The sequence below is a fragment of the Chrysoperla carnea genome, chromosome 4 (genome assembly GCF_905475395.1).
Source record: "Chrysoperla carnea chromosome 4, inChrCarn1.1, whole genome shotgun sequence".
NCBI classification, from domain to species: domain Eukaryota; kingdom Metazoa; phylum Arthropoda; class Insecta; order Neuroptera; family Chrysopidae; genus Chrysoperla; species Chrysoperla carnea.
Window position 1 is genome coordinate 36,492,722 of NC_058340.1, and position 102,834 is coordinate 36,595,555.

The window sequence follows — 102,834 nt, forward strand, 5'->3', positions numbered from 1 at the left end:
CACTCTTAAGATATAGCAAAAAGATCAGAAATATCTTTGATTATATTTTTGTGCGATAATCATGATAAAATTCGATCTACGTCATATTTTTAAACGTTATTATTAAACAATATAAAAATTAATCATAAACATATTTTAAAGAATATTTCAAATAATTTATTTAAGTAACGTGTTTTTTAACTAACCCACGTACAGAATAAATTGTATTCGATACATTAATTTTATACGTGACAATAATCATATTAAAAAATATTCTAACGTGTTTGTATTTGAACTATTCTTCATTTTTTATTGATTTTAATTAATAATTGCATTTTTTATTGTTTGTAATTGTTCATAAAGTCTTTGTTTAAGGTGTGGATATTATTTAAAAAAATTTAAACAGTGTTTATATCATTTATGTTTATAAAGTTAAAATTCAAAAATTGAGAAAGCCACAAAAATATATAAATTTCAAATAAAATGTGATGGAGGCCTTAGAAAATTGAAATTGAGGAATAAAAAATATCAAATCGCATGCTCTACAATCATTTGTTATATTTAAGATAGTCTATATCTGAATATACCCCCAGGGGTATACTGAGAGGAGGGTAGATCGGGGCAGCTGTCCTCCCCTAGACCTGGATTTTTCATTCTTTAGTTTATGCCAAAATACTTTTATGAAATTTTTAAGCCAAAAATCTCTGGTATGATTCTCCTTCTAGATCAAAAATTATTGTCTTGTCTCTCACATTGGCCTTAAATTAAAAATATCACCAATTTTTCAAGGTCGAAAACTCGAAAATTTTAATTATATATCTAATTAAAAAATATTGTCTAAACTCTTTTATAACTTAGAAATAATCGGTTACATTTTTCTTCAGAGTATATTAAAAATTTAATAAAGATCGTGAAACTTGAACAAATAGGTAAAAGTAATATCTATTGATTAAATATTTATATAGAGATGTTTTCCGTTCCCAATAAACACAATATAAAGTTTTCTATTCAGACAGATACCCTAAATAGATATAATGGAACATGGTCAACTAAATGGTAGCACATATCCATATAAAGATATAGTGCAGCACGAAGTGGCATACGAGTAAAGTAAATTTTAAATCAAATAATCCATGTTGACAATTTGAAAAACAGTCAAATCACCCGCATCATTCGATATATTACTAAAAACTAATAAATTTTCAATAAGGATTTTTGTCTAAATTTAAGTCGTTTGCAATATATCACACTCTAAAGTTTGATAAAACAATTTATTGCTTGTTGATTTTAATCAGTACAAGCTTTCGACTTGAATGAAACTTCCGTCTGATCTCGTACACATTATAAAGTACAATGCGGTAGTTGTCTGATGTCGAATTTGCCATATTACGCTTAAAATTGTTTTTCGAGAATGTTTCTCAAGATCACTAGTTGCTATCTGCAAATTTTCAACTCTTTATCTTTTATAAATTTGGAGACAATGGACACCAAAGTTTTGTCCTAAGTTGCGCCCTCTCGGATAAACAATGAAGTTTACGAAAGAATGTTTCGAATAAAAGTTGTTTATTTTTTTTATAAGGAACATTTTTTACATTTAAACTTTTGTTTTATCTCCGACGATTTACAAGATGCGTCCTATGAATTTATAAATATAAATTTCAGCTTTATATCTCATTTTGTTTTTGAGTTATCGTGTGCACTGACAGACAATCCGAAATGGACTAATTAGGTGATTTTATGAACACATATACCAAAATTTTATTCGTAGCATAAATAATTTTAAGCGTTGCAAACTTAAGTCTAAACTTAATATACCTTGATATATATTAGATATACGCAGAATAAAAAAATTTACTCAACAAGCCTATTGCCAAATAATAGAATTACGATAATTACATTATAATATAACACACCATTTCAATGTGAATATTCGATATTCGACTATCATTTGTATTTTGTAATGAAATAAAAATTCATTAGGGACATTTTACTATTAATTTATCCATTGATATTTGATTGTATGCAAATGTATGCAAATATATATTACAAGCTGTGTTTTTAAACTAGCATTGTTTAGGAATATTTATGTAACCGAACATATAAAAATTGCATTTTTATGTAAAATTTGTCATGTTGATAAACATCATAAAATTAAATATTCATCCAAAATGACCTCGGTAAAAAATTAATACTGGCATTTTTGCGAAATCTGGATCTATTTCTCATCGGGGGTCAGTATTATAATTTCGAGTTAATAATTTAACTATTGGCAAATTTGATCCGATCCTATTGGAGTTTTTTTTAAACCCACTAATTTTGGGTCATTCTTTTCAGATGTGATGTCAGTTTTTCACTAACTATCACTTATGTGCTTCATTCCGGGACCAGTACTCCACATTCTTGAAACTTGTAATTCATCAAAATCGTTAGAGCCAATGCCGATATATATAAGGCGCAACCTAAATACTTGCCACCAGCGCTATGTACCCTCGTTACGGTCCTGCATGGAAGTTGAAAAAATCATTATTCAAAAATATATTTCAAAACATTTGAAAAATGAAATTTATTTATGTTTTAAACCGTGTGTGATAAAAATTCTCGTAACGCGAGTGTTGACGAGTTGTGTGAAATATAAGTACGTAAATACCATAACAGATTCGCAACTTTGTAAAAATTACGTATGTTGTAGATTTCATAATTTCAATTTTTCGATATGACGAAAGAATTTGTAGATATAGATAGATTTGCAGACTAGATAGCTTTCGAATTATAGGTAAGTAAATTAAAGAAAATTGTCTAAATACGTAGACTGTAGACATGTTAAAGTGAATAAAGTTGTATTGTTAAAATTACACGTACAAACCTTAAACACGTAAATTCCAAAGATAATTTATAAATCAACTAAAATACCTAACGGTGATGATATTGAATTTTCATTTCAGTTGATTTCAATTCATTCTATAATTCTAGAATTCCACTTGAACATAGACATCAGACATGTAATTTAATATGTAATGTAACGCATAAACACACATACAATTATATTCTTCGTCTCTATCTATCCCTCTTCAGATCTTGCGGTAAGATCATGATGACATTATCAACAATATCTCAGACAACACATCTCATCATGATCTAAGACACTAAAATTGATTTAAAACGAACATTTAAAGTAAGTTGTTATGCCAACATCTTCCTCAATTAATAACAATTATTTATGCACATAACATTATCTGTATTATGCATACGCAACACGAAAAACCCGTTAAGAAGGTATGTAAAGATGGAATAATACTTGGAATTTCAATAAAACCTTATAAATACATTTTTTGATTAACAAAGTTTTCAAAAATCACAAAAAATTTCTAGGTCATCGGGCTTTTTATTATAATTTTATCGTTCAAAGTTGGCTGAAAAAATGATGAATCATATAGGTTATACTTTTCAATTGGATATTTCTATATCAAAAAATCTAGAGAGTGTGATAAAAAACTATCTAAAATATTTAGAAAATCTTGTAGTTTATAAGAATACCATAAAAATATAAGGTTGTCGATGATATAAAAACAAAATTTTAATTTAATTATAAGTTCATCGAAGATCCATCATTTGATGAACAGAGACGACTATAGTTAGAGTATTGATGCATGAAGAGCGATATCTATATTATCTTTATAAGCAGCACTTGCACACAATATATTGCCCAAGATACTCGCTGACATTGTAACTTTCTATAGATCCAATCATTAAATTAGCCTGATTTTTATACTTTTTGGATCAAAATTACCCTACCTACTGAGTTTCATCAAATTCTAAAACAAAATTTTTTGTGTGATTTTCTCGATTTTTCAAAGGGGTACGTAGCCCAAATTGCAAAAAATCGAGAAATTTTTTGTATCTCTAATTTCGATAAAACTCAGTATACAAGGTAATTTTGACCCAAAAAGTACAAAAACCGGGTGCATTTGATGACTGGTCGAATAGTTTTTGAGAAAGTTTGGTAGATTCGCCAAAAGGAAGACATTAACGAAGTTTCAAGTATGTATTAATCATTTAACAAAGCATCCCGCTATCCCACGGTCTAATACAAAACCCATCATAAATAAACCTGCATTTTTCGTTAACCTCCATCTCCATAAAACTGCACTCGACCTTGCAGCTCTACTTTGTTTCAGCCATACATAATAGATTAAGTTGCATCCGATTCGATAGTGAAAAACGGGTTAAAGAAAACGAAAGTGCTAAAATTAAACAGGATATAGTGTGGAAGAAGTTTAGGATTGTTTTGCAGTTGGGGAGACGTAGTGTAGTAAAAAAATCTATAGAAGACAAGGCACATTGAACCAACTACAAAATCATGTAAATAATATTGCAATTTATTTACAATAGATGATATTATACGGGTAAGATAAAGTACACTTGAAATGAATTTATACATAGTTTGTATGAATTTATTAATTGTAGATTGTATTAAAAATTAATCGATTGAATCATATTTAATTAAACTTTTAAAAATTTGCATATAGAGAATTGTTTGACTGGTAGATTAAACTTATATTAAAACTACGGTTCATTTATCCATATTACATCAATCACTTTACAATATTGTAGAGAAGTGGAAGAAACACTTCAGGTTATCACGTCAAGTGTTTTAGCACTTCACACAAGCCGTTCGTGTGTTTTCATTCATTCTTACAATATTATTAAGTTATCCATTAATTCACATATAATATCTGAATCACAAACAAATGATTTTCTCGGTAATCGGAAAAAAATGACCAGCAAAAAAATAGACCGAAATAAAAATTTTGATAAAAAATACTTTTTAAGGGACAAGCTTTAGCAGAAAATAATTGTATATATGAGTCCCTAATACCCGACTCTTTGTTAAAGCTTGAGGCGCTTAATATCAAGAATGAATCGAAAAATAATTAGGCATGTGGAAAAGATGAGGCGTTCTGATTCATTTTTGATATTTTAAATTGAGCGACTCAAGCTTTTACGTATAGTCGGGTATGAATGACTCAAAGATAAAATTATTTTCTAGTTTTTAGTACAATAAAAAAAGCTTGTCCCTTAAAAAGTATTTTTTATTAAAATTGTTAATTTAAGACTAAAAAAATGTATATACATGAAATATGGTCGAAGCGATGGGAAAATCAGGACGCCACAACCTTACCATGCATTGTCATCCAAACTAAATGTTCAGCTCAATCGGAAACCGGGAGGTGGATCAAATTTGACTTACAAGATTTGATTACAGACAACGGGACAAGTGAAACTAAATAAAAGCTTGTAAAATAGACGGAAAATTTTATAGGCCCGGATTATTGTTGTAATTACGGGTTGGTTGAGTTGAGTTTGTCGACTATAGAAAAGTTGGTTGTGTTCTGAAGTTTTTAGTCCTTTTTAGGACTAAATAAAAATAGGAATGAATTTTTTCGATTTTCTCGACTTCATCGAAACTTGACTTTTAGGATTTTATCGGTACGATTAATAACACAGCAATTGTTACGGTTTTTGGAGTATTATTTTGAGTAAATTATATGATTTCATAAATTACACCTACAATTTATTATGATCACTCTGTTACAACAAATTTATAGATTATTTTATTAATAAAACAAGGGTAGAAAACAAAATTCCAAGAAATAATTTTTATCAGAAAATTAAAACACTAACCCCTAAAATATTGTTATTAAAAAAAGCTTTACAATAAAAACACATTTATTTGATTTATTTATGTAAGAAAATGTCTATTATTATTGTCAGTCTAAATGTTTGCTAGTAAATTTGATCATTGTTAATAAACATTCTTCGTTAATGACGTAATAATATTTATTATGTTATATAAGAGTAATTAAAAATGAATCGTAAATCTCAATTAATTGTTACGTACAAGTGCTTTAATATTATGTATGTAATATCTCTAATAAGATTTATACCGTGAGGTAATCGAAAAAGTGTTCTTGTTTATTATTATGATTATTTTATATAGTAATAATTTATTTGCAGTATTTTAACTTTTTACGAGGTAATTCGGTCGCAATTTTTAGTATCGTGAGTATCTCCCAGCAGGTAAGCTTGTTTGGTAGTGAAGCTGATTGAATTTTCTACAGAATATGTCGTTACGAAATGTCCATTTTAGAGATAATCGAATTGGAAAGCTTCCGAACTTTATTGTTATACCATGTATATATGAAATACATCATAGTATATTAAGTTTAGTCCCAAGTTTGTAACCTTTATCAATATTGATGCTACCAATAAAATTTTGGTATAGAAAGACCCTTTTAAATATTCTTTAAAAAATAAAGAAAAGCGGTTTTCCAGATAAGAATGGTTAAAGTTCCAATTGAATTTCAAGCACTGCTATTATAGCCTTTACTCTATCGATTTGAAATTTGGATATGTTATAGGTATTCATATTCTACCTGCCCTGGGAACTTATATTTTTCGAAAATTCTAATAATTTTCCCAATTTTCATTGTTCACACCGAGGTACTTCTTCTTATTCCACTGTACCTGGATGTAAACAATGAAAATTGGGAAAATTAACAGGATTTTCGAAAAGTAAAAGTAGGGCAGGTAAAATATGAATACCTATAACATATCCAAATTTCAAATTGGATTGGATTGGATTGCAGAAGAGAAATACTTATTACTTATTACAAAGGAAGGATACAGCAAGGGCGTGAATACAACAGCGAATCACTGCTGAGCTTACTAAAAAATTGACTCATGTTACATATTTTTTAACATACACTTATTTACATCTATTTAATACATAATATAATATTACTTTCAAGAAAAAAATTCTATTCTAAGCTAAAAGTAGTTACATTACTAGAAGGGTATTAACCTTCTTATAATAAGTGTTGTTATTTTATAATGAGAAAAAAAGATTGAAATTTTTTTCTAAATAATGATCATTTTTATACTAATATAATCTGTACGAATATATTGGCTTTTTTATGGGTTATATAGCTCATATCATGTTAAATTCACTGAGCATGATTAGTAAAAAATTGTTATTTCCTATATATAATAATATATTGATGTTATTAGTTTAAACTCAATTTCATTAATTTTTTTAAAGTAATTACTTTTTTTTTACCTCTAGAGATAGTTATTTTCAGAATAGATTTGGTTTTTAAACATACCATGCTTGTTGGATTTAAATTAATTAATTAGATTCAATCTAAGTAAATTTTTTTAACTCTTGTTTTATACTTAACTAACTTTTTAAGAAATATCTTATAGGATAAGTACGATTCAGAAAATGTTTCACAAATGTTGTTGAACGCTAAAATCTTTAAAAGATCTTGAATTCTACTTTGAACTTCATAGTCATTTAAAATCTACTCAAGCACATAATCAATAAGAGATAGAAGTTTACTTTAAATTAGAAAGTTTTTCTTTATGAAAAAGCCAATATTATTGTTTTCTCCGATTTATGAAAATGCTTATCTTATGGTTTTTCGATTTGCCGGAGGCTTACGATGTTGGTAATAAAAAATTTTCGAACAATTCTGTTAATTTGATTTTATTTCGAGTCGATTGTTGAAAACCTCATCTTTCTAGCATGTATAGAACTAAAAAAACATAATTTTGGGGGTTTTACAAATTTCCGGAGTGTTCCAAATGGTCAAGGTTGTGTCAATTTTGTAGGAATGTGTCTTGCAACATATATTATCAAGTGGATTTGGTTTTCTGCGGTTGCCAAAATTTTATGTTTTTTGCTTTCGATATTTAAAGTGTCTGGCAATAAATACTGCCAACCAAAGGTGTCTTGCAGTATTAATTTCAAGTATTTTATTATATTCCCTACAATATACGTAAGAATTAGTCCTCAGAGCTGTAGCACCTGGTACCTAAGAATTGACCTTCGGCCTAAGCTGGCGGTTATGTATATTCTGCGTCACAAAATGTGCACAGGCTTTACCATTCATTCTAAGTGAAATTACTATATGATATGTTACAGCAACCTGTGCACATTTTGTGACGCAGAATATATATGTTCACTATACACACTAATGGTCAATTGTAAATATTTTGTCCATCAGATAATAAGTAAGGTCCAGGAGCCTTGGCATCTTGGACCATATGAAATGATTTATCAGCCCTGTGAAGCCAATCTAGGCTACTGGATTGTAGCCAGTGCCCTAAAACGTACGATATATTTTGTTTTCAGTTTTAATAAAAGTCATTGTTTTACTAATTCGAAATATCATGTTACCACTTCACTAAAGTTTTTCAAGAAATATTTTCCCAAATTCAAGCATTATTTCTTTGAAAGAATAGATAATGCCTGTAAGGAATATCACAATGATGGCATTGAAGAATAAAACAATTGAATAACATTTTATGATTTATAATAGATAACAAGCGGAGAATAAATTTAAATTTGACATTATTATACCTTTTAATACCTTATATTCACAAGAAAATTTAGGGTTTATTATTTTATGTTACAGAACACAATGGAAAGGCTAGTACTACGTCGTAGTATTAGTTTGGAAAACGTATTTTCTTTGTTCTTTAATATTTATTATAACCAATAAACCTAACCCTTAATAACATTTTGTCATGCAATGAATACATTTCATAATAATAACCATATATGTAATATAAGTTCTATTTGTTAATTTTGACAAGTTCTTAAACTTTAACTCCCCCAAAATATAATAATGTGTAACAATTGATATACGTAAGAGATTAAGATATTATTCATTCACTTTTACAGCTTCAACCATAGGTATTAATTAGGTATTATAAACTATGTTTAAATTTGAAATCTCAGTGAAAACAAACAATTGACTGAGTTAATTGTTGAAATACCATGTATAGACAGTGTTGATTACTCTATCACATTACACATACATACATGTCACACATATATAACTGATATACTCTATACAATACAATTTGCGCATAATTTGCGCTCTCACGAGTAAACAGTAATGTTTTCGAAAAAATGTTTCAAACAAAAGTTGTTTCGAAAAATATTACCAAATTTTAGCAAAATAGCATTTCCCGTTTGGAATTAAGTTACAAAAAATTATTTCAAAATATTCTACTTTAGAGCCACCTAGCTTGTAAGTTTAACACTAGATTCACTTATTTTGAAGTGTACTGTGCATGGTGGACCATTTTACAAGCCTTTGAAAGCACCCTGTATAAAAATAAAGCTAGATCTCATAGAAGGGCACTTTTTTCCCCTATAATTTGATTAAAATACCTTCAAAAATGAACATATTTTTCATATGAGAATTTTTAATATGATATGTTTATTTATATTTTCTTGTTCATATTTTATATAATAACGTCATTAGTGCATACGTAATATGGCTGCCACTTTGCTATAGTACCTACGTCCTAGAATTATACTATTTGTTTGTTGTTATTGATACAAATTAGATTATAAATGCAGCAATACTGTGTCAGACTTAATCTGATTATATTATTGGTATTTGAAATGACAACAAATGTTTGTATATTATGCAGGAGTTATCTGACTATGAAGTAGTTCAAATAAACAATTTTTTTATCCATAATTAACTTACTTGTTTCGTGTATCACGTATAGAGTATATACGTAAATAAACAGATATAGAAATATAAATATTTTCGATCTAAAATTATTTTTAATCAGAAGACACTTCTTATAAGATAAATTATTGTTTTAAAATAATTTAGAAGACACTAAACTTGAGTAAATATATATAGTTCGCGGGACAGAATCCTTCTTTTAAATGAATATATACATACTTGAAACTTCGAGAATTAAGCACATAAGTGATAGCTAGCGAAAAATTGATCACAACTGAAAAGAAGTCCTGAAAAGAATGACTCATATTTTCTGTAGCTAGGAAATATCATCATAAGCAACTTTGATTTAAATTGATGGTACAGTAAATCTGGCATTTTGACTGGAAAAAATTACAATAGTGACTCTGAGGTTAAAAATCGTTAGGGGGGCATGTAAATAACTTAAAAAAGAATTTTTCGTTCCGCTGTTTTTGAGAAAATCCAAAAAAAATGGGAAAAAAAAATTTGGAATGCGTTTTTCTCGGAATCTATTGATTTAAGGGAAAAGTTTTTCAAATAAAAAATGTAGAAGATACTGTCAGCTACATTTTATGTTATTGGAGCAACGTCATACGAGTTAAATTACAAAAAGTAGGTGGTGTTAAAGTATCAAAAAAAGGGTTTTCCACGGTTTTCATTAAGAAAAAATGATTTTTTTGTAAAAGTGTAAATGAAAAAGTTGTTTGACTTAAAATTAGCTTCAACTTTTATTTAAACAATTTTTTTGTAAAACTTACCGTTTTTGAAATACAGTTTGCTAAAAAATCTGAAAGTTAAGTTTTTTAAAATTTTGAAAAGGAGTACTTGATTCCCTTTTTATTTTCTTGGTTTATTTTAAACATACATTGTTTTACTATAGCTCGGAAACGGTAAGTTTTTCATAAAAATTGTTTAAATAAAAGTTGAAGCTAATATTGAGTCAAACAACTTTCTCATTTACACTTTTACAAAAACATCATTTTTTCTTAATGAAAATCGTGAAAAACCCTTTTTTTGATACTTTAACGCCACCTACTTTTTGTAATTTAACTCGTATGACGTTGCTCCAATGACATAAATGTAGCTGACAATGTCTTCTACATTTTTTTTTTTAAAACTTTTCCCTTAAACCAATAGATTCCGAGAAAAACGCATTCCAAATTTTTTTTTCCCATTTTTTTGGATTTTCTCAAAAACAGCGGAAAAATTCTCTTAATTTTTTTTAAAGTTATTTACATGCCCCCCTAACGATCTATAACCTCAGAGTCACTATTGTAATTTTTTCCAGGTCTGGCCTTTTTTTCGTCTATATTGACTGAATCATGAAAACACTTTTGTTTCTGCAAGTGATCACATTTTTCCATGCAGTTTAATTCAAAACAGAAATCTTATAAATGCGAAATAAAAAAAGAAAAGAAAAAAAACAACATTTTTTTACTAAAATAATAATGAAAATTTTGCAAATTTTGTTCATTTACTATCAATTGGATAATTATTAATAAGTACTAATTTAATTTTAAGATGCCAAGGTCAACTACATTGAATGTCAGATATCTCGTCTAATTACTCATGAATATATTATAAAATCATCATATTAAGATCTTCGGGCTATTGGAAATATTACTTAGTCTTTATGAATGGAAAATCTATAACATATCTCTTACATATCGTATGTTTTCCCCTTAACATAGTTAACATATAAAATGGATTACTGTAAAACAGCTTTGATATTGGTGTCTAACACCTATGTGGTATATAAACTTGTATTATAAGGCCCAGAGGGTAAATTAATTTTAAATACTATACTGACATTTAAAATGGAAAACTATACCACAACAAAAGAAAATTTATTGCCAAATTTATATTTGTTTCTTATTGATTAATTATTAGTAATTAATAAGTAATATATAACTGATATACATATATAACTTATATACTCTATACAATACAATTTGCGCTCTCACGAGTAAACAGTAATGTTAAAATGGAAAACTATACCACAACAAAAGAAAATTTATTGCCAAATTTATATTTATTTCTTATTGATTAATTATTAGTAATTAATAAGTCTGCACGAAGTAAACGTTTTCTATAAATCAAAGCCGAACCGTCTCCGTAATTCGGATAGGGTCTGGTAGCATGGCCCGATCCCGGGGGGGGAGGGTATTTCGAAAACTGGGATTGTATGAAAAAATTCATTATAATTTATAAATAAAACAAAACACCATTGGGAAAATGTTGGTTGTGTAGGTGCACATTTTACGTAGGCATTAATCGTGACCTAGGTTTTCAAGCTAATTCTACTCCATAACTAGTAATCGATCGATAGATGTTATTGAAACAAAAATTTTTCATTTAATTTTCCTTGATTAAAATTATTTATTGAGCTTCAAGCAGATGTCAACCTAAAAAAGACACCCTGCTTGTATATGGTATGGGTATAAAAGCGGCAAAATAGCTAGATGGGGCCCTGTCTGGTAGAAAAAACAACAAAATTATTTTTTTATGTTGTTAACTCTAACTGCCACAACTTAGGCATATCCAAAAAGAACCAAAGAGAATGCTCATAAAATTTCAATAAGCTTACACACATTTTCTTCACATAAAGCTAAACGAGAATTAAATCCATCTCACTTTAACTGTCGTATTTTTCTAGTATTTCTTGAATTTAAAATTGCGACAAAGAGCTGTTTTGTTGCAAGATTATTATACCTATAAGATTCAATCTATTGAGAAAATTATTTGTTCGTTTGTAGTATATTAAGTTTCGTCCCAAGTTTGTAACGCTTAAAAATATTGATGCTACGAAAAAAATTTTGGTATAGGTGTTCATAGAATCATCTAATTAATCCATTTCCGGTTGTCCGTCCGTCTGTGGACACGATAACTGAAAAACGCAAAAAGATATCGAGCTGAAATTTTTACAGGCGTACTCAGGACGTAAAAAATGAGGTCAAGTTCGTAAATGAGCATCATAGGTCAATTGGGTCTTGGATCCGTAGGACCCATCTTGTAAACCGTTAGAGATAGAACAAAAGTTTAAATGTAAAAAATGTTTCTTATAAAAAAATAAAAAACTTTTGTTTGAAACATTTTTTTGTAAACATCACTGTTTACCCACGAGGGCATTAATTAGGTGCAAATTTTATAGTATGTATTAATATAGGAATATCAGTTGTGTGTGTGTCTATTTAAAAGTGAATATCTTTTGTTATTTACGTGACGTCAAAAAAACAAACGATTGCGCATCAACACTGTCTATATATGGTATTTCAACAAGTAACTCAGTCAATTGTTTGTTTTCACTTGTTAAATAATATAAAGGTTGCGTTTTGATATTTCAAACTACTTACATATTTTAAAATCACATTTATATTCTTTAAAACAAGCCATTTCGCATGTCACTTTCAATTCACTCGAAATTCTTTTTTGACGCTAAATGTTTTTGAAAAGAAAAGTTAAAAATCTAAAACAGGCTTTGTCCGAAAAGCAGACACCGAGAGTGATTCTAAAAGAGATTCGTTATTTCATCGGTACAAATTTAATTTCAAAATCTAATGTACATTAAGCCACCCCCAATACTATCTAAATTAAATCTGTGATAAAATAATTCATAATAATATTATGCATATTTTATATTTATAAATTGACTAATTTGTTATTTATATTTTTCTGTTTCAGATAATGAAATCATTGCTGTATGGATACTAAGAAAAAACAGAGTTTCGTCAGAAATAATGAGATGACATATATAGAAGATAAAAATAATAACATATACAGAAAAAAATATTTTACCAATAAATTACTAATAATTCACAATTAGTGATGTGATATCATTTAGGATTTTAATTATTATTCATATTTTTAATAAATAATTTAGAATTTATGAAATAAATCAATTAACAAAAATACACATCCAAAATGAAATATTTTAAAATTAATCCAAATTTAATTACGATTAAATTTGTTCTATTCTTCTTTTTTGGAGGTAATTATTGTCATTTTTATACATTTATGATTATATTATTGTTAAATCTGTTCTTTCTATACAATAAATTTCTGTTTACACTTTAACAGTGACAGTATCGATAGAGTGGTTTAGTAGTGATTTTTTTACAAGAAAGATACAAAACATTCAAAAAAATTTTATACTTATTTTGTATGAAAAGAACAGGCTTTACCTTTGGAAGAATGTGCAGTTAATATACTCTTTATGCAAATGATATAAAAAATACATGTACACTTACTGCATAATATTTCCTTGAATTCATGCATAGCGCCACTGTGTTCAAAAAAGAAAATAATATTAGTAGACAAAGCAGTTTAAATGACGTATTTCTGTTAAAATTCATCATAAAACAATTTGGATCTAGAAAATGTTACTTAAGTTACCTTATTATGCTAGCCGACGGTGATAAAATTTTTGCGGATCTTCACAATTTTCTGAAGGCTACTTACTCTAATTAGAATAATCTAAAATATCAAAGATCAATTATTGAAATATTTCTTGATAATTTTGGTCCAAAAATTATATACTCTACTTAAAAATTTAATTCGAAATATGATTTTCAAAATAATTACTAATTGGATATATTGGTTTTCGAATCCGAAATTGTGGAGCTAGAAAAAATGTATAATCTATATTTTGTTTTGTTGTCAAATGACGCATTTATTTAATCTAAAATTTCGTTTTCTTCTTTGGCCTATCTACTCTGAAATAACGACTAGTTATAGGAAAGTAGTAAAATCAAATCCACTTAAATTTGAGAAGCTTTACTGAAATTTTTGAGGGAAATAATTATTCGAGAATTTTCACAGTCGACGGTGCATTGATACTCTAAAAATCTTACAAATTTTGTAACCTGGCAATTAGGATTAATTTTATATGCTAAATATTAATAAATTTTTGTTTAAATTTTTCAGGAGTAGGACTTTTATTACCTTTTTTACCAATACATATGATAACAGTAGGATTAAATTTAGAAGAAGCTCGTATCATATCAATTGTAGCACCATGTGTTGCATTACTTGGTCCATTAATTGTTGGACCATTAGCTGATAAAATGGCCGGAAATAGTGGTAGTGGTGGTAATAAGCAAACACAAACTGGACGATATTTACGTGTTATGATCGCATTATGCTTTCTATTAGCAGCTATTTTCTATTTACTATTAATGTTAGTACCATCTGTTGCCAGATTTGAGGTAAAATATAATATAATAGTTAAATTTTCTTAAGAATTTTCATTTTCATATTTAAATTTTTTAGGCAAGGCGACCTTCCGTTACGTTTACATGTAATGAAAAAGGAGGTGAAGTATTACAGGAACGATGTAATGCCGAACGAAAATGTAATCATTGGGATCACGAAAAGGTAAAATATTTTCCATTTTTATAATAGTCTAAATCCTAGGTGGGTAAAGAAAACATAAAGGGTTTCCTAAAATCACTCTTACTCTTAAACAGTGGTAGTCGATTCCTTGTAACTTTCATTCCTTCATTTATAATTTCTCGAAAACTTACCCATATTTGATAGATATGGCCATATTGACATATGGAAAAACTTGCATCGCTTATTAGCCTTTTTAGATAAAATTTAATTTCCATAAGAGGGCAACGTATTTGATTAAGGACGGAAGTTTGAGAGGCTGATTTGTTTGTTATTCAATTATATTATTTGAATATCGCATGAATATTCATCAAATCTAAGAATGTGGCACAGATGAATTTTTTTCGGTCTCTTTCAAAGAGGTAAGGAAAATTTTCGTGGAAAACAAAGTTCTTAGACTCATTCTTCAAAACAGCTTCTAAATTTTCTGCCTTTGATAAAATGAGTTGCCAATTACAATGACCTAATAAAGAGCAAAACAATTACAATGACCCAATAAAGAGCTAACAAAAAAAATTTTAATTGTAGACTGGTGCATTATTACTAAGCAATTGTCGATATGCATGCCATAAGCCTCCAGAAACTTTATACGAAATTTACAACTCAACGAATAATACAGCAGCAATTTACGGTGATAAGGATATAGACTTAGAAGAAAATGAGGATGACTTGAATGGGGAGAATGATGGAAATGCTGAAGATGGTTCAAGTAATGGACCACTTGACGAAGATGGCGGTGAAGAACGTACAGACCGTAGACGACGGCAACTATCATTAAGAGATCTAGAACCTCCACCACATCTTTGTTACAAAGAATTTAATGGTGTGAAAATTTGTCAAGTGTATACAGAATTTTCTGAACAGTTAAATCCAAATATAACATTACTTCAACCAACCAATCCAAGTGCTGAGTATGAAGAATGGTGTCGTTATCCAGTTGGTAAGAGCGAAATTTTAGCAATAAACTAATATTTTTATATCTAGTCCTTTCAAAACTATCAACACAAGAATTCCTTCGAACTCGAAAAATTTACTGATTTGTGATCTCTGTTAACTAAGTTATCTTTTAATAATCTTTTTAAGTTTTTAATAATTTTATTTTTGTTTAAGGTACCGACTTCAGTTGTCGCATAATACCATCAATTGTGGATGCTCTGAAAGAATCTGCTGGAAATAAAACTTGCCAACCAGTAGTTGAGTGTGATGTAGATGATCCATATGATGCTCCCAATAGTGTTCTTGCTGATAGCCAATGCGATGCTACTATTGGTGATCCCGATTTAACATTTTGGCTCTATTTAATAATCCGTTCGATAGCCGACATATTCCCAACAGCTGCTATTGCCTTACTGGATGCAGCTGTTGTAATTGCTACCCGTGAAACTTCAACTGGTCGTGGTGATATCGGGCGACAACTAGCATGGGGTGCATTAGGATTTGCAGTATTTGCTCCAATCGTTGGATTAATATCTGAGGCAACCACTCCACCTCCTTTCCCATCATACAGCGCTGCTATAATTTTCTTTGCCATATTTATGTTTATTGCTGCTGCAATTATTTTGTTTGCAAAGTAAGCAATTTATTTCGCCATTTTTCCTAAACTTCTCTTAAATTTTTACTCTCATATTTTTCTTTTTTTGCAGAGATATGCCATTAGGTCCTCCAGAATGGTGGTGGCATACTCGAAGTGGTATGCTTGCACTACCAATGTCAGCAGTCAAACGATATGGTTCAGAAATTGGTGCATTACTAGGTGTATTGATATTATTAGGAGTATTTTGGAGCGCCTTAGATTCTTATTTACCATGGCATTTGACTGAATTATCTGGATCCCAATTTTTGATTGGATTAACATTAACATTAGGAGCATTACCAGCTATTCCATTCTTATGGAATGCTGAAAAAGTGGTCGATTATTGTGGCCATTCTAATTTATTAATCACTGCCTTTACGATTTACATTATTCGCTATGTTGGTAAGTTTCAAAAAATAGTAAGGTTTTTCTTTTTCAAAAGATCCAAAACAATAAAATTCTTTTTTATATTCAGGATTATCATTTATCACCTGCCCATGGTGGTCACTATTATTTGAATCGTTAGAAGTATTTACATTAGCTTTAATGTGGGTAACGGCGATCATGTACGTACGCCATTTAGTACCAAGACGTTTCACTGTAACTGGTCAAGCTTCAGCTGTTATTGCACACTTTTGTATTGGTAAGTTACATTTATATTGATTTTGAACACTCGCATTTTTTAACAATTCTTTTTCTTTCAGGACGATGTATTGGCGCAATCATAGGAGGATTATTAGTTAGTCATGGCGAAACAAAAATTCAAGGATATCAATTTGTTTATAGATGGATGGCAATTGCATCGGCAGTAATTGCTATTTACTATTTTTGTTTATATCATTTCTTCTTAAAACCACGATACAGTGCGCCAACTACAGGACCACCAAGACAACCTCCAACAGTTACTCAAGGTACTTTTTTGCCTTTAAAATAAAAAGACATATTAGAATCGATCGGTTGTCTACTTTCTCGAAGTTTCAAAGCAGATAAATAGATTGAATGCGATTTTTATTGACAACACCATAGTAAATTTTTAGAATGCTTGCTCAAAATGTTAAAAATTCCTGACAAATGTGGTTTTTTTCTTGCTCTCTTCAAACTGAATTGATTTTCTTGAAACACAGCTAAGAACACTCTATTAAATTAATTTTCAAACAAGCAAAAAATAGCGGTTAAATTTATAACACCTCTTTACTTTTTATGCGTCGGGGGTTCAAGACAGTTTTTGTTAATCAAAATTGATTGTGATTTAAACGGTTTCTATAACTTATAAAAATTAAAATAAATTCGGTTTTTTAATTTTCTAGAGTAAAATCAAAAAAGTCACGACAATCTGGTTCATTAAATATTAGACAAATATTTTCTAAATCGATCCGATAAATCACTCTTCGTACGGGATTTTGGATGAGAAACAATTATCAAATTAACACGTTTTTTGTGTTTTTCCGGGTCAAAATTACCACTCATCTTGGGATATTTTTAAAAGCATACTGATAGTAAAAAATCAGATATTTGAAAAAATCATAAAATTCTCATTACATGTTTTGTTCTAGGTATGAATGGTAATGGAAGCAATGGAACGTACACACCCTTACGCGTATACCATAACGGTCGAGCAAAGAAAGGACAATTCCGGTACTAAATATAAAATTAAATGCTCATCAATGTTGCAATTATTAAAAATGTGTAAAACTCCTTAATAAATGTGTACATTAAGCAGACATATTTAATAAATAATTTATATGCTTGTTAATTTTTCAAATTCAACTGCCATTATTACTTTTGTGAAGCCAAGAGGGCGCGTGACGAATTAAAAATATCTCGAATTAGAATTTAAAAAAAAAGAATCTCATTTGTTTGTTATAAAAATATTGAGAGAATCTCCGTTTATATTTTAAATTGTTTTGTTTGAATAAATTTTTATTTCTTAAACATATTTTTATACGAAAAATAAGTGTAATCATAGTTTTTTTATATTTCTTATTCAAATCACGTTTTTTTGTAAGAAACGGTTATTTGAATAGTTTTTGTTATGACAAATATGAATATTACTTTAATTTTGTGCTTTTGTAATAAAAACGCTGTTTTTTTTTTTGTAATTTAATGAACAATGTGTAAAATTATCTAAAAAAAGAAAGAAAAAATAAAGATGTTTTTTAAGTAAATCGTATATTATTTTATTTGAAGTAGTTTGTCCTGATGATCGGAGCAATGAAGGGCAATAATGAATCTTCTTTCTCCAAATATCTTTTGCGAAATAAACAACATAATATTTAAAAATACTTCAACTGCCTGCTAGAAAAATCATTTTAACCTCACTAACAACTCAATGAGCAAGAATCCAAAATATAAAGAAATTATGTTTTAGGATAAATCGACCTTTATTGTTAAGGGAATTATTTCATAGAGTAAAGCTAGATTTTTGCTATTAATTACTGCCTAAACTATTCGATTTACGAAAAAAGGTTCCAACAAAAAATGTTTGCGTATTTATAAAGCACAACTTTCTAATTTAAAGCGTTCATCTAATGTTTGTCAGTTATGAATCAGAGTGAAAACTTAGATCGAATTCGATACCGGTATAAGATGTGCCCCATTGAGACTAATATTTTTCGTTTGAAGCATTTTCATAGATTAACTTTATTTATCGAGTTTTAAGCATTAAAAAATCACCTTGTATATGGTATGAGTGTAAAGGGCGGCAAATATTATTATTGCTCGGAGCGGCTAAATACCTAGATCGGGCCCTGAGATGAAACGTTAAGAAAGGACTCCGTGCACCCATTTAAAGTTCATAAACAATTGAAAATATTCCCCCAAATTAAACCAACCCACTTCACAAAGCGATAAGGGATTATATAAATTTTTAGCTATGTTTCAATCGTTTGAGATTTCGAATGAGTTCAGGTTTATTTAGGGTAATTTTTTGAGCAGATGCGACAAGAGTAAATGTAAAAAGTGTCTATTTTGCTTTGCCGGCGAATAACTTGGTCTTAGAAGATCGTATAAATATCAATATAAGCGCATTTTAAAGAGAAATAATCAAGCTATCGATTGCACATTACTCAATTTCTTGAACGCTTTTTCCATATCAAATTAATTAATTAATATTCTCAGCATTTCAATCCTGAGGATAAAATATTAAGGCATGATATTAAAGGCAGAGTTTGAGGTGCTGATTCAAAAACTAGAAATTACAAGCTATCGGATGAAATATATTTTATTCAAATCCAATAATTTTTCGTCAAGGTATACCTGTTTGAAATTTCGAAAATTTCTTTAAGTACGCCACTTTTTACGGGGCAGTATACATTGAACTTTTTATAGTTTAAATTAAAATTAGATAGCCATATTGAACTAAATAAGTAGTTCCACTTATGCTCTAAGTCATTTACCTATACTACCAAAATGATAAAAATAAAGAATTATAAAAATAAAACACCCGACTGTGTCAAATAAAATCTGATAAGAAAGAAACAAGTCCAGTAGTTTACATAGCGACTTTAACGGTCGAGGCCCATAATTCTGAAGATTTGAGTCGGTCTAGATTTTAATAGGCCCCGACTGTTAAAGTCGCTATGTAAACTGCTGAACTTGTTTCTTACTTTTCTTTTCTTTTTGGGTGTTTTATTTTTATAATTATTTATTTTATTTTAGACTTTTTAATGTCCCAGCATTACAAAAATTCTCTTCGGGTTCTATCAAACGAAAGTGGCAATGAGTAAGAGAGTAGATATGAGTGCACATACATATATATCTCTTTCGCAGTACCACTTTGGTTTGATAGAAATGTATTATACTATAATAAAACTTTTAAACCAAATTATTATTCAAACACCTATCTAAGAATACTTGGGTTTTTGAGACAAATGTAGTGATACCTTAAATCTAAAAATCCATTCACCCGTTTGGAAGTTACCAAGATAATAAAGAAATTTACAAACAAATATACATACAAGATACACGCGAAAAACATAACCACTCCTTGACAGTCGGGTAAATACAGTCTCTAACGTTTTGGATAAAATGGTTTATATACCAATCTTGTTAAATTTTCAATTTATATTTCGTTCAATTTAACATAGCTTTATTTAAAAAAATTTCTTTTAACATTGGATTATGAAAAAAGTATATGAAAAACAGATTATTTTTTAAATTTCTATTTATTTGATTAATTAATTCAATTTATAAGAAAAATAATATATTCTTACTTTACAATTAAACAAATTAAAAATAAAAATAATAATTTAGTACTAAACATAACTTCAAGTTTTTTCTATTGCATTTACTCAAAAATAATTTTTTTTAAATTTGCATCTTTTATGTCGCTTTTATATAAAAAGAAAGCTTTTGAAAACTTAATAAAAATTTATTTATATTTACAATTTTTTTAACTAGTCAATATTAAATCCACATCACAAGGAAAAGTTGAGTCCACATTGGCAATTGACATCCTCTTTTCCATACTGTCGGTAGACAAAATAAGTAATGGCACAATGATAATTCACATTAAGATGAATTCAAGAATGATTTATAGACAAATTCCGGTAATGACAGTAAATAAGCGAAATCTAAAATAAACATTTTTGTCGATTCGCTTGTCTTGACTAGTGGTCAAAAAACCGAGTCTAAGTAAAAAAAATTCTATTTATCTTATATTTTTGTCAACCTATGTTGCTATTTTTTAAGTTATTTGACATACTAGCCGCAACTTAAAAAATATTTTTTTAAAGAAAAGGTCTACGAACTTTGTGATAGAATCATAATGTCATTAATAAAGAAACGGTTACTATTAACTAATAAAGTAATTAAATTTAAGAGCTTTTTCAAGTCTCCACAAGCTTTAATAAATAGAACATGCTTTCAGAAAAATTTTGAAATATACCCAATCTAAGTATTAATTCAGTCAAATTTAACATGAAAAGGGCGTGAACGCTGCATCAAATCAGTGAATTATCCATTTCTTTGCAAGTAAAATGATTTGAACTTCCCTGTGATGTGGACTACAATTAAATAAAATTAATAAATAATTTTCAAAAAAGTTTTTCTTAATATTCGGAAATTTGAAAAATGTTTTTATAATTATTATTTTGTTTATATTTTTATAAATTTATCTAAATCATGTTTATACCTTATAATCACACCAACGAATCCAGCAATATTTCATGGAAGAGTCTACACACCACATGCATTAAAAGTCTATTTCTTTTCAAAATTATAAGATGCTCTAGTTGTAAATTTCCCAATCATTAATATTCTTTTGTGCTCTTGATATTCAATCACAGCCAGGTAAACTATACCAAATTAAAACTAATAAAAAATTTTGCCAGTCTTAAATCCCCTGGTTGCTAAAGAATACGTTTTAATTTCTAATATTTAAAAGGTCACTTTCAAATTTCCGCTGAACTCTTTGTATATTCGTCACCATCTTCATAAATCCAACATTCACTTGCTAGAATCTTTGGCGTAAACATATAACAATGAAGTTTATGCACTTTATATAAGTTTGATACGACCATTTTTTAACAGTCCATTCACACGACATCGAGACAGTTCATTAAATCACTTGTAAAGCCTAAAAGATTTCAAACGTGCAAACAAATTAGTTTTTTTTTTTAACCGAGTGTAAACATACATTATTCAGTAATTTTTTCAGTAAAAATGTCGTAGAAAGTTTGTTTTGAAAATCACCAAAAAAATGATGCACTCTACCTGTATGGACAGACAATATATACCACACTTACTTTTCGAATTATAATTTGTACCTACACAATATCCATTAATTAAAAAAAAATGAAGGGCACATGAATGGGCTGTTAACGTGTTTTTGTTTTTTAAAATTAGAAAAATTAAAAACAATTATAGAATAATACCGTAATAGAAAACTTCTTTCCAACTATGTACAATTTATATACAAAAAAAACTCGTCACTCATACGCGATAGTGTTTGTGATTTTAAACATCCTTTGTCACATTTGCAATTATATTTTCAGTAATTCTCTGTAACTCGTCTAATTTACTTAATTCATCTAGTTCTTTTATTTCAACTGAATTATTTTTATCAGAATTAATACTGTCCGCTTGCAAATTATTACCATCCGGTAAATCTAAATTATCCGCTGTTTGTTCCAAATTATTGTCATCAGGTAACTCTAAATTATTCGTAAGGTGTTCCAAATTATTATCATCCGGTAAGTCTAAATTATTTGTTGGTTGTTCCGAATTATTACTCTCCGGTAAGTCTAAATCATTCGATGGTTGTTCATCAACTAATTCATTCTCTAATTCGGCACCTTCGTCATCTGCGGATGACGCTAAAAAGTTGGAAAATGCATCACCATAAGAATTACCTGGAACTTTTTCCGATGATTTTGAAGTTGAAGATGTTTCTCCATTTTCATTTTCCGACTTCCTGAATACTACATTGCTACTTAATAATTGTTCAACATCCCCAACTTTTGCTTTAGGTTCTTTAGGTTTTGTTAAATTACGAGATTCTCTTATACTTTCTCTTATTGCATTTGCTATAGACATTAAATCAGTTGGATTAAACTCATCAGCAGCAGATGTTTGTTCGCTATTTTCTGTATTTTCTTTTTCTGACAATGATTCATTTTCTGTTTTTTCCTCTGGTAATTTTTCTTCATTTTCTAAGCTTTCACCTTCTTTTTCTCTTTCTTCAATCTCATTACTTTCAGTATGGTTTTCATTTTTGTCATTATCCGTTTCAGCAGTTTCACCGTTTTCATCAATTTTAGCTCTTTTTGAGGCAACTTCTGATTCAATTTCATTATCTCCAACGTCGTCTAATTTTCTCTTTTTGCTATTTTCTTCATTGGATTCAACTGTTGAATTAAGATCTTCGCTTGTTGTTTCAATTTTAACTGTTTCGGAATTCTCTGTTTCAGAATGATTTAAACTAGAACTTTTCTTCCTTTTCACTTTACGTTTTTTATTTTCGCTATCCACAACAACGCAATCAGAATCAGAATCAGATGATTTAGTACTTAGCATACTGTGTACAGATTCGTCATCAGAATCGCACGTAACATCCATATCAAAAATGTCATCTGTTTTTTTCTCAGATTTACGTTTATGTTTTTCAGTCTTACGTTTGGCAATTTCTTTTTGAATTTCTGCTAAATGTTCTTTTAATTTTTTTATTTTTTCCTCGTCCACTTCTTCATCGCCACTTTCTTCTTTTTCATCTTCCGCAACCACTATAGGCTCATTTACTTTTACAGGTTTCGTAGACTCATTTTCTTCACTATCAACAGTACCTTCACCGATTTCAAGTGTTTGTTCAAGTAAGTCTTTTGGATCAAACATGACATCATCATCTGGAATACTTTGGTAATTTTCTTCATCATTATTACCATTTTCTGGTTTATTTAACATTGATTTTAAAATATTTGTGTTTGCACCGATTGGGACATTTTCTAAACTCGCTAATGGATTATTACTGAAAGGAATAAGCGTTGGTTGCTGAGCATTTAATAATATAACGCCGGGATTCATTGCTGCTTGGGATGCTGCTGTTAACATTTGAGGATCTATATTAGGATGGCCTTCTTCCACAAATGATAAAAAATGTTGTCCATAATCATTATTTTTTGGTTTCATTGGTGGCATTTGTTGGGGTTTGGATAATTGTCTTTTTGGTTCACCAACGTGTACTGTTTGAAGGTATTCATTTCGTATTTGTAATTTTAAATTTTCCACATTATCGGATAACGTTTTCAAATGCGTTTGAAAATTATTGTACAACGATACCCAATTTGTCAAACTTTTTTGATCGTTAACTAAACTCACTATCATTGTAGATATCATTTGAGATATATTTCTTAAACCATTAATACTGGTGTCAAACCACACTTTTGTTCTTTGAACTGGTATACGTTGTTGAGCTGGAACTGCATTTGAAACAGTTTGTTTGAGAACATGAAGAGGGGGTGGCACTGAACTATGTGCATTCAAAATTGTTGGAGAAGGTTGAGAATGTGTTGTTTCAGGTGCTGCAATGATAGTAGGTTGACCCGTAGGTGAATTTGGTACTTTCATGGGATCAATCAAAAATGCACGGCCATCAGGTGACACAATTTTGATAATTTTTTGTGGTTCGCCAGGGCGTAAATGTTTCTGCAAATTTTGAATCATTCCCGATACAACTGGATTATTTTGTAATGTTTGTAAATTAACGGGTGTGGAAACTAATGATGTTGAATATTGTATTGTTTTATAAATTTTTGAATCATTTTTAACAGGATCGAGTAATTTTGAGGCAGGTTTTACTTGTAAAAATTTCTTTGGTGGTTCAGGTTTCGGTTTGTTAAATTTCATTGGCGTGGCTGGCGGACTATCGTCATCTAATGAAATTATATCTGGTGTGCAAACCACTTCATTTGCAGAATTAGAATTACCTTTTGGTAACAATGGTCGTGGTTTGTTAATGTTTGATTTGTGTGCGAGCGGGTTTTCTGGGGCGAGTGATTTTACGTTGTTAACAACAAAGCCAGTTTGTTTATCAACGGGTACTTTCACACGTTCTAATGACACTTTTGGTGTTTTTGAATAAGTTGATATTTTAACGGAACTCTTTACTTGACCATCACTGTGATTGGAGCTTATTGAATTTCTTTTATTTTTATCTGTTATTTTGGCTCCTTTATTTTGTTGTGCAGCTCGGTCTTTGCAGCACATTGAATAGTCTGTTACAATATCTTTGTTGTCTTGTTCGGATCGCGTGGTAGTACTGTAAAGAAAAAAAACATTAATTTTATTTACAATTTTAAAATTTGGCGCGTTGTTTCTAAACATATATGAAATAAATTTGAGGAGTTTCGATAAGTTTAATCTTTTTTTTTTTTTGTACTTTAGTCTCATACTGTCTCATTACATTTACAAAATAATTTAACAAAAAAATTGACCCGAGAAATCGCTAATCGTAAAATATTTTGGACGATTTCTCAAAAATATGCAACCAATCATCAAATAATCTTGATTTTTGAGTTTTTTAGGTGTAAATTTTTATTATTTTGTACTTTCTTAAAGTTAAGTACTCCTTTGAAAAAAATTCATGAATAATTTCTTTCATTCGAAATTTTATAAAAATAAACCACCCGAAAAAATGCGCGAAATGGTATATTTTCGGTGATGTTTCAACAACTACTGAATTAATCGTAACACACTGGTTTCTTACGTAAATTTTGGACTTTATTTGTATATTCCAAAATCAGAGACAGGAAATGTTTTGATTCTAAAATATTTAATAAATTTTTCCAGATTCAATATTTTACTTTCGATTAAACGCCTATCATATTGAAAATCTACTGTATTTTACGCTGAAACACATTTCGAAAAATGCAAAATTAAAAAGTTTTTAAATAAACACTCAGGGGATATTTCTCAAAGATTTCGCATATATTAAGAAACTTTCAGTGTATTTTGTATATTGAAACTGACCCTATTGACATTTTCGATTGAGAATATTTCTTTAACGCCCAATTCAATCCACGTAACATCCAAATTGATTTGGGGTCACACGCATAGCACAACCAATCATCACTACTTTCGATATGTGTAACCATAGATTGACCAATATTTCTTCGTATACATTTCTTTAAAAAAAAAAAAAGACAATTAGTGAAAAATTTTCTTCGGAAACAATCAAAATACTCACTTTACAAAATACAAAAGGGCATTTCGCACAACAATACACTTGACCACCTTGTCCACACCATCGACAATAAAGTTCACTTCCATCGGCATCTTTTTCGAAATCTCCACTTGAATAAAAGTTGAAACATTGTTCACAAATTAAAACTTTCAGTAATGGATGCTCGTATCGATGAATATGTGCAATTGGAGCCGTACCCATATGAACATTACATGCCGTGCAATGCAATTTCTTATATTTAACGCTGTCGATATCTATAAGAAAATTTAGAATATTACTAAGTTATAGGCCATGATTTGGAAATTTTTTAATTTTATAATTACATACCGGAAAACAAAGTTTCATAGTAATTATATTCTTCAGGGGATACTGTCATCGATGCGTAAGTGTTTTCGAAACCCGTAAAACCATCTTCATTACTTCTCAGGTCACTTTCTAAATAAAATAAATATAATTTTGAATAAATTAAATTATTTCGTGTCTTAATCAAGATTTACCGGCCGATATTTCCATTGGATTATCATCTTCTACCATAGAAACTTGTAAAAGTTCACAAGGATCCATTTTTGAGAAAGTTTTTAAGGTTATGTTACATTTATAAGACTACATATATTCGGGTAAAATTTTTATTAATTGCATCAAATTTTTTAATTTACTATAAATTCGACATGATGAATTATAGGTGAATTTAATTAAATTTCTTTAGAAATTATGATTTAAGTAAAAATTTTCAAATTTACTTATTTATTTTAGCGAATCAAACAGTTAACAGCGCCGACGTTGATTTGTTTTACGAGAGATGACATTGGCATACAAATCATTTTCTTTAATTTGATGATTACGTCACCGATTTTATTTATTGAAAATATCGAATAGAAATTTAACAAGTAATATAAATATAAAAAAACATAAAAATAGGGGAAAAGTATTGTAAACTTTAAATGATTATAAAAACATATTTGAATAAAAACGTAATAAATACAACAAAATATAGTTTTCAAGTTTGCTATGACGTATAATTCTTTTTAGTGTTGATGTACTGTATTTAAGAAAACTAGAGGTAGGGAGTTTATAAACAAAATAGTGGATATAATTAACTGTTTTGAAAGAAAGGTGCAAAATTTTTTTAAAAAGTATGAGTACTGAAATTAAAAATAATAGAATTGACAGTTTACATCATTCAGCCGTACAATTAGTTACTGATTTGAAAAAATCTGCACACTATTCATCTTTATACTCCGAAGTTCAGGTATATACATTTAAAAAATTATCTATTACACTTATAAATATTTTCTACAACAATGGAGGGATTCAATGATAATTTTGAAAATTATTCCAATAAAAAGAAATTTATTTTAAATAAATTTATACACGCTGAAATAAAATGCGCATGTCAAAAACCACATTTTATGTGTTGCCAGAAAACAAAATGGAGGACTACATATTAAAGGTTGCGCACTAGTTGTATGCGTAAAGACGTGTTTCAATAAAAATGATGTAAATGCGCATGTGATTGATTCTCTCAAACGATATTTTCCTAATTGGTTGTAAAAAATTGATCTATATTGATTTTTTAAAATATCTAAAATAGTAATAAATCAATAATTTTTCGTCACAGTTGCAATATAAAATCAATTGACAGTACGATTGGTACCATCCTACATATTGTAAACTCTCACACTAGACATGTGTGAACGAACTTATCGAGCAGCATACTCATATTCTATAATACACAAAGTGTTTGGTGTAATATGTTGATCACGCAAGTTTAGTTGCGTTTTAATGTCCAAATATTGATTTTAATAGTTTTCTAAAATTATATTCAAATGGACGACTGAAATAATTAAAAATTTTTGGGCCCTATTATACATTTGGGATTCATTATACGCCATACGGTAAGGCAAAACAAGATAGGTTCAAATAATCAATCTTATTTTGTAAAAATCGGAAGGGGAATGGTACATAACACAATACGTTCAAAAACTAAACAATGAAAAATAATTTTTATGATTTCTTCAATTTTCGCATATTAATGACTGCCAACGCAATAAAAATTACATGAGGAATTATCTAAATCTATACTTTTCGCATACGTTTACGCCATGCGTTACGGCAAGCCTTAGAGAAGTTCTATTGAAAATATATATTTTGTTATTAATATGTAACTGTTTAATTTTTCATTTTGACGTTATGCGTTACGAAAAAAATAGTTACGCACGCGGCCACAATGGCGAAAATCCTGAAAAGCCTCATTTAAAAAAGTTTAAATGTAAGGAAAATTGCTAGAACTGGACATAAACAAAAAAACTGATAATTCATAAAAATTCAGGAAAAATAGATTTCTGATAAAATTTTAGAAAATTATACATTTACATGCGACATTGTATTCAAGAGAACAAAGTCTTATTTTATTGATTATAAATGTGATATGCGCATGCGTAATTTAGCTTGTATTATACATTGTATAATAAGTGAAACGTTCACTGAATGTATGTATATATAAACATCACCAAGGCCACCAATATATCGTAACGGTACATAATATATAATGGTTAGTACATATTATAACTTACTCGTTTTATTTAAGTTACCATTCGCTTCACTGTGCGATACACTAGGTAGGTCTGGTTGACAGGCAAGTTGTTCTATGTCGGGTTGACAATCAAATCCTATGTCTGGTGTACAGTCAAGTTCTATATCTGGTTGGCAATTGAGTTGTTCGACTTCTTTTTCAGCTAAAAAAATTCACCAATGTAATATGTATAATTTTCATTGACCAAATTTCGTGCGGTAATAATATTTACGTTCTTCGTTAAAACTGACATCACATTGCACATTTGAAACTGGCATTAGATGTTCAGTATCAACAAACGAATTATCATTTGTATACATATTCTCCGACAGTTGAGCAAGTACACCGAACCCTGGCATAAATGGATAGTCTATATCTGAATTATACATATCATAACCATTTTTACTATAACCATTTGGATTTGAAATGTTAACTGAAGGGACTGCTCCTTTTTTTAAGCGGGATTTAGATAAGTCTGATCCTCTTTCAATATCATCAGCGGTAAAGTGTAAAGAACAAACATACGTACAAGAAACATCATCTTTATTAGTTAAGTTTAAAGCATTTAACCATTTCTGTCGTATTTCCAAATCTTTTGGGAAGCTAAAAACATAATATTATGAATTAAATATATCAAATTGTTAGTACAAATATTTATACATAATACAACCTACCTATGTACAGAGATTTGATTAATTTTACATACTCTACGACTACATACATAACATTTTTTAACCATCTTTTTTAAAATTTTGTTGACTTTTCTAACAATTGAAATTTGAATTTTTAAAACTTGTGTTATAGAAACTAAAATAATATATATTTTAAAATTATTAAATAAAATATTATTGGAAAGGTTTTTACCATAACCTAATAGTAAGTTTACTACTATTTTTGTTTCCCCTACCACACAGAATTGTCAGACATGTGCAGAACGCCATAAGATCCTAAGGTTGGAGTGAGAACGAGATATAATATAACTGTACAATGATTTGCCCATCTCATCGTCATGTACATAAATATATACTGATATATACCGAGTGTATAACATATAAGATACGCGCATTGCATATACGAACTGTTGTTTTTGTATAAATCTGAAATAACAAAAGCTAGAATGGAACACATTTTTATTGTAACTGTAATCACCGTTTTTTCTGTGTAACTAAAATATTCTATTCAAAGTTTTCGCATATACCAACACAGCCATAATATACTCAATATAAAATGAGTAATATGGATCAATATTTTCGCAGCTCAGAAAGGAGAGCTCTATCTTTTGAGAGTAGTACATTACCTATAGATTTTTGGTTTATTTACTCGAAAAACTAGTTTATTCCGAAAGCAAAGTACTGTTTTTGTTCAGAAGTTCGACCTTGAAGCTGTTGGAAGAAATTGGCAGATTTCGAGTCTATAAAAGGGTCGTAGTGAAAAAAACGGTACCTTGAGCTAGCATCTCTTGGGTCTAAAATAATTAATAGTTTGAATCGAAACCCGTACTTCTTTTCTATTCTTATATATTATATAGGTACATAAAATTTAATAATTTTTTTCTTATTTCATCACCCGCGAAAACATCGAAGCCCGTGGGGATTGAATTTCTGAAAATCGCCGTTTTTAAGGTTTTATCTAACTTAGTTTACAGCGCAGAAAGTCTATAGCTTGTATGTATGGTTCTATAGCTCCCCCATCAATGACAGTATTCACAACCCTGGAATCAAATATATTATACTTAGCTCCTTGTCTGCTTATATACAAGCTATTTATGCTATGCTGGAAGCTTTTAAAATTCTAGATGTAATCATTCTTATTTGTCAAACTGTGGTAATTTGACCCAAATAATATCAAAATTGGATCCCTTTGAAAAAAGAGAGAGAGAGAGAGAAATCGATGCTTTCTGAGATATCGATATTTGTCAGAGATTTTAGACGATATAAAACTATTCAGTCAAGCATTAAATGATATCCCGATTTTTGTATTTTATGGATCAAAATTACCCTATCCAAAAGGTTTCATAAAATTTTAAAGGCAAAATCTCCGATTTGGATAAAATTATTTTCTAATTAAATTTTTCCCAAAAAACATAATAATAATGTTTATTTTAAGATTGGGCGTGTTTTTTTTGAGTTTTGGCTCAAAATTGTATACGAAGGGCGATATCCCGCAGAAAATTCACTTGAAAGTATCAAAAACTTGAAGTTCAATCCCAAAATATTCTTTTTAAAAGTGTATATTGCCCCCTCCAAAAATTTTCTGAATTCTCACTTGTCCCAACATCATACAAATTATAAATTTTAAAGAAACAAAAAATTAAATTTCAGAAAGTTGTATCGTCAACTGCTGTTAAAAAAGACGATTTTAAAAATTCCTTGGTAACAGCGTTGAAAAATACAGGATTAGAGACCGAACTAAAAAATAGTGTCTATCATTGGATGAGATTAAATAATAATAATAATTACCACAAAATAAAAGAAGATGAAAAATATACAGATTGGAAAACACATTTGGATAAAATTCAAGTACATTGGGAGAAACGAATACATAAGTCAATACATTCAATGGGAAATGATTTGAAAGTTAGCTTAGCTAAAGTACGTACAAATACTGAACGTGAAGAGTTTTTAGAAAAATGGAACGAACTTAGCACTTTGGATTTTGGTATTTGTGGAAAATTAAAGAAATTATTTATTTATTAATTTTTATTTATATTTGATTTTTAATTTTAGATTTATCGAATTATAAACCAGTTTATGCACCTAAAGATTTTTTAGAAGTTTTACTTACAATTTACGTTCCAAATGAAGAGAAAGATGAGTAAGTAGTTTGTTTAAAGAAATATGCCTTTGAAACTGATATTATTCCAATAAAATAACGTTTCTGATCGAAATTAGAGCTAAGAGTCTTAAACAATTTTTATTTCCCAAGTTGGAGTACCTATATGTTGAAATTATCTGCAAAATTACTTTTTTAAACTACCGGCAAGTGTAAAATATAGCATTTCTTTAATATAATTAATAAGAATTAGCTACAAAAAGTTTCTGCTAATACGTTATTAAATTTCAAGAACTCTTCGAGTTATTTTCTATTCAATCTGGTCTGCTTTTCCTCCGTTCTACGACTAACTTTTGTTCCATTTAGGTGTACCCACCAGACGATCAAATTATAGTTATTTTCGATACAAGTTGAATAATGTGTTATCACGTGATACACGTATATCGCACAAAACTAGTATCTACTCCTCTAAAATGTGAAAATAAACGGTAATAATTATAATTTAAAATTTGCCGTGAGTAATTAAGAAAACTAGAACATTGCGGAAATAAACTATTTATCCCATGCAAAATGAGTCAAATAAGTAGTTCTTACTCACGGGCGTAGATAAATACTAGATATACATTTGTGTATAATTCAATCTGCCGATTTTTCGATTCTGTAAAGTCTAAAGTTTTTGTTACAATGCTCTTTTTTTCGATTCAAAATTTTTGCTTCGCCTGTCTGAGGTACACATTAACACAACTCCAACAAGAAATTTATGTATATCCGATATTAAAGAAAATAAATTAATTAAAAACTTTTCAAATTATACAAATTTTGAAAAAAGTTCAGTTTTTAGTTCTATAATCTATATCTCTAATAGTTTTATTTTTTACATTATTAGAATCCTTTTTATACAAAGATTATTATTCATTTTATAAAATAGATTACTTTTTGCAAGCAGCGAGGCAGTTGGAAGACAATTTACACACATTCCTCTGCGAGTTAAAACTTTATCGCAACTGGTAAACATATTTTCTAATATTTTTCAATTTTTTTTCAAACACTATAATATGCTTTCTTGGCATATTTTATAATTGCCGCGTTCGTCTTGCCCACATTATCAGTGGCGGATTTACCAGCAGGCTGAGTAGGCTGGAGCCTAGGGCGGCAAATTTTAAGGGGCGGCAAATTTAGTTCATAAATTTTTTATTTCGATTGACAAAATTTAGAAAAAATTATAATACACACACAAAATACGAATTTCAAAAATTATAGAGGAATTAAAATATTCAACAAAAACCGAAATATAGTCCTATATACAGTGCTAGATAATAAATATCTCAAAATCTCTACATAAACAATTGCTAAACGCTTTTGATTATAATGTAATGATCATGAATTTTTAGAATATCGCAATAGCGATTCCATATTATAGTCGAAATTTAGTTATTTTTACATATTTTCTTCACTGATAATTACTATAATTTTTTCTCCGTGTACCTAATAATTATGAGATCTCCTTACACAATTCAATCTTGATACAATATCTTTGATTTAGAAACAGACTTAGTTCAGGAATGCGTACACTTTCAAAGCTACCTTTCATCTGAAAGAATTTCAATAAAACCAATTTCTGAATCATTAAAAAGTCTGTCTTTATTCCTGCGAGATCAGAATCTAGGAAGCATTTATCCAAACTTGGATATAGTACTTTGTATGGCTCTTTGTACACCAGCGACAAATTGTTCAGGTGAAAGAAGCTTCTCTTGCTTGAAGAGAGTAAAGAACTACCTCCGATCGAATTTAAGTCAAGAAAAGCTAAACGCTTTAGCTCTCTTGTGCATAGAGTCAGAGCTAATAAACAAGATTTCGTACGACGATATAATAAATGATTTTGCGAATTCAAAGTGTCGCAAAATAGTATTGTAATGCTTTTATAATTTGACTTGAATTATAATACTAACAAATAATTAAGAAAGGATATATTTATTGTGTTGTTTTGTAACTGTAAGTGTAATAATAAATATTTATCAACGTTCGCCAAATCTAGATTTTTTGTGTAAGCTTTATTCCTATTACATAGATAAGTATTGTATAGTTTTAACACATACCTTAACTTACTTTAAAATTGGTACATGTTTGAGATATTTTTTGCATAAAATATTGTTTTTTGATAATTCTTTGCTGTAAAAATAATCAAGGATCTAACACGGTACCATAGTTCTCGATGATACTAACCATACCGGAAAAGTTGATGTAATGAGGATAATGGAGCACAAATCATAAAGTTGCAATTTTATTGATAGATAATTGATATGATTGTGAACTAAGATATCAAAATTTAGAGGCGGCAAAAATTGAATAGCCTACGGGCGGCAAATCTCTAAATCCGCCACTGCACATTATTTATAAAAGTGGCTTTCGTTGCACTAAATAAGATTCCTTATCATATATTGATGAAATTATTCATGCTAAATACTAAAAAAATAGTATTCTGATGCGCTAAAACGATACAAATTTTAAAAGACGATCTCTCCTTTTGAAAGGAGAAATAAGCTTTACGAACTTTTACATGGATAGAAAGTAATTGGAACTTATTTTATTGAACTTTTTGTAACAATATTTCTAGCGTACACTGTATGTAGAATTATCACGTGGAGAAGCTCATCTAGGTGTCAATCCATACATGACAACAAATACAAATTTTCCAACTTTAGAAGCAGAACGTACTGTACAAGGGGAAAAAGTAATTGCAGAGAATCATGCACCACTTGCACAAGAGTTTTTAAAACGTGGTAGTCCAAGATGTTTACGAAGTAAATTATGGGCACAAGTATTAGGATCTGAGTTGAAACCAGCGGTATCAAGTTATTAATAAATTAATTTTTATGTTTTTTTCTTGAAATCAACTTTTCTTTTTTAGCATCGAGTTCATTTTGAAACACTTAAAAAACTAGTGTTGCAATATGATTTAATGGTTGATAAAATAATTATTAAAGATATTCAATTAACAGCTTCCAATGATGATCAATATTTTGTATTCGAAGACGTTTTATATCAGGTAAGGTTGGTATGATGTAAATCTGTTTCGAAGTGACATTTCTACTTTGCTAGCCCAAAAAAATTATTTATTTATATTCGTCTATAGATGAAAATTATTGTTTAAGACCTATTAAAAATCAAATATATTCATTTTGGTTTTCTAATAATATAATACTAGCTATTTGCAAAATATATTACTAGCAAATGCCTATTTGCCTCGTTGGACAATTCCAATTTTACATATTTTATGAATCAAAAATTACCTTCTGTACTTACTGTAATTGAATAGGACTGCGAAACAGTTAAATGGATCTCTGAACAAATAGAATCAAATATAAACACCGCATCCCAATAAACATGGACTGTATATATAGATTAATACACAACATTTACATAAATGTAATATACATTGCCTATGTTATTTAAGAAACGGCAAACTTTCGTTCCTACAATTCAACAAATATTTAAAAAATATAATTTTAATTCATATTTTAATTTAAGGTGCTATTGTGTTTTTCTCGAGACTCTGAAATATTATTTTTATTAAAAGATAAGCCTGGAGCACCATTAAAAGTACAGTTAAAGAATAAAATTGGAAATGATGAAGGTATTGGTAACACAGTATTGTTCCCACCAAGTGGAGTTATACCTTTTCATGGATTTTCAATGTATTGTAAGCATACAATTGGACAAAATCATTTGGACTAATTTCCTTGTTTCATGATTCATGTTAATTCTGATTGTATTATGGCGCTTAGTTTTGTCTTTGTATAAATGAAGCTACTCACGAAGTTTCAAGTATGTATTTATCATTTGAAAAAACCCATGGTGTACCACGGTCTAAAGTACGCGCTCAATAATCTAGCATCGTATAAAATGTCTTAACTCGAAGATGCCATTAGCGTATCGCCATAATCAAATCGGAGTTAAATATGAACATGGAAGCTCCAGTATGTTTTTAATAATTAAAACATTTTCGAAATATGTTTTAGCTACACCATTTTGTTATCTGTACGATGATCCAATTGCTTTATACTATACATTTAGAGCATTTTACTTACGGTATTTTTACCGATTACATTCTTTAAATGGCCATCCACAAGGAATAATATCTTTGTGTTTGCTGTTTGAGCGATTACTTCAAACTCATGAACCACAACTTTGGTGTCACATAAAAAATTGTGGAATACAACCGTAAGCTAAAAAAAATTTAAGTTAAAAGTACATTATTACGGGATAGTACGTAAATGCGGGAGTTTTTTTATGAATCCAAAAAATTAGAAAGCATAAATTTTGTATTTTAAACAATAGCAAATCTTATCAATTAAATGCCCATGCCGTTCGAAAAACTCAGCGATTAGTTCGCATATGGACTTATTAAAAAAATTTTTGTTGGTGAACGTTTTTAATAATCAGCCTAAAAGCACGTTTTGCCTAAACATCCCGTAATATGGTACATTTACTAAAAATTGCGATTCTTAATATGTATTTATTTTTTACAGAATACGATTGGTTTTTAAATGGTTAATGCGTGCTTTTAGTGGTCATTTACCACCCGAACAATTATTATTTTTATGGGATCAAATTTTGGCATATGATTCATTAGAGATTATAGCTGTATTAGCTGTGTGTATTATTACATTTCGTAAAGATGTTTTAATGCAAGTTGATACTCTGGTGAATATGGAAAATGTTTTAAGTGATTTATCTACAATAATGGTAATGCCATTATTACAAATGGCATTATTAAATGATTGATATGTAAATTATATTGTCTATTTATTATGTGTTGGTTATTAATAAAAATTTTTTAGTACAAATAAATTTTGTTGTATTATATAGAACTCAAAATTTGACATCGTTATTTTATACCCGCTAAATTGGTATATGAAATAGTTTCCAAGAAGAATAAGATAATTTTCTATATGCAAGAATTTTTATTTTCATCAAAATCGGTGTAGGTGATTTCTTGTATACCTATAGGTACACATTAGGTCTTAAATATGTATATACCAATATTTTTATCGTTCCTGCTTTATCTCCTCTTCCTGCGTCATCTCTTCGGTGTTTAATAGACCTCTTCTTTTTATAAACTGATTATCTTATGTTTCGGACAGTATGTCAAAAAACTAATTTGATAAAATGAGTAACAAATATCTTGTATCTTTGTCCAACCTATTACTGTCTGTCCGAAACAATCATGAATCTTAATTGAAATTAAAAGGTCTATTAATACTGAAATTATACCCCAATTTTATTTAACGGCCTAAAAAACAATGTATTTGAAACTTTTTTCTATTTTTGCCTCTCTTTGCTTCTTTCCTTCTCATTGCTGAAATGGCACAAATGCTTTTGCTACAAGGAATCGAAATTGACCAAATTTTTGCTAATATTTTCTATTCGAATAATCTTAGATGGTGCTGTTATAACTATATAACGATTGGGCATCTAAGCAGGCTGCGCTTGTTATAAATTTCTAAGATACTATTTTATTTTTTTAAATTGACACTGTTGTTAGTGCAACAAATTATTAATAAATAAACCGTTTTACTTTTCCGTAAAAAAATACTTTGACACTTGGCCGCGTATATTACACTTGGGCAGGATGCAGTTTTATTACACCAATGATTGGTTGTCTGTTTATCGGAAGGATTTTCCAAGACATCCTGTTGAGTAAGTATAATAAGAATAATCTGAATTATATCAATGATTAAATTTAAATTAACTACTAATCTTTATAGAGCAATACCTCAAAAAGTTCAAAAATCAGAGCCTCTATTTGCACCATTTCGTCAACCCCAACATTTAAAAGTGGATAATTGTAAACATTTACCAAATGAGCCTAGTGAAAGTAAATCAGAATTTTTAAAACGGGTATGATTGTCACTTATAAAACATTTGAGAATGTTTAATTTCATTTTTTGTTGGAGAAAAGAAGAATAAAGAATAGAAAACTCGAGACAGTTGTGAATGCAAGGGTTCAAATCCCGGCACGGAAATCTTAATCTGCCCAGTGTTTCATATTTAGTGGAGGAATTACTAACAATTTACTAAAATAATAATCCGAATGCTCGTGGTTAAAAAAAATCAAATCCATCTTTGAAATAATTGAATATTTTATTGAATCGCGTTGAAGTGAATTGAAGATTGGGCTATTTCTGATAGAAATAATTTCAATTTCTATTAATTTATTTTTCTTCTTTTGAAATCTGTCTTCAAAATGGAAATTTAAACATGCATTAGATCGGATTTTTTCAACCACGAATATTTTGATATCAATTTCATTTTTTCACTCCTTTTGTATCATTCTGTCTAGACAAGATCATTAAGTTCATTTAGATCATCATTATCGAAAGAAAGTAAGAAAGGGAGTAGATCAATGTCAAGCGTATCAATGCCATCTAAAAAAAAGAACAACAATAACAAGCAGTCAAAAGCACCAAAAATGAGTATAAATCCTCCTAAAATCTGTTATTGTTGTCATTGTAAATATTCAAGATTATGATTAATAATAATTTTAAGTTTGTTACATAAGAATTTATATATATTTATGAAATTAATAAAATTATTTTAAATTGTATTGCCTTTCCTCTTATTTTCTTTTGATATTTATGATCTATATCAATCGAAAATTTCCTATCCATCATGAATAGAAAAATTCCAGTTGAATTCTGTTGAAAATGAATTAGAAATACATCTGTATATGAATATTAAAATAATTTTTCCCTGTTCGTTTCCATCCATCCCGAATTAAATATTTGGATAAATTTCATACGGAAATATTAAGAAATTGAATTTTCCAATTCATTTCGATTGATTTCCAATTCATTTTTAATTTAGATTCGTTTATATTAGGGACGATTACAGCCATTGAAAACTGTAAAATGTGATAATTTTTTTCATCCGGTAAAAATTTAATTTAAAATGAAGAGTTTTATAAATTACAAGTAATCTGTCGGTTTATCTGTAAAATAACTCAACACCCCCACCCGACTAAATCATCTTTCAAATAAAAAAATTGATAATTCGTGATAATTCTATTCGTTTGGGAGCTACGAACTACGAGGTCACAAACCGATGTTATAAGCAATATAAAATGTTGGTTTCAAAACCAAATGAGAAGATTTTGGTCAGACAGTTTGCAAGTATTTAAATGAAAGTTATTTTTTTAAATACTAGAATCCAGTTTTAGCGGAAAGATACTTCAAAAAGGAACTATACGACAAATTATTGTGCAGAGAGTATGATAGAAGTTTACAAAGCTTATATCAAAGGGATATTTGCCGTGAAGGTATAAAAAAAACTATACTAAGTTGACTAAAAACCGATTTACAATTATTTTTATGAATATATATACAGACGATATCGTACAAAAAGGAAAACGGTCTGATAACGATCCTCATGCAATCTTACCAGATAATTGGCACTATCCAATAACAAGTCACACATGTTCTTATAGGAATCCAAAATTGTTGATTGATGTTGATGTTCGCGGTCACAATATGAAAAGAAAAGAGAAAGACGCATTTGTATTCAGTGGTAAGATTCTTATACCTATACTTATATAGTTTTCTATTTTAATAGTTTTGAGTCAAATTACATTACATTTATAGATGAAATGCAAAAAATTATGAAAATTAATACTGGAAAAACTGTGTATAGAAAGGATATAAGCGATCTCGGAAAATTCATTATCGATTATGCTATGCATGGTGAACTAAACAAATAAATTTTTTGATTTGTAAGTAACTTTTGTAAAGTAATTTACAGCCAATTCTATTTAAATTTTGAATAAAATTGATTCTGATGAATATTTTGAGTTTTATTTTGAAATAATAGATATTCTAAAAAAGAATGTTAATTTGTTATAGAACCTGGACAAATTTAGGTAAAAATAATAATTATTTATATAATTTGCAATTATCCAAATCCCCAATTATGCGGAAAATGAATTGTTATTTGGATTTGCAAATAATATTTTTCAGCTGTTTTCATATTTATTAACAATTTCTATTTCTGGTTTTCTAAAATTATGAGTTCGACCCCAAAGTATACAAAGATTCATTTTTTGGCAAATAGCATGTTTTTCGTAGTAACAAAACTGTTCTTGATATTAAAAACTTCTAATTTATTTGGAAGACTTAATTCGTGTTTATTGTAACTTGCGTTCCAAAATCATGCTGATCAGCATCAACATGGATGACCAGCATCATTATGTCATGTCATGTCATCAGTGAAAATGTTAAATTTAAAGGAGGGAATTCTATATTCTGTATTCTTTTCAATTATCAAATCGTGCTGGGCAGCATGCTGGCAGGTATTTAAGAACAGGAGTGTAATAATATTGATGAGATCTAGAAATTAGATTTATTATGCAACTTGTAAAACATAAATGCAAACTCGTATTTTTTAATTCCAAATGTGTGAAAGAAGAAAAAAATATGTGAAATGGAGAACTTTTTCATGCTTATTATTGTTAAGATTTGTGAAATATAACTTTAGCCCCCCCGTTTTAGGATTTAATTGTCTTCAACGAATATGGATGTAAGTTAATCAAGATGACCGATGAAAACAGAAAATTTATAATTACCATGGTAAATTTAACTTAAAAGATAAACAAACACAAAATTATTAGCCATACAATAGTATTTTTGAATTATGTAGAACAATAACTAAATTTTATTTCTAATTCATCAACAAATTTTATTTTGGATCCATATCATCGTAAATGATTTAAAAAAACTAAATTTCCAGTAAAATTTAAGTTGGGTAATGTTGGCAAAATTTTCAGTGATTTGATTGAACTTTGGGATTACATAATGGATAATTGGTTAAGCACAAACAGAAGAGATTTCACATGGCCATCACAGTAAATATAATACGGGTATATGTAATTTGGGCACTAAATTAACATACGTATGAACTAACGTTTAATTTGGTCAGAGTTACTAAAAAAAGTTTTTTTTATATAAAAAGCAAAATTATTTTCCTACTTTTTTTAAAATGGAATTAAAGATATTTTCCCTGATTAATTTTGAAAACCGAAATCTTTCAAAATTTTAATAGTTTCTTTATCTTGCATTAGAACGTTAAATGTATTTTTGTAATTTTCGGTTTTTTTTAATTGAATTAACTTCGAAGCTAGAAAAGTATAGCAGTAAGATAATAAAGAAACAGTGCTCAAATAACATACATATCTAAAGAAAATATACAATTTTATTTTAAATTTTAATCTCAGACAACAACTATTCTAATTTTTGTTCAGTTTTTAATAAAATTTTTATTACTTCGATGAAGAAATTTTGTAACTTTAACGATTACGGTCTAGGATAAGTTTAGGAAAAAGTAACCCCTTAGAAAATTACATTCGTGAAATACTTTTTCAGAGAGAATATGCATCTTTATTTTTGAGGTGATAAAACATACCATTAAAACATTCAATTTTAAAGAATATTACCTACATTTATTTAGTTCAAGGGTCCAGGAACTTAACGGTAACATCGATGTTGAAGAATGCATATGTATTATAGCTGAAGAGGAAGATAAACAAAAAGAACGAGAAGAATTAGTTAATGAGGATGAAGAACAAAAAGAACAACAATGGAGTAGATTAGGGCCGATGGGTATACATTTAGAACCAAAAATATTTCCAGCATATGAGAGTAGACCTGTTAATAGAAATGAAGCAAGTTTGCGTAATCAACCAAACCAATTTTTGAAAAAATTAGAAGAGAAATATCCTTATCTATTTGGTGTACTTCAAAAAGAACCACCAAATGATTTGATCGCACGTGTAAATCGTGAGCGGTTAAGAACCACTTATATGGTAGATTTTTCTAAGACAGACTCAATACCCAGTGATAGCTATGGAGAACTATTGACGGCCGCTCGATTAGAAGGTATATCACCATGTCCTCCACCGGTCAGATTACCTGGTGATAAACATCCACCAAATATTAGATCGAGAGCTTTTCGTTCATCAAGTGACGTTACTCAACAACCTCCAATGAAACGAGAAGATACTGGATTCAGAGAAGGTAAGAATTGTTTATAATTGTCTATATTCTTCTGGTTTCTCCCGTATAGCTCAGATATATAAAATAATTGATATTTTCATCTTATACTATCAATATTTTTGATTGACACTAAATATATTATTATTAATACTAGTTCCCACTTAAAAAATTAATACTATTTTCCTTATAAAGATTAATTTAGCAATAAATGTTTCGATTTTGTTTTTCAGAAGTATTTATTCTTGGAAAATCAGAATATCAAGATAATATCAGTAAATTGGGAGGAATTATAATAAGAGAAAAACTTTTATCGCGTGTTCCTTAACACAGGAGTTTTAAGGATGAATTGGAAAACATTTTACTTTCTACATTTTCCTTCGAAAATGTGTAATATTTGCTTGGGCCTAAATTATTTTAAAATACATTAATTTGGAGAATATATAACAAAATGAGCCTAATAAAAAATGTATAGCTTTGCCCAAATCATTAACCATAATGTGATTTTTATAAGATGTTTTTGTTCTTACCTTATCGCCCTGGATCTTTTGATTGTGTAAGTCATTAAATGACAAAAATTTTATTAAAAAAATGGTGAAATAAATGTCTTTTTTGTTTTAAAATTTAATATAGATGTCATAAGAAAATTGCTTCGGTGGTTATTATGCAAAATGAATGAAATTTTTATGTACAAAAGTATCAGATCAAATCTACGTTATTTTAGGCAAAGTTGGATGTAGCAATCTTCAAAATATTAAAGGCGCTAAACGTTTGGCATAATGATATTGCTGCCCGCAAGATTGGAGCCAGCAACCTGCAGTTTATTATCTGCAATTTAAAAGATGCAGCACTAAACGTGAAGGCATATCTGCTAAAGACGAAGAATGTTTATGAAAAAAGCTTTTAGATCAAAAAATAATTCAGGGGATAGAGAATATCTTTAGGTATAATTGTGCAAAAAATTTCAAGCTGTTCCAAGATCTTGTTATTGGGACAGGCTAGAAATTTTTAGAAGCAAGTGCCCTTCTAAGTCTGGTTTAGTTAGGAGTGAAATAATTTATTTCGTTCTGGTTAATTTTCCAATCTACGAAACGCGATGTGACTCGTTAAACTATCTTAATATTAACGAGTTCCATATTTTTTCGAGTTTTCTTGGAAGCTGCTAAGCTATACTAATTTAGACTTTGAGGTAACTTGATTCATTGTAATAAAAGATGCTAATATCTCCGTCACCGACTTTTAGAACACTTGCGTCACTAAGTTTTAAAACAGCCATTTTAAAGCATTACGCATTAGTAACCTGATAAAATATGTATTATTTTTATGGACATGAATAAATTTATATTTTATTTATCCCCTGTATTTACTCACTCGTTAAACCGAGATATTTTAACGGGAATGATAATTATAGTTGTACCTATAGATATATTTTGAAAGAGAATCACATGCAAGCTGCCGATTAAAATTTTATCAAATCATGATGCCGATTATATCTTCAAATAAATGTTGATTGTTTATAAGTTTGAAGTAAAGAAATGAAACAAAATGGAAATATGAAAATAGTACTGTCTAAAATGGTTATTCACGAGTTTTAAGCCATTTTAAGGACTAAAACATACAAGTTTAGGTCGCTGTCTTCAATTGTTTTTAAGTTATCGTGACATCGGATAGGTTCGTAGATGGAAGAATAGTCGGAAATGGAATAATTAGTGTTTTGAACGTTAGAAAAATTTAATATACCTATCAATACTATCTACCATCAATTAATCAGAGCACATGGTGAATGAGTATAGTTACTGACATTCTATAAAAATGTTGTTTTGGAAAAATTGTTGTTTTTTGTGGAAAGGCATTTAAATTACATAAAATATAATTAGTAAATGAATAAGTATTTAAAATTCGTACCACATCGGTAGATTTTGAGACATTTAGAAATATTTTTTGATCAGTTGAAGGTATCATTGAGCTTTAAACTTTATTTTAACTTTTTAAGTTGTGCGAATGGTTACTTTGATTGAAACTAAAAGAACTGTGATTCATGAAAATCCACGCATTTTGATAATATTAATAATATTGATATCTTGGCGTCAAAAATCTTGGCTCCTGAGAACAATAGCATATTTTTATTCAAATTAATGCTACTGAAGAGGATTGCCAAAGCAATCGAAACCGGTCTAGCTAATTAATAATTTTATAATCTAGCTAAATATTTTTATTGTGGGTCCTTAAGGGGATATATTTTAACAAAATGCATGAATAGCAGATTTGTTTTTGGCTCCGAATTTATGTGTTATCCTATCAGTGCTATTGATAAACGGTAAACAATCAGGTGGTCTAAATTGAAACTACTGAAAAAGCGGTCCATTTCCTGTTTAAAAGTACAAATTTTATCGCAAGTTGGCGGGATTTATCTGATTTGATTTTTTATTGACCTTAAAAAATGATAAGTACAAGTATTGCCATCTAGCAATCGAAATTGTAACTAATGAATTCGGGTCTTCTTCTGACTTTAATTAGTAAGAATTATTATCGCAAGTTTGCGAGTTGCTACTCCCAGTTATTAATAGAAATATTAATAAAAAGGATTCGGACTGTTGAAGTTGATTGTTTATAAGTTTGAAGTAAAGAAATGAAACAAAATGGAAATATGAAAATAAATCAACTGATATCGCTTCCGTCGATCATAGAAAGTATTTGTTTTTACTATGATACCATGTGAATAGACACAGCGTTTGTTTATTAAGAAGTGAAGTAGTATTAAATATGCCTTAATTTTTGGCATATGATATGTATATTTTGTGATGATGATATAATAAATTAGTGTTTAAATTTTGTAAGTTGTACATGGTCATGTTTAGACGGCAAAATTTGTTTACATATAAGTAATGTTATTATTAGGACTCAAAAATATATTTATAAAATCCTCTACTTGTGGACGACTTATGAACAAATTTATACTTTTATGAATAAAATAAAAAATAAATACATTTGTCGTCAAGAAATAATTAAGTGATTATTAAGAAATGACTAGAAAATGAAAATTTTCAATTCATATTACTTAAAAATATATTTATTTGCGCTTCCACCATATTTATTAAATTGACTTGTTTGTGATATATAATGAACTTTATAGAGATTGTGTAAAGCATCGTTGGATTTGTTAAGCATTTTCATGTATTCTCGAAATAAACTATTACGTACTTTTCTCACTATTAATCATGAATGGGAATTAAGTAGAAAAAATAATTTTAATTTTGATTAATTTCCATTCATTCTGATTAAAACATTTGAATACCTTTCAAATCAAAAATTAAATTTTCAATTGACCTGTTGATAGTTACAGTGAGAATTCGGTTATAGTTTTTTACTAGAATGGTGATCACCTTAAATTCATCAAATAATTTCTAAGAGAAATTAACTTCTTAAAAATAACGATTTCAGTGCTGCTCATTTTTGTTGCCACTGTAGGTAAGTCTGACTGTAAGTTAATAGCGAAAGAAAAAAGAACTATAGTTTGCAATGCCCATAGATACATAATATTTAACGGAAATATTTGTTTTCCATCTTGTAAATCATACGCCCATACCATACCCATATAAAAGAGTACAGCACATTAAAATGTATAATAAAGTAAGTATCTTTTGCCTTTTGATTCAATGAAAAAATCAGCTGAGTTGTTGTATGATTTACATTTCTTTAATTCGTGGTGTTGACATCTTGGCGTTAAAATCGAATACCTCTGAATGGAACTCACTACTCATTTATGTAACGTCTGGACTGTTCATAAAGCCCGTAGCTTCTGTATTATACCAGTACACATTAATATCCTCTCTTCTTGTTTTTGCCTATATTCCCGTTGAAATTTTTGGAAAAAAACATTGCGTAATAATCTATATTTCATAATTTTATGAACATCGGTTAACTAATTTTTGTATGGAACACATATTTAAATTAATATAGCTAATAGTTTAAAATGTGTGGGATTAGATTTGTCGTTTCTAATACGATAAAAATATAGTATATATAAAAAAGGATGTCATAAAACTGTCGTATATAATTAGAAGGCCAGAGCTATATACTAGTCAAATTGAAATTCTTATAATAAGGAAAGTTGTAGAAAATTCATTTTTTACAATCTTTTTTTTTATAATTTTTTGAAGAGATAATAGGTTGTCAGGTCAACTTGGTCGATAAAGTATGGCAACTCTTATTTTTACAAGCTTTTATTTAGTTTCACCTGTCTCGTTGTCTATAATCAAATCTTGCAAGTCAAATTTGATCCACTTTACGGTTTCCAATTGAGTTGAAATTTTGCAGTTTGGATGACAATGTATGATAAGGTTGTGGCGTCCTGGTTTTCCCATCGCTTCCACCATATTTCATATATTTATAACATTTTTTTTAGTATTAAATTAAAAGTTTTAATAAAAATACTTTTTAGGGACAAGCTTTTATTGTACTAAAATGTAGAAAAAAAAATTTATCTATGAGTCACTCATACCCGACTATTTGCATTGAAAATTGCTCCCTCCCTCATTTTTGAACTCGGCTTCCTAGGGTTGCCATAGCCCATTTTAACGAATTTGATTGTCACTTTATTACAAAGTTTGAGCCCGTTACCGATGAGATAAGTAATTTTGCGGTCCATCCCGGACTAACAGAAAAACTGCCATGATAAAAAATTGTGGTGAATTTTGTACTAATTCTTTTATTAAAAAATATTTATTTGTATATTAATTTGATTCGTCTAATTTGTAAAAATTGCAAAGAAACTGTTTCTTCAGAATTTCATGCGCTATGTTACTCTATTCTAATGCGAAAGTAAAGCATATGGTCATAAACATAATGAAAATTTACTAAAATCTCAAAAGAAGAAAAAACATAAATGTTGGAAATCAATATTCCATACTTGAATAATTTTATTTTTGATAGTTGACGTAACTATATGCCTATATAATAAACAGACTAGAACGAATTATATGTGCATAAAATTTTTGATTTACAAAATCGAAAAAAAATTAGAGAAAAGGAATCATTCAAATGTGTGCATGTATCTTATATATGTATGTGTGTGTATGTTTGAGATCAAGGCGGCCAATGTTTCATTGTAAAACGTAAATTATGACGTCAGTATAGTCACACATGAAAAATATATTTAGAAATTGGATTTATGCCCATTATTTGTTAAGAACTAAAATATTTACATGTTCCCTATACATAAATATAATCTACCTAATGTTTGCATGATGAAAATTCTACGGACGATTATTAAATATACTAACATTTTTACTAAGCTTTTGTTAGCATGGCCTAGGACTCTAAGTTCCTAATATTCGGTTGAAATTTTCAGCTGTGATGTCAGTTTTTCGCTAGCTATCACTTATTTGCTAAATTCCGGGATCAGGACACCACATTCTTGAAACCTATTATAGCTGGGTTAATTTTGATCACAAATTTGAAAAGAATCACCCAAATTTAGTAGGATTACATACTTGGTTTATCAAAATTGGAAAAAATTTGGATGTGATAGAGCGAGATTAATTTTTTTGAATTCTGATGACGTCATAAAGTTAAAAAATTTGATTCAATTACATACTAGGTTTATCAAAATTGTCAAAATGGTATTTTATGATACATTTAAATGAACAGCGAATACATTAATAATAACTACTATTTTAACCCAATTTGGTTGTATTACTCTGTATTATTTACTTTATTTATTATCAACAAAATATCGATTTTGGATGTTAATCAGTTCCTTATATGCAAAATAACCCAGTATCACTTAGGGGAGTAATTTTTAATTAGTTGTTAGGAGTAGCTTATTGATAAAATATATATTTTTATTTAATTATAGAAGTTAGATATTTTGTTTTTGTTTGTTTGTAGGTTTTTTTTTTTTTTTATTTAAAATTTTACCATGTTAAATGGTATCGATGCAGAATTGCTGAAAACCATCATTTAAATTTCTATACTATAAACATATAAAAATTATTAAAAATTACGCTTATTCAGAGTTTTTATCAATTTTTTTGTGCAATTTTTATCAAAAAAACAATTAAATTTATGATTAACTGTATATTATCAACTTTATTTTCTTATCAACAAGAAAAAGCTTGATTTTGGAGATTAATGAATTCCTTACCTGTAATACCAGAGTGTTTACCATCTATATACAACCGGTTGCTAAAATGCTAATTGTATATGCATTTCAATAAACAGCGAAAATATTAAATATTATTGATTATAAATTAAAAAAGTAAATCAGGTTGAATGGTAGTTATGGCTACTCTCCTATATACAAAAGATTCAGCATAATGTTCATTAAAGTATATAAATCATCTATATAATTTGTATGTAATATTTTGATTAGATCCATTATCTAAAACTGTCATAATAACATTTAAACAAAAACGTTATCAACACTATTTTATATATTGTATCTATGTGTGTCGGCATTAGGTACCAAACACAACAATAGTGATGATGATTGTTTTAAAAAAAAGCATGTCTAAAAATATCTACATTAAATCTTTTAAAAGAACATTTTCAAGACTGATTTAGCTTAATGTAAACTATTAATAAATTTATTTTTTATTGAACAGATTATTTTACATTATGTATATGTTACAGTTAAAGTACAAAATTTAGTTGAATATAAACTAGCATATATAAGTGACGTATATACATTAATAAATGGCTCATAACTTTCGAGCCAATAAGGTAAGGTTGAGTTTTATTTGGTTGAATTTGTTGGGGATAAAAATAATCTAGAAATTTAGATAATCTAGATAGCAAGAAAAGTATTCTCTTTTATTATTCATTGCATGCCCCATATTTCATTATCGTATGCAGTAGATAACTATCTATATGCCATTATTCGATAAAACGTGCTGGAAGATTGTCAATTACACACTCGAGCGATTAAATTAGTGATAGTAAAACCTCATTTTTCTGGGCTGAGATTAAACGAGCCTTCGTGTTATCGAGCCTTATTTTGTGATCGTTACTTTGAATTTATACTTCTTCCGTGTTACCTCAATCTTACCTCAAATAAACAAGATCAAACTGTACTTCTGACTCGACTCTCGTGTGCAATGGACAATTTATCGTACTAGTTGTACAATATATTTTATCCGTAACATATACATATTATAGTGTATATGTTTGAATATGGTTCATTATTTTTTTGGCTTCTGATGTTAAAATTTATATATGCTAATATGTTTTTGTTTGCCATTTTGATTTTATTGCAAATAAGAAAAAAAAATATATATATTACTACTGTACACATAAGGCCAAAATGGTTTATTGTGGTGAATGGGGAAAAATGAGTTGGTTTTTTCAATAGTTAATAAAGTTAGTTTATCACGAATATTTCTCAACTCAAAGGTTAAATTTAAACATATGCTTATAGGTCTAGAGCATTTAAGCAAATCATTTTATCAAAGACAGAAATTTGAGATATTGTTCCGATTAGTACAGCGCATAAATTCATTTCATTGTAAATAAATTTTTTTCTTAAAGGTTTTTACTTAAAATTTTTTTAACTATGACTGAATTTGTTAAAACAGTCGGCTGATCATTTCTCAGAAAATTGCCATTTTTAAGATACCACGTCGATCAATGGACACCCTGTTTTATCCAATAGCAATCAAAATGATTTGCATATTTGTTATTCGATGATTTTTCAATTAGAATAACAAAAAAAAAAAAAAAAAACAACCAAAATCCATTATTTTCTACTTCATTTGTGCAATCTAAAATTTTACTCGCTCTATGAAGGAACACCATATATACGTAATTTTCTTAAAGGGAAAAATTGTCCTATTTTGGTTTAGAAACGAACAGTCCTCATTTCACCGATAAGGTATTAACAATTTTTTTAGGTATGGAGCCGAAGACCGAAATACTAAATAATTAATTCGTTTGTTCCGAACGCTTCCACTAGATTTTAATATTTATTTCGTTGTATGTTTTTCAATAATCTTTATAAATATTATATTGTACACAGTTTCAAACCGATGCGACGATTAGAAATGAAAAGAATGAAATTTTAAGTTATAATCTTTGTTTTCAATATTACTACAAACGCTGTTACTACCTAATAAATGTGTGTTAAAATAATGATCATCAAACAACACTAATTTAATAGTAATTTTAAATAAGAATAACAATTTTTTTAATGTTTGTGTTAATTTTAATCAAGTAATAAAAAAATATAAATTTCGTAATTGCTAACACACTTGCTTACAATATTAGGCGAAGCAAGTGACAGATCATTAAAATTTTTCGAAGAAATTGAATATATGTTGTGCCAATTTCAGATTATAATATGTACTTATGCATTTAAAAACCTTAATAAATTATTAGAAATCGTTTACATTTAATATAATCCATAGGCCTACCTCCAAAAAACTCACTCACTTTGTATTTGTTCTTTATGTTAATGCATTCGGCGTTTTTTTCATGGATATCAGAAAATTTCATCTGTCCGAAAAACCTCAAGATTTTAATTGAAAGATTATACTTACAGAAAAATATTCGAACAACAACTGATAAGTCATTTTAGCTCCAATTTTACACGGTATTCGCTAATCGGTACATAGACAATTGCTACTTATAAGTAGTCGGTTAAGGGATACCCCGTTTTATTGATGGTTAGGCAAAATGATTTTTCATTTGTTATTTGAAGTCTCAGCGGTGAATTTGAAGTCATCAGATTTTTTGGGCGTAGGCATACGGTCTAGTAAATAATCGGTAAATAGTAAATAAACGGTATTGATATCATCATAAACAGAAAATTTTAATTAGTTAGGTAATTATTAAGTATAGCGATAATGATTTTGATATGATCTTCCTCGAATAAAGTGATAATTAGACATTTTATACTTTTAGTACTATCAAAATAACAAATGGTCCGAGGCTTGACTTCAGGATATTGCCAAGCTTAAATATTATAAAAAGCAGCAGGAATGGAATAATTACACCATTCATGGAATTGGAACCCAGTTTAAGCAAGCGTGGCATCTTTGTTGAAATCATGACGGTCATCCTTTAAATGAAAGCTTGAGTTCATGTTTCGACGGTAAGTAGATAAGATCCCAAGAAACAAAAGCTATATGATTCCGAGTGGGGCTTTTTCCCAGGGGTGGAAGAATATATGTTGAAAATGACAAAGGAAATCGATCGAGTGGTGAATTCTAAGCAAAGTATATTTCGTATATTTAAGAATATTTCGAAAAGTCAATACTTTCCGAGAAATTTATCTGCCAGGGTTTTTAAATCTAGTTTGATAGAACATAATGAAGAATAATTAAATAAAAAAGAATAAAACTTGTTTATTTTATAATTGGATCACATTTTTATTTTTTGTATCGAATTCAAATCTAAGTGGATGTTTTTCCGATGTATTTTCCGGTGTTACAAAAAAGATTTGTCTAGTGCTGGAGTTGCTTTTATTTTTATCCTTTGGTTGATCAGAACTAATTGATGTATTGCTATAGTTTTTCTTTTTAACGATTTTTTCACCTTAAATACATAACATTTTAAAAGTTCGATAAAAGTAAAAATTACAATCGGGTCCAAAATATTTATCCATTTTCATAGGTTTATACCTGATTGTTTTCGATTGGGTATGGTAACTCTTTCCCGATCAGCTACAGATACGCGATGCTTATCTGCTTCTTTCTTTGCAATACGTTCTTTATTAGTTTTTATTACGAAATAACCAACACGATCGTAAGCATTTTGATATGTTGTCAATGGTGTATTATTTTCATCTTTTGATGCGAATCCCATCACTGAAACAAAAATTTATTGGATTACGTTCCATTCAATTGAATAAAAACAATACATTCTTGAAAAACACCTTTGGAACGAAATGTCAACGGGCGCGGCATATCTGTAAAATCCCCCAGTTGTAATAATTTACGAAGATTTAGTTCCAAAATCATAAATTTGACATTTAAATAGAAATTGATTTGAAATTGAACATAAAATTTCCTTGGTTATATAACAAAATAAGATATAAAATCGGGGAATGAATTGAAGAAAGATGCATTTTTCCTTTTCTACAAGAAGTTTTCGTGTGTTTATCTTAACTTTGTTTTAGCGAAATCAGTACTCAATCAATGTAACCTCAAAGCTCCACATAGGAATTCAGGAAGCCAATAGGAAATAGGCCAATAGGTCAACTATAGAAGTCTGGGAATGTGTTTTTTCTACGAAATGCACACGCATTTTTTCCTAAAATTGATTAACAATAGCGGATAAATATAACTTAAATTTTACCAGAAATATATAAAAACAGGTTTTCGTCTAAGAATTTAAGTAAGTTGTTTTCATCATCTAGGAAGCTGAATCAGTCGACCATAAAGATCGCACTCACATGAATACCTTATTTCATTTGTCGTTATGCAGACGGGTAAAACTAAATCAAGTCAACCATAAATTCATAGATATTAGTAGACTGTATACTAAATATTTACTTTATCACCACGGTAAAAATACATATACACGATTAATAAACATAGATCGTCATCAATAAAGTTTTCTGAATCATCGCCTCGTCTGTGATAGAAAAATTTTTCAATTTATATATCATGGACACATGTGTGCGCCGTATAATACGGTTCCTAAGAATTTTTTATGCATGCATTATGTGTGTTGTTAATTTTGTATAAAAAATTGTATAATATCTTGGATATGACAATAATATATATATTTTCCGGGTGATTGTACAGACGCACATATGAATCACGAAAATATGCGTGAGTCATGGTCAAACACACCCCCTACACAAAATAATTTATCGAAAATTTTTTTTTTTTATTTGGATAATATTCTTAAAATAAACATTTGAAAGTTTTGTATTGGTAAAAATTTTCACGTAGCAGGGATAATTTTCTAAAAAATTTATTAAAAACTGACATTTTCGGCTTATAATGGAAGACCCAGTCCAAAAAAAATTTGTTGAATTTACTAAAGCTGATCATTTGAGGTTTTGTTATAGTAGTTGTGTACACACACATACTGCGGTCAGTCAAGCGAACGATAGAACAGGGGTCAGATATATGCTATCGAAACGGTTAAGTTTTACGTGGTACTAAAATGAATTTACTAAAGCTGAAAAATGTTATACAACTTGTATATTGAATATAGATAACAGTTATGGCAGTCAGTCAGTTAAACGTTAGAATAGGGCTGGTCAGTCAGCCCTTATGTATGAACAATAAATAAATACCGTAGAGGGAACAATTAAAAATAACACAAAAATTTTCAGAGATATATTTATCAGTGGCATACATAACATGCTGACGGCCACCTAATTTGGCGGCTTTGAAAATTTGTTGTTTTTTCTAATTTGTGTATTTTTTATATTTTCGTTAACGAAATGAATAAACTTTTTCTTTTAATAAATAATGTTTTAACATACAAAGTTTCAAAAACATAAATCATTTAGAATTATTTTTTATTAGTAATTAAAACTAGCAACCGTATGTTTCTTTTTTCTTCTTTCAGTTTTATTTCAATTTATAAGTTTACTAATCAATTTCAATAATAAATATTTATAATAAACCAATGTGTTAGTTTAAAAATAATTTTCAAGAGTATTATTATTATAAACGATTTTTCATTAATCAATAATAGCAACATTTTATCAAAATCTTTTTGAAGTATACTAACCTGTTTCCTTTTCTTGTGATTTAGTCATTGTACAAGGAGGTGCATAAGTGGAATACACCGTATAATATTAATTTAATAAGTGTTAGTCTATACAAGTGGTCTAATTAATTTCTCAATGTATTTATAGCCGCGAAGCCTTCTTTTCCTGATACAGGGTGTGGAAATTTTGGAAAAAAATGACATTTTTGGGGAGTATTGCCAAATTGGTTGGTTAGAAAATTTAGAATCCTTCATGATTTAAAGCTTATGGTGTAAACTTACGAAAACCAGCGATGGAGACTTGGTCGTGCCATAACCCTGGCTCGAAAAAACTATTTTAAACTTATATTTTTTTTTAAATTTCTAACGCCACTGGCTTGAATATGTGTTGCCAAATTTCCAATTTCCCTAAACAACTGTTTTGATAATACCTACTCATAAAAATGTATTTTCTTCCCTATAATTAAAAAATTTGTTAGAAAACAACTTTCTGTGCTCTTCGTATTAATGATTCGAACTTTAATTAAGTTTATCCCGAGTCAGAGACGGTAAGTTGACTTCAACTTTTGATGGTAATTGTATGATAATATCCTTTATAAGTGTATACAAAAATTTGAAATTTCTGAAAATATACCCATAGCAAGATAACCATCGTAACATTCCAAAAAGAATATGTTTCAAAATAATCAAAATAGGGGTTTGAAATCTGAAAATATTATGTCGAGAATATAAAGCAAAGTTTACATTTAAACACATATAACAGAATTTTTTACGCACTGACGTACTCTTGACAAAATTTTACTTGGAACAGTCTCGACTATTTAAAATGACATGATATTGCTTTAAGGAAGAAATATTGATTTAGTACCTATTTAAAAATTTAATGCAAAATTTAAGTTTGATTATAAAAATGTTCATTTAATGCTCCAATTACTTTTTTCAGCTTAATTCTATAATATAAACAGTTTTTTAAGTTGAAATACATTTTATGTTAAGAAGTGATTTATTCAAATTCGAACAACTACTGAAATTTTAATTTATGCCAAGGCACGCTTTTAATAATAATAATTTATATTCGGAGCACAATGAAAATCTTTCAAAATTTTTCGTAGAACTATGAGACAGTCTTTTAGCGTACATAATTTTATCAATTCTATGTAATTTATTAAGTTCAAAGTAATGATAATGTTATAATTAAAAATGCAATTATTTTACTTTTCAATTGACGCCAATTTTCTTGTTATACTAGATATATCTTTCAATGTAAGTCGTAATTTCTTAAATGCGTATTATTTGGGATATTAGGACTTTCGTAAGATGTTTGAATTGAAGAAAATATTTCCCTATTTATCTATTAACTATAGATGAAGTATGTACGATACTAGACTTGACAAAATTAAGTTAACGCGTAACAAAATCGCTTCCCTTCCCCCTATTGTAGATTTTTGTATAGATCAATTTGTTCGGGAAATAAAACTATTATTTAATAAGCAGATACTTTATTTCACTCCCGTGCGATTTGTTGTATTCAAGATATGCACGTTTTTGTAAACGATGATCACACAATATTTTTAAGAATTTTATAGTAACGTTTTTAAACAGTAAAACACATATAAGTTTCTGTTCCCGTTTTTCTCTAGTGCTGTGCAAAATACAGAAATTTCAATAAGAAACTTTTTTATCGAGAATTATATATGTTCTTTAAATCACAAGAATTTTATGGTAACCATTTTAAACATATAAAGCACATACATGTTTTTGAAGTGAAAACTTCTTTAGCGACGTTGGGCACTTTTTGATAAGAGAAAATGTTATGGGTTCGCGTTACCGACATGCTGTGCGCGCGCCGACGAGCTTATATCAGTATATCTGTAGCTATACAGCTGACGTGTTGTGTAACATTAGTGCTGCGTATATAAGGATCTGCATTAATTACGTGAGGTATTTTTAAGGATTTTTTTACTCCCCCTCCCCTCTTGGTGAGATTTCGTAGATTTTACCTCTTTGTGACCCCAAAAGTTCGCCTTTTGCGTCAAAGTGAGAGGAAGTTGGTCGAATAATTTGCTTTATATGACTGTAGTAAAGGTATATACAAATTAAAACTCAAGTACACTCATCCACTTAAAGTAATATAATTGTACTTAATATTTAATTATTAATACTATGGATAAAACCTGGACTAAATAAATATACATTTTAATAATTAAGTTTAATATTATGACAGTTTAATGACTTCAAGATCATGATTTGATATATAGCCAATTATCATATTTTTCTGATGATACATTTAAAGGAAAAAAAGTGTATATAATTTTATTGTTTGTAAATATTTTTAGTGTTTTTGATCACTATCACTTAATTAAGTTTTCAGTGAAATAACTCATGTGAAACTGTTGTAATAAATAAGAATCGTATTTGAAAAATTTTGTTGTGAAATAATCACATTGTATACAAATAAAATTTATTACACACCTCCATTTTCCTCTTAAAATCACTGAATACGTTTTCCTTTTAACGTAACCAAAGAAAGTTCCTGAAGAAAATCCGTTAATGGTGGCAAGTATGATTTTCGAATACCTTGTGTTAAAATCAAGCCATGAACAATCCTGTATATCTATTTATTCAAAGCCCATTAAAATTCCGTTTAAGCTTGTTATCGCACTAAAAGTTACCCACTGTCGCACGGCACAATGATTTTCCCAATATGATGCGAATAAAATTAAGGATAATTTTCCTGCATTATATTATTTTGATATGTTCAATTATTTTGATGAAATGTGTACTAAAATCTAAGAAAATAGTAAATTTAATTTTGAAAAAGAAATATATACAGGAAATTGTACTTCACAACATTTGCAAAAATAAAGATTATTCACCTTGCACATTTTCGAATTAAAAAATAATAATTTGTTTACTATTCTACTAGTGGCGTACAAAGAAAAACGACCAAAGTAAATTAAAACAGTGTTGTTAATTTGATTATATATATTTTGGATGAAATACTTATTTTTTTCTCAACTGCAGTCAAAAAACGAACCGATTAATTAAATTACTGCCCACTTAAATGAAAATTATATTTTAATTGAAGCAAGTATGTTGTTTGGCAACTTATTTTGAAATGTATTAATTTATTTCGACTCTGCATGGTTTATTTTTTATATTCTAACCATTTTTGTTTCAATTATCTAATTGACTTCGTATAATGAATATATGGCGTGTATCAGAATAAATGGTCAATAATCTAGGGGGTGAAAGGGTACCCCCAAATAAGCATTTTGATATAAGGAATATGTATCCAAAAACGCTCTTTTTCAAAGCTTATGGAGTTAGAAATTTTGCATACAGTGTCGAATTTTTACCGAATAATCTATAAAAATCAATTTGTTTGTTGCCACGAAGCGCGTGTTCCAAGGTTAGTTTACCTTCCAGACTTCACTCTATCGAAAAACGATTAAGAGTTGAAGTCGAAACTTCAACCAATCAATTACAGAATGTTCTTTTGGGTCTAATAAGGGTTTCCCGTTTCAGAATGTTCAAGAATAATCTAAAATGTTCCAGAAGATTTTGAAATTTTTAAGTGACTTCCTATTCCTCAACTTATTCTGATAAAATTCATTACCAATACTTAACAAACTCCAAATCTGTTACTTTTTAAGTTGAAATAAGATTCATTCTTATATTATCTTATTAATATAATTTTTTTGGTAAATATTTCCAAAATATAAAATTAAAAGTACTATGAATATAAAAAAAAAATAAACACTTTTTTGAAATAAAAAATTGCATTATACCTCGTTCTACTCCAGGCACTCTAGGCATGATATAGCCCTTGTCTATGGCTTCAAATAATTTTTCCATTTCCATCATCATTACACCTTCGGATATGATTTTATCAGCTTTAACAGCTATGAAAGATAAATAAACACCAGCATTAGCATATTTTAATAAAAATTCAAATGAAAATGATTTAACTATCTTTAAGCTAGATATTTTTCTTGACTATTTTCTATAAGGTAATGTTTAAGAAATTTTTCAATAGTTATCACTTATGTGCTGAATTGCGGAACCAAGGTTCCACATTCATGAAACCCATTGGAGCTAGGTTACTTTTAATCACAAATTTGAAAAGTATGACCCAAATTTAGTAGCATTTCATACTTGGTTTATCAAAACGGTGTTCAATCCTATATATTGACGGATCGTATATATTATAGAAATTTAATTTTTTATCAAAATTAATGAAAAAAGGATTTTTCCATCATGGAATAAATAAAGTAAATTGTACAAAAATTAAAACTGTGTCATAAATGTAATTTTCTATAAAAAATCTATAAATATTTCAAAATACATGTTTTAATCCATCTGTACAAAAATTTTTCCTATCATTAATATCATTCACAAACGTTTTTTATTTTTTTAGATAATCATTTGGTACCACCACAGAATAATATGAAAAATATCAAAAATAAACTATACATATGAATCATAAATTATTAAAAAATATAATATAATATTTTAACTAAGTACATGAAAACATCATGGTCTACGAACAATATTAAATTACAAATATATATTATGTGCAAATATGTAAACATATAAATAATTATTTGAAAAGTGAAGAAAATGAATTATTGTATTTATAACGTAGGAGCCCTCTTAGACAAATTGTCACTCATACCTTTTATCCTTTAATCAAATTTTAAAAAGTGACCTCGAAAAACTTCTACTTTAGCTTTGTCTTGCTTCTAAGTACGAATATTAAGGGTATTTCTAGCATGAATGTACTTTTCGATAGATTTAGCCTATTTTTTCACACACTCAGAATAATGTTAGCTGCGAGATTCCGAAGTGACAAAATTTTTGTTTGTTTAAATCGCGAGATAATCTGCTGCAAATTTCGTAGCTGATTTTTCCATTCAAAGCATATAAAACTCGTTTTAATATCGTAAAAAATACGATCGACAGAATTGAAAAAAAGTAAGATAGCCGAAAGGAATGTTTTGAGAATAAAAAAAATAAAAAAATTTAGATATTAATTTTCGTTTTCAAGTTATCAATTTTGACGTAAATTCGTTAAAATTGAGAGCGTGAGTGTACGTGTAAGTTGTGGTAGCTTCCATTTCCAATGTCTAATGCAACTTTATCATTATTACATAATACCAATTTTGCTTTTTGAAAGTGCAATGTTTTTGTTAAAAATTATATGATGTTCATTAATAAGACTAACTTGAAATTGAACAGACGGACTGAGTAAGATTTGGAAGGAAATAACAGTTGTAAAAGGTGTCCGGAAAATCGCTGTTCGCTATGAAGAAAAGATCAATAGAGAACGCTTGGTCAAATTTGGTTATTTTGTGTTTAAAGGTATTTTTATGATACGAAAAAGGATTTTAAGAAAAGAAAATTTACAATAGTTTTCCGAAAATTTGGGAAAAACTGGTTCACTATACTAGATAATATGTAAATGAAATGTGTAGTATAGTCATGCAGGTGTCTACTGGTTTTCAAATTGAAGTTTGCTATCTGACCCAAACACTTGATCAATTATACTGAGAGGTTAAGGTAAGATATAAAAATAGAATAGTTACGTTTTTGGCAATATGATTTTCTGTAAATAGTTTTATAAAATCGGTCCCATCTGTTTCTTATTAATTCTTCTTTTTCTTCTGGCGTATAACTTGCTTTTATGGAATCAGTTTTTGATGTTAACGATTTCTTTATTTTTTCTTTTTTGAAAAGTTCTGCACATATTGGATCATAATCTCTATACATAAAAATAGTTTATAATTATAATTTAAATTATTTACACGTTTTATTTCCAGGAAAATTAAATGGAATTAATTATTTTGGAGCAAAACTACCTCCGAAATTAGCAGCATATCTTTTCTGAATAATTATTTTCAAATTTTTGATAATAAATTTTCTCTTTTCAAAACTTAACCATAGTTAAAATGTAATTTTCCTGTTGAGTATACTTAATGACGCTATGAGTATGCTTTTTCATTAATGTCCTTTATCATTAGGATTAATTTGGAAAAAATTATTCAATAGTTAAAAGCATGACAAATATTTTCCTATAAAGAAAACTATAACAAGTGACACTCATTTTACTCTTAATCTTTGTCTAAATTTCCCAAGTTCTAACAAAATCGACTCTGAAAATATGAAACGGAAGTTATACTTAATAATATCATCACTTAGCAAGGAACGTCCTTAAGCATTGATATTTTTACAGTAATAAACAGAATACAAGGAAGGGTCAGAAGAACCTGGCAATCAACTATTTTAGGACCTTGGTCTGGTGCTATTAAAAACCTTAAGATTTTAAATCATAATTAACGAAAGAGGTTCGAGATTTTCTTCAAATCCGACTACCTCTAGTTTAAGTCTAATTTCTCGAAGCATAAACAAATAGGTTGTAAAGTATCCCAAATATAAGAAGTATAAAAAGACTAATTGACGCGGGTGCTACGTAAACCAATTTCCAATAATCATTCTAGAAAAAACATTCTAAAAAATAATGTCTAAATAAATTTTACCAAAAAAATTCATAGCACAAGATCCGAATTAAGGTCGACCTTCACCCATCTGTTTACCGAATGAAAGTTATTTTTTATGAAATGTAAAATATTTACAAATATCCCTGTTGTGGGTTGCCCTAAAAATATGGCCCAGGCAACTTTTAATAAAAATATCAAAACTTGGAAAGCTTGTAAACTTTATTTTTTGACTGATATTTTGTGGACAATCATATAGCACCGTATTTGCAATAAAATTATCTTTATTTAATTATGTGAGGCAATGAATTAACAGATGAACGTAATTACTATTCCCAACTTGTATAAATGCGAAAATAGTGAACGAAAAGAGGCAGACAGCATAGCTGCTGCATATTCTTTATGGCTTTTACTTTCGAGTAGATCAATATTCGTTAGATATGTAAGTCAGTGAAAAATTTCAAAAAATTTTACTCTTGATATTTTCACTAAAAGTAGTCTTGACCACATTTTTTTAGGCAACCCATTGCAGGGATATTTGTTAACATTTTATATTTCATAAAAATAACTTTCATTCGGTAAACAGATGGGTGAAGGTCGATCCTAATTGGGATCTTAGACTATATATTTTATTTTGTCAGAATCGTGTTCCAGTTACTGGTAGTGGAGCTTGAACTATTTTTATTAAATAGCTAGCAATCGATCAAGTAACTTTCAAGAAGATGACAAGATAATAAACAATCTACTTTAGGTAATTTTAAAAACTTCTCAAAACTTGCTTACCTCATGGACTTAAATGAATGTTCAATATAGTCTTCTTTATACACAGTTCTGAACGCCATTTTTTCATACAAATTTAAAGAAATAATAAATTTTTCTGTTAATTTTTTAATAAAATTCCCAAGCCAAATAATAACGTCAAATTTTGTGTTTTCTTTTGATTTATGTAAATTCCAAATTGAAATAATTACACTTCATTAGAAATGAATGATCCCCATTTTCAGTTCAGACACAATTTTTAATTTATTTTTAAGTACATTTAGTTGTATGTATATACTTTCAAAGAATTTTTTATCCAGAATTATCATGATTTCATGGAAAAATCACCATAAAAATACATCAAGTTTTGAAAAGCATAATGTGTTTATTTATCTTAGAATTTTATGATGAGCTAATCAAATTTTAGAATTATAAATAAAAGTTTCTACATCAATAGTTTTCGGAAAAATGATTTTCTAAATTTATTATCGTGTGACAGATAATAACTCTTTGCATGTCTGATTCTGAAAGAATTCAACGAATTTTACTGCATTCGTTTTTTCTGTATTTTTAGTTCAAGAGCTTATTATATCGATTATCTATGAAGAAAGTTAATGAATAATTGTATGTTGATATTGAAGTCGTGAAGGTGAATGAGAGTTAGGTGAAAAGAAGTAACTAATTTTGGTATATTTACAAAGCTGACCAAAGTAAACTCTTTCAAATAATTTTAAATTTTAATCTGGTGAATATTCTTTTGTTTTTGAAATGCCATTCAAAACCAGTTTTGATTTGGGGATGAGCCAATGATCAACCAAAAAGAATTAGTTTAAGATAAAAGAAAACTCGCATTGACATTAGTTAAGACTATTGTTGGTATCTCAAATTACAGAGCTTATTAAACTTTGTAGTCAGATTTTTTTTAATTATTTACAGATTTTTGGCAATTTTAACATCATTTGGCTAGACAAATCTATTACAGACATCTTTATTTTTTCCTGGAGATAAAAACTTGAATCTGCATTTCCAATGTATTTAAGATTAGAGATACAGCCATTTGATCTATCTGACTAGTTTTTTGAATGTTAACTCTCATATCTCTAAACTAATTTTTACCTTCTGTTGAGAAAGAAATTCTCGCTTTAGTCAAAAAAATAGATAAATATGACTATTTTGACTGGGTAAAATGCAGAAAAATAAAACTTAAGCGAAGGTAATTTTAATTTCTCGGTTCTCATAATTTGGAGATTTTTTAGAGCTGTACACTAATTACAGGTACATTTTCCCTTTATTTAATTTTCTGAAAACGTGACCATTGTTATTTCACTTCTAACGTATATCAATTATTGCAAACCTAATGACTGACCTAGTTTTGTAATACCCATCATTCCTTGACAATAAAATAAATCAATTCAGAATATTATTTTAAATATATGGATAAATTACAAATTCAAAACAATGCGGTTACAATTTTAACAATGTAATAACAAATATAAAATGTTTATAAGCACACGTCATCCAGTCTTCGACGAGAAGAAGGTAACGGTTGTTTATATTGTTGCATACTCCTTAAATTGGCATGACCACTTTTGGCGATTGTACCTTGGTATTCACTTCTTGGTGTTGTTTGAGTAAAGTACGCTTCAATTGATTTCGGTGCTGTAAAAAGAAGATTGTTTTTCAAGAATTTTTTTTATACTTTTAAATATTTCTTAGAAAATAGGTAAAAAAATTAGTTTAACCTTGTCTTAAATATTTTTATTTTTGCTTAGTGTTTCGTTTACTACTTCCTCATTTCAAAAATGATGAGCAAATTTTATGATTTATTGCTATACAGTTTGAAGAAAAATTAAAGGGAGAAATAAATTAATGTGGAAAAGCTTAGCAGATATTAAACAATTTTCTCATTAAGTTAAAAATCAAACAGAAAATTCTTTTAAATTTTTCAATTGATAAATGTGTCGACATTTGTATATGACAAGAAAATTTATTAACTCGTAAAAAACATCTGTAAAAATAATTAACAATACAAAAAATTGTATTAATAAATGTAATGTTTCTATATATACTCATACATATGTTTAAAAGAGGCACAAAAGTCTTTTTTCGCTGCACATATTATGAGAGACATGTTTTAGTCCGGTGAAAATATTACAATAATCACCTAAGCCGAATTAACACGAAGGTGATTCATTTTAAAATAAAAGTAAACTTTTGACTTTAATATAAAAAGTACATTAATAGTCGCTGAAACGAAAATCTAAAAATATGCAATTTGCATCAATAATTAACAATTCGGTTAATAGAGATGAAAATGATTCCAAACTTGTTAAAAGGGGATTTTTGGGGTCGCTGAACACGAATATCGTCAGAATTGGTCTCCGAGATAATATAGCGAATTTCCCGAAAAATCGGGAAAACGTTTACCCCGGGCACCAGATACTTCAGTGACCAATTTTGACGCGATTTTCATGATGAGCGACCCCAAAAATCCCGTGTTACAGAATGTAGCACTGGAAGTGGAACCATTATCGAAAATTTAAAATTATCTTATTATTTTATGCAAAGACAATGGCTGTGGTTTTGAATCCGTAGATGCCAGCGTCAAATAATTTTCAGTATAACATTTTTCAGCTTTAAAAAAAATACCACGGAAATCATAAATAAGTCTTATTTAATGTTCATAAATAAGGGCTGACTGACCAGCCCTGTTCTAACACGTAACTGACTGGTAATCATAACTGTTATTTATATTCAATATACAAACTGTATAACAATTTTCAGCTTTAGTAAATTCATTTTAGTACCACGTAAAACTCATATATTTGGCCCCTGTTATATCGTTCGCTTGACTGACCGCAGTATGTATGTGTACACAACTACTATAACCAAACCTCAAATGATCAGCTTTAGTAAATTCAACGAAATTTTTTTGGCCTGACTCTTCCATTTTATTTCTGAGACAGAATATTCTCTACTATTCGCTTACCTATTCGCAAGATGTTGATAGTGATTTACCGTTATTATATGACTGGACTATGTTTATGCGTCAACAAACTGAATACAATTTTCTATATTTAAAAAAATTACATATATAAAGGTATATAAAGTTCTATTTATTTCGTGTGACGAACAAACTTTATGACATTTCTAACTATAGTAAATTAAACATCATGGAAGAAGATTGCCTTGCTTTGTATATAAACACTTTAGCATATAAAGAACATGTGAAATTCACATTCACACCCGAATAGTATAAAGTACAATACTTTTGGATATGTCTCTCACATTGTTTAAGATAAACAATGATTTTATTTTAATTAATTTTTAGTTAAGGTTAAAATTCCGATTAACTGCTAAATTGAAAAAGGTGATTCATCCTTGAGAATAATGATTGATACTGAGAAAAATGTTAGACCGACTGCTACTAGCCAAAATTTTGTGTCGTACAATCTAATGAAAAGTCATCGATGCACGAATGAGGTTTTCGAGAAAATGAAATCGATTTGTTTTTCGAAAAATTGTACAACTTCCTGCAAGTTTTATACGATTGATTTGCACGTTGCATGGTTCATAGTTGAAAAATCCAGAAGGATATATGTGGTTGGAAAAATAAAAACTTTCTGTTAGAACCGTCTGATCTATACCCCTTCGAAGAAATGCTGATTGAAATTTAAAGCTTCTATTGAACGAAAGTTTATTTGAGATCTATGGAATCCTCTATAGCATTCACCATTCTAACAAAGTCACACTTTTTATCTCGTATGTTTATCTACAATCTCAGAAATAGCTCCAACCATTTTCATGAAATTTAGTATGTAGGTTTCGGGGGCGAAAATATAACTAGCAAGGTTTCATTTTTATAAAATGCCGTTTTATCCGTGTTTTCCGGAAAATTGAAAAATCAAGTGCAAAATATGGCTTTTCTTGACATCTATTGGCGAGTATATAGGTTATACCTGGTTTACTTCGTATGTGGCTTTGTCAGTTTTGGTTGATAGATAGCTGGTGTGATATACGTATATCGTAGATAACGAATAAAGTACATTATCGGGATATTCAAATTGGTATTTGTGTGCAGGCATTTTAAACGTTTCTAATATTAGTGATAAAATTTGTGTCTTTTTAACTAAAAAAATACCGAGCGAAGCGGTCATCCATGTACTGATAAATTTAAACAACAAATTAAAAATATTGTAAGCTTACTAGTAATAAATGTGACTGGGCGATCAGCTCCAATTCGTGGACGAACTATTGCTTGATATCGAAAACGATGTGGATCACGAAATCCTTCTGCTAAATTGATTCCCTTAAATTTGATTGGACTTCCTTCTGGTGCATCAATTTCTGCACGAATTGGTCGGTACTCAACAATTGGCTCACCTGATTAACGACAAATTGAGTTTTTAATTGCTATAGATTTGTAAAAATTAATTTTACCGTTTACCTCGTCTAGCATAATCAATTTGGTATAAACTTTTCATTTTTATGTCATCATCGTCACATGCGTGATTTAAAATTTTGTTACTTAGTGAAGTTAACTAAAATAAATAATAACTTTAGAATTCTACTAAAAAACTTTTATCCATTACAATGAATCTGTTGGGGATGTGAATGTTAACATGGTTTAAAAATGGGCTATCTTTATTAATTCTTCAAAAGCCAAATACAAAGAAAAACAATTAGTCTTACGATCTATAATGTTATAGTTTATTTTATATTTATAATGAGTTTCTGAACTACAACAGGTTCATCTGATTAATCACTCTTCAATGGCGATTCCCATAACTATAAAATTGTATTGCCAAGAAAAGTTGTAGTATATCTTGCACCGTTTGTTTACATTCGACTACTAGTCATTATTGCGGAATATGTGATAATTATTGAACTTGCGTTGCCTATTTGATAATAATTCAAATAATCAGGGAGTCATTTGTTCCCTGACAATTTAGTACTTTCATCTAATTAGAGTTTTTTTCATTCAAAACAGAATTCTTTGAGCGAAAAATCGTCGCTCTCAAATAATATGCAAACCGCGTATTCTTCCTTTTCGTGTTAAAACCTGTAGAGAGCAACATACCGTGTAGTTTACAGGATTTAAGAATGACTTTATGCAAATGTAAGTATTCTAAATTGACTCCTTTCAATTTGTAAGAGTTCGGCTTTTTGATGAATTTTGGTTTTGTAAATTTTAAGAAATAGTAGTCTCAATTAATAACACATTACTTTTTTCTTGGTTTCATCAAGTTCTTCGACTAATCTTTTTTCCTTGTCTCCTAATTCCTTATATTGTTGCATGTAAGGATAATAAAAGTGCATATCACAATGACAATTTTCTTCGACTGGCCGTTCCATATACACTTTTGGCTCATCGATTGGTGGAGGAGTTGGTCTGTAAATAAACACTCATCAATAAACTTCTGTTATTTACATCTGAATTCTAAATCGCTAATTTACCTTGAAACAGTCTTTAATGGACTTGGCCATTTATAATCTGACTTATTTGTAGTTTTAAAGGTTTCACTTAAATATGACATTTTTGAAAATTTTCTTGCTATTTTTTCCAATGCACCAAAAATTAATTATTAAAATTCGCAGAATAATGCAGAAATTTTGATCATTATCTGTTTAATTGACAATGCTCACAATATCTCATAAATTTTCTTCCAGTTTTTTGCTGTTCATTTATGGATTGGTATGCTGTATAACATAATTTACCAACAACAACTATACAACATTCAAGAATTTTGTACGTCAAAATATTGAGTCCAATTTGTATAAATTGATTTAAAATTTCATTCATTATATTTTGATTTTTTACAAGAATTTATTTGCTATTTTTTTCAATTGTTTATAAAATTTCTATAAAGCAGTATATATTCAAAATTTTCTATAAATTATTTGGATAAATAACTCAAATTACTAGACAACGAGATTGTAACAATTGGTATTTAAGTTTATACAGGGTGGTAAAAGGTAAAAAAAACAGCATTTCAGCAAATGGTGGATAACACTAAAATAATGATAATTTCTCAATACATTTATAGAGATATAGCGGGATAAAATTGGGAAAAATAATAAAATTTTTGTATTTCCGAAACGACTGTTTCGAAAAATTGGAAATTTGAAACTGTATGAGCTCATTTATAACGAATTCCAGCGGTGCCGATAAAGGTCTTCCATAACCCAGTTTCGAAAAAAACCCTCAGGCCAATAACTTCCAGTTTCCACTGGTGGTTTTCGAAATTTATCAGCATACGCTTTAAATCGAGAGAGCCTTACTGTGTGCTAAAATTTCAATTTTTCTAAGCATCCGATTGGGTAATACTCTCAAAAATGTCTTTTTTCAAAATTTCAACTCTCTGTATCTAGAAAAGAAATTCATATATTTCACATAATATTTACATTAAGAACAGATATTGAAACTTTTAAAATGGCTTTTACATCCAAATATTTATAGTAGCGTATTTGAAAAAAAAATGCCGCGTTTGAATGCTATTTCCTTTTAATTGTCATTTAATTTTTGTATTAAATTTTTAAATTTTATTAATTTATTTATACTTTTTCATTTATTTATAAATATTATTGATTAGAAGTATCCTTGATTTATTTAAATATTAAATTACTAAGTCAGTATATGTAAGTATAATATAATATCTAGATACCACTTGGAAATATTAATATATCGATATTGAATTACAATAAAATAATATTAATTTATAGTTCATTCATAAAAATTGGGTGTTTTATAATTTAAAATGTGAATTTGAACTAATAAATTGACTAAAGAACTTACCCTATTTTGAGTACCAAAACTATTTCTATATCAATACATTCAGGGCCAGCTCCTAGTCATCTATGCGCTCAGGACGAGTCACGCATTTGGGGACTTTTTAGGCATACTTATTTGGTTATATTTCGAATTTGTACCATATTTTTATTAAATTAATAGAAAATTCCAAACATGCATTTATTATCCATAAATAATAACATATTTTACCCATTTATTCTCTAAACAATCTACCTATCTATATTGTCTGTCAGTCACGTCATCAAACATTTAAAAGCAATAAAAAAAATTAATACTATATTTTTCTTGCTTTTTTGTCAGCAAATATCCTTATAGGACAGGCAAAAGTAAGGTTTTCCGCAACTTTATTTCAATGACCAATCTAGTAAATCTTGTTTGAGACATATTGTAGACCGCAAGTAATTTTTTTTATCCATTTTAGTTTAGAAAAACTGTGTTCGCCATTTGCAACAGTCACTAGTATTGTTAACAGATTACTCAGTGATATCCAGATGTTGGGATATAATTCTTGAAGGTTGATAGATTTCAATTATTATATTTTAGTAGTATTATTTAGAAATATAATTCTTAAAAAGAAGAAATATATTGAACTTGAAACATTTTAATAGTAGGTTCACACGATACCAACTTCACACAGACTTCTATAGAATTTTACCTGCGCAAAAAATCAGTGCAAACAAAAGTCTGAATGATGGTAAAGTCTGAGTTAAAAAAGTCTGAGCACGGAAGTTGGAAGTATTCCCATACTAATGATAAGTCTGCACATGAACATTTTTACTCAGACTTTCAGTCCGTACACAATAGTCTGTATCGTGTGGACCCACCATCGTAAAACTATTTAAAAGTAGTTTTATTTAAGTAGAAAAATTTTACTGTAATAAAAAAAAGAATAGAATGCTTTTAATGTCTAGTTTGCACATTATGTGCATGACATTGTGAATTTATTATATATCGATGCAAAAGGAATTGATAGAATATGGTGATTTTTTATTGTAAATTTAATACCCATATTATATTTTATCTTTGAAAATAAGATATTAAGTTTACTACCTGTTAGTAGCATTACAAATGACGTAAATGTCAGTCATTAAAGAATTTACAGACAGGAACACACGCACATAGTTTATTTAATTACATGATTTTATAATTAATATCGAAGACTTCCGTCTTACAAGTGAAATTTACAAAATTTTAAAAACCCCCAACAAATTTTTCGGCTACAGAACCCTAAACTTGCATTTGAAACATATCTAAGAACACTCCCCATGAATAATCTTATAATAACTCTCTTAATTGATCGGTAAGACACACAAATTTTTTTTGATATATGTTTCGTAACATAACTATAACATAGGTACTAAAAATTGGGATCATTATCTACTAATTAATTTTGTTCTGTTACTGGTGAATCACCCTTCTTAGGCCAGAATAAATTTCTGAAAAAGATATAATATAATGTGAAAAATAATACAACAGGCATAATATTGCTCTATTGATTTTGCTTGTCCAATCTATCTGACGTCTTTGATTTGATGATATAATCCTGTAATAAAACTGTCAAAATTAAATACATGTTTAACACAGTAACACATTTTCAAATAGATTTTTTTTGGATACATATCAACTTAAAAACAGTTTTTGCAAATAAGACCCTCAACATAATAAATAATTTTATATATGACGCGTTTTAAACATAAATTTTATTTTATGCGAGTAAATTTTTCTATCAACAAGTGTGAATGTTTAATTTTCCATGAATATATACAATATTATAAGAAAAAAAATTAAAATTTTAATTTATACAATAAATTAATGATTATTTTAATAAAAAGAAATAACTTAAAAATTAATATGAAATAATGTGAAATAAATAAATCATTTACAAAATATCGTTTTATATTTTTAATATATATATAAATATAAAATATATTTATTAATCAGTCATAGAGAAATGATATTTGAAAGGAAAATAAAAATTGTATCGCTAATATAACTCTAATAACGAATGCCACGAAAATAATATAATGTCAGTCCACTTACGTTAAAACCGAAGTAAATCTTTTATAAATATTATACATAGTGCTTACGAAATTATTAGGGTGGTCTTGTGTATTTATAATTTTACGAATCTATAATAATACTAGCGGCCCCGACGGACGTTGTCCCGTAAAAACGTAACTCCAATTCATGAATACCTATACTACGTTTAGCTTGTCCGCTAAACCCATCCCGCTAAACCCCAATTTAACTCCTATTTATTGGAGTGGCCTGACCTTCGACCTTTGGCCTGACCTTTGATAGTAGAGCTCGCTGCGCTCGCATATGGCTCTAATAAATGCCTATTGACAATACCTGAATACTATTAAAAATACATAGTACACATAGTATACATAATGTGATATGATTTATATGCGCTCCCACCATTTAATGAAATTTCATTTTTTTGGTACGGAGCCCTCAAAAACAGTTGTACTGGACCAAATTGTAAATCTAAACCATTCTCGAATCTCCACGAACACACACAAAAAATTTCATCAAAATCGGTCCAGCCGTCTAGGAGGAGTTCAATTACATACACACGCACACAAGAAATATATATATTAAGATATAAAAGAATGGAAGTTGACTGTTCGATCAACGCACAGCTGAAACCGCTTGGTCTAGAAGCCTGATATTATGTACACACGTTCCTTAAGTAACTTACGTGAGCACTAAGAAGGGATTTTTAAAAGAAGATAGAAATTTGAATTATTTTTGTAGATTTCTATAGGAAAACCAACATAAAAGATTTGAAAAAATCGAGAAAAACGCAAAAAAATATTTTGTTTTGGAATTTGATGAAATTCGGTGGATGGGGTAATTTTGATCCAAAAAGTATAAAAATCAGGTTAATGTAATGATTGGATGCAGAGTTTCTTAGATATCGCAATATTTGGATAGATTTTAGCCCGTATCTCAAAAACTATTCGACCAGTCGGCAAATGCATCCGATTTTTGTAATTTTTGGGTCAAAATTACCCTGGCTGATATTTGTGACATTAATGTCCCTGAAATCTTAATTGAAAAACCTAATAAATAACATTAAATAATAAGAAGTATCTTATCTCTTTTTTTTGCAGAAGATAATAATAACAGAAAATATACTCAGTCAGAAAAATAAAACGAGAAATTCGCATTGAATAACGTCTAAACTCTCTGTACCTATACATATATTCGTATACATATATGTGTCTTGTTTTATATTTATACAAATGTGTAATAAAAATTTTTAGCGGGAGTATGAGGTGGGGAAATATACAAGTCAAACAAAATGTTGGTAGTTAGTTGAACATTAGCCGCCTGACATTAAGTTTAAATTACAATTAATTTTAATTACGATTATTTTTTACATACAACTCAAGCTTTACTTACATACATACACTTTGCGACTAAAACAAGTGTATTAACGGTGTTATAAAAAAACACAGCGCATGTGTAAATAAAAAAAATAGTTTTCTTAAAATTTTTTAATTAGTAACGGTTTAAAAACCAAATATCAAGAAAAATAAGAAAAAGTGAATAGTGACGGTTTTTTTTCGTTCTAGTACTTCTGTGTGATTTTAAAACTAATTTGTGTTCTTTTTCTTGGAAGTGTTTTTCAAAATAAAAATAAAAGTTTTCTTTTATACAGCAATGACAAGGAAAATAGTGGAAATTAAGTAATAAAAAAAAGTGCCACAGTTAAGTTTAAATGCCACAATACTAATGGGAATTCAAACAACTGTACATGTGATTGAAAAATCTGCAACAATTGGTAAGGTACCAATAATATATACTTTTTATTAGGACGGTAGTACTATAGTGATCCAAGTAACATTTTGAAAATTGTGAGAAATTCAAGAAAATCCGTTTTTAGGTTGTATGGAAATTAATTATTGATTTTTAAGGGGATATATATTTCTCTTGAAGGTATCCTCGATAAAAAGGATTTATCTGGGCAAATAATGACACTGGGATATGAAGAACGATACTTGTATCACTATGGTTCTACCATCATCTTTTATCAAATATCCAATTGTGATAAGAACGATTTCCCTTTCTTCCCCCGCTGAAAATTTTAATTAAACTTTTTTCAACATTTTTTTTTTTTTTAATTTTAATTTTAATATATTAAAAAAGTTTAAAATTAAATACAGGTTGTTTATATTTTGTAAATTTTATGGCGTTTTGTTTTAATTAATTCGACATTTAATAATTATCTCAGTTACTAATGCTGTCATTTTTAAATGAAAATCGTTTAATTTGTGCCAAACGATATTAAGTATACCTGAAATAAATGGTGCAATTTTGAAATTGTTCATAATTTATTTGGATATGTCTATGGTGGGCGAAGAATTTAGGAGAAATAATCTTCTATCAACTTTCATTAATGTCAAAGATTATGTTTTGCTAACGAGGTCTGTATACTTATTTGAACAGCTAAATACTTTCTGAAATTGAGATTTAGAGTAGGTTATTTGAGGATATGAAAAATTTTTAATGTCAACGCAGGTATACTTTTTACACCAGAATGTTCGCAGATACAAAATTTCTCATATCATCTACCCGTTGGTGAAAAGAGATTACCTCTTAATTTCATCTGTCTCGTTCCAATTCAAAGTTGAGATTGTCATCCTGGAGGCACCCATTGAAATTGATTTTGTACGAATGGGATTTTTTTCTGACTACTTTATAATTACTTGTATGCTTTTTTTGATTTTTTGGTTAAACCGTGAGCTTTATTACAAGAAAAATCAAATTTTTACTTTCTGAAGTAGTGCCATGTTTTTTCATGTGGCTGCGGTTGATCTTAGCTTGGGTATATGACGATTAACCTCGTTAGAATTGCTATTACTGTTTTGGCATTAAAACCGCAATTTCATGCGTTTCTCTTTCTCGTATGGGACTTGGATCTTAATCAAACTTTTTTGACGCTTTTTAAACCTACATTTCGAAAATTTTTTCTTTGAAAAAAATAATTATTTAATTATATATTTGGACAGAGTAACCTAAAAATGTATATCCACCGTCAATCAAAACTGAATTAATTTTGAATTGTGAAAGTTCAATTAGAGGAAAATAGGAGGAATTCTAATATCAGATTTACGAGATAAATTAAACATTTCGACTTCTGAATGGTGATATTTTGCTGTAACATTATTTGAATGATTTTTAATAAATTTTCAAGTAGAGGTCAAGTAAAACAAACTTGATTATATTTGAACTATTTGGATTGATTGTATTGGAACTATTGGAACTATGTTCCTTATCGCACGATATTTGTTTGCTTGTTGTGAGTTAAACCCAAAAAACTGCAACAGTCACTAAAAACCGACATCTAGGTTACCTAGGAAACTAAAACTTTTTCAATCGATTCAGGTTACCATGAATTTTGAGAAAATGTAAAAATCTTTTTATAGCTGTCAATTTGTTATTTTTTATGTTTTATTAATTAAAAAAATTGGGTTGAGAAAGTTATCATAAGTTAAAGAAAACAGAGATAATTTAAAGTAAGTACAATGCAATTTTTATGCTATGTCATAATAAATGTCCTAATCAAACCAAACGTAATGTACTCACGTATTGAGTTGACAACTAAATCAGAAGTCTTTTTTAAACAAATACTACAATTATTTCATACAGTAAAAACTAAAAGTAGATATAAAATTAAATCCTTTAAAGAATCAAACAAGTGTTTTTAAATAAAAAATGTAAGCGCTACATTAATAAGGTATCAAGGTACGAAAGGAATATAGTTCCTACCGGGTGCCCTAGTATACCTCTCAATATTTTTTTGCTTACAAAAAAGCCGAATCGATCAAATTTACGATGGTTATTTATTTATATTAAAAATATCCCGATAAAAAAAAATTGTTTTTTTAAATTGATTTCTATTTCGTAACATTTTGTAATTCGAATATTACAGAAATAAAATTTTTAATGACCTTTATGTAGGACATAAATTCGATTCGTTAGATGAATTGATGGAAAATTATATATATATTTTATATAGTATTTTTAAACATAATCTCATGTGTTCACCCTCAAGATTTTTCAACAGTTTGCTATTTTACGATTATTTTAATAATAGCGTCACTATGTCTATAAAGGTGAATATTTACATTACAAATGTCTTTTTAGTGTTCCGTATCGAAATAGTTTAAAACACACTTAGCACATATTTCGCCTTGGTAAATGTTATAATCTCATGACTACGTAACTCACGTAGATATCTCAATACTGGTTCTTAATGATAAACAAATCGATTGAAGTCTGCTTTTCTTGTTGAATTGAGACGTTATTTAATCAGAATGAATTTTAGGAAAGTATGGGATATGGAAAAAATACACGAAATAGATTAGCCGTTTTACGTCAAGGCTTCTTTACATTTTGAAAATTTCAAAGGATATTTCCTTATATTTTTTTTTTTTTTTATGAAGTTGGACTAACAATAAGTTTAATTCAATTCTGAAAATTTTAGAGGGGTTGTCTGATTATTTAAATATATAAACGACTTCAAAAGTAGGCGTATTTAACATTGGTCTTATGAGAAAACGGTAGATAGATGATATGTTTTCATAGATTTCTTCAAAACTAGTCGGTGGAAATTAAAAAAAAACTATTTAAATTAAAGTTAAAATCTTAATAAATTATTGAAAAAAAACCCGTTGTGTCCGAGTAATTAAGGATGTATGAGTACGGTAGTGGGGATACAAATTTAAAAAAATATATAGATTTTCATTTTTGATGGAAAATTATGTTATAAATTGACAATGTAGGACGAAAAGTTAGAATAAAATTTTTCGAAATATATGGAGTCATTTTTAAAATATCGAAAATTGAATTTTTTTTTAATTATTAGCTTTTGATTGATATTTTGAAAACCAAGGTAGATATCGAAAAATTTTATTTTTATTTTTCGTCTACTCATGAAGTTATAACAAAATTAATCATGAAAGTTAAAAAAGGTACAAATAATATCAATCACATCTTGCCTTGGCGCCCGTACCTTCTAAACTTGGCGCCCGTACCTTAAAAAATTCCATAATTTAATAATTGTCTGTTGTGTTGGAGTGTCTGATTGTTTTATCACATTTGTTCTTTTCCTAAAATTGTCGGCGTCCAAGTACTGTTAAACAAAAAATAAATTAGATAAGAGTATTATTCTACGGTTCTAATCCTCGAGAGTATTATTCTCGAAGTTTAGAATTCTAGATGATCTATGTTTTTGAGAATGAACGAATCTTTTGAGAATGAACGAAAGTGCGAAAAATTTTGAGATAAAATGAAAAAACTAGTAGTCATACACCAATAATAAAATTAATTTGTTATTATTTTATTATTTTAATTATTTATTAAATAAATAAATTTTAATTAAATCTTGATTTAGAAAATAGAAAATCTTAAACTTAATTTACAAAAGAAAAGATAAACCACAAAATACATCTCGAAACCATGCATATTTCTGTTACTACATTTGATCATATTTTCACCTACAGAGAAACAGAGAATCAAATGGAAATAATAACGATTGTTATATTGTATTACAGACATGCAAATAATAATGATAATTAAATTGCAAGGTAAAAGAATAATTTATAGGTATTGAAAATAATAATGTATTTGACGTCATTATATTGAAAGGTTATACTCTTTTTATATGACGTAATAATTTTTAAATTATATGATCTAATAATAACTTTCAATGTTTTCACAAGTGACATTTTTCATTACGTGTGGGGGTATAGAATCGAATATATATTATATATATCAATGCTATCGCGTAGAAATTTTTTTTATTGAATTATTAATTTTAATTTGTGACAATAAAATTTTAGAACGTTTTTTTAGTACACATTTTTTTTAATACTATGTATGCCATTCTTTACGACACGTAGTCATGTTGCATTTTTCAGCTATACGCGAAATGAAGTGAGAATGAAAAGGTATGACTACACTAGCTATAGTAAGGTCTTTCTTACTATAGCTATTGTAATCATAAATTTGAGAAGAGTCTCTGGAATTTAAAAAAAAAATTGAGGAAACATTCCAACTTATTTAATATGTCGTCCTTTTTACTTTGTGAGGGAGATATTTTTTTTTTTGCTTTCCTAATCCTAATATTCTGTTTTCAATTCCTAAAGGAGTGACTATTGAAATTAAGAATCTAATTTTCAAATATTATTTAATTTTTATAGATAATATTTTATTAATTATAATTTCAAATATAAATTATAAACTTGAATATAATTTTTCAAAAATAAATAATTAAATTTTTATTTAAATAATCACTTATAGAATCACTTTATTCTTTTTGGCTTTGATTTGCGCAAAATAACGTCGATTCTATACATCTTTATAATCAATTTTGTCTATCTTGGCCAATGGTTGCACGTAGGTAACTAATTTTTTTCCCTTTTCAGGGTGGAAAAAGCTCTTTCTCTTGAACAGTTTGTGGCTAAGATGCTTAAAAAATACGTAGGTATTTAGAGCAATATCTACATTAAGATTGAAAATTTCGTGAATGCATTACATTACATGTGTTTTGTGCCGAACGTTCATATTCAAAATTTGCTGAGATGTCTTTAAGTTGATATTGTAAATGAATACATTCATTCCCCAATATTTTTTCTAAGCCGTCAGGATACTTATTGGCGAGTTCATTGGCTTAGTATAAACGACTTGCTAAATTTTAAAAGACACGTTTTTATAGATTACTAGTTTGATCCCCTCCCGCTTCACTGAGCTTAAAAGTAAAAACCACCACTTTATAGTCTCCGCCCTCTCTTGTTATACACAGTTTTCAATTTTGTTAAATTTAAAAAAAGAGTCATAATTCATAAAGTATATTAGTAAAGTTGGCCAGGATTTGTTTGACATTTACTATTTTTACAGAATTCTTTAATTTATGGTTCAAAATGATGATTATAGATCTGTACCATCTATAATCATCATTTTGAACCATAAATTAAAGATTTCTGTAAAAATTTAAAGAATGATAAATGTCAAATTAAATTTTATTTTTTTATTTATTTTTTAATATATATTTATAAATTATAACTCATGTGTTATTCTGAAGTATGAGCTATATTGCTGTACAGTTTCATTAAAAACCATTCGCTAGTTTTAGCGTGAATGCGTAACAAACAAACAAACACACATCCTTACTTTCGCATTTATAATATATATAGAGATATAGAGATAGAGATAGAGATTAACTATAGCAATGCGATTTGGTTATTTGGATATGTTTTTGGATACAAAGTACGAATATAAACTGAATTCGGACATTGCGAATAAACTCATACATTATAAAAATACATTTTTTTATATTTATATATTGTGTGTATATACATTATGAGGTAGTTAATCTTAGCAACTTGCCTTCTTCAATGTTTTTTACGTATGCCAATTGATGTGGGCGATATTTATATGACTGACCGGCATGTTATTAAGTCACATTTCTTTTTTGTAAATTAATAAAAAAAGAAAATTACTGTTTAAAAGTTTTTAGTGGTTTAATGTCTGAAACCACTTTTAAAACAGACACACATAAATGAGTAAATACATAATATATAAGTCTGTAAATAATACAAACAAAAATAGATTCATTTCCGGGTTAAGAATCTCGAATTTCTAATATCAATAATATATCATGCACATGTTCAAGTAACACGGCGTTTAAATGTTTCACTTATATGTTGGCGCAACCAACTTTATAATGCTTCATTTAGATTTCAAGGTCCTTTCAAGGTCGAACGGATGTTATATTTTCTGAATATAAAAATTAAATCATTACTGTAAATAATTAGTTATTTTAGAAATTTTGAATTAACTTAGAAAATTTCAAAATATGATATTATTTATTCTTACACCATGAAATTTGTTTATTTTTAATCTTAAAAAGAACAAATGTATTTATGAATTGTCTATGGTATATGAAAAAAACTTTTAGCAAAAAGAAAACCGACTTCAAAAGAAAAACTTTTCCAAAATAAATTAATATGCACTAAAAATACAAAAATGACGATAATATAATGTAGTAAGACTAAAGTTACCTATTTACTGGCTTTTGTATCGGAAAAGTAAACTAAGCAGTTTTGGCATATAGAATAATTAGTTTTAAGGATCCCAGCATTGACAAAGTAAGGTATAAGACTACAAGTGGCAAAAGGTTTGAAAAAAAAGAATTCTTTTTTGTGAAAGCAAAATTTCGTTCATTATTCAACGAGGTTTCAATTAAAAAAAAAAATATACTTAATAAAAATAATTTTATAATTTATTATCAACCAATTAAATATTTCTGTATGTTTTATATTTATAAGCGTTTATAAATATGAAAATAAATAATATTAAAATGTATGATTATTATTTAATAATAATATATGTATTTTCATTTTATTATTGTTATTAATAAATTTTAATTCTAAATATTATATCTTTTTATACCATGCATATATGTAATATGCAAGGTATACTAAGTTTAGTCCTAAGTTTGTAACGCTTATAAATATTGATGCTACGCCCAAAATTTTGGTATAGGTGTTCATAAAATCACCTAATTAGTCTATTTCCGGTTGTCTATCGTCTGTCTGTCGTCTGTCTGTCGTCAGTCTGTTCATCTGTCATCACTATTACTAAAAACGAAAAGATATATCAAGCTGTTTATATATCAATTTTTATAGCGTATTTAGGACGTAAAAAGTGAGGTCGAGTTCGTTAATGAACAACATGGGTCAATGTGGTCTTGGGTCTTGTAAACCGTTAGAGATAAAACAAAAATTTAAATGTAAAAAATGTTCCTTATAAAAAAATAAACAACTTTTTTTGAAACATTTTTTCGTAAACATCACTGTTTACCTGCGTGAGGGCGCAAATTATTCGCAATTTGTATACTATGTATTATATAGGTATATATATGTCACATGTATGTGTCACATGTATGTGTCACATGTATGTGTCACATGTATGTGTCACATGTATGTGTCACATGTATGTGTTATGTGACAAAGTAATCAACACTGTCTATACAAGGTATTTTAACAATTAACTGAGTCAATTGTTTGTTTTCACTTGTTTATTCTATTATCCAGTCAAATTACACTTTGAAGGTTACAAAAATTCCCATAGAGCTAAAAATTGGTAGTAATGTTCAGAATACTATTATAAATGAATTGTGAAAGTCACCATCAATCCCCCTTGTGCAAAATATTTTATTGAGGGGGAAAGTTTCCAAGAATAGGTTTTTCGTGTTTTTCAGCAAAACGGTGAGTTTAATAGCAAAAATAGCTGAGATAAAATTGTAGATCATTCAATTTGCTACAAAATGTGTCTCTGCACCTTTTTTCATAAGTGCTGCCATTTTCGTGATTTTTGTCTGAACTATTTTTGCTGTAAAACTCATCGTTTTGCTGAAAAACGCGAAAAGCCTATTTTTGCAAACTTTTCCCCTCAATAAAATTTTTTGCGCAAGGGGGATTGATGGAGACTTTTCACAATTCATTGATAATAGTATTCTGAACATGCATACCAATTTTTAGCTCTATGGGAATTTTTGTAACCTTACTTATATTTTATGGACTAATTTGACTGGATAACTATAGGTTTAGTACGCATGTAGATATGATGAGAACTTGAAGATAGATATTAGTATACAATAATTATTATTTTTATTAAAATAATAAAAAAATTATTATTTAAAGTGTGTTATTGTTATTTTTAATAGTTCTGTTGTATATGTATACTTTCTCATTCAAGGTCTTTTACTTTAAGGTCGTTCGATTCTTTTTATTTTTACAATTTTATCATTCAATTTGTTGTTAACGAAAAAAATTCGGTTGAGTGCTAAAGGATGTTTTTTTATTAAAAGGGAATAAATTATATTAAAATTAAACACATTAAATTAAAATCAATCGCCACGATATTGGGTTCGTTGGAAAGCTAATAAAATATGACTTTGCGTCTAATCAGTACATTGTCTGTCTCGAATGAAGCGTATAGTTTGCAAGATGAATGTGAAAAATTTCACGTTTATGTGATGTAACACCCAAAGAATACTTTCTGTGGGGATATATAAAGTTGTTTGACTGTACTGACACATGACGCACACAAGACTAATTAAAATTCGACAATTGCCATGATATTATCGGCCTTCGCCATGAACTGCTCGATAAAAAGTGGAAATTATGACATCCAGACTACAACATATTGGAACTAGCTACGGTACAACCACTGATCAATATCATATTTGAACATAAATTGCAGAAAATTAACTTATCAATGAACCTACAATCATGGAAATTTATATTATTTTTATGGGTTAACCTTCGATTTATTTAATGTTTCTTCATTTACTTTTCTCTTAAATGCCACGCGAATTACACTTTTTTGCAATTTTTGGAGCCGTTTCTTTTTTATTTAATCTACTTTATCTTTCTTTACCTCCTTATATCTTCATGCGACCTATTTATCTTAAAAATTTTTTGTTTCATACTAAACGAGGTAAATTTAGTTCGAATTTTGTATTATTTTAAACAAACATGACGATCTTTTGGCAACCATTTCCTGTAAAGAGAATTGAAATTTATTTTATATGTAGGTATAGTGGTACACTATATAGCTTGTAGGTATCGCGGCACTAAAGGAAATCCAACGACACTTCATTTACCGGTCCAGTAGCTTAATCCAACAAAGTAACAAACAAAGAAGTTTTAGCTCTTTATAATATTGGTATATGCTAGTGATGGGGCGAATGTTGTAGCGAATGCGAATGTTTATCTCTAATATTCGTAAATGCGATTGCGAATGTTAACTTTAAGATAAAGCACTCGCTTTATTGTTATGTGTATTAACTTAATACATATAATTCTTCATTCTTCATAAGTCCATTAAGAAACTCATAAGCAAACCATTAAAAGCAAACTTCAGTTTGATTTGATTGGTAAAGCTGTAATAATTATTTAAGTTATATTTATTTCATTATTTTGTGTTTTGACTTTAAATTGAACTATTTTTATTCCTTAGAAGAAAACAAATATTCGAATGGAAAAATATATGATTGACGTTAAAAATATAAATCTTATTAATCGTAGGATTTACTTTTGATCTCAAAATAAACAAAATTTCTAATTTTTGATAAGGTTACATTGAGATTGCAAAAAAATAATATCTCATGAATTGCACTAAAAAGGGCCATTATAAAACTCTTCGTTCACATATGAAATAATTTATATCGTAAATACTGACCAATGGCCCGGGTTAAAAATGGATACTTTCGTTATATTAGATGCCTGTGTGAAAACTATCTTCCATATTTTTATTTAAGATTTCTTTATTTTTATTTTATGACTACCGATTGAATATATTTAAGCTTTAACTTAAAAAAACTACAAATATGTAAAATTCTCGTATATTATAATCTATGATTTAAAAACTTATGTTATTTGCTATGACTTTAGAAAATAACAAATTTAAAACAACAGATAAAAAGATTTATCATTTTATATTGTATAGCTAAAAATAATACATTAAATAACTTCATCCAAACATAAAATATTGTTAATTGTGTTATATAAATTAGATTTTGAAATGCAAATGAGACGATTTGTATGTGTTTTAAGATTTATTAATACAATAAAAACTAAAAGCTTGAAGAATGAAAATACATACATTTTACACCAGCATTAAGTATTAAAGTTTTTTTTAGTAAATATTAAATTTATAGATTTAAAAAAAAAACTATATGCAATGTAATTTTGTAGAATTACATATATCTCAATTTTTCTCATGTTAAATTTGATAAACTACAGTCAATAAGATATATTATATAATTGTGAGTTTCGAAGATGGAAGTTGTAAATAATGATTTACGAGGTACAGGAAGTTTTTTTAATATTGAAAGTAGATTTATTTATAGTTCCAATATTAAGTTCAAATCATAAACTATTTATTCACAACTAACTTATAAGAATGATACTTTTACTTATTAAAACTTGAATAAACAAGTGAAAAGAAACAATTGACTGAGTTAATTGTTGAAATACCATGCATAGTCAGTGTTGATTTCTTTATCACATAACACATACAAAAATGTATAGACAGTGTTGATGCGCAATCGTTTGTTTTCTTGACATCACGTAAATAACAAAAGATATTCACTTTTAAATAGACACACACACAACTGATATTCCTATATTAATACATACTATAAAATTTGCACCTAATTAACGCCCTCGTGAGTAAACAGTGATGTTTACAAAAAAATGTTTCAAACAAAATTTTGTTTATTTTTTTATAAGGAACATTTTTTACATTTCAACTTTTATTCTATCTCTAACTGTTTATAATATGGGTCCTAGGGATCCAAGAATCAATTGACTTATGTTGCTCATGTACGATCTTTCACCTCACTTTTTACGTCCTGAGTACGCTGTAAAAATTTCAGCTCGATATCTTTTTTCGTTTTTGAGTTATCGTGTCCACAGACGGACGGACGGACGGACGGACAACCGGAATTTTATTTAAGTTCGAGTGTAGGGTTTCGTTACCGATAGAAAAGAGGTGATGATCTTCAATCAGCTAAGCAGATTCTTTAAAACATAGCTAAGAACACTCTCGATCAAATTACCTTTAAAAATATGAATCAGTTTATCCGAGTAGGAACTACGATACCACAAACGAATCGATTATACAAGATTTTGTGAAGGCAATTTCTTTAAATTTTTCAACTTCCCAGAGTAAGTGACAATCTCCAGTTTTATAAATTTCCGCGGGTTCAAGGCCGCAATATCCGAATCAAACCTTTTCAATGTAATGTCAGTATGTGTGTGTACGTATGTGCGTATGTTTGTTCGGATTCTTTCGCCTCGATTATCTCGCGAACCAGTTATTACATTAAGTGACTGATTGACTTATTCGGCGCGTAATTACGTATTTAAGAACTGAAAACTGAAAGAAAGAACTGAAAGTTTTCAGCAGAATTAGTTGAGCCGTTTTTATGGTAATTAAAAAACTGGAAAAAACTGAATAAACATTATCTGCAAAAGTGGATAAAACACATCATTTATCTATGGAGATAATGATCGTTCCAGCATAAGCTGCAGAACATGTTCGACGAATAATCTATGAAGTCTAACAAGACCTTCTTTTTAATGCGTTTTCCCCCTCTGGGAAGTTAGTCGTGAAGACTACAGAGGTCGCAATCACACGACTTCAGTACCACACCGACTATGTACTGCCAATTTATTAATTTATGTGTTATTATACAAAATTTACCTACCATTCTTGTTGGAAGAGCGCACATACAATTAATTTTACCGCCAATAATTAAGAAACTTTCATGAATAGTAAATTATGAATCCAAAAAGTTATTATTATATTAAACATACAAGTGATGAAATATTTTTAAACAGACTATTATAAAACATTTTCCAATAATTCTTACATGAAACAGATCTAGTTTTAAAATTAGCATATAAATAATAAAAAATTAAATTTAAAACATTTAATACTTTTAAAATATACACACCTAAATACATACATATATAATTTTAATATTTGTAACATTAAACTTACTTAAATGCAATAACTTCATTTTATTTATACAGCCGATAATTATTCTGAAATATCTAAAATTAAACTGTCCTGTGACGTCATCACGTCAAAATGATAGTAATAATAATATACATTTACACATGTGCCTTCAAAAGTAACAAAGTTTCTACCACTGCTGTGTATAATGAAATATCGTTTATTAGTACAATAAACGAACCTAGAATTATTTGAATACCCTTTTGAAAAAATCGACAAAAACGCAAAAAGAAATTTTGCTTTGGAATTTGATGAAACTCTGTGGTTGGGGTAATTTTGATCCAAAAAGTATAAAAATCAGGTTTACTTATATTGATTTTAGTCCGTATATCTAAAATTATTTGACCAGTCATCAATTGCACCCGATTTTTTTACTTTTTGCGTAAAAATTACCTTATATACTGAGTTTTATCGAAATTGCAGATAAAAAAAAATTTCTCGTTTTTTTGCAATTTTTTTAAAAGTGAAAAAATTTTCAAAAAATTTGAAAAAATCGAGAAAAACGCAAACAAATTTTTATTTTGGAATTTGATGATACTCGGTGGTTGGGTAATTTTGATCCAAAAAGTATAAAAATCAGGTTAATTTAATAATTGGATGTAGAGTTTCTGAGATATCGCAATATTTGGATCGACTTTAATCCGTATCTCAAAAACTATTAGACTAGTTAACAAATGCTCCCGATTTTTGTACTTTTTGGGCGAAAATTACCTTATATACTAAGTTTTATTGAAATTGGAGAGAAAAAAATGTTTCGATGTTTTGCAATTTTTGTAAAGGCTACATGTCAGCCGAAAAACTAAAATTCATAAAATTGTGAACAAAAGTGAGGATAACTGAGAGCTATAACGTGATAGTCTTTGTTTTAAAAGGAAGTAATCGTCCAGAAAAGCGTGCGGGTATCTGCTAGTCGTCTAAAAATATTATAAAATACAAATTTTAAACATCGGTATTTGAACCCAACATAATCTGTTCAAATATTAAAAATATTTATTAAAATCAATGCACGAGTAACGCGTTGTGTTCGCAGACCATTTAACATATTAGATAATGATCAAAAAAATATGAATCGCGCATTTGTATTAATTTGTCAATAGAATATACACACACTATATGACAGTGTTTGTACTCAAGCAAATTTCCGGCTGACAGAATATGATTTTTTTTTTCAAACAAAGTTAATACTGCCTACTTTATGACATTAATTTTAATATATTTCCTAATATTATAGCCAAGTATTAGTTTTTAATATTTTTTTTTAGGTCATTTACCTTATTAATGACTAGAGTAATAGAGACGACTAATTTGCATAATATAACACTTCATATATTAATTGTCTGTTTTCACTTTAAAAGGATATTATAATTAATAAAATAATGGGCCCCGACTGTTAAAGTCGCTATGTAAAGATACTACTGGATTTGTTCTTTCTTTTCAGATTTTATTTAAAGCAGTCGGATTTTTTACAATTATAATTATTTATTTTATTTTAGACTTTTTGGTATCCGAGCACTAAAAAAACTCTCTTATTAATGTAGTTGGTATATTAAAACTTTGAAGCCAATTTATTATTCCTAATTAAAACTGTTAAAGTCGCTATGTAAAGGTACTACTGGATTTGTTCTTTCTTTTCAGATTTTATTTAAAGCAGTCGGATTTTGTACTATTATAGTTATTTATTGTATTTTAGACGTTTTAGTATCCGAGCACTAAAAAAAGTCTCTTATTAATGTAGTTGGTATATTAAAACTTTGAAGCCAATTTATTATTCCTAATTAAATTTAAACATATAACTTATATATATTTTGGTAATCTCATTTAAATTTCCTTTATTTTGAAATCATATTATAAAAGTTTTGTAAATTTTTTTTTTTCATTAGATTATTACGATTTCGCTCCAAAAATTCGCCATTTTGTCTTGTTTTTTCAAACTCCTGTCTAAGAAAATTATTTTTAGAAAATACAATGATACTTTAAACGTTGGAATTCATTGAGCTGTTTGAAAGATGCGAGGTAAAAAGAAATAAAAAAAACTAAAATACATACAAGATACATGCAAAAAACGCAACCACTCCTTGACAGTCGGGTAATAAATACAGTGATCCTCAAAAGTATAGGGTGTGTTCAACCCATTAGCCAAGATGAAAAAATGATTAAATATAATTGAGCCAAGACTCAAGGCGAGTTGTTTCGTCTACTGATTTCATCGTTCATTGAAAACTGTTTCGCTAGTAAGTTATTACAGGATCTGTAGTAATAATAACGAATCGTTTTGGTATCCATTTTTCTTGTTATATTAAGAATATGACACACTTGTATTGCAAATGGATCATTAAATATATTGAACAAATAGGATATTGAAACGTCTTTAGTGTATACCAATGAATAAAATTATAGATTTTTGAATCTACGTACGTCATTAATTGTTGATTGCATAGTAAATTATGATCTATCATCAAATTTTACTGTGCTGCATAAATTCAAAACGAAACAGTGTTATTCATATATAGTCTAAGAGCCAGTGGCCAGCATATTTACGGTTAACTATTATCATATATCTGTCCAGCACGGAATACCGAAAGATGAAATGATCGATTCGGATATTGCAATTGCAACGCTATCACCTAGATCTTTTTATACCATGTATATGAAATATAACAAGGTAAATTAAGTTTAGTCCCAAGTTTGTAACGCTTAAAAATACTGATGCTATCAACAAAATTTTGATATAGGTTTTCATAAAATCACCTAATTAGTCCATTTCGGGTTGTCTGTCTGTCTGCCGTCTGTCGCCTGCCTGTCCCTCTGTCATCACGATTACTCAAAAACGAAAAGAGATATCTAGCGTGCTGAGGACGTAAAAAGTGAGGTCAAGTTCGTAAATAAGCAACATAGGACAATTGGGTCTTGGGTCCGTAGGACCCATCTTGTAAACCGTTAGAGAAAGAGTAAAAGTTTAAATGTCAAAAATGTTCCTTATAAAAAAATAAACAACTTTTGTTTGAAATATGTTTTCGTAAACGTCACTGTTTACCCGCGAGAGCGTAAATTATGCGCAAATTGTATAGTATTATATGGGTATATCAGTTATATGTATATGTGTGACATGTATGTATGTGTAATTTGACAGTGTAATCAACACTGTCTATACATGGTATTTCAACAATTAACTTAGTCACTTGTTTGATAGCAATTTTTAGCGAAAAATAACAATGGCAGACTGGGAAAAAAAAAGAATTTACGGTAGAAATCTTATGACAATATTCTCTTTCTAAACAGGGTGTTTCCAAATTCCGTCTTATCAGCTATCAAAAAACAGCTAGAGTACTAAGTACCAAAAAAACATGGATTCGTCATGCTGAACGCTTAATTTAACAAAATGGAGGCGACTATGAATAATTACTTTAAATATTGCATTGTTAATTCAATATATTTTGGTTTCAATATCTCAGTATTAAATTATTTTCGAACACATGTTCATATGTACTTTTAAGCTTATTTTGAACTGGTGAATATAGCACGGTTCCTTTAGAGTGGCTCTTAGATTAAGATGTTCAATATACGTATATAAAATTAATATAAATATTTATTACTGTAACATTGAATAAACAAACTTGACAATTGTTTATTTCATTTTAAACATTCGGGTAAAATATGATTTTGCCTATTTTTTATTTTATTTTTCAATTTTAGTAGTTATTTTTGAGCAAATTAATTCCCTCCCCCCGCATGCTAATATTTTTTGTTTTGTTGCGTCTTCATATTTTTAAGTGATGTTTTTGTTGAAGGACGGGAATTTATTTCGATTTTATTGGATATAGATTGTGGATTTTTATTTAGGACATTGTTTTTATTTGAATTTTGAATTTTAAATGACCTTTAAGAATTATTAATGAAATTGCCGTTTGTATACTTTGAGGATAATATTAATAGATATAAGAGAATATTTACTTAAAAAAATAAATTTGATAAACCAAGTATGTAGTATGTAATCCTAATTTTGGGCCATACTTATTACATTTGTGATCAAAATTAACCTAGCTCTAATAGGTTTCCAGAATGTGAAGTAATGGTTCCGGAACTAAGCCAATGAGTGATAGGTAGCGAAAAACTGACATCACAGCTGAAAAGAATGACCAAAAAATTAGTGTTTTTCAAAAAAAATTCCAAAAAGATCGCATCAAATTTGTCTGTGTTATCAAAAAAATCAAATTTATTTAACTTTATGACGTCATCAGAATCCAAAAAAATTAATTTTGCTATCTATCACATCCAAATTTTGTTCAATTTAGGTAAACCAAATGTGTAATCCTACCAAATTTGGGCCATACTTTTCAAATTTTTATCAAAATTAATTTAATATATTTTTTTTTGTCTACAAGTTATGATATTTATGATATTGTAAATTAATGAGCGCCTTTTACATGATTCTATACTTAGTTTTTGTTTTACGTAGAAAACTTACTTTTTGTTTTGCGCCTCAATTTCTGTTGCGCCGGTGACAGGTGCCTCCTTTGCCACTCCCTGGCTACGGACCTGTACACATGATCTTAATTTAATCGAAAATGTAATCCTAATTAAGAATATCAAAAGCCCCAAAACACCCTGTTGGTTGTTAACTTGATAAAAAAGATAAGTAGAAAAGTTGAAAGTGATTACTTATTTAATGAAAAAACACGCTTTGCTTGCCCTATTTTCTGTTAAGTTTTCCCGATCCCTTTGAAAACAGTTCATTATATAATTTGTGTGTTAAAAATGCTTTAACATATCAAATTTGGAGCTTTAAGGAGTAATAAATTTTACCTGCTTATATGACTAATTAGAACACAGAGAATAGAAAATTCGATCTTAGAAAAACGTCCTTTAAGAAACTCATTGCACTGCTCTTTCATAAAATTTAACATTTGGATATCATGCAAAGCTTTCAATAATCAGACAAATGAAGTTTTCGAAACCACCCCGTATAAAAAATACATAATTCAAAAGTAAACTAACAAATGTTTATTTGTACAGAAAACATTAAAATGCTAATAATAATAATAGTAAAACAAATTTTACTTTGAAATTAAAAATAACTCTTGACATGTTCAAATAATGCCCGCCTCATAAACTTATAATACTCGTGCTGCTATCTGATTATGAATCATTTAACCACATAATTAACATACACCGTTACATCGTTGTTATTCGTTTATCGACGTTAGACGTTACAGACGTTGTTGTTGTTAACTCGTTAAACGTGTTCGTTTCAAAAATAAATCAAATGTATAAACACCAGATTGCACCTCGTGTAAATAAAAACTTATATGAATTTTTTTTGCTAAATAACATTACATTAAAACACTTAGATGGCATGAACTTCTTCCTGGTTTGAACATCTATACACATAACTACAGAGGAGGTTCTACAGGAGAGTTATTTCTCCTGAAATATGTACGATTCATTTTTAATAGATCCTTAATGATTTGAGGTCCATTGAAGCCCAAGCTTTTGTTTCTTGGTGAAAATAGAAAATTTTTTTAGATTTTCAACTTTGAAATTATTGCAAATCTATGGAGCTAATACCAAAATACTTCTTAATGCCTCCTCTATTTTTGCTGTTGCTTTGGACCGGATAAGGTTAGGTTAGGTTAGAGTGGCTGCTCTGGGGTGGGACACACTTAGATCATAGAATCCATTGTGATACCGAAAAAGGGTTGGCCCATCCCCGGCCACTACTCCATGAACCATTTGAGCAGTTTAAGAACAGCAGGAGAGCTTTTACGTCGGATTCCAGGTCGGAGAGGTCGTCAAAGAGAGGGTGGCTCAAGTAAGTCCATCTCCTCATGACAAGAGCTGGACAGTGACAGAGAAGAGGAGACATTATCTCCTCCTCCTCACCACTGTGGCAGATCCTGCAGTAGTCGTGATACACTGCCAGACCCAGGCGTTCAGCATGCCTGCTGCCTAGACAGTGTTCTGTAATAGCCGCAACAACTTTGCGAACAGAGGCCCTTGGAAGTGATCTAAGATCTTCAGAACGCCTGCGATTGTACTCAGACCATATCTGTCTTGTAGTACCACAAGTACGTTCCTCCCTCCATCTTAGATTGGCCCTTTTTAAGATATTTTCTTTGAGGAGCAACTTGCAGTTCGCAAATAGAACTCCCGGATATTTATTGATGCTGATATATTCGAGCGCCTAGTGGGACTTATTTCAAAAATTCTCAAACTTTATGGATATATTTTTCATCTGTTTCTCAGAATTCTTACTTTTATACTTTCGATTGACAAGAACTTTAAAGAAAATAAGAAAATTTTCAAATTTCTTTACAGAATTATGTCGTTATATCAGGTCATTGTTAACTAACAAACCTCTCAATTAGACATCCAGACGTTTTATTACGTTGCCTATATATAGAGGTTTTGTGGCGTTCTCGGTCGTCATTTAAACATGTTTTTATAAGCGAATTAATCTTGGTAATATTTTTCGTTGTGTTTTTGTTTTGTTGGCATTTACAGAGACGGAAATGATTAACATTATTTTAATTGTTCTACTTTAAATTTTAATAGTATGACAAAAATAATATTTTGCAAATTGTGTTTATGACATTTTTTTATTTCAATTTTTAAATTTAATGGCTAATAGAATTTTACATGCTATTCCCTGTTTTTTGTTCGAATAAACTTTAACCAAGAAATAGTCAAATTAAAACTTGTATTGATTTTGGAAAATTATCGTGGTTTTTATCTAGTATTGAACTAAAAAGTAGACAATAATTTTTTTTAATGAGTCACTCATACATGACTATTCGTAAAAGCTTGAGATGCTCAATATAAAATATCACCATGATTCGGAGCACCATAGTTACAATGTATGTAACTATGTGTGTTCGGGTGGAATCTTGAAACTTTTATTTAAAAAAGAAAGATTTATATTGGGCTTCAAGCTTTTACAAATTGTAATCTATGAGTGACTCACAGAAAATACTATTTTCTACTTTTTAGTTCAATAAAAACTTGTGCTCTAAAAAGTATTTGTTATTTAAATTTTTAATTTAAGACTGAATACCGCATGTTTGTCAAATATGGTAGAAGCGATGGGAAAATGTTTCATAATTGAGTAGTAAGATTCCACCAAGCCAGACACACATACATACATTGCAAGTTAAATAAAAGCTTGTAAAAAGGAGATTTATCAATTTTATGTAATAATATTAACCGATAATTTTCTCTCCCGATTTTAAATGTAAGTTAAATCATCTGAAAACACTCCAAAGTTACACAAAATTAACTTTACCGTTTAAAAAATTGAAATATTCAAAAATTTTCTTTATTCGACTATTAAGGTCACTGAAATTTACAAAAAAAAAAAAAAAATATAAATATCTGAAATTTTTATTTGCTTAATTGATTTATTCTTTTGGCATCCATAAAAAAAACTTATTTTGATGGGAAGACGCCACAATAATAATTATTATGCCTACACCTATAATTTTCACCACCTAAAAATAACAATTTGAAATTGGCTCAATTCAAATTCTCAAAAATAAATAATAATTATCGACATTCTTTATAAAATTGTTTTGATTATAAATAGAATTCCTTAATAAAACTAAATAACAAGAGTTCCTAAATAAGTGAAGGTAGGCATTTTACATAAAATTTTAAGAGTATTGAGAATTAAATGAATATCGACTGAATATAAGCTTTTCCGTAATACCATCTTTCGTATATGTTTTTGCTTAAAATTTCAGAAAGTTCAATTGACATACGGATCCAATTTTTGAATTTTCTTGGTCAAAAATTACTCTAGAAAACAATTTTTGTTCAAATCAAAAAAAAAAATTTTGCCAAATTTTTGCCATTTTTAACCAAAAGATACATAAATTAGGACGATTGGGGGCGTAGTTTTTTAGATCTCGCCTTAAACTCTGCAAGAGAAGCTTCATTTTGGAGCAATCTGGATACAAGTCTACAGTGATTCATTTAATCTCAAAGTCGCTGGGTGTTTATTTTATTTTTGAATCCTTATTTCCCTCAAAGCTATACAAATTTAGTCTATATCTCAAAAACTACTCTTTCAGTCGGTAAAGTGATTCAAATAATGTATTTTTTAGGTCGATGTTACTCTACATTGTTATAGTTCAAATAAGAAGCAAAATATTTGTCAGATTTTTTAAAATTTGCTTAAATACTAACACGAGAAAGTCGCAAAAAAAAGTTTGCTTCAGACTGTGCTAAACCAACTTATATAGAGCAATTTTGATCCCAAAAAGCACGAAAAACAGATTCATTTAACCTTTGAGTGAGTTGTTTTGAGACATCTCTTCCTATCCTGTGCGAAAACCTTTCTTTTGAAAAATAACTACCTAATGGTCTAATAAACTGAATTGTTATGTCAAGCAACCATAGGTGTGGACAACAAATTGCTCCGAAATTGCTAAGAAATTACAAAAAGAAGTTTTTTTTGTAATTTCATACTCAATATCCTTTTAATTAATATATATTTTAAATTTATTATACTCTAATAGACCAAAACATATGTACAGAATTATTGTTAATATTTGGGTGTATTTTAGGACCAAATTCGGTCAGATTTGAGTATAAAAGGTAACTAATGTTTTATAGGAAATATATATAAAAGTATTGAGTTAGATATTATGATATTGTATTCCACTTTCAATATAAAAATAACCATTTGTATTTCAGAAGTATAATTCAGAAATAATTGCTCTCAAGCACCACACTACTAAAGTGCACACAAAGTGTTTATGAATTATTCATATAATAAAAGGTAGATATTTCAGATTTATTATTTCAGTTTTAAACCTTTGCCGCATATGCTCTATGAGATATATGTACAAATTTTACACCAGTCTGCAATAGATAACCTTTTAGTATCATGTTTTATTTATGTTCATTTATTTTACAAATTACAAATTGTATTGTTGAAATTAATTACTTTATGAGGTATCAAAATTTTTGTTTAAATAAATTATAAACTAGTTACCGAACCGTTATTTAAGGTTTAGAGTAGGTTTTGTTTATTAGTCCTAGATCGAGTGAATTAATTTAAATGAAAAATAGAAATATGAAAAAGAGGCTCAACTCAAATAAACTGCCATTTTTTATTTTTATTTGGTATCAAGAAGATCTAATCAACATCACGAAGTAGTTGATTTCAAAACGGCTGGAGTGGTTGCGTTAAATAGTGCGCATTCCCGAAAAAATCTGCGACAATGACGGATTTTAAAATAATTTTAAGACAATTGTAAATTATGCTTAACTCGTAAATATTACTTAAGCTTAATTATTACTTATATAAGGATATAAAAATATCTTTCAACTATGGGATATAAAATTTCATCTGTTCGAAATGTTTATGTCGAGTTGATTTTGTTATTGTTAAATACAAATTGTGTAATGTGGACAATAATTTTTCATTTTAATTTTTTTTTAAGTTAGTATTTTCTTTAACATACCAATATTTTCATATCAGAAACATAAATTAATATTTAGGCGCCGTTTCAAATATTTAAAAATAACAATAGTAGGATTCCCAACAGCTTTTCTTTACGGCTTCGATAGTTTCGAAATATTATGTGTTATTGAAAAAGCACACTTATACGTAAAGGTGGCGGGTTACCAAAATTTTACATAGCATCTGTGATTTATCTGTGTAAAATCTTTTTAATAACAATGGATATCTTCCCGAAACGAAGCGAATTATATCAAATAAATACCACTTACGAATTAGTGCGATTTTTTTATAGATATAAAATAAATTCATGTTGTTGAATGTGCCCATCAAAATAATTAAGTGCAAAGCATTTCTTGAGATGCTATAGTATTCACCTTCTTGAGATTGTTGCTTCCGTCATAAAATCGATTAATCTGGCAAACCTATTGATTCAGAGAAACAAATCTATCGTTGAAGAATTCATTTGATTAATATCTCATTCAATAATAAATAAATCGTACATATACACACAGAGAAATATTTGTCTGATATTATTACACTTAAAAAAAAACCTATCATAATCAATCATTATAAAAATTTGGTCAGAATATCTCCAGAAACATCTATGTGAAAAGCTTGAACGTAGTTAAAATTTAGCATAATAGGTTCTAAATCAACTGTTATAACTTATTTTCAACAAGTTAAAAATTTGTCTGTAGTTCTTTGATATAGTCCGCGGGACAACACCTTTTTTGTTAACTGATTAATACATGCTAGAAACTTCGCGAGTGGTTTCTTTTTGATGAGTCTAAATTTTCTCTCTGCGACTCTTTTCGAAAGTGCTGCGTTTTCAAGTGAGTATGATAATCGGTCTGAAAAAACGCAGCCGGGAATTTGTGGGGCAGTATGACCACTTGATAAAATTAATAATTATTAAACAATAAAATATTTTTTCCGACAAAAATACTGCACCGATGAGAACCGACGAGAGGGTAGGCAATCTCGAACATGCCTTACCTAAGTATTTTTAATTTTCAATACATGCACTGTTGCTAAATTGTTTAATATTTACTTATGTTATCAAGAGGCCATAGTGTCGACTCAATTTTCTGCTGGATATTGTTAGACCCATAGCTAAAATCATGCCCATTTGAAAACGCAATACTATCAAAAAAAGTCACAGAGACAAAGTTTGGTAGGCTCACCAAGAGCTTGCCTCTCACGAAGTTTCATGTATGTTCCGCGGATTAATAGTTTAATACTACTGAGAAAAAATGATTTTGAGACAGCTACACTTTTTGTTTGAGTTAAAAAAATGTTTAATTATTCCGAAAATTTAGACTAAATTATTCATTTCATATACTTTAATGAAAGGATAATCGACTCTCCAATCTTGGGATCAATTATCGTCTTATTTTAGTACAAAAGAAACTATCAACCCTTAAATCTATCAACCTTTACTTTACACCCAAACAAATTTTTGACTTATAACAAAAAGCTCAAAAAGTATACGGTAGTTTTTACCGAACATAGATTGTTTTATAAACCGAAATTTTTGTGTGCACTTCGATAAAGGGGCATTTTAATGGATTTCGAATTCGATTTTTAGTTAATTTAACATCATTGCAATGCTAAAAGTTCAGAGCTAACAATGTTTGAATATTTCTTAGGACAAATATGAGGTTTGACAATAAGTAATAGATAAATATTAAATTTAATCACAAAAAGCGCTAATGATCAGGCTACATTAAGGTCCCTGTATATGCATACATAAGATCTGGACACGCCTCTATTCGATATGTAATTTGTCACCAATAATCAGAAATTAATGACTACAAAAGATATCTACGAGATGAACTACAGGTGACACTTATCCGATTGTTACATTTTCAATTATACCAATCAATATTCATTAGTTTGTCTGAATATAGGAGTAATATTGTTCATGGATGGCATAATGTGGTAAAAGATCGATGGACTGACAGACGGACTGACTGTCCGTCAAATAAATATAAAATATACAATAAATATTATACATATGTATATATTTACAATAATTTTATATATTGTAAAATCTATTTTAAGGCGTCTGAAATCCAAATTTAAAATAATATTTAGTTTCAACATTTAAAATTGTATATATTTATAAATAGTATACTATTGGTTATTTATAACTTTTAACAAACATTCCACATTATAATTTGATGATTGTTATGCGGTGTTTGTTTAAAACATAGAGTTTCAAACATACATGTATGCCATGATACAGTCTTCTCTTCTCAACGTCTTCCTTCCTTCGTTCATTCCATTTAAATTTACATTTGCATTTCTGGTTTTAATATGGTCCAAGAGTTGACCGTAGTAAACTCTGTCTGATAACATAAAATTTTCGTTTAAAAGGATTTACCATTTCAACAACTTTTACATTTCAAATGTATTAGGTCAAATTAAGTTAAAAAGGTCTAATGATATTGAAGATACCTCTAAAATTGCATGTTTATTTTAAAAAAAACCATTCACCAAAAATTCAGCTGAAATCTGGAATAAAAATTTTTACCGTTGTTAAAAGTAATATGCATAAATAATAGTATTTTGAAGAAACTAGAAGTTCGTGAAACAATCAAATTTCATTTAAACGAAAAGATAGCGCGATCGTACAACTCCCTGTGATCTGCAGTAAGAGACGAAGACCACAATTACAAAAAAATTAGGCGTTGACAACTGTATATGAAACAGTTTTAAAGTTAATTAGACAGAACATGAGTAATCATGGTGAGATGATTCACAAGATCAAAAACTAGAGAATCAGTAACAAGAGATAGACAGTCTTGATTACTCTCAATTACACATACATACATGTCACACATATATAACTGATATTCCCATATAAAACATACTATACAATTTGCACCCCCACGGTTAAACAGTGATGTTTACGAAAAAATGTTTTAATCAAAATTTTGTTAATTTTTTTATAAGGAACATTTTTTACATTTCAACTTTTATTCTATCTCTAACGGTTTACAATATGGGTTCTAAGAATCTAAGAATCAATTGACTTATGTTGCTCATGTACGATCTTGACCTCACTTTTTACGTCCTGAGTACGCTGTAAAAATTTCAGCTTTATATCTTTTTTTGTTTTTGAGCTATCGTGTCATCAATATTTTTAAGCATAACACACGTGGGACTAAACTTAGTATACCTTGATATATATTACATATATACATGGTATAAAATTAAGAAAGTGTGTTATAAAGGCGGCAAAAAGGAAGACGTATTCCCAAAAAAAAAAAGAATATCGCAGAATGGTTGATAAAAATTGATGTAAATTAATTAAAATAATAGTCATAAAATTGTGGTGGTAAAATATGAGAAACACAAAGACGATGGTTAAGTCTGAATGAAAGCCCGAGAAGATTGATTGAAAAAAACCGGAAAACTAAATTGACAAACATTTAAGTGTCACGGTCCATTTTGGGCCTGATCCTTGCATAATAGTATGCAAAGTTTTCGGAAATTTTAGGCAGCTTTTATAGCAATTTACTTCTATTCTTTCAAGTAAAAATGGTGTTTTCGGGGAGAGTTAACTACGGTCTGCAATACAATTTATACAACTTACAAATCCATAATGTTTTGTGAGCTGTCAATTTTGTATGCTATTTGTGTTGCATTGCAGTACTTACCTAACAGTTCTCAAACATATGATAATAATATAATTTTATATTGAAGTAAAATCATAAAATTTTTGCAAAATAACAAAATATTTTAAAGGCTTTTGAACTTCTTTCTCTGTATACATGTTATTTGTTTTTTTGTGTTTCAGTATTTTGTAAAAATATTTAAAATTCAATAAAATCGCGTTTGAAAATGTTGCAAACATATTTTAATGAAAGGTAAAGTATTGATGATTGGTTCTGTGAGAGACATTTGTTTTAATATGTTCGTAATACTAAAAATTTTTCATTACTGGGCAGATTAAATACCAATTCTTGCAAATGAAGGGCTCGTAATACTTGTAATGATGTAACTTCAGGTATATACAATAGACCCGTGGTAAACCGACCCCTAACTAATCTGACGGTCCTTGTAATCCAATATGACTATAACAGTAAATACAATGCAGACTTGTTATAAATAATTTGAATCGGTATATGCTTGAATTGATTTTAAATCAATTTGATATGTAATTTGTTCGAAATTCCGGACTAGGATGTCTGACAGCACTCAAAAGTCCGACAATTTGATAAATCGACACTGCTTTGCAAAATGATTGTCGTATTACTGCGGATCCAGTGTACCTGTATTTACTACAAAAACTGGCTTGAATAAGAGTTCAGAAGCAGTAAGTAGCATAAATTGAGGGATATTAAGAAACCGAAGTAATTTAAAACAATATTGTTTAAATGTGTGAGTGAACCTATCTAATAAAAATTACAACTTTATTAAAAATTGTCTTGGTGCTCGTTCATCCTTAAACATAAATAATAATTCTAATTTTCTTTTAAACTGTGTAAATAATATGTAATAATATTATTAATATTACCTATATGTAGGTGTACATACAGATTGGTCCACCAAAAATGTCTAGAATTAGAATGTAAATTGAATTTTTTGTTTTTAAACCCCGAACTAAAAAAAAGTAGTGTTATAAGTTTGACCGCTATGTCTGTGTGTGTCTGTCTGTGGCATCGTATCGCCTAAACGGATGAACTGATTTTAATTTTTTTGGATTCATTTGGAAGGTAATTTAACGGAGAGTGTTCTTAGCTAGGATTTAAGTACTTAGGGTTCCCAATCCGAAAAAATTTGGCGATTATGAAATATAATTTTAACATATAAATAATATAAATAATTACTATGGCAATGATTGGTCAAATAAACCTGGCTCAATTCATTTCGAAAAGTGAAATGGTAAAACAATTAGGTAATTCAAAACAATAATTCAAAAGAACAGGGTCAACTCAAATATTTCAATTTCAATTAAAATATTTTCAAAAACTTGCCCCAAAAAATGTTGGCTCTCTAAGTATCCTTTTCATCTGATCCGATGTCCTTGATCATCACTTTGATATTGATTTATGAAGGAATTTATGAACTATAAAGTGTTAATCTGTGCGTCTGTGTGTTTCTCAATGACTCGAAAACGGTCCCCTAAACGGTCGAACCGACTGGATTGAGGACATTTTATAGCTTCCAAAAATCGGTCTACAAGAATTAAATCACATTTGTCGGGTGTTTTGAAATTTTGTAAATTTCGCTTGTAAAGTATCATTCTTATTGATAGACTATATATAAATACATAATAATATTTTGATAACATGTTTGTAACATTTTAATATACACCACCGTGTATATTGCCAATATTTATCGTCACCAATAAATATGGCATTATTAAAATGAACATATCATTGATGTCACACATTCTACATGTGATAAATGGATTTGTTAAGTAATTTTACATTTTATACTAAAAGTATTCATTTTAAATGTAATACAGTTAAAAATGTTACACATAAAGGAAAATGAAAGAAACTGATCGTATTTTGTTTAAACCTCATGGAATGTGTTTCTTAAGTGTCAAATTTGATTGGTAATGAATGAGTTAGTGGCGCAAATGTTTTTATTTGTTAATAAACAATAAATTTTTAATTCAATGTAACGGTTAATGTTAAAGTTGACTTACAAAATTAATTAATAGGCAACTTGAATTACTTATACCAGATACATGTATAATATTTTTCGATTATTTGACAACCACTTAACTTTTTCGTCATACAAACTACTAATTTTTTTGTGAACTTTAACATTGATCGTTTCATAGAAACATTTGCGCCCCTAACTCATGCGTTACTAATGATATTTGAAACCTAAGAAATACATTGTATGAGGACTTAGCAAAATGCGAGCGGTTTCTTTCATTTTTCTTTATTAGCCGATTTTGTAACATCTTTTACTGTACTTGTATAGAATGTATATGTTTTTGTGTACATTATGATGGGATCAGACACGAAGGCGAACACCAAACAACGTAAATAGTCAAGTATCACTTTGAAGAAGTTTGTATTCACTCTAACGATGTCATATACTGTTTGATACTTGTCTATTTTGGTTTTTGTTTGGAGTTCGTTTCCGTGCCTGGTCGTAGCTTTATACTTTATAGAATGGATATATACATACAACCTTTATTAACTTCATTATAATATTTTACTCAAATTATAATATCGTTTTATCATTGTATAGGTCAGTGATGACAAGCTTATGCAAAGATTGGATAAAGTCATTTTCTACTGTAATATGACGCTGAATAGTTTTATTGGATAAATAATTATTATATTAAGAGCCAACCCTGCCAAATTTTGTCGTTCTTGACCTCTTGAATAATAACACCAATAGAGTATAGTCAGTTAAACATGTACTCAACGCTTAATTCAATGTACGTAAATGGTAACTTTAGGAGTTATGTCATCTTTAATATCATCAAAACCAGAATATATTGTTTTCTGTATTTTGAACAGCGTTTATGATATCTTAGAAATTTTCAGACATCGGTTCCAATTTTACACACTAAAACCATAAACATAAATTTGGTCGAAGTCCGGACAAATTAACATTTTAGGATTCTTTCCAAATCAACTGAAATTGTTGAAAAACTGCTACGGGATGGTTTTTGATGGTGGCTTTAATATATGACAAAATAAGCGAATTATACGAACCAATTTTGTGAGAAATTATTTCAAAATTTTAGTGCAAGGAGTTTCGCAGCCGTCTATTGTCTTTTGTATCGCCCAAGAGGTGATAAATTTAAATGATCTGGAGTATTCAAAATAAGATAAGAAGGAGTGCTGAACGATTGTTCTCAAAATTAAAATTAATCAAATATTGTTTAAGATCAACTATGGCTCAAGATGTGTTGCGTACTACTGATTTCTGTCATAACACATTTGCAAAACAAAAAGCTCGTAAAGTTAAATTTCAAGTTTCACTTTCTAAATATTCTTGGTTTAACAGGTTTTTCAATTATTTCAGCTGATAAGAAAATTTTCTAACCAGGGTCCAACCAAAATTATTCGTTATAGTTTTTTGTCCATAAAATTCGAACCAGATAGAAAAATTTTTGCATCTGAATCATGTTTCTGGCTTATCATAACGTAGCCACTTATGAAGATATGAAGTTTAAGATTGCTTACTGTTAAAATAATTTATATAATAAAATCCTGTACTGTGAACTAAAATCACAAATCAATAATTACCTTTAATTTATTTATAAACAATAAAATATAATTAAGTTTGTCAAAGTCAAAGTGAAGTTAAGTAGGCGCCATAATATTCCTCCTGTTTTTTATTAAAATATTATATTTTTGGCAACTATATATTTTTATGTTGAATGATTTTTGACAAGATTACATGAAAATAATTTTAAAGCGTTATTTTTTTGTGCTAATAATTATATTACTCTAGTAAATCCATTATACTGTTATTGATCATTCATTTTACCTTTTTAGAAGTTTTTGTTATATAATAGTAACGGCTTAATTAAATTATAAAGGGATGGTAGAAGTATAGTGATCCAAGTAATTTTTTTATATTTGTGAGAAATTAAAGAACATGTGTTATAAAGAAATTATTTTTCATTATTCTCAGAAAATTTTAAACATTGTTAGAATAATGAAACATTGGGATTTTCTATTCAATTATTTTTATTTTAAAAAAAAGAACGGGAAGTGTCGTGGTACACTCGGTACGGACCATGTCTTTTCGTTGTAAATTATGTATTATTGAATAATAAGCACAAGGAAGGAATGGTAATAAAATTTTATTTAATATTTTGTTTTCAAGTTTTCGTTTATCAAGTTAAGAAAATAGACATTTTCAAACATTCATAGGCATTTTTTTTGTCTATCTGCGATCAATAGTTACCAATATTTAGAAGTTACCAAAGACTCAATTAGTTAATTGTACAGCTTTAGTTATTGTTACATAGATGTCGTTTTTTTTTTACAAAAAATTTGTTACGATTTTTTTTGGGTCTAGTAGATTTATGCGATAAGGAATATAGTTTCAAAAATAATATTCATCTTTTCATATGAAAAAATCAATTCTACATGATGACGATTCAAAATGATGAAAAATGTAACTTGGATGAGTGTGGCATGGAAGCAATTTAAAAGATCATACTTTGCGCCCACATTCCAAAATATGTTCTTTAAAAACATGATACTTAGATCACTATCATTCTACCATCGTCATATATTCTACCGTATTATATTATGTAATATATCATACATAAAGTTGAAATTATAATGAGGAAATATGAAGACATGCTGTGTGAAAAATTAAAGTATACCACTGTGAAAACGACAAAAATATCTCGTGAAACATTCATTGTGATCACAAAATTTGCATAAAAGGTACATATAAGACCTCCACACATTGGTGAATTACGGAGGAAAGCACGCACGTTTTTTTGCAAGATGGATTACCATGTCTTCGTTCTACCTACATGTTCAAGTAATTTTCGTAATTTTTCCTTTGCCAGAAGGTTCGATTAATACAATTCGTTAAAATCCCGAAGAAAATCTTTTTTTGTTGATGAAATTTATATCTTTTAATATTGAAATTTGCATCTGTTACTAGTATGATACCAACCCACATTGCTGAATTTAAAAGTAGAGACCACCGCGTTATAGCCTCCACCTCCCTTGCTCTCGCTTATCTCCTTCGACATAACACTCGTAATAGGGATACGGAATGTTTTACACCGGTAAAAGGATAGACAGGATAGACAAAGTTTTCAATTGTTTTTTAAAATGTAAAATAGACATAATACATTGAGTTTATCAGAAAACCCTGGTTGAACAGATGGCCATAAATAGTACCTCGTTCACCAACTGTTCGGAAATCCTTAATTTATGCTTTAAAATGACGTTCAAAGTTGGCACAGTGAAATGTCAAAGAATAAATTTTGTTTATTAACTTTTTTGTATATCTTTATAAATTATAGTTCATGTTTTATTCTGATGTATGAGCTACATTATTGTAAACGTTATATTATTGTACCTGTTTACAAAATAGTGAGAATCATTTTTGTTGGTTTTCCAAGAATTGCTGAAAAGTCTGGTACCTATAAATAGGCCAATTGTGTTTTATAAATTTTGAAACATGTAAAGTGCCTGACATGTGTGTGTTTGTGTGTGTGTGTGTCTGTCTGTGGTATCATAGCTCCTAAACGGAAAGTGTTCTTAGCTGTGTTTCAAGTGCGAGTTTAGGGTTCCGTTCCCGAAAAATTTGTCGGGGGTTTTTTAAATTTAGTAAATTTCACTGTTATTTTTATAAACTATATAAACTTTTGACACTTTGTGATTCCACGTCACAAAATTCATTATATATTAAATGTAGCTAATTTCTAGACCATTAAGTTGGAACTATTGTCGTTTACACGATCATGAAAATTTTATACCAGAAAAAATTTTACTCAAGTGAAATTTTTGAGTTGTGAAAGCTTTAAGCTTTGATTCACTTGCAACAATTTACCTTTGCAAATTAGTTTGCAACAGTTAATTGATGTATATACATTGTTTGAGTATGTAAACATTCAATTGAAATTTGTGACTTTCAGATGCAAATATTTTAATGCACTATTATTTTATAGGTATCATAGCTTTTAATTTGAATTAAAATAATATGTTGAGGCAATATAATATACTAATAATTACGTAATTAATGCTTAGAAGTTGGTAATTTATTTATTTGTATAAGTAATGACAATGTCTCACTTGATAAATGGGGAAAATTCCAACACACAAAATGGATCATGTAAATATTATCAATATTATTCTCCTCAAACAATTTTCATGTTTACATGATAATATAATTCGTTGCCAAATTTTGAATAAACGTAATTTTATAGACTCTTTATAATATAACGTGTGTAGATGGTACCTACTTACAATATCAGAAGTGTTATAATGCCCACTACTTCTTAATATTTAAAAGTATTTAAATATAATAAAATTTAAAATTATTATTTTCATACATTTCTTTCTGAAAGTTTTTAATTTCCTAAGGATTCCTCCGTGCATTGTAATAATAAGCCATACAAGTTTTCCATTATATATTACACTTCATTTGTTGGCGCTCTCGCGCAGTATCCTTCCTGAGTGTACTCGCCAAAGTTAGCGATATTATCAGATTCTCAAGTTGTTCGCCTTGGGAGCTGTATGTCTGTCAATAAGCATATCCAGTCCAACTGCGCACCCTTTGCAGTGAATAGTCAGTTAACACACAGACCTCTTGGTTTGATAGGTTTTTCTACCCATTCTCGATCTTTATAGTCCCCTTTTACGACAAGCAGAGCTTACTACGGAAATGTTCTATTACAGCTCTCTTTACCCGGGGTAATTAACTGAACTACATAAGTAAGTACGATTATGTGGAAATGAAGCTTGTCAATACTTGCCTGGGATCCTGTTGTTGGCTTTGA

General features: G+C 28.6%; 7 protein-coding genes across 8 annotated transcripts; 4 read left to right on the forward strand and 3 right to left on the reverse strand.

Annotated features, from left to right (window-relative positions):
• Positions 1 to 13,390: 13,390 nt before the first annotated feature.
• LOC123297287 lies at positions 13,391 to 18,353 on the forward strand. The gene is made up of 9 exons (XM_044878891.1): positions 13,391 to 13,536; positions 14,472 to 14,752; positions 14,817 to 14,921; positions 15,465 to 15,876; positions 16,047 to 16,506; positions 16,580 to 16,911; positions 16,985 to 17,152; positions 17,214 to 17,420; positions 18,063 to 18,353. Exons 1-9 carry the CDS (start codon positions 13,470 to 13,472, stop codon positions 18,149 to 18,151), a joined length of 2,121 nt encoding a protein of 706 aa, XP_044734826.1. The 5' UTR covers positions 13,391 to 13,469; the 3' UTR covers positions 18,152 to 18,353.
• Positions 18,354 to 20,828: 2,475 nt separating this feature from the next.
• LOC123298697 lies at positions 20,829 to 29,496 on the reverse strand. The gene is made up of 7 exons (XM_044880790.1): positions 29,432 to 29,496; positions 28,990 to 29,360; positions 28,759 to 28,920; positions 26,513 to 26,620; positions 26,189 to 26,439; positions 25,972 to 26,126; positions 20,829 to 25,261 (listed from the first exon to the last, which is right to left on the reverse strand). Exons 1-7 carry the CDS (start codon positions 29,494 to 29,496, stop codon positions 22,465 to 22,467), a joined length of 3,909 nt encoding a protein of 1,302 aa, XP_044736725.1. The 3' UTR covers positions 20,829 to 22,464.
• Positions 29,497 to 30,527: 1,031 nt separating this feature from the next.
• On the forward strand, positions 30,528 to 36,314 carry LOC123298698 (TBC1 domain family member 19). Its single transcript, XM_044880791.1, has 9 exons — positions 30,528 to 30,581; positions 31,079 to 31,415; positions 31,484 to 31,571; positions 32,458 to 32,536; positions 34,144 to 34,374; positions 34,438 to 34,575; positions 35,058 to 35,229; positions 35,549 to 35,750; positions 36,059 to 36,314. The coding sequence occupies exons 1-9, from the start codon at positions 30,528 to 30,530 to the stop codon at positions 36,312 to 36,314; spliced, it is 1,557 nt and encodes a 518-aa protein (XP_044736726.1).
• An 801-nt stretch (positions 36,315 to 37,115) lies between these two features.
• Positions 37,116 to 39,444, forward strand: LOC123298700. Its single transcript, XM_044880792.1, has 5 exons — positions 37,116 to 37,229; positions 37,298 to 37,430; positions 38,736 to 38,847; positions 38,916 to 39,095; positions 39,428 to 39,444. The coding sequence occupies exons 1-5, from the start codon at positions 37,162 to 37,164 to the stop codon at positions 39,442 to 39,444; spliced, it is 510 nt and encodes a 169-aa protein (XP_044736727.1). The 5' UTR covers positions 37,116 to 37,161.
• Positions 39,445 to 40,265: 821 nt separating this feature from the next.
• Positions 40,266 to 42,836, forward strand: LOC123298339. Of its 2 annotated transcripts, XM_044880318.1 has the most exons (5): positions 40,359 to 40,425; positions 40,943 to 40,968; positions 41,028 to 41,593; positions 41,803 to 42,125; positions 42,203 to 42,836. In XM_044880318.1, the coding sequence occupies exons 1-4, from the start codon at positions 40,414 to 40,416 to the stop codon at positions 41,895 to 41,897; spliced, it is 699 nt and encodes a 232-aa protein (XP_044736253.1). In that variant the 5' UTR covers positions 40,359 to 40,413; the 3' UTR covers positions 41,898 to 42,125; positions 42,203 to 42,836. The 2 variants fall into 2 exon arrangements, with proteins under 2 accessions (XP_044736252.1, XP_044736253.1); XM_044880317.1 differs by lacking the exon at positions 40,943 to 40,968 and having other exon boundaries at positions 40,266 to 40,425.
• Positions 42,837 to 50,850: 8,014 nt separating this feature from the next.
• Positions 50,851 to 60,649, reverse strand: LOC123298701. Its single transcript, XM_044880793.1, has 6 exons — positions 60,517 to 60,649; positions 58,825 to 59,000; positions 57,028 to 57,141; positions 51,187 to 51,372; positions 50,931 to 51,100; positions 50,851 to 50,856 (listed from the first exon to the last, which is right to left on the reverse strand). Exons 1-6 carry the CDS (start codon positions 60,573 to 60,575, stop codon positions 50,851 to 50,853), a joined length of 711 nt encoding a protein of 236 aa, XP_044736728.1. The 5' UTR covers positions 60,576 to 60,649.
• Positions 60,650 to 61,958: 1,309 nt separating this feature from the next.
• LOC123298546 lies at positions 61,959 to 66,188 on the reverse strand. The gene is made up of 5 exons (XM_044880578.1): positions 65,950 to 66,188; positions 65,719 to 65,884; positions 64,940 to 65,033; positions 64,699 to 64,875; positions 61,959 to 62,151 (listed from the first exon to the last, which is right to left on the reverse strand). The coding sequence occupies exons 1-5, from the start codon at positions 66,027 to 66,029 to the stop codon at positions 61,994 to 61,996; spliced, it is 675 nt and encodes a 224-aa protein (XP_044736513.1). The 5' UTR covers positions 66,030 to 66,188; the 3' UTR covers positions 61,959 to 61,993.
• Between the last annotated feature and the right edge of the window lie 36,646 nt (positions 66,189 to 102,834).

What these genes read in the sequence shown, in the direction of transcription:
- LOC123297287 (XM_044878891.1), top strand. Translation starts at nt 13,470, where the DNA reads ATGAAATATTTTAAAATTAATCCAAATTTAATTACGATTAAATTTGTT. An exon ending in ATGGTGTCGTTATCCAGTTG is followed by an intron (nt 15,877 to 16,046) that starts GTAAGAGCGAAA and finishes TTTTTGTTTAAG; the next exon opens with GTACCGACTTCAGTTGTCGC. An exon ending in GCAATTATTTTGTTTGCAAA is followed by an intron (nt 16,507 to 16,579) that starts GTAAGCAATTTA and finishes CTTTTTTTGCAG; the next exon opens with AGATATGCCATTAGGTCCTC.
- LOC123298697 (XM_044880790.1), bottom strand. Translation starts at nt 29,496, where the DNA reads ATGGTTAAAAAATGTTATGTATGTAGTCGTAGAGTATGTAAAATTAAT. An exon ending in CTATGAAACTTTGTTTTCCG is followed by an intron (nt 26,440 to 26,512) that starts GTATGTAATTAT and finishes ATTTTCTTATAG; the next exon opens with ATATCGACAGCGTTAAATAT. An exon ending in GCCCTTTTGTATTTTGTAAA is followed by an intron (nt 26,127 to 26,188) that starts GTGAGTATTTTG and finishes TTTTTTTTAAAG; the next exon opens with AAATGTATACGAAGAAATAT.
- LOC123298546 (XM_044880578.1), bottom strand. Translation starts at nt 66,029, where the DNA reads ATGTCATATTTAAGTGAAACCTTTAAAACTACAAATAAGTCAGATTAT. An exon ending in TTGATGAAACCAAGAAAAAA is followed by an intron (nt 65,034 to 65,718) that starts GTAATGTGTTAT and finishes TATTTATTTTAG; the next exon opens with TTAACTTCACTAAGTAACAA. An exon ending in AATTGATTATGCTAGACGAG is followed by an intron (nt 64,876 to 64,939) that starts GTAAACGGTAAA and finishes GTCGTTAATCAG; the next exon opens with GTGAGCCAATTGTTGAGTAC.
- LOC123298701 (XM_044880793.1), bottom strand. Translation starts at nt 60,575, where the DNA reads ATGGCGTTCAGAACTGTGTATAAAGAAGACTATATTGAACATTCATTT. An exon ending in CATTCATTTAAGTCCATGAG is followed by an intron (nt 59,001 to 60,516) that starts GTAAGCAAGTTT and finishes TTTTATGTATAG; the next exon opens with AGATTATGATCCAATATGTG. An exon ending in AGTGCCTGGAGTAGAACGAG is followed by an intron (nt 51,373 to 57,027) that starts GTATAATGCAAT and finishes TTTTTGTTTCAG; the next exon opens with TGATGGGATTCGCATCAAAA.
- LOC123298698 (XM_044880791.1), top strand. Translation starts at nt 30,528, where the DNA reads ATGCTGGAAGCTTTTAAAATTCTAGATGTAATCATTCTTATTTGTCAA. An exon ending in TCATGGATTTTCAATGTATT is followed by an intron (nt 35,230 to 35,548) that starts GTAAGCATACAA and finishes AATATGTTTTAG; the next exon opens with CTACACCATTTTGTTATCTG. An exon ending in AAAAATTGTGGAATACAACC is followed by an intron (nt 35,751 to 36,058) that starts GTAAGCTAAAAA and finishes TATTTTTTACAG; the next exon opens with AATACGATTGGTTTTTAAAT.
- LOC123298700 (XM_044880792.1), top strand. Translation starts at nt 37,162, where the DNA reads ATGCAGTTTTATTACACCAATGATTGGTTGTCTGTTTATCGGAAGGAT. An exon ending in AATCAGAATTTTTAAAACGG is followed by an intron (nt 37,431 to 38,735) that starts GTATGATTGTCA and finishes TTTAAATACTAG; the next exon opens with AATCCAGTTTTAGCGGAAAG. An exon ending in AAGGGATATTTGCCGTGAAG is followed by an intron (nt 38,848 to 38,915) that starts GTATAAAAAAAA and finishes ATATATATACAG; the next exon opens with ACGATATCGTACAAAAAGGA.
- LOC123298339 (XM_044880317.1), top strand. Translation starts at nt 40,376, where the DNA reads ATGGATAATTGGTTAAGCACAAACAGAAGAGATTTCACATGGCCATCA. An exon ending in GATTTCACATGGCCATCACA is followed by an intron (nt 40,426 to 41,027) that starts GTAAATATAATA and finishes ACATTTATTTAG; the next exon opens with TTCAAGGGTCCAGGAACTTA. An exon ending in AGATACTGGATTCAGAGAAG is followed by an intron (nt 41,594 to 41,802) that starts GTAAGAATTGTT and finishes TTTGTTTTTCAG; the next exon opens with AAGTATTTATTCTTGGAAAA.